The 144,179-nt window shown below is 28.2% G+C and overlaps 8 protein-coding genes, 4 long non-coding RNA genes and 2 other non-coding genes across 22 annotated transcripts; 6 read left to right on the forward strand and 8 right to left on the reverse strand.

Moving 5' to 3' along the window:
* Positions 1-19,448: 19,448 nt before the first annotated feature.
* Positions 19,449-24,419, reverse strand: LOC136998189 (uncharacterized). 4 transcript variants are annotated; one of them, XM_067350629.1, is made up of 7 exons: positions 24,192-24,419; positions 23,892-24,104; positions 23,037-23,768; positions 22,112-22,798; positions 21,185-21,859; positions 20,603-20,976; positions 19,449-20,543 (listed from the first exon to the last, which is right to left on the reverse strand). In XM_067350629.1, exons 3-7 carry the CDS (start codon positions 23,495-23,497, stop codon positions 20,446-20,448), a joined length of 2,295 nt encoding a protein of 764 aa, XP_067206730.1. In that variant the 5' UTR covers positions 23,498-23,768; positions 23,892-24,104; positions 24,192-24,419; the 3' UTR covers positions 19,449-20,445. The 4 variants fall into 4 exon arrangements, with proteins under 4 accessions (XP_067206730.1, XP_067206731.1, XP_067206732.1 ...); XM_067350630.1 differs by having other exon boundaries at positions 23,037-23,771; XM_067350631.1 differs by lacking the exons at positions 23,892-24,104; positions 24,192-24,419 and adding an exon at positions 23,848-23,868.
* A 791-nt stretch (positions 24,420-25,210) lies between these two features.
* Positions 25,211-28,185, reverse strand: LOC136998190 (A disintegrin and metalloproteinase with thrombospondin motifs 19-like). The gene is made up of 5 exons (XM_067350633.1): positions 28,046-28,185; positions 27,739-27,950; positions 26,886-27,613; positions 26,305-26,678; positions 25,211-26,246 (listed from the first exon to the last, which is right to left on the reverse strand). Exons 2-5 carry the CDS (start codon positions 27,862-27,864, stop codon positions 25,636-25,638), a joined length of 1,839 nt encoding a protein of 612 aa, XP_067206734.1. The 5' UTR covers positions 27,865-27,950; positions 28,046-28,185; the 3' UTR covers positions 25,211-25,635.
* Positions 28,186-31,038: 2,853 nt separating this feature from the next.
* Positions 31,039-33,607, forward strand: LOC136998194 (uncharacterized). Its single transcript, XR_010888831.1, has 2 exons — positions 31,039-31,490; positions 31,825-33,607. It is a non-coding gene; the product is annotated as an uncharacterized lncRNA (long non-coding RNA).
* A 16,373-nt stretch (positions 33,608-49,980) lies between these two features.
* LOC136998192 (uncharacterized) lies at positions 49,981-52,468 on the reverse strand. Its single transcript, XR_010888829.1, has 2 exons — positions 52,018-52,468; positions 49,981-51,938 (listed from the first exon to the last, which is right to left on the reverse strand). It is a non-coding gene; the product is annotated as an uncharacterized lncRNA (long non-coding RNA).
* A 42-nt stretch (positions 52,469-52,510) lies between these two features.
* Positions 52,511-53,104, forward strand: LOC136998193 (uncharacterized). Its single transcript, XR_010888830.1, has 2 exons — positions 52,511-52,822; positions 52,902-53,104. It is a non-coding gene; the product is annotated as an uncharacterized lncRNA (long non-coding RNA).
* A 6,991-nt stretch (positions 53,105-60,095) lies between these two features.
* On the reverse strand, positions 60,096-72,493 carry LOC136998191 (uncharacterized). Of its 3 annotated transcripts, XM_067350634.1 has the most exons (9): positions 72,061-72,493; positions 71,467-71,564; positions 66,217-66,547; positions 65,573-66,121; positions 65,243-65,448; positions 65,008-65,173; positions 64,810-64,903; positions 62,120-64,095; positions 60,096-62,040 (listed from the first exon to the last, which is right to left on the reverse strand). In XM_067350634.1, exons 3-8 carry the CDS (start codon positions 66,542-66,544, stop codon positions 63,954-63,956), a joined length of 1,485 nt encoding a protein of 494 aa, XP_067206735.1. In that variant the 5' UTR covers positions 66,545-66,547; positions 71,467-71,564; positions 72,061-72,493; the 3' UTR covers positions 60,096-62,040; positions 62,120-63,953. The 3 variants fall into 3 exon arrangements, with proteins under 3 accessions (XP_067206735.1, XP_067206736.1, XP_067206737.1); XM_067350635.1 differs by lacking the exons at positions 71,467-71,564; positions 72,061-72,493 and having other exon boundaries at positions 66,217-66,988; XM_067350636.1 differs by lacking the exons at positions 60,096-62,040; positions 62,120-64,095; positions 64,810-64,903 and having other exon boundaries at positions 64,918-65,173.
* An 894-nt stretch (positions 72,494-73,387) lies between these two features.
* LOC136997975 (uncharacterized) lies at positions 73,388-76,082 on the reverse strand. Of its 4 annotated transcripts, none has more exons than XR_010888527.1 (6): positions 75,963-76,082; positions 75,741-75,896; positions 74,873-75,102; positions 74,293-74,502; positions 73,684-74,208; positions 73,388-73,507 (listed from the first exon to the last, which is right to left on the reverse strand). XR_010888527.1 is itself a non-coding variant. In XM_067349565.1 (4 exons), the coding sequence occupies exons 1-4, from the start codon at positions 75,889-75,891 to the stop codon at positions 73,984-73,986; spliced, it is 816 nt and encodes a 271-aa protein (XP_067205666.1). In that variant the 5' UTR covers positions 75,892-76,040; the 3' UTR covers positions 73,541-73,983. The 4 variants fall into 4 exon arrangements, 1 of the variants encoding a protein (XP_067205666.1); XR_010888528.1 differs by having other exon boundaries at positions 75,986-76,060; XR_010888526.1 differs by having other exon boundaries at positions 75,741-76,040.
* A 421-nt stretch (positions 76,083-76,503) lies between these two features.
* Positions 76,504-79,719, forward strand: LOC136997974 (zinc finger MYM-type protein 1-like). The gene is made up of 2 exons (XM_067349564.1): positions 76,504-76,944; positions 77,181-79,719. Exons 1-2 carry the CDS (start codon positions 76,710-76,712, stop codon positions 78,245-78,247), a joined length of 1,302 nt encoding a protein of 433 aa, XP_067205665.1. The 5' UTR covers positions 76,504-76,709; the 3' UTR covers positions 78,248-79,719.
* A 511-nt stretch (positions 79,720-80,230) lies between these two features.
* Positions 80,231-83,648, forward strand: LOC105678622 (uncharacterized). The gene is made up of 2 exons (XM_067349219.1): positions 80,231-80,352; positions 80,993-83,648. Exons 1-2 carry the CDS (start codon positions 80,263-80,265, stop codon positions 83,543-83,545), a joined length of 2,643 nt encoding a protein of 880 aa, XP_067205320.1. The 5' UTR covers positions 80,231-80,262; the 3' UTR covers positions 83,546-83,648.
* A 5,443-nt stretch (positions 83,649-89,091) lies between these two features.
* Positions 89,092-89,164, reverse strand: TRNAA-GGC (transfer RNA alanine (anticodon GGC)). The gene has a single exon. It is a non-coding gene; the product is annotated as a tRNA-Ala (tRNA).
* A 197-nt stretch (positions 89,165-89,361) lies between these two features.
* TRNAA-GGC (transfer RNA alanine (anticodon GGC)) lies at positions 89,362-89,434 on the forward strand. Its single transcript has one exon. It is a non-coding gene; the product is annotated as a tRNA-Ala (tRNA).
* Positions 89,435-108,581: 19,147 nt separating this feature from the next.
* On the forward strand, positions 108,582-110,742 carry LOC136997886 (DNA-directed RNA polymerase II subunit RPB2-like). The gene is made up of 4 exons (XM_067349285.1): positions 108,582-108,698; positions 109,008-109,185; positions 109,321-110,607; positions 110,729-110,742. The coding sequence occupies exons 1-4, from the start codon at positions 108,582-108,584 to the stop codon at positions 110,740-110,742; spliced, it is 1,596 nt and encodes a 531-aa protein (XP_067205386.1).
* A 12,348-nt stretch (positions 110,743-123,090) lies between these two features.
* On the reverse strand, positions 123,091-127,908 carry LOC136998181 (uncharacterized). The gene is made up of 8 exons (XM_067350622.1): positions 127,658-127,908; positions 127,358-127,570; positions 126,501-127,234; positions 125,576-126,262; positions 124,946-125,333; positions 124,660-124,865; positions 124,078-124,451; positions 123,091-124,018 (listed from the first exon to the last, which is right to left on the reverse strand). The coding sequence occupies exons 1-8, from the start codon at positions 127,772-127,774 to the stop codon at positions 123,417-123,419; spliced, it is 3,321 nt and encodes a 1,106-aa protein (XP_067206723.1). The 5' UTR covers positions 127,775-127,908; the 3' UTR covers positions 123,091-123,416.
* Positions 127,909-128,437: 529 nt separating this feature from the next.
* Positions 128,438-129,884, reverse strand: LOC136998183 (uncharacterized). The gene is made up of 2 exons (XR_010888823.1): positions 129,771-129,884; positions 128,438-129,712 (listed from the first exon to the last, which is right to left on the reverse strand). It is a non-coding gene; the product is annotated as an uncharacterized lncRNA (long non-coding RNA).
* Between the last annotated feature and the right edge of the window lie 14,295 nt (positions 129,885-144,179).

A 144,179-nucleotide genomic window follows, 5' to 3' on the forward strand; every position in this document is an offset into this window, starting at 1 on the left:
AAAAAGGAAAAGACGTTTAGAAAAAGTATGTATATAAATAAATAAATAAATGTTTTAGCTTCAAAGTCGCGTAACTCGGTTTAAAAAAATCGTAGAGAAATTTTAAAAAAGTATTTTGTAGGCAAATGTTGTAGTTTATGAAGCTTTATTTGAATATTTCGAGAAAAAATTTTTTATTGAGCTACAAAGTGTCAAAGATAAAGACCTATGATTTTTTTGGACCGAATTATGCGACTTTGAAGTTAAACCTGCATTTTTTAAAATTTTTTAAGATGATGTCAATACTCTATGAAAAATCATGGTAGACAAAAATTTAAAAAAGCATTTTAAAACTTAAAATTTGAACTTTAATATGCTATCGATAGTTTAAAAAAATTTTCTTATTTCCTTAGTTTTATGTCTTAGAAAGAATTCGTTTTTCAATGGTGTATCCAAACTGACTGCCTACTTATATAATTTCCAATAAAACCAATAAGCAAAATGCGTGTAATATATTAGCAGATTGGCAACAGATTACTGCAAATGTTGCTAGCAGATTGGCTTCCGTTATATTCGCATTAGGTTTATGATTTGCTACGAGAGTCTGCTCATAGAATTTGACTTTTAAAGACCACCCTAATATACAGGGTGGTCCACGCAACTTGCACACCTTAAATAACACCCATAATTTTTTAGATAGGAAGAAATGCTTCATATAGAAGTTGTTTGCTTTGAAGGGAAGAAAAAAATAGGAATATTAGTTTGACCTTGAGTAGAGGCGCCTCGGAGATTTGAAGGTCATCACCATTTTTTAAAACGGAATTACCCTAATTGTTTTATGCAAATGGATTCCTTGAAACATTCTGCATAAAAAGTTATGAGTCACATGGCCAAAAATTGCATCATTTACGAGATATTTAATATCTAAAAGTGACATATTTTTATATAAAATATAAAGTCTCGTAAAATATTTATTTTTCGATAATATTACCCTAATACTTTTATGTACAGAATAATGAGGCGAATCAATTGGTGCAAAAAATCCATGGTTGTTTATAACGAAAAGTACATTGCAAATTGCACATTTTTGTTAAAAATAATCATTTGTTTTCTTTGTACCAGTTGATTCGCCTTATTATTTTGTGCGTAAAAGTATTAGGGTAAGATTATTGAGAAATAAATATTTTACGAGATACTTTATATTTTATATAAAAATATGTCACTTTTAGATATTAAATATCTTGTAAACGATGCAATTTTTGGCCATGTGACCCTTATAACTTTTTATGCAAAATGTTACAAGGAATCCATTTGTGTAAAACAATGAGAGTAGTTCCATTAAAAAAAATTGCGATGACCTTCAAATCTCCGAAGCATGTCTATTCAAGATCAAACTAATATATACCTATCTTTTTCGTCACTTCAAACCAATTTTTATATGAAGCATTTCTTCCTATCTCCAAAGCTGTGGGCTATTTAGGTGGCCGGTCTTAGGTGGATCACCCGTATAATTAGAAATTAAACCGATAAAAAGTTGCTACGTTTTTTGGTTTATATTATATAGTAACTGTGCTTATATATATATATATATATATATATATAATTGATTTTATATTCATTTTTAACAGGAAATTGACTATAGGAAATACGTCATATAGCGATGAGCAAAAGAACTATCGAAATAAATAGTATTCTATTTAAATGAATAAAAATGTAGATTCTGTTTTTGATTTCTGCTTCCAATCTGTTACCATATTACGCGCGCATACAGATTCTGCTACCAATCTGATATTATGTCATATTAGTAGATTCTGCTGTCAATCTACTGTCAGCTTTGTGAGCAGATTCTGCTCAGTTTTTTAACACTAATCTGTCGATTAAATCGGTAATCACTGCTTCTGTATCAGAACAATGTTAAAAATAGACCGTTTTTTGCCCATTAATGCAGACGTAAAAATCATAGTAAATTTAATAGATTTTAAACTGCTGAATATGATGGTGCTATTAGTTTTCATTGAAAATGTCAGAAACGTCATTTTTTAGGTTAAAGTTCTATTTTTCATCATCTTCGTATTATACGATTTTTCTCTAACAAGAAAACCTCGTCAGCCCGAATATTTTGATTATGATGAAACTTTACACACATGTATGAGGAATAAATAGATAAAATTAGAAATTATTAGTATCGATCCAAATATGTTTCTAAAAGATGAAATCACCCATCATATATAGAACTGCTTTACTCGACATATCTAAAAAAATGTTTTATACAAATTTTATAGTAAAATTATCTGTTTAATTTGTTTAATAACATTAATAAAATATTTTAAAAATAATATTTTTTAACTTTTGGAAAAAAACAAAAAATTTTTTTTAATTATTATTTTTTAAAAATTTTATTAATCTGATTAAAAATAGATAATTTTACTATAAAACTTGTCTAAAACATTTTTTTGATATCTCAAATAATTTTTAAGATACCTCAAGAAAAGCAAAAACCAATTCTGCATATGCATATTATTTTTTGCTCTTCTCGATATATTTCAAAATTATTCAAAATATCAAAAAATGTTTCATACAAAAGTTTTATAATAAAATTATCTCTATTTAATCGCAATAATAAAATTTAAAAAAAATGTTTTTTAAAAAAATTTTAAGACATTTTTTTAAATTTTTCCAAAAAATTAAAAACAATTATTTTGTAAAAATTTTATTAATGTTATAAATAGAAATAATTTTGCTATAAAACGTTTTTGAGATATTTCGAGAAAAGCAGTTCTATATATGAGGGGTGATCACATCCCCTAAAAACATATTTGGGTCAATATAGTAATTTCTAATTTCATATATTTACTCCCCGTACATATGTCTAAAGTTTTATCACAATCAAATATTCAGGTTCACGAGGTTCTTAGAAAAGAATTGTGCAATATGGATGAAATGGTGAAGAATAAAACTTCAACCAAATAATGACGATGTTCCTCACATTTTTAATAAAAAGTAATAGCATTATCGTATTCAGCAGGTCATAATCTATAAAATTCACTATGATTTTTACGTGCATTAATAGGTAAAAAATAGCCTAATTTTAATATTGTTCTTTGTAGTTTTTTTGCTGACAATAGTTGATAGCAAACACTTGGCATAATCTGTTTTCGACAAACTTGGTTATCTTGAAATTTAAGGTACCATTGGTTCGATCTTGGATTGCGATGGGGTCATATGAAGGTTATTGTGTTTTTAAACCAAAGTGCATTATACATTGTTATATATAACCAAAAGTTTTCCAACCAAAATAATTCTATTTAAAAAAATAGCAATAATCTTCATATGATTTTAACAAAACAACCCATGGTCAATTCAATGATACCATCTTATGTTCCCTTTTGAACCCTATAACTTTTGTTTGAAACATTTTTCAAAACTTTTCATATATGTCACGATATTTTAATATGAAATTTAAATGAGATACTTTGTATATAGTAAAGCTAAAATCAAAACAAATTATATAATATTAACATATATTATTATTGTTTGTTTCAGGAAAATGTTCAAGACAATCGAATACATTATCGAGAAAACAAGATTCAAGATATTTAGAAAAATAAAAATTAATTAAAAATTAATTAAAATTACTTTTTATTTAATATTATTGTATTGTTATTATTATTAATATTATATTATTACTGTATTATTACTATTCAATAAAATTATCAAAATATTAAGAATAATAAAAGTGATGATTATAAGAACGATAACTGCAATAATGATGATGATAATGATGATGACAATAATGATGATGATGACAATGATAATGATGATAATGATAATAATGATGATAATATTGGTTATTATTGATTGATTATTTGTTACTGATTGATTATTGGTTATAAATTAATTACTGGTCATTGATTGATTATATGTTATTAATTGGATATTAATTTGGTTATTATTGATTAATAATTGATTGATAATAGATTCTTGATTGATTATTGATTGATTTTTATCAAAATAATAATAATAATAAAAGTGATGATTATGAGAACGATAACTGCAATAATGATGATGATAATGATGATGATGACAATGATAATGATGATAATGATAATAATGATGATAATATTAGTTATTATTGATTAATTATTTGTTACTGATTGATTATTGGTTATTAATTAATTACTGGTCATTGATTGATTATTGGTTATTAATTGGATATTAATTTGATTATTATTGGTTAATAATTGATTGATAATAGACTATTGATTGATTATTGATTGATTGTTAATTAGTGATTGATTACTGATTTATTATTGATTGGGTATTTATTACTGTTATTATTAATTATTGGTTATTAATTATTAATTATTTTTGATAAATTATCCTAATTAGTGATTATTGATTACTAATTGATTATTTATTAATTATTTTAATACCTAAACGTAAAAAATTAATATAATAAATATTAATTAAGAAATAAAAATAAGATTTGTATAATAAAATAAATAAATACATATATATATTATTTTATAAGTAAAACATTTTTATATTAAATTAACAAAATGCCAAGACGTAAAATAAATCGCACTTTAGAAGAAGAAGAACAATTTCAACAACAACGTCTTGAAAGAAAAAGAGAAAATCAACGTCGTCGTCATGAAATTGCACAAACAGCAACTAATCAAACTACTGTTTGCATGACTGGCACAATATATAATAATAGTACAATAGAATTAAATAATGACATTGTTGGAGAAAATTCTGCAAATAATATATTACTTAATCAACGGTGTATAGAATATCAACTCCATTTTAGATCTCGAAGAATACGACACTCTTGTTTAAATGTTAGCAGTACAACGCCAATTAATGAAATAGTTGAATACTATATTGGTTCTATGGATATAGTTTGTATCCATTGTAATGCAAAGCATTTTGTAGCAGAAAAAGTATCTAATAAAGGAACCTCATTTCATGATTGTTGTAATCATGGTGCGGTATCTTTGGAATCATTACCTCAACCTCCACAATTTCTTTGTAATTTATTTGACGGTAGTCATATAAAATCTAATAATTTTTTACAACATATTCGTAGTTATAATAGTTCATTTTCATTCGCGTCATTTAACGCCAATTTAATTAATTTTCAAAATAGACGACCAGGTCCATATTGTTTCAAGATACAAGGACAAATTTATTACCAAATAAATACAGCATTATATGCTACTCAAAATGAAAATCCATCTTATGGTCAGCTTTTTATTATAGATCCTAATGAAGCAATAAATTATCGTTTAAATGAAAATTCAAATTTAGATTTAGAAATTGTACACAATCTTGAACATATAATGCGAGAATCTAATATATTTGCTCAATCTTATCAAATGATGGGTGAAGAATTAGAAAATCAACAACGTTTAGAAATGGAATCTGGAGAAATATTACCAGAATTACAATTATTATTCACTTTAAAACCAGGAATGGACCGACGTCGATATAATGCTCAAAGAACTAATGAAGTTGCTGCTGTTTTTCGTACAACAGCTGATGGAGAAATTCCAGAATCACACGTAATAATACGTAACAGAAGTACTAAAACATTGCAAAAGGTTAGTTCTATGGATCAAAATGTTGAACCATGGATATATCCATTATTCTATCCATATGGAACTCAAGGATGGCATTGTAATTTAACAAAATTAAATAGTAATAAACGAATAACAAGAGGTCAATATATTAAATATCGTATGGCTATTCGTGAGGAATGTAACTGTTTTTTATTGGGTCGTCGTCTATTTCAACAGTGGCTTGTAGACAATTATGTAAAAATTGAAAAAGACAGAATAAATTATTGCAAAAATCATCAAAAAGAATTACGCACTGAAACATATCAAGGTTTAAGAGATTATTTACAAACTATGGCAAATAATTTAAATGGGCGTATTGGAAAGATGGTTATACTTCCATCTACTTTTATCGGATCACCGCGTAATATGTTACAAAATTATCAAGATTCAATGGCAATTGTTGGCAAATTCGGGAAACCAGATCTTTTTATAACAATGACTTGCAATCCAAAATGGCGTGAAATTGAGGAAAATCTTTTACCTGGTCAACAAGCTTCTGATAGACCTGATATCTGTGCTCGTGTTTTTAATATTAAAAAGGATTATTTAATTGATTTGATTGTAAAACAAAAATTTTTTGGAGAAGTAGTAGCTTTTGTATATGTCATTGAATTTCAAAAACGCGGTTTACCACATGTCCACTTATTAGTTACGTTAAAATATAATTGCAAAATAACAACTCCACAAATTGTTGATAAATATATTTCTGCTGAAATTCCTGATCCATGTGAAAATCGTACTTTACATGACATAATTATGAGACATATGATTCATGGACCTTGTGGTGATTGGTGTTTGGTAAATAAAAAATGCTCAAAAAATTATCCTAAACCATATATTGAGGAGACTAGAATGGATAACGATGCTTATCCTTATTATCGTCGATGAGATAATGGCAGGAGTTTTGAACGACCTGGAGGATATATAGTTGATAATCGTTATGTAGTTCCATATTGTCCTATTTTATCAATTATTTTTAATAGTTACATAAATGTAGAAGTAGTTTCAAGTATTAAATCGGTTAAATATTTATATAAATATATTTATAAGGGACATGATGTTGCTGCTATAACAATTGAGCCAATAACAGAAAATATAATTATTGATCATGATGAGATACACAATTTTATAGAAACTCGATATGTTGGACCTGTAGAAGCCAGTTGGCGTATTCTTGAAAAAAAATTACAAGATAAAAGTCATACAATAGTACGTTTACCAGTCCATCTTCCTAATGAACAAAATATTATAATTGAAAATGAAGATATTGAAGGAGCAATGACTAATGTTTTAAATCAAGTTACAATGTTAATTGATTATTTTTCTTTAAATTCTCACGACGAAAAAGCAAGACAATATTTATATATAGAAATTCCACGTTACTATACCTTTAAAAAAGAAAAAATTAATGGAAGAAATATATCGCGTTGGGTCAAACGCAAAAGTCATTATAATTGTATAGGACGAATGTATTCTGTTAGTCCAACACAAACAGAATTATTTCATTTACGTCTATTATTACTTACCGTAAAAGGAGCTACGAGTTTTGATGATATAAGAACTGTAAATGGAGAAGTATGTCAATCATTTTCAACAGCATGTTTAGCTTTAGGTTTGATTGAAGATGATGATGAATGGAAACGAGCTATGACTGAAGCTGTTGAATGGATGATGCCCCGACAACTTCGAAAATTATTTGTACGTATATTATTACATTGTCAACCATTGCATCCTGAAGAACTTTGGGAAAATTTTAAAGTAGCAATGTCTGAAGATTATGTTCAACATTTTGGTATAATAGAAGGACAAAAAAAAGCTTATACACAAATTGGCGTTATGCTTTCTGGTGAAGGTAAAAGTTTTGCTGATTTTCCACAAATGGAACAATTAATAGAAAATTATGAACTAGAAAATTATGTAACACTGGAAGAAGCTATGGAAGTTGGTACCAAACAATATCAACAATTAAATAACAAGCAGAAAGAAATAGTAGATCTTGTATTAAATAGATTAGATAATAATAACGATAATAATTGTTTTTATATCGATGGTCCAGGTGGTTCAGGTAAAACTTTCACATATACAACTATTTATTATTTAGCTAAAATTCATAATAAACGAGTATGTACAATGGCATTTACAGGCATTGCAGCAACATTATTGCCGTTAGGAAAAACGGTTCATAAAACATTTGGATTGCCAATACCATTATTCGCTGATTCATCATCTAGCATTAAAATCCAATCAAAGGAAGCTCAATATTTAAAAAAAACAGATGTTTTTATTTGGGATGAAGCGCCAATGGCACCACGATATGCTTTAGAGATTATGGATCGAACATTACGTGACATCATGAATAATAATTTACCTTTTGGTGGAAAAATTATTGTGTTAGGTGGTGATTTTAGACAACTTCTCCCTATTAAAATACATGGTACTCGAAGTGAAATCGTGAATCTTTCGATCAAGTTTAGTTCTACTTGGAAACATTTTACAAGTTTCTCTTTAATAGAAAATATGCGAGTTCTTCCAGAAGAAACTGAATTTGCACAATTTTTATTAAATATGGGGGATGGTATATTAAATGATTCTAATGATAATATACAACTTCCAGATTGTTGTGTTACAAACATTAATGCCGATATTGTAGAAGATATATATGGTGATTTAATACGCAATAAAGAATTTAATAAAATGACGAAATGTGCAATACTTTCTGCAAGAAATGTCGATGTTAATGAAATTAATAAAAGAGTTGTTGAATTATTAGATACGTTTGAAGAACGAATTTATACAAGTATAGATAGTACTGAAAATTGTGATAATGGCGATTTTAGTGAAATTTTATTACCAGAATATTTAAATACTTTATCTCCGTCATGTCTTCCTCCTTATGAATTGCGTTTAAAACCGAATTGTATCATTATGTTGATTAGAAATCTTAGTATTAATGAAGGTCTTTGCAATGGCACTAGATTAATGATTATAGAACTTGCTGATCATTTATTGAAATGTAAAATTTTAACAGGCGATAAAGTAGGAGATATTGTTTTTTTGAATCGTATAACGCTATATTGCGAAAATATATATCCTTTTACTTTTAAAAGAAGACAGTTTCCAATAAAATTAGCTTTTGCTATGACAATTAACAAATCACAGGGACAGACATTTGACAAAGTAGGAATAGATCTTCGCAAAGATGTTTTTAATCATGGGCAACTTTATGTTGCCTTTTCACGAGTACGTTCTTGGCAAGCATTGAAAGTTAATCTTGGTAATCAACGCGAAAATAAACAAGTTAAAAATTATGTATATAAAGAAATATATGTTTGATCTCTCTTTTCCTGTAAATTTTTAAAAAAAGATTATACAGAATATCCCATTTTAATTGTCGCAGGCAAAATATCTCGAAAAATATGCAAGATACGAAAAAATGTTTTAAACAACAGTTATAGGGTTTGAAGGGAGACAGATAATGCTGATATTCATTTGATCTTTCAGTGATCTTGAAAACTTCTATTAAGTTAACTCTAAAATTTTAAATGAAACACTCTATTTTTGATTCCAGAATCTAATAACTGGTGTCAAGAGCTTTCCGAAACACTATAATAAAACATTTTTTCATGGAGTATTTTTCAAGTTATCATTATCCCTTATTTAACATATTTTGATATAAAATATAAAATATCTCGTAAAATATTTATTTTTCGATAATCTTACCCTAATACTTTTATGCACAGAATAATAAAACGAATTAATTGATGTAAAGCAAATGCTTAGTTGTCTTTAACACAAAATGTGTAATTTATAATGTACTTTTTGTTAGAAAAGTAACCATGTATTATCTTCATGATAACTTGAAAAATACTCAATGAAAAAATATTTTATTATAGTAATTTGGAAAGTTCTTGACACCAGCTATTAGATTAAAGATTGAGTATTTGACCAATCAGAAAGAAGCAAACAAATATTGCTTCTTATTGATTGACTAAATTCTCAATCTTTAATCTCAATCTTCAATGCGTCGTCTGTAGCGGATTTTAGTTGACTGCGATGATGTGTCTTGTTTTTGTTACCCGAGCAACATAACAACAATTGCATCATCCTTAAGAGAGTCCTCGAACCACGTCATTGTTCTTTGCATATTATTCGTGTTATTAATACATATTAATTAATTGATTAATATATTACAATTAATTTAAATTATTGGTCAATTTCTTATAACTTGCAACTTAATTACGATTCTATTGTAGACCAGGTATTATAATGAAAAGCTCAATGGCGCGCGCGAAGCGCGCGCTTATGATGTTCTAGTCCTTTAAAATATACATATTTAAATCTAAGATAATATTATCATACTTAATAAGTATAATTTAAATCTTTAAGATAATATTATTATACTTAATAAGTATAATTTAAAGGTTTTATTTGTTTATAAGCTTCTTCTAAATATTGCTTCATTTCTTTATCTAATTCGTCTATAGTACTATTACAATAAACATTTATTGCAACAAATAAAATAGCTAACATTTTAATGCACAATTTATACATTTATAAATGAGAAAATTTTTTATTTTCAATTTTCTATACTTACTGAGTTTAACATGTGGACTTCCACAATATTCAATAGTCACAAACAGTATTTATTGCACATCAGTAGGTAGAAATCTGATACTTCTTGGAGGGAATATCATAGATGCATCTATAGGAGTAATGTTGTGCGAGGGACTAGTTTCCCCACAAGATTCTGGAATAGGCGGTGGATTTACAGGTATTGTAAAAATGAATAGAGGAGTTTTTATGGTAGACGCAAAAGAAGTATCTCCAAAAAAATTAACTAAACTTTCTGATATAAAAAATAACTTTTATGAAATTGGTGTACCAGGTGCATTAAGAGGATATCAAGCTATACATAGAAGATGGGGAAAGATGAACTTACGTAAAATAATAGAATATTTAGAAGTACTGTGTGTGTTGTAAAAACGGAGTTCCTGCAGATAGAAATTTATTGAGAATAATAAATCACTACCAAAATTTTAAACATTTAATAGGAACAAATGGTAAAATGAGAAATATAGAATTATGTAATACATTATCTAAAATTAAGAACAAAGGAATAAATCATTTTTATAATACAATATCAGAAGATATTATTAAAGATTTACATAACTATAACAATAAAATAGAAAAAAATAACTTTGTAAGATACAGAGCTAAAATAACAAAACCTTCATACAAAAGATTGAACAGTTCTATAGACTTTTACAGTACTAGTTATCCAGGAGTCGGAAAGGTTCTATTAGAAGATGTAAAAAAAATATTTAATAGTAAATATGATATAATCGAAATCCAGAGAGAATTTTATAAATCTGTTCCAAAGTACAGATACTACGAATATAGTAAAAATATACCAAAATGGAAAGTTTCAGAAAAAGAAAAAAAACATGGAACTACAAATATTTGTATTCAAGACGATAAATATAACTGCTTGTGTTTCACGAGTACAATAAATAGATATTTTGGATCTAATTTTATATCTAATTCAACTGATGTTATTTTAAATAATCAACTAAAAGATTTTCCAGATTATTATAATAAATCAATATCTAGAATTTCGCCCCCATCATATTCATCAGTAATAATAATGTTAAAGAACAAGAAACCTATATTAATGATGGGAGGAACTGGTGGATATAGAATTCCAAGTGGAGTATTAAACGTTATGTATAATATCTTTAGAAATAATATGACATTTAAAGACGCAATTGATAATCCTAGATTGTTTTCGAATAAATATAAAAAAATACAAGCCGAAAAATGCTATCTTACTAATAGATTATGTGATAAATATTATGAAAGAGTCAATGGAATGAAAAATAATAACGTGGTAATTTATGATTATAGCTCATACAATACTGTTACTGGAATTTATAAGAGAGAACCAGTATTTGATTTGAGAAGAGGAGGTTATGGGTTAAGATTTAGTAGGTTCGAGTATATATAATTAACAAATTTTGTTTTCATCTTCCAGCAATATTTTCTAGTCATTATATTTTCAATATTTTTTAAATTTTCATTTTAAATAAATGAAACTGTTATACTTTTTATATTTAGTAGAATTATTAGTTTGTAGCTGTAAAAAATATGATAGTTCTATATATGATAAGATTGGGAACAATGCAATAGTTAGTAACTTTAGAGTATGCGCAGAGAACGCAAAAGAAATAATTGAAAAGGGAGGTAACGTGATTGATGCAGCTATTTCGACTATGTTATGTGAAGGTGTTGGAAAACCTCAAGATATGGGACTCGGAGGAGGATTCTTTGGAATAATAAAATTTTTAAAAACAGATAAAACTTTTATAATAAATTCCAGAGAAGTCGCGCCTATAAAATTAAATACATCTTCTTTTGATTTTAAAACTTCTAATAAAATATTTGGTAAAGTAGTTGGAGTTCCTTCCGCCTTAAAGGGATATTACCATTTGCATAATAATTATGGAAAGCTAAGTGGGAAAATATAGTGAATCCAATAGCAAAACTTGCAGATAACGGATTTGAATGTGTAATAGAAGATATACTAGAGAAATATCAATACACATGTATATATATATATATATATTGAAGACAAATATAGAGATGTTTTTATAAATAATAAAACTGGAATGTGTGTGTGTGTGGTATACCAAAATAACGATATATGGATAAGAAAAGATTTATCAAAAACTCTAAAAGATATTTCAAAGTATGGAGGAGAACTATTTTACAGAAATAAAACATACACAACGATGCTATTAAATGAAGTTAATTCGCAAAACGGAATATTAACAAACAACGACTTTCTTAAAGTCAAACCATTAATTACAAAACCCTTGGTTCAGTATTATACTTTCAACGGAAAAAGATACAAGTTAGAAACAACAAATCTTCCAGGGGGAGGTATATCTGTTATTTTTGTTTTATCCTAGAATCATATATGGAAAAGAATAATAACTCCGATAAACAAAGATTGAACTATGTAATAATAGAAGCATTGAAGTATTCATTTTCAATTAGGACAAATTTCGGAGATCCGAGATTCAATAATATGAATGGATTAATCGGATTGATAAAAAATAAAAAATTTCAAGAAATAACGTTAAATAAAATATTATTGAATAATAAAACATCTAACGACGATAAACATTACTATCAGAGATTTTCATTATTACCAGACTCTGGAACAGCAAATATTGTAATTAAAACAAATGATGCTATTATTTCCCTAACGAGTACAATAAATTTAAGATTTGGATCGTGGATCATTTCAAAATCTGGTATAATATTTAACAACCAAATGAGCGATTTTTCACTTCCAAATAGGATAGACGCCGGTCATCTCCCTCCTGCTAAATATAATTTTCCAGAGCCAGGAAAATATCCTATCTCGTCTATTGCAACTAGTATTTTAAGTGAGTTAGACAAAAAGACTAATAAATATAATGCCAAATACGTATTAGGAGCAGCTGGAGGTCCTAAAATAATATCATCAATAGTTCAAGTGTTAAATAATATTATAAACAAAGATATGAATATAGTTGATGCTATCAAAGCTCCGAGATTTCATCATTAACTCGAGCCAAATTTATTATTCTCCGAAAGAGAATTTAATAAAAATAATCGTAAATTATACAGAAGATATAACTACCACGAATCAATACCATATATGAGGGGAGATTATAGTGCAGTTACAGGAATAAGTATTGATAATGGTAAAATTTCTGCAACATTTGATCACAGAAGACCAGGAGGAGCATGTGTGTTCTAAAATAATTAATATTGTACATTTTTCTAGTCGTTAATCTTTAAATATTTGTATAAACATTAATAATATTAATTTATTCCAATCTTAAAACTATTTATAATTATAATATAATAAATGAAATTATTAATTTTATTAGTTATAATTTTTTCTTGTAAATCAGAACTTACTGTATTCAAAGAATCAGAACATACTGATTTAAGTCATATATATAATTACTTCAACGAAATAGATAAAATCATAACTCTTAATAATAGCTTCGATAAAAACACATTCAGATCGTATGACGATATATACAACATAACAGGATATATACTACCAGGAGGAAAGTCAAACTTTTCTGATTACAAATCCAAGTATTGGGAATATACAAATTTAGTAATGGAAACAAATAAACCAAAAATATGTATATGCCTCGGAATGGAACATGTCGTAAAATATTTTACAAACGTTACTTTTTCAAGATGTTATATATACAGAACGATGTTAGATAACGAATATCACAATCATAAATGGTGTATAAGAAAGTCATTATTACATAAAAATTTATATAAATTTAATGATAAAAACATATATATAAAATATAAAAGATACAATAACATGACATTCTTAAACGAAATTAAAAGCTATAAACATAATATGTACGGATTCGCATACCATCCAGAAAAAAAAATTCTATCGTTAAAATCAAAACATTTAAGTTCTAAAGATAAAAATACTAAAATTAAGATTAAAAATTTTATAAAAGGAATGTAACTTACTATTTTATTCCACTAGATCCAAATCCTTTTGATCCTCTTTTTGTATTATTGATATCTAATTCATTTTTTGTAATCTCTAATAATTCAACATTTTCTATCTTCTCACATATAATTTAAGCAATTTTATCTCCTTTATTTATTACAAACGGAGCATCTCCATAGTTATACATTATTACAAATATCTCTCCCCTATAATCACTGTCTACAACGCCTCCTCCTACATCTAACAATTTTAAAGCCAGTCCAGATCTGGAAGCAATTCTTCCATAACATCCGTTTGGTATTATAACTTTCAAATTAGTCGGTATAGGATCATTTTTATTTGGAATTGGATAGATAATATGATCTGAGGACGCTCTTAAGTCATATCCAGCAGAACACATCGATGCCTTAACTGGAGCATAGGCATTATCTGAAGTCTTGTAAAACAGAAGATGTCTACAATTTGCCTTATCCATTTTACATACAGCAATAAAATTTCAAATTATAATCAAATATTAAATATATAATAAACAAAATAAAAAATTATATTTAAGATGAACAAGATTCACATAATTCCTTAGGTTTGATATATTTTGTCTCTATTCTTAAGTAATATAATCCTGTCTTTAACTTACATTTCCATGCTTTGAATATCAACCTATTTATTTTGTTATATATATCTTCCTCATTACTATTTATATAAATATTCATAGATTGGCTTTGATCTATAAACGGAGCCCTGTCTATATAATAATCAATTAATACATCACTGTCCAATTCATATATTGTCTTATATATTCTTCTTATATTTTCAGGTATTGATAAAATATTTCTTATAGATCCGTTATTATTTAATATTTTATTCTTCATGTTATCATCCCACAATCCAATTTTTTTAATATCATCATACATTCTTCTATTAACAATTTTAAAATTCCCATTTAGCACTTTTTTATAGTATATATTACATATCCAAGGTTCAACACAATCGTAATTCCCTAATATCTGAGATGTTGTTGCTGTTGGCATTTGAGCAATTAACAAACTATTATATAGTCCAAATTTTCTAATCTTTAATCTAAGAGAATCGAAATCATTAATAAACTTATAATCGTTTAGATCATAGAAATCGAAATGAAGTAATCCTTTTGAAACAAGAGATGTACTATAATTTTTATATGTTTTATTATATTTTCTAGCCAAATTACAACTTTTATTTAATGCATAATAATATATAGATTCGAATATATTCTTGTTTAACAATTAGTTTAACAATTAATAGCCTCTTCGTCTTCGTATGAATATTTCATTTCATGAAATAAGTCAGCTAAACCTTGAACTCCTATACCTATAGGTCTATTTTCTAGATTTGATAATGATGCACTATCGGACGGATAATGATTTACATCTATAATTTTATTAAGATTTTCTCTCTCTCTACTATCAACTCAACAGTTTCTTTAAGTAAGTTAAAATCAAATTTATTATTTCTTAACATCTTTACCAAATTTATAGATGCTAAATTACAAACTGATATACTTTTGGATGATGAATATTGTATTATTTCAGCACAAAGATTACTACATCTAATTGTACCAAGATTATTTTGATTAGATTGTATGTTACACGTATCTTTAAATAAAATATAAGGACCTCCAGTTTCTATCTGAGTATCTATAATTTTATCCCACAAATCTCTAGGATCTATCTGATCTGTATACATACCTTTGTTTTCATAATATTCATACAGTTCCTCGAACTCTTTTCCGTGTGTATTGTGTAAGTTCTTACATACGCTAGGATCAAACAGCGACCACTTACCTCCTGATTTAACTCTTCTCATAAATATATCAGGAATCCATAATCCATAAAATAAATCTTTTGCTGAAAATTCCTCGTTTTGTAAAAATCTTTTAGCGCCTACAAATTTTAATATATCAGGATGCCATGGTTCTAAATATACAGCAGCAGATCCTGGTCTTTTACCAGATTGGTTTACATAATTGACCGTTGAATTAATATTTTTTAAAACTCCTACTATACCATTAGATATATCAACCTTTCTTATCTTAGAACCTTCGTTTCTTATACCGGTTATACCAAGTCCTACACCACCGGCTCCTTGAGATATCTTTGCAATGTCCTTCAAAGAATCATAAATACTATCTATACTATCATCCATCTGTAATAAATAACAACTAGATAACTGTTGGTTTTTAAGTCCAGAATTAAATAATGTAGGAGATCCGTGTATATAAAATCCATTCAATAGTGACTTATACGTCTTCTTTATACTTTCAATATCTGAGTCATACTTACTATTTATAGAAATAGATACTCTCATCCATATATAACAAGGATTTTCTATCTTATTGTTGTACTTCAACTAATAAGATGTCAATGTTTTAAGTCCTATATAATTAGAAACATATTTATTATGCAAAACTATTTCGTTAATATCGTCCTTATATCTATTATATGTATCAATAAAATCATTATTAAATATATCAACAAAAAAGTTAACATATTCATCAAATGTTTTAAAACCAGATTTATTAATATTAAACAAAACAACTCTAGATGCTAAAACTGCATAATCGTAATTATTAAGTACTTTTTCGTATAAATAACCAGATACATTATCAACTAATTCTTCTGTTGTTATATTATTAGTTATATTTAACTTATCTATAAAAGAAGTTAGGTTATCATTAGTTATATCTAAATCATTAGATATTTTTCTTAAAGAATTAAATAATTTTATCTTACAATATTCTTCAACAGACTTATTTCTCTTAATTAAGTTCATTTTTATACATAAATCTATAAAATTTCAAAAACTTTACTATTTTACATATACAGACTCCCTTATTATAGTGTAATAATCATCCAAATAGGAAATAACATCATTTATAGTCTTAAATTTTATGTAACTCCCGTCTTGTTTTGTAAATATATAATACTTTAAGCCTTTCTTGCTTCTTCTATATAACATTATTAATAAACTTGTATCATTTAAATTAAAACAATCAATTATGTCGCTATTAAATATGTAAACATTTCCAAACGATACATCCTTTATCTCGTTTTTAGAAACTTCAAACAAGTACTTATTTTTAAAATCAGTTACATACATAATACCTGAATATTTTTCACTCTTGAATTTAAGTAATTTTTTAATGACGATATTATCTTCTTTAAATATATCATCTTTAACTACATAATCTATATCGTCTAAATGTTTCAACTCTTTAATATTTGTAGAATTGTACAATAGTAATATAGTATTTTCCATATCTAGTAGATATGGAATATCACTAAGTTTTTCATCAAGTATTTGTACAATTCCATTATTCAATTTTAATATAATCTTAATTATATTCTTACCATTGTTTAAACTTAAAAGTAAGTTATTTTGTATCATTATATAATTACATATATCCAACTTAAACTTTATTTCATAAAATATTTCATCAAAACAATTATATATATATAATCTTTTAGGATATATAACACTTTCAAAAATTAAATTCTTAAATATATCTACATTCTCGTCTATAGATGTTATTTTCAAATAATTATCTGATAAAGTATTTGTAACTTGGTTTAAAAATATATGATTATAATTTATAAAACTTCCTGACAAATAATAATAAACGTTATCCATTTAAATGACTATTATATTATTTGTTTTAATTTTAATATGTTTTACTTTGGGATTGTTAGTATTTTATTTCAAATTTAGATCTCTAAACACAAACGACGAGTTTATTAAACAAATAGATAAAATCATAAATTCAGACAACATACATACATCGAGTGATATCGAGTTATAATTTTCCATTGTATATTGAGAATTCTTTTAAATATATGTTAATGATATTAAAATAAAACAACATAATCTTTAATATTAAATTATTAAATTTAATAATCAACTTTTTTGATAGTAAACTTGACATATTATTGTAATGTGCGAAAAACTAAAAATGCAAGAAATAGTTGAATTTTACAATATACCTTACTTAAGAAAATATATAGAAAAATACATTATATCTACAATAATAGACTGGAAATATATATCTAAATATATAAAACTACAAGAACAATTTATCAAAGGATTTCAAGATCAGTTAGATTGGGATCTTATATCTATATATGAAAATCTTACAGAAAATATGATTAGAAAATTTTATAATAAAGTAAATTGGACATATATAGTAAAACATCAGACATTATCAGAAAATTTTATCAGAGAATTCGAAAATATATTTAATCATAAAGTATATTGGACGTTTATATCTAAACGCCAAAAATTATCGGAAGATTTTATCAGAGAATTTAACGACAGAGTCGATTGGGAACTAACATCTAAATACCAAAATTTATCAGAAAATTTTATCAGAGAATTTAATGATACTGTAGATTGGAAATGTATATCAGAATACCAAGAGTTATCGGAGGATTTCATCAGAGAGTTCGAGAACAGAGTCGATTGGAACCTCGTATCTATGCATCAAAAACTATCGAAGAATTTCATTAGAGAATTTAACGACAGAGTCGATTGGGAACGTACATCTAGACATCAAAAACTATCGGAGAATTTTATTAGAGAATTTTGTGACAAAGTTGACTGGAAATCAATATCTAGATATCAAAAACTATCAGAAGATTTTGTTGTAAATTTTAAGAACAAGATTAATCTTGATTATATATCTGTATACCAAAAACTATCTGAGGATTTCATCAGAGAATTCGAGGACGAAGTTGATTGGGAATTAATATCAGAATACCAAAAACTATCTGAGGATTTCATCCGAGAGTTCGAGGACAGAGTGGATTGGGATTATACAGGGTGTCTGGCAATAATCGCCCCATCGGTCATATACAGGTAGAGGAGGTCAAATCGAGTAGAAAGTAATTAACGAAAAAAGATCGGCGAATCCGCGCGAGTAAAGCGCGCGCGGTGAGAAGGACATCCCACTGCTATGTGATCACTAGGCGCGCGATGAAGCGTTGGGAGGAGCGCTCTACAAATGACAATGGCAACATACGAGCGGCGCGTAACGCTAGATCCTTGTGTCCTAGTGATCGCGTAGCAGTGGGACGTCCTTCTCACCGCGCGCGCTTTACTCGCGCGGATTCGCCGATCTTTTTTCGTTAATTACTCAGTACTTATTATGAAAATTAAAAAATGGTAAAGGACTTTTCTACTCGATTTGACCTCCTCTACCTGTATATGACCGGTGGGGCGATTATTGCCAGACACCCTGTATATATTTTAATAGTTCGTTATAAAATTCATAAGGTTTGAACATTAAGTAATCGATGTTTTTATGAAAGAACAACCAACTTATAATTCGATAACGCTACTTCTAATGCGCTTGGTTGCATTAGCCGTAGCTGTAACGGCGCACTTGATGAGGAATAAAACACAGGTACTAATGACGAATATAGATACAGATGCTAAATTAATTCGGAACACTTATTTAAAATTATATTTTTTTTTCATAAATATGTCAATTTATAACTATTAATTTGTTTTCCTTCTGCAATCATAACAATGTAATTGATAGAATTTATTTTTTATGTTGATAATGTTACGTATTTTTTATAAATTTGATTTTTGTAACAAAAAATAGATTTCTTACGTAAAATAAAAAGTAACATCGCTTGTTCAACGGGCTCTAGAATTGATGCTTAACAAATTGTAAATGATTTCAAATTGATTTATGCGTATTTGCAATTTTATTTTTTCTTAAATCCTACTCTACACATATCAAGAAGCTCTCGACAATTATTCTTGGATTGAGTAGTTTTCCGGTAGACAGTAATGCTGGAGGCAGTAATAATTCTGGCCATCTTCGTAGTGACACCGTGTCCCATCTGGAAAGTATGGGTCGATATCTAAGTCGAGCATTTCCAGGCGTGCCACATATTCATATTGCTTTTTTGCAGCAGATACAATTCGTCGGCAATATACGATACAGGCTATCCACGGTTTCGTCTTATCATGAATGACCTTCCATCCCGGCCCATTTTCTGGATCATAGTTGAAATATTTTCCGCCTCCCTTTTTCACCTTTAAATTGTATTCGGTGCATTTTATGGTAGCATATTCGGTAATTCTTTTGCGTTTTTCAGTGCAAAGTCTTGAGTCATTGCAAAGAACCACGTCGTAATATGGCCCATTACAACTAGCCGTTTTGTAAGTACCATGTGTGCAAAAACGTCGTTTGATTACCACGCCTTTGGATTGCGTCAAGCAACTGCTTTTACAGGAGTCTTCTTTCCATTCACTCTAATTATTGTCTTCACAATACGGAAAAATGTATGGTGGTTCGATAACGGCCCCGCATTCTCCGCCGCGACATTCTTTCTCAAGTGCACAACGTGTTCCTAAAAAAAATTTAGTTCAAAACTTTAGATTGAACTCCTTAATTACAAAAAAGACATACCATCCAACGCAGGTCCGGCAAAGAAATACTCATTTTTGCGAGGCGTTTCGCATTGTAAGACTTGACATATATCATGCAACGTGACTACGTTTGCATCTTTGTCGCGTAAAAATAATTCACATTGCTCTTTGGCGGTCCATTCTCTTCCTGGCAAATCGTGATAACGCGAATGGCCCAGTGCATATGGATTTTCGGTCTCTTCTCGTCTTGTATGATCGAGAAGACACGGTTTTCTTTTCCTGAGATTTTTTGTAATGTTACGACTACACTCGGACCATGTTACTTGTCCCCGCAAATATTGAAAATCTGTCATTATGTATCTGCTTTTCGCACACGTCGAATTGATGAAGTCATTATCGTGTTTCATTCCTAATCTTTTGAACAATTAAATTATTACTTTCGAAAATATGCCTTATCTGCAATATTTTTAAATACTTTGTAGTTACTAAGAAGTTTTACACCTTAAAAAACTATATCTCTTTAAAACTCTGAGTAGTTTTATCTTATAATTGAACAAATATGAAAATTTTTCTAATAAATATTATATACTTAATTTGTATAAAAAAGTATACATAAACTTACAGATGGCCGATTTCATGAGCAGCAACACGAGACGTCGCAAAACCCGAGACTGCGTTAGGACCGGTAGAACTGATTTCTACTAAAGCGCACGATAAAATCTCGGTACACGAGTAATTGACGAAAGAACTTCCTACAACACTATAATGCTTTCGTTCCTTTTCTGACTCATATAGATTTATTCCGGTCAGGTAAAGGCCAATGTCCCACTGAAGCGAATCAATCCCGTCTTTAGGATACAAAAAATTCAAGTAATCGCAGAATGAATTGATCATCTTTGTATGGTTACCGTCGAAAGTAGACAAATTTGATAGCTGTTTATCCATTATTACCAACTTTACCAATGAAATATCAACAAGAACACCAAAACTTGAATGATGCAACAAAGCTTGAATTTGGTTCACGTATGCTAGTATCATATCGCGTAACTTATCCTCATCATTGTCCAGAATAGGCATGTACATATGATATGCTGCTTCGTCGAAAAAAACGGCAAGTTCTATGATCAATTTCTTTTGCGTATTATCAATGTTTTCCTTTTTAAAGTTCATCCTTTTTGCTTGATCCCTAAGACATGTTTTTCTTTCCCATAGTGTTTCCATTTCATTACGATTATACTCGGGCCATGTTATATTCCTTTCCAAATTGCTAGAACTTTGCTCTGGTATTAATCCTAAACTGTAAAACAGATAAATTATTAATTTTAAGTATATGCCTTACTTTGCATTGTTTAATTAAAATATTCTTAAATATCTTTTAGTTTATTAATAGTTTATATAACAAACAATTAAAGAATGAAATTTTTTTAAAATGATTGTTTACTTGTTGATTTTATTGTACAATTCTACAATTAATTAAATTAAAATAAATTCCATTATATAATGTTATTTATTTTCAATTTATACGTAAAACTAGTTCTTAAAAACTTACAGCTCTCCGATCATCTTAATAGCAGTAAGAGGGTATTCGACTTCAGATTTGTCACGGAATTCTGCTATCGCGCATGAGAGAAGCGGCTTACATACGCTATCGAAGTAAGTATATCCCGTAATCTGAAAATTCTTCTCATCTCTGTCATACGTTTTAAATTTTACCATAACATTTTCATAAAGTTTTATTCCGGTTAAGTAAAGGGCAATATCCCAGTGATGCGGATTATTATCGTTCGGAAAATTTAGAGAATCCGCGTATGTGCAGAACGAAAAGAGCAATTCGCCAGCATTGCCGTCAGAAATTGGCAAATTTGACGGCTGTTCTCTCAGCATAATTAAACGTATTAACGTAATATTCATAAAAACATCCAAACTCGGACGATTAAAGGCAGCCTGGATGCGATTCACGTACGCTAATATAATATTGTGTAACTTATCCTCATCATTGTCCAAAATAGACATGGACTTATTATATGCTGCTTCGTCGATAAAAACGGCAAGTTCTATGGTTAAGTTCTGTCCCGCATTGTCATTATTGATGTTTTCCGGTTTGGAAATCATTGTTTTTGCTTGATCTCTAAGACACGTTTTTGTTTCCCAGAGTTTTTCAATTTTGTTACTATTCTTAGACCATGTTACGTACTTTTGCGAATCGCTAGAACTTTGCTCTTGTGTTAATCCTAAACTGTTGATCAGATAAATTATTAATTTTAAATATATGTTTCACTTTACATTATTTGATTGAAATATTCGTATTTATCTTATGATTTAGTAATAGTTAACATGGTAAACAATTAAAGAATAAATTTTTTTAATAATGACTGTTTACTTGTTGATTTTATTGTGCAATTGTACAATTAAATAAATTTTATTATAAAATGTAATTTATTCTCTATACGTAAAACTAATATACAAAAACTTACAGATTTCCGATCTTATAAATAGCTTCAAGAGATGATGTGATTTCAGATGAATCACGGAATTCTACTATTGCGCAAGATAAAAGCGGATTGCATGCGCCATCTTGGTAGGTTCTTCCCTTAATATCATAATTCTTTTCGGTTCTGTAATACGGTTGCAATACGTGAATATATTCATAAAGATTTATTCCGGTTAAGTAAAGGCCAATGTCCCAGTGACGCGGATCATTATCGTCCGAAGGATTAAGAAAATTCACGTATGTGCAAAAAGAATTGAGCAATTCTTTAGCGTCGCCATCAGAAATTGGCAAATTTAACTGCTGTTCTTTCAGATATTTTAAACTTATTAACGTAATATTGAAAAAGGCATCCAAACTCGGACGACTGAAAGCATTTTGGATACGATTTACATAGTCTAATATTATATTGTGTAACTTATCCTTATCATTGTTCAAAATTGACATGGACGTATTATATGCTGCTTCGTCATAGAAAACGGCAAGTTCCAGTTAAATTTTGTTGCGCATTGCGCACGTGACGTCGCTTTAGTTTAAACATGTCCCAGTGGTAAAGACTTGAATCAGCAAAATATTCCATTGATTTTTTAATAACATAAGGTTTGCCAAGTAAAAGATTAGATTGTCCTCTAAAATCGTAGATTAAACACATAGGCATGAAATCGTTCCGCAAAGGCTGTATCAATAACGTGTTGTTCTCCACAAAAACAAATTCTTCCTGCTTTTAAAAAGATATATTTATTCTTTATGTGTCATTGTATATAAAACGAAAAATAATAAAAGTCACAAGTAATTACATAAAAATTTAAAAACTGTTTGTTTTTCATGTGATATTACTGACCAATCCATGTTCATGACAAAAGTTAATAACCGCAGAGCTGATATGATCTTCATGATAATAAAAGCAATGACTTGATACGTTTAATTTAAACAATTTCTCTGTCACGCCTTTCGCATTATATTTCCATTCTTTGAACGCAGGCGATACAATTCGATCACTTCTACGCAGATTCAGTTGAATCAATCGTCCGAAAACTTTCAGTGTTATTGGTATCTGTAATTTGAATGACAATTAAAAAAGAAATTTGATAATTCTCGAATAACGAGCAACAAATAGAATTATACTGTAAAACGCACGTACCTTTATTGCGCCTGTGGGATTCGATGCCGGCAGTAATATTGTTTCAATATCATGCGTAATTTGCGCGTACGTTTCATTTAGTAAAATTATTATCATATATTTCAGTAAAAAAAACATTTTATTTTCTTAAGTTCTCGTTCAATTTCAAACTATTAAACTATTAATCAAATAATTTATATACTCGCACTAGCACTGTCGCGTTCGTTATACCTGATATGATCACGAATGAAACCCGAACTGGCGTATGAGGAATATCTTTCGTGTAGTGTGACACCTATTGTATATTCTCTCTTTGCTACATGTATATGTATAAATATTTATGTTTTTAAATCCAAACGTTTAAATGTAGTATTTACGATGACGGTATAAAATGTAGGTTTATAAAATGTAATTTATCACTAATATGTATAATATGTAACATTGATCGGAAACGTAAAAGTTTAATTTTTAATAATTTGATTTCAAAATGTTGATAATTATTGTTGGTATATAAAATTGTCGTTTATGCGTATTCGTAATATCTTGTAAGTTACGTTAAAATTCAGGATCAATAGAAATCAAAGAAAAGAAACAATTAAATAAATATATACATATTGCAACAGACATTGTTAAGAATTAATATTTTTATACAATTATTCTGTCGAATAAAATTTGTTGGTAAAAAATATTAAAAGTTAAAAATATATATTGAGTAGTAATATTCAGTTAATAAATATATCGAAATCAATTATTTGTAACATCATTCTAACATAATGTAAATTTAACAATGTGACACGCTCATAAGTGCAATAAGGGATTCTTTATTGGCAATGAATAATTTGAGAAATATCCAATCATGTGATACGTTGTACAATACAATTATAAATATATATACAAGTATAACTATAGAGAAAGCAACACTTTGTTTAAGTAATATACATATATATTTAAGTAGTATATTCTAAATTTCACGAGATTTAAAGTTTACGTAGTCGATCTTCTTATGGAAGAAGAATCTACTAATTAATTCGATAGCAACATGTAATGCATTGGCTGTAGCTGTAACGGCGCGTCCGACGAAGAAGGAAAGCAGGTACCAATGACGAAAATCGATTCAGATGCTTAATTAATTCTGAGCATTGATTTATCATTATATTTTTTTCAAATCCCTGTCAACTAACAAATATTTATTTTTTTCTTTATGCAATTACTAACTATTAAGTTATTTGGATTTTGGATGGAATTTTTCATGTCGATAATTCGACGTATTTCTTCTCGTATAAATTTACTATATGCTAACAAAAAATGGATTTATTGCTTAAAATAGAAAGTAACGACAATAATTTAATGGATCCTAGATTTTATACTGAACAAATACTAAACATTTCTAAATTGAATTACTTTTGTTTTGCAATTTTATTTTTTCTTAGATCCTTGCCCACACATGTCGAGAAGCTTTCGGTAATTATTCTTCGATTGAATTGTTTTCCGGCAGACAATAATGCTGGCGGCAATAATAATTTTGCCCATCTTTCTCGTGACACCACGTTCTATCTGGAAAGTATGGTTCGATTTTTAAGTCGAGCATTTCCTGGCGTGGTGCATAGGAAAAAAACAGACTGTAATTAGCAGATATTTCTTCTTCACGTAGGCAGTGTATGGTACAGGCTCTCCACGGTTCCTCGACGACATGGGAGGCCTGCTTTCCTGGCTCATTTAACGGTTCGTACTTGAAATATTCTTTGCCCTGTCTTTTTATTTTTAGGCTAAGTTCAGTACATTTTAGAGCAGTATATTCGGCAATCGTAAAGCGTTCTTCAGTGCAAAAGCTGGAGTCATTACACAGAACCACGTTGTAATATGGCCCATCACAACTAGCCGTTTTGTAAATACCATGTTTGCAAAAACGTCGTTTGATTACCACGCCTTTGGATTTCGTCAAGCAATTGCTTTTACAAGAGTCTTCTTTCCATTCACTCCAATTATCGTCTTCACAATACGAAAAAATGTATGGTGGTGTGATAACGGCCATGCATTCTCCGCCGCGACATTCCTTTCCGAGTGCACAATTAGTTCCTGAAAAAAATTTAGTTCAAAATTTTAATTAAAGTTTCTAATTACAAAAAAGACATACCATCCAACGCAGGTCCCGCGAAGAAATTCCTATTTCTGTCAGGCGTTTCGCATTGTAAGACTTGACATACATCATGCAACGTGACTACGTTTGCATCTTTGTCGCGTAAAAATAATTCACATTGTGCTTTGGCAGTCCATTCCCTTCCAGGTAAATCGTGATAACGTGAACGGTCCAGTACATATGGATCATCGGTCTCTTCTCGTCTCGTGTGATTAAAAAGACACGGTTTTTCTTTCCACAGATTTTTCGTAATGTTACGACTACATGCGGACCATGTTACTTGTCCCCGTAGATATTGCCAATCTGACATTATGTATTTGCCATTCGGACACGTCGAATCGATAGAGCCATTATCGTGTTCCATTCCTAATCTTTTGAACAATTAAATTATTACGTTTGAAAATATGCCTTATCTGCAATATTTTTAATACTTTGTTGTTACTCAAAAGTTTTACACTTTAAAAAACTAAATCTCTTAAAAACTTTGAGCAGTTTTATCTTTCAATTGCACAAATATAAAAATTCTTCTAATAAATATCATATACCTAATTGTATAAAAAAAGTATACATACACTTACAGATGACCGATCTCATGAGCAGCAATACGAGACGTCGCAAAACCCGAGACTGCGTAAGGACCGGTAGAACCGATTTCTACTAAGGCGCACGATGAATTCTGTGTACACGAGGAATTAAAGAAAGAACTTCCTACAACACCATAATGCTTTTGTTCCTTTTCTGACTCATATAGATTTATTCCGGTCAGGTAAAGGCCAATGTCCCACTGAAGCGAATCAATCCCGTATTCAGAATACAAAAAATTCACGTAATCGCAAAATGAATTGATCATCTTTTTATGGTCACCGTCGAAAGCAGACAAATTTGACAGCTGTTTATCCATTATTACCAACTTTACCAATGAAATATCAACAGGAGCACCGAAACTTGAATGATGCAACAAGGCTTGAATTTGGTTCACGTATGCTAATATCATATTGCGTAACTTATCCTCATCATTGTCCAGAATAGGCATGTACATATGATATGCTGCTTCGTCGAAAAAAACGGCCAGTTCTATAGTTAAATTTTGTCGAGCATCGCGTACGTGACGTCGCTTCAGTTTAAACATGTCCCGGTGGTAAAGTTTTGAATCAGCAAAATATTGCAGTGATCTTTTGATAACATAAGGTTTGCCAAATGAAAGATTTGATTGTCCTCTAAAATCGTCGATTAAGCACATAGGCGTAAACTCGTTCCGCAAGGGCCGAATCTCTATTGTGTTGTTTTCCATAAAAACAAGTCCTTCCTAATTTTAAGAAGATATATTTTTTTTACATGTTATATTTGTATTTAAAACAAGAAGTAATGCAGTATACAAGTAAAAACATAAAAATTTTAAAACAGTTTGTTTTTTTTTGTAATATTACTGACCAATCCATGTTCATGACAAAAGTCGATGGCCGCAGAGCTGATATGATCTTCATGATAATAATAGCAATGACTTGATACGTTTAATTCCAACAATTTTTCTGTAACGTTTTTAACATTATATTCCATCCTTCGAACGCAGGCGGTACAACTCTATCACTTCCATGCAGATTCAGTTGAATCAATCGTCCAAAAACTTTTAGTGTTATAGATATCTGTAAAATAGATAACAATTAAGAAAAAAATTTTAAAATTCTTAAATAACGACGATCGAGTAATAAATGGAATAATAACTGCAAAACGTACGTACCTCCTTTACTCCTGTCGGACTTAATGTTGGCAGTAATATTGTTTCCATATCTCGCGTGAGATGTGCGTAAGTTTTATTTAATAAGATTATTATCACAAATTTCGATATAAAGAACATGTTATTTTATAAGTTTTTCAGTTTCAAGCAATTAATTAAATAATTTACACACACGCATTTGCACTGTCGAGTTCGTTATATCTGATATGATCGCGTATGAAACACGAACTGGCGTATGAGGAATATCCTTTGTGTCATGTGACATTTATAACACATTCTCTCTTTGCTACATGTATATGTATAAATATTTATGTTTTAAAATCCATATTTATGTTTTAAAAGTTTAGATGTAGTATTTACGATAACGGTACAAGATCTAGGTTTATAAAATGTAATTTATCACTAATATGTATAATATGTAACATTGATCGGAAACGTAAAAGTTTAATTTTCAATAATTTAATTTCAAAATGTGGATAATTATTGTTGGTATATAAAATTGCCGTTTATGCATATTCGTAATGTCTTGTAAGTTACGTTAAAATTTGGGATTAATGGAAATTAAACGAAGAAAAGAAACAATTAAATAAAATTATATATATTGCGATAGAGATTATTAAAAATGAATATTTTTATACATTTATTCTGTCTAATAAAATTTGTTGGTAAAAAATATTAAGAGTTAAAAAATATTTATTGAGTAGTAATATTGAGTTTCCAAATATATCGAAATCAATCACTTGTAACATCATTCTAACGTAATGCAAATCAGGCGATGTGACACACTCATAAGTGCAATAAAAGCAATAATTTTTATTTGCAATAAATGATTTGAGAAATATCCAATCATGTGATACGTAATTCAATACAATATCTATAAATATAGAGAAACCATTTTATTTTGTATAAGTAATATATATATATATATTTTAATAGTTTGTTATAAAATTCATGAGGTTTGAACATTAAGTAATCGATATTCTTATGACAGAGGAACTTACTTATTACTTCGATAGCACAATTTCTAATGCGCTTGGTTGCATTAACCGTAGCTGTAACGGCGCACTTGATGAGGAATAAAACACAGGTACTAATGACAAATATAGATACAGATGCTGAATTAATTCGGAACACTTATTTAAAATTATATTCTTTTTTATAAATATGTCAATTTATAACTATTAATTTGTTTTCCTTCTGCCATCATAATAATGTAATTGATAGAATTTATTTTTTATGTCGATAATGATACGTATTTTTTTATAAATTTGTGTTTTATAATAAAAAATAAATTTATTACGTAAAATAAAACGTAACATCGCTTGTTCAACGGCCTCTAGGATTGACGCTTAACAAATTGTAAATGATTTTAAATTGATTTATGCGTGTTTGCAATTTCATTTTTTCTTAAATCTTATGCCACACATATCAAGAAGCTCTCGACAATTATTCTTAGATTGAGTAGCTTTCCGGCGGGCAATAATGCTGACGACAGTAATAATTCTGGTCATCCTTGTATCTTTCTCATTACAGTTAACCTCCGAAATTACTCCCTCTATCTTGATGAGATACAATTATTTCTTACAACTACCCTTTGTTGTTTTCTACAGAATGCCGAGTGTATTCGTGTGATACCAAAAACTATATAGTCTTTGTTCTTATGTAAGTCGGGACGCATCGGGAATGTACATCGATTACATCGTGTATTTTGAAAGGTTTATTTCGATCGAAATTCATTGCGCGAGCAGCAGTGTTCACGTAAAACGATATTTTGTATTTTGTAACATTTATTTATTTTACGTGAGTATTTATCTTTAATTTTTACTCGTATATTTATTTATTTGTACTACAATATGGAATTGAAAAGCGCTCAAAAAGCTTTAAAACACAGAATTTTTATCAAGTAAAATTAATTTTTATATTAGATCACGCTGACAAATCTACAAACAAAATTTAAAAAATACGACACGAAATACGATAGAAGGCGAAAAATAAAATAGTAAATTATTTAACGAAATTAAAATTCTGAATGCAAAAAGAATATCTTGTAATGCGCAAAATATTATATATCATATTAGGAATTTCTTTCACTCACGGCAAGGGAAGGTTTGGTGGGGGTTGTTTACATACGCTCTGTAGCCTACGGCTCTATGTCCTCTCTCCCTCACTTCCACGCTTTCTCTCTCTCGCACGCGTATCGGCACGCACATTCCTTTCCCCTACTCCTAAATCACACTTGAATCCTTCGACACGACCAGTGATGCCAATTCGAGCTCGCTGGTACCATGGGTACCGTAGAAGAGGGGATACCCACACAAGCGAAATCGCTGACGTCACATGTCCGTGTTGCTCGGCGAGCACACGGTGCGTATCCCTTCCACTACGGTACCCATGGTACCAGCGAGCTCGAATTGGCATCACTGGACACGACCTTATACGAATGAATCCTTGCCTATGAATTGTTACTATTCGCACGGCGGGACTTGAGCGAGGCCGTTCGCGTATCGGCGCGTTATTCCCCCCCCCCCCTCAACTACCCCCAATTCTTATTACTTTTCACAGTCTTTCACCTTCTTCCCCCTTTCTACCATTACCTGTTGCGTACATGGCAGCGTGTCGAACGCGTATTCCGTGCAATGAGCGATATTCGAGTTTAAATTTCATTCTAATATGACAAAATACGCGTCGGGAGTGTCGGCTAAAATATCGTATGATTATTGTAACATTGTTCCGTTGTAATTTCGCAGTAATATAAAACGCGGAGTGCCGTTTAAAGTGACGTGCGCTTTTCATATTCGCGTCGCGATCGCGTGTAAATACTTTATAGACCACTGAGAGGAGGAGGAGTTATAGACTTTTACCGAGAGTTATAGCGAATCTATAGATGAACGCATTTTTACTGTATGACAAATATTGGGACACGATTTTTTTTGACTTTAGGCTTGGCTCGGGGGAGGGAAAGGTCGGTTTCAATCATAAAATCTCCACTACGGCAGGGCAATCTTCGGTTCTACGTGCAGCGCGCTAGTTGTACAGATAGCCGGACTGTCGAAGGTAGTCGAGGACGGCTACCGGAGTTAGTCAAACGCTACCGATTGCTTTTCAGATGTCTTGTATCTAGTCGGTTGATTGGATGACTAATCACCTCATCTTCTTCGAGCTTATCTTTGCCTTCTGTTTTGAGAGAATCGTGCCCCAATTGGTAAATGTGGTCGTCTGAAACGCGGACGGAATTCGCGCGTAACGTCACAGCTTGGACAATTCGATTCGATTCGCCTGTGATGTCGGGAGTGCCGTTTTAAGTATCGCGTGATTTTCGTATTCAGGTACGCATGCGAGCAATGCATGCGCCGCGAACGCGTGAGATTCAATGTGAGTGCTTCGAAGGACCACTGAGAGGAGGAGGAGGCTCAAGAGAAGCATCGGGCGCCGGCGGAGCAACTTTACGGTGAGCAATAATTCATTTATTTGTTATTCGCAAAATATTACATATAAAATATTATATAATGTAGCGGATATAAAATATTTAAAATACTTAAAATATTTAGTAAAATATTTATAATAGTAAATTAATATTTACCATTTTTAGAAATTTTTTACATATTATTATTTTAACTAATTAAACTTTTCTCTTTATTCAAAAAATATATTTTTGAAAATTTTAATTCTTTGTTTAGACGTGTGCATAAATAAACGAATATAAAGTTTAATGTGCGCAGTAATTATTCTATAAATATTTATTATTTCAAACACTAATCTGCATTTATTTTTTTATTTTACAGATCAACTTTGTGCGCGTAATCGGTGCTACAAAATATATTCGTTCCGTCGTATAGTATAACAAAATGCGCGTCGGGAGTGCCGTTAATGCCGAGAGTTATAGCGAATCTATAGATGAACGCATTTTTGCTGTATGACAAATATTGGGACACGATTTTTTTTGACTTTAGGCTTGGCTCGGGGGAGGGAAAGGTCGGTTTCAATCATAAAATCTCCACTACGGCAGGGCAATCTTCGGTTCTACGTGCAGCGCGCTAGTTGTACAGATAGCCGGACTGTCGAAGGTAGTCGAGGACGGCTACCGGAGTTAGTCAAACGCTATCGATTGCTTTTCAGATGTCTTGTATCTAGTCGGTTGATTGGATGACTAATCACCTCATCTTCTTCGAGCTTATCTTTGCCTTCTGTTTTGAGAGAATCGTGCCCCAATTGGTAAATGTGGTCGTCTGAAACGCGGACGGAATTCGCGCGTAACGTCACAGCTTGGACAATTCGGTTCGATTCGCCTGTGATGTCGGGAGTGCCGTTTTCAGTATCGCGCGATTTTCGTATTCAGGTACGCATGCGAGCAATGCATGCGCCGCGAACGCGTGAGATTCAATGTGAGTGCTTCGATGGACCACTGAGAGGAGGAGGAGGCTCAGGAGGAGCATCGGGCGCCGGCGGAGCAACTTTACGGTAAGCAATAATTCATTTATTTGTTGAAAATATTGTACATTAAAATATTTGAAAGACAAAATATTTACATTAGTTAATTTTTATCATTATTAGAATTTATTCGCATATTTTTTTACTTTTTATTTAAATAATTAAACTTTTTTAATAATTCTTTTATTACATATTTGCTTAGAAAACGAATTAAAAGTTCAATGTACTCAATATTTTTTATGATTTTACAAATATTTTATATTGTGAACGCTGCTATAATTTTGATTTATTTTGTGTTTTACAGATCAACTATGCAGATCAACAGAACGACAACTCTGCTGCTGCGCATCGATCGGTGAGTTAATTTAATTTGTCTTCTATTATTAAGATAATGGATCGAATAATAGTGTGAAGATATATAGACGCGAGACACTTTGCAGGTCGTATAATTTTTATTGTCTTATAGTAATTATATCAAAATTTTATTCTCTCGTATTTTTTAAAAGTATTTGGAGTTGTGCGTGCATTTGTTTTTAAAAGAACGAAGTACTTATTTTTTTAGTTAATTTATATTAAATTTAATTATGTGTTACCAATATTATTATATATATCTAGAAAAGATACATGTTATATTAGATTATAATTATAAAAATTATTAAAAAATATGTAACCTGCAAAATGCGTTGTACATTAAAAAGAAACAAAGTGTTTCTAATTTTGATTTTGATTAAGCCCGAAGTTGAAACAACTTTCATCAGCCTAATAACCCTTTGAATCCATATATATTAAATATTAATCATATAATATTAAAAATATAATCATACACCAGAATACTTTGAATAAAATTATGAAAAGTACACTATTTCTTCGATTCATTATCTTAAAATGGATAAGCTAGGACTTAGATGCGTTAATGAATATTTAATCCTGGAATATTTCCTAAATGTATTTCATGATTGACAGATCAGAACATAATATATTGAATTATTCAGAGAGTTTGTAGAATTTTTTTATGACAGAATTGAAAACAATTTTTATATGTTTATATATCTTTATTTAATAATGTATGCACAAGTTGTTTAAGATGGCCGAAAGTTGTCGAATATAATGGTGCATATATTACAGACAAAGATGACTCTAAACATATAAAAATTGTTTTCAATTTTTTTATAAAAATTATATCAAATTTTCTAAATAACCCAATATATTTTTATTCTGAATAATGTACTTATGTTTGTGTATATATTTATTTATATTTTTTTTATATGAGAAAAAATAGAAAAAAAAATATTTAAAAAAAAGATTATACATAAATTAAAGAAAATTATACATAATTTAAAGAAAAAAACTTGTTAAACATGGAAAAAAAGTATTTGATGCCGCAGTAAATTTTATATAAGCTATCGTAGCAAAATTTCTTACAGTTAATTATTATTTGAACAGCAAAGAGATTTGTTATAGATAATAATTTTATTTACCGAAATTAGTTTTGTTAAATCTGCAAATTATATTGCTAATATATGTATAATAAAAAATTTATTTTTATCTTATTGTCAAAATTTGTATTAGTGACGACAATTTCATTGCAACAGTAAAATAAATTTATTAAAAATAACTTATTTTGTTGTAACAGCAAATTTTAACTTGTTTCTTATTTTAAAATTTGTCGATTTTTTCGAACGAAACAGATTTGTTGCATATCGAATAATCTGTAAAAGTAGTTACAATAGCGAAATTTTATTGCTAACATATTTAACATGCAATAGCAACGATTATTTTATTGCAATAGCAAAATTCTTTTTTTCTGTGTAAATGTGTACTTTTTTTCTTCCTTCCTTACGGTAAGTGGTTTATCTTTTTATATATTTCCAGGGTTAAATATATAAATTGGCGTTGAAAAGCAAAAATGAGAAAATTTTTAAATACATACATATGTACGTATCACAAATATAAATTAAAAATGAAAAAAAGAATTCTTTTACACAAACGTAAATATACTGATAAATTATGGTATATTTGAAACAATTTATCAATTAAAAAAAAGGAGCACATTTTTTATTAAGAATTTTGAAATATATTTATTCTTGTATTCTTGCTATACGCCAATTTCTTCGTAATCTTTCCTAGCCTACCCATGCATCCGTGGTCCTATGGCTTAACAAAACTAGAACTATCAAAGCGGTTAAAATAACCGGTTTATTTTTTTAGAACAATTACTTAAATTTATAATGCTGTATTTCCTGAAATTTTTTCTGTGACTTGTTGCATTGTGTTAAATGATCAAATTGATTAATTTACTTTTTCTCTTTATCACTTTTTATTAAAAAAAGAAAAAAGAAATAGAAATTGGTATATGTTAATCGTCGGTAGTTCTAGTGTTGTTGATCCCATAGTTGAGCATGGACTTTCGAAATTCGTGGTCCCATCGATGATGGTCGAGCACAGATCTCGAAACAACGTTGATACGATCGATCATTGAACAATGGTCGACTATCAACATAAATTTCGAACGCAACTAGCGGAAACTGAGCTGAGCTCTGCGCTAGCGTCCTGCGAAAAACTTCCTCTCGAATTTTAGATGCAAATAGCGGTAACTGAGCTGAGCTCTGCGCTAAGCATCTTGCGAAAAATTCCTAAATGATTCTGCGATAAACTCCCAAACGATTCCGCGAAGAATTCAATCTTATTAAACTTTGTCGGTTTATAGTTTCTTACGAACTCCTAGATATAGAATTTTTTTATAGATAAGTTTTTGTGTTAGGTAGAATTTCTATTAGGTAGGATTTTCCATTAGAATTTTCAGATAGTTTGGATTTAAAAAATTTTTATCACTTCTTTTTTTTAATTTTTTGCTGTCGATATAGTTTGGAACTTCTGCTTTGGCAGTTAGTTTGCAGTTTATTGATAACAAAGATAATGACATAACTTTGGGTGGGCAAACAGCAAGATTTTTTCCGCGAGAGCGGATGTTCCTTGCATATAAGAATTTAAAAACTTTTTATTATTTCTATATTTTTTTTTTATTTTTTGCTGTCGATAAACTTTGGAACTTCTGCTTTGGCAGTTAGATTGCAGTTTATTGACAAAGATAATAACTGTGGGTAGGTAAAGATTCTCAGCAAGATTCTCTTTTGTGAGAGTGGAAGAAGTTTCTTGCATATAAGGAACATCATCTTAAAAGATTTTTTTCAAATTTTATTTGTTAAATTGTTGTTAAAAGAAAATGTAATAAGATAAATGTCTCAATGGCTAGACTTATTTCAATCTCCAACTATAAAAAAAATAATTTTTTAAATAGTTATAAATATAATGGCCAGAACTGGTACATATAAATATCTTATATTTCTTTGCTAATATTTAATTTTAATAATTGTCGTTCATTAATTACAATTTTAGTTTTATTTGTTAGATAAACTTCAATCTTTATTAACAATTTGCCATCTGTTTTTACATAAATTTGCATAACAAAGAAAGGATTGAGGAACATTAAACTGGAAAATCTAAAACACGTTGGTAAAAATTTTTCAAAATTTTTTTACTAAAGAAACATATTTTAGTAATGAACACACACGGACAAATCAGTGGTCGAACTAAACCATACAAGATTAGGTACTTTTCTATTTCTTTTTTGCCTCTAGAAGGTTACAATGCTTTGGTTTTGAATATATTATAGGATATTTATGTGAAGATATAATTAGTGTTTCTTTTTTTCGGCTTGTTAAGCACTGAATTATTTTATGTCAAGCGGCTCGAAGTTTCCGTTGTTCGCTTATGGTTATTGTCGGCCGCACAATCGCGCAATCAATCGAAAGCGTGCGCCTGTTTGCATTTCATTTTTAATTGTTATATAATAATTCGCTATTAGTGTCCAATCCATCTGCCAGGATGCGTCTCGATTGCGATTGCGCGATTCTCGAACGGCCTATATTTGTTGCTTCGTCGCAGACGGTAACATATGTATTGCTATGCTTATGCGCGTTTCCATATTCCACACGTTCTCCATTTTTATAAATATATATTAAAGAATTTTTATTAACCAGTAAATTTTTAAATTAGCCCCATTTGTTTTTTAAGGGCTTTATTGCGTAATAACTTTCGCTGTTCTTTTAAAATATATACAGGGTGTCTGGCAATAATCGCCCCACCGGTCATATACAGGTAGAGGAGATCAAATCGAGTAGAAAAGTCCTTTACCATTTTTTTATTTTTGTAATAAGTACTAAGTAATTAACGAAAAAAGATTGGTGAATCCGTGCAAGTAAAGCGCGCGCAGCGAGAAGGACATCCCACTGCTATGCGATCACTAGGCGCGCGATGAAGCGTTGGGAGGAGCGCTCTACAAATGACAATGGCAACATACGAGCGGCGCGTAACGCTAGATCCTTGTGTCCTAGTGATCGCGTAGCAGTGGGACGTCCTTCTCACCGCGCGCGCTTTACTGGTATCGCGCGGATTCGCCGATCTTTTTTCGTTAATTACTCAGTACTTATTATGAAAATTAAAAAATGGTAAAGGACTTTTCTACTCGATTTGACCTCCTCTACCTGTATATGACCGGTGGGGCGATTATTGCCAGACACCCTGTATATCTGAATACCAAGAATTATCAGAGGATTTTATCAGAGAATTTAAGGATAAAATTAATTGGATATGTATATTTAAATCCAGGAGAATGAATACGTCTACAGATTTTTCCGCAAATCTAAAAACATTTATATCTTATATTAACAATAAATTTTCTAAAGAATTCCTTAATGAATTTAATGATAAAATATTTCAATTTCCTTAATAATATGGTTATCTTTTTAGAAAAAATACATTACAATAATAAATAAATGTTAAATTTGAATATTTATGCGCAAATGTAACAATATCATAACAACAAACAATATTAAAATGGAACAGGTAATGAGCAATCATATCATATATTCTAACATATATGATAAGTTAAAATACACAGATTTATTAAGTCTTTATAGTATAGATTATTTCAGATTAAGCGTTACAGACTATATAAGATTAAAACGAAACAGTTTCAATTGGAACCGTATTACGCAAACGGGAATGTTACAGGATGAATTTATTATAGAATTCATCGATGAACTTAATATACAACTAGTTATTATTTATAACAAAATGAATGATAAAACTCTAAAATTAATTTTAGACGAAAATAATATATGTTTAGCAGTAAAATATCAAGACGTTAGCAATATCATAAACGAAATTTCTCATTATTTTACAGATCACATATGGACTGTTGTGTCTCAATTCCAATGGTTAAATGACGATACTATAAGAAAATACGAAAATAAATTAGATTGGTATAGTCTATGCAAATGTCAGAGTTTATCTGAAAACATAATAAGAGAATTTGTACATAAGATTGAATGGAAGTATATATCGGAATCTCAGACATTGTCAGAAGATTTCATGGAAGAATTTAAAAACGAAATATGTTGGAAAGATATATCTAAATTCCAAAAACTATCAGAAAATTTTATAAAAAAATTTAAAAGTAATATAGATTGGAAGAATATTTCTAAATATCAAAAATTATCAGAAGATTTCATACGCGAATTTAAAGGATGTGTATTGTGGAAATGTATATCTAAATATCAGATAATGTCAGAGAACTTTATGAGGGAATTTAAAAAATATATCAGTTGGGATTTAGTATCTAGATACCAAACGTTGTCAAACGACTTCATTTTTGAATTTAGAAATGAACTAAATTGGGATAATCTATGTCAATATCAGACAAAAAACATATCAGAAGATTTTATATGTAAAGTTCATGATAAAATATCATGGAAACAACTAATTAGAAATATAAACTTATCCGATAGAATAATTTTAGAATTTTACGATAAAATGGATTGGGAATACATGTGTAGATATGTGAAATTATCTCCAAATATAATTGAAAGCTTTTCTGATAAATTCTCGTGGAATATAATATCTAGATACCGCATATTATCCGAAAATTTCATAAGAAGATTTAAAGATTACGTTGAGTGGAAATATATATCTAAGTATCAAAGGTTATCAGAGACTTTCATGAAAGAATTTAAAGATAAAATTGATTGGTATATTGTATCTAAAAATCAAATACTATCAGAAAAGTTTATTAACGAATATAGGTTTAAAATAAATTGGACATTAATATCTGAACACCAAAATCTTTCGGAAAATTTCATTATACCTAATCGTACCTATATAAAGGTCATACCTAATGTACCAATATATAAAGTAGATAATAGGACAGTTTTATATTTATAAAAAATAATCTATAATATGATATTAAATTTTCGTCTGTTTTTAATTTTCTCACGAGTATATGTATAAAGTCATTTATAATAGTTTCTATATTAATCTCTTTATATTCAAATTCTACGTTATCTATAATTATTGTAAAATTACTAAAACTAATATTATCATATATAAATATATTAAACTTTAATTCTTTATCAAATGGTACAATATAATTTAACTTTAAAAACTTGCTTGATAGTGATGTTCCAACTATTCTACTTATGTTACCAAAGTTCACTAACGTATTTGTATTAATAAAATATTCCTTATTCTTGTTAAACAATCTATTAATTTCTGAGTACGATACATATTTTATGACAAACGGATCATCTGACTTAAATAATTTGCTTAATTCTATATCCTTTTCTCTTTCGATATTCCATAAAAAAACCATCTTTTTCGGCTTTACAATTATCCTATCATATTTCAATATTAAGTTGAAAAAGTTCAATTCGGAAAAATCTACATAATTGCTTTCATCCGTGCTTGATAAAATTTCTTTTTCAACTTTAATTCTAGAATTATTAAAATAATCTATTATTAATTCTCTGTTGATATTCTTTGAAACTAAACTATACAAGAATCTGACATCTTCCTCGTTTACAAAGAAATCTTCACTGAAATTAATGCTGAATATTCCTCTATTTTTACTTATAAAATCATCAAAATTATGTTTATCATCTTCTAATGTAGTTTTCATGTATTCTTCTATACTAGCTATAAGTCCAACAATGTTATTTTCCATAGTAGTATTTATCTAATTTATTTTTTGAAAAATTATAAGAAATTAATAAAAGTATTTATAAAAATTATATTCAAATAAAACTCAAAAATGAGCAAAGCTAGAAAGAATCAGAAATCTGATAATTCTTCTTTGTCATCTGATGATGATGAAATTATCGAATCGTTAGAGACTAAAACTAAAATTAAAACTAAAACTAAAAAAAATAGTGATGTTTCAACTGAAAGATACGATAAATCATCAAGCCTTGAATCTAGTGATGAAGAAATTAAAAGTGACGAAGAAACTAAAAGTGTGGAAGAGAATCAAAGCGACGAAGACATTAAAATATCTGATAAAGAAGCAAAAAAGAAGACTAAAATAAATAAACAAGATATAAATAATAAAGAAAAAGTTAATAAAAAAGAAGTTAATTTATATAATAAAATAGAGTATGACGCTAACGTATTTGATGAAATAAGCGATAAATTCATTACAAAACGAGTGGCAATTAAATTTAGAACTTTTCTAGAAAAAGATACATATAAAGAAACAGAGTTGAAAAAAATGTACAATATTATATGGAATCATAGCATAGGTCTTATTTATTTTGGATTTATCCATAATACTAAAGATCTTTCATCTATATTAGATAAGATAGATAATATGATAACTCTCAATAAAAGATTATTTGATAATAATATTAAACTTAAATCATCTGACAAAAGTGGAAATTCTAAATCATATACAAAAAATAAAGACCTTAATATTTACACATTACAATTGTTCAAAGAAGAAAAAAGAGTTCAAAAGGAAATTATACACGCGTGGAATTTACTCTTTATAGCACTTAGTATATTAGAAATGATTGATATTAACGTTTATAATGGAATAGTAAAAACATTCAAAGTATCTGAAATATTTACATATACATACAACAACTTCCTCGAATGGTATTACGACACAGAAGGAGGATGCAATTTTACATCTATATTACGAATACTTAAAAAACAAAGAGTTCAGAAACAAGATATTGGACAGAAACTAATTAGAGAAAAAAAGAGAAGTAATAAATGAATTTAATTTTTATTTTATTATTAATCTATTAAATTATTTTTATTTTGTATTGAAATAAAATACAAAATTTTTTATTTATACAAAGATGGAAAATTATACGATAATGATAAACTTGTTGGAGAGAAAAACGATTGCTATAAAATAATAAAAAAATATAAAATACCCAAACATATTACTGACGTAAAAGTAGTAAAACAAAAATTCAAATGTGCAGACTACAACTTATTATTTATCGGTAAAGACAAAACTGGAAAAACACAATATTTTTATGGAGATATATATGTAAACTTCAGAAGAAATAATAAACTTAAATCATTTTTAAGAATAGATAGTAAAAAAGATATAATAAATAAGTACATTAATGATAATAAAGTGTCAGATTTTAATAAATTAACTAAAGAATCTTTAATGTCGTTATTAATAATATTAGAATTTAAATTTTATATAAGAACTGGTAGAAAAAAATACAGTGATGAAAATAATACTGTTGGCATTCTAACGTTAAAGAAAAAGAATATAACAGTAGACAAGAATAATATATTTATAATCTTTATAGGAAAAAAAAAATAATCCATAAATTTGTAATTAGTAAAATTCTTGATGAATATGTATATAAATTTATAACTGTTCTGTACGATAACTGTAAAGACGATAATGATTATTTATTTTCAATCAACGGAGTTTTTATAGGAGAATCGAAATTTTACAATGTATTAAAAAGTTTAGGCATTACATTAAAAGATATAAGAACATATGGATCAAATCTTATATTATTACGAGAGATGTAAAAATTCATAAATTCTATTGGTGACAATAATATAAATAAGGTAGATATTAAAAAAATGTTACAAGTTGTACTTTGTAACACAGCCGATACGATAGGACATTCAAAATCTATTTCAAAAAGATCATATGTAATTGATATATTAATTGATAAAGAAAACATTAGTGACATTGTAAAAAACTTCGATCCAGACTTTACGAAATTTTATAATTACGTTATAAATAAATTATAGAATGGATAAATTAAATAATGTTAATACATCCATAATTACTGGATTAAATTTAATTTTAAACGACATAAAAGATGTTATTGTAGTAAGAATAATAAACAATATACTGCATCTTAACATAGGATATAATATGTTCATAGATGATAATAATAATATTGTTGTGGGTCCAAAGAACCACAACCAATTATTAATAATAAAATATATATATATTAATAAAATATAAGAAAATATCTATTGCATATCAGATTAAGATATCTAATATTCAGTTTCCGGCTCATGCGAGACACCGGATAAATCGCGCAGCGAAAATTAAAACCTAATTCACTTTTTACGCGACAATGCTGACGAACGATCGAATTTCGTCAGCAAGTTAGATCGTTAAAACTGCAATCAAGTGCAGTTTCACATATATAAAATCGCCGTCGCGAGATCACGACGGCGGGTTTAAAACTATCAGTCACAAGAAACGGACGTATGTCCGTTGGGACCACAAATCTAGAAGAACGCGAATTATAACAATTCGTTAAAAGTGAATAAGAGTAACTTGGGGCTCCGTGATACTACACTAAGGCAAGGATTCCTGACGGAACCTAGATTACATAGAAGTAAGGGAATTTGTAATGAATCAAGAGATCAATAAATATGTGGAAGACTGTTTTTTATTAAAAAAACGTCAAAGGATTATTCCCGGATTCCCGGCCTAACTCCTTGGCAGATCCCGAACCCGTGCCCTATCACCAAGGGCACAACAATATTATTAAATTATATTATTATAAAGATTTAAATAACGAAGAGAAATATCCATATTTGATAAAATTAAGCAAAAATTTTAAGAAATTACCTAAACAAGATTTCAAAATTAACGAAATATACAATATAAATTATGACATTTTTTACACAAATATACTGGATAAATACTATTTAAATAATAAATATATAGACAAATCGTATGTAAAATTCAAAGAATTATTAAAAAAGAAAAATAAAGTAGAAACAATCGACTATGATTATATTCCTCAGTGTAACTTGAAATATTTTAAATAATATATTAATCCTTGACTTTATTAAGTCCCCTAGCTAAAGCTAGTAGATTTATATATGTAGAGTTTTTTTTTGCTAACTCTATTTCTATCTTATCCTTCGATTTAACTATGAACATACCTTTATATAAATACAACACATACGCTATTATAAGAGGTATTCCTATTCCAAGACATATCCAAATTATGGTATTGACATTGAACGATTTCTGAGACAAAGCGATTTCCGTAGACGCAGTTGCTACTATGTCCATTACAGTTTTTATTCCACAAGATGCTTTAGCCTGTCCAGAGTTCAAAAATTCGAACACCAAAACTTGTCCATCGGGGGCAACACATTCGTCGACAATAAAATCCTGAACTGTTATACCGTTCTCTACTCTGGTACTTGCACTACAAGTATTTTCTATATATGTTTTAAAATCGTTTCTTATTTTATTTACCGTAGTTTGTATGTTAGAGTCTTAATTGTAAATAATTTAGCTCCTTCTTCTTTTTGTTCGTTCGTTAAATTGTTGTAAATTTTAAACGATGCATCTACAACTGAATCAATAGACGCTTTTGCTTCAGCACTACAGAAATTTTGTAATCTTAACGTACATCCCTTTGATTTTGAAAATTTTACATGTCCAAACTGAATAGAACATTTTGCGCTTGCATCTGCCTTAGCTGTATTCTTTAATTCAATTTTCATCTCATTTACTATATCATTGACGATAGTCTGAATAGAAGCACTAGCACCCATTTCTATTTATTGCAAGTTATTTTCAATATCAATTAAACTAATAAAGATTTTTTCTTATAAATGGATTTAGGTATATTAAATGGTTTCTACGGTGGAGTTAAGGAACAAAATCATGATGAATCTATCAAATATAGAAAAGATATTAAACAATATAGAAAAGAGATTAAAAGCGACGATGATCATCAAACTCAATTTAACATGTTGACATTTATAATTATAATTGCAATTGTTATAATTTTAATAGGAATAATCATATATTTTTCAATGAAAAGAGGAAAATTATCAAATAAACAACAAGATATAAGAGATAGTTATGAAGACGATTAGACTATAATATTTTAAACAAGCTTCTCTGACTAGGTTCTATATAATTTATTTTTAAATGCTTGAAGATATCTTTCTCATTTTTTAATTTAATTTTTTTATTGTCGAAACATGGTTCATACTCACTAAGTTTAAATCCATTTAATTTTGCTATTTTTCTAATCCACACGTTAAATTCTTTTGGTCCTGTAAAATATAATATACTCTCAAACTTTGAGGTGAAAGGCTTTATAATTATATCAATTTGCAAATACTTATTTTTGAAAACTTTTATAAATACAGTACTTTTTACAGCTCCGTCAATAACATATATTAAGTCGTATAATCTACTAAGACTCTTCAAAAATAAGGTTTTATCATCATTATTGTCAGAGATTATTAATATATCAATATCCGATATAAATTCATCATTTCTAGCATATGATCCTAAGAAATAATATTCGATATCTTTAATATTGTTATCTATTCTTTCTATAATATTTTTTACTTCTTTTCTACCAATATTTTTAACTATTTTATCGCTTATTTCTATTACTTTTTTCTGAGAATTATTTAAGACCTTATTATTTCCTTTAATATACACTTTTAGATCATCAAAATTTTTAATTCCTAGACTTAGCAACTTTTTAGCAGTTACTGATCCTATCATGGGTATTGATTTTAAACTCAAAATACTTTTATATCCAGCAGATGATTCTAGTTTACTTATAGAACCAAGAGTTTTGTTTTTAATTATTTCTATAATCTTCTTAATTGTCTTATCACCAAATCCTTTAATTTTTATCAAATCGTCATATATAACATTCGAAGCTTTTACTATTAATTTTCCGTCACAATATTTTACATGACACCAATTATAATCTTTAAAACTATATAATAAATTTATTATATTTTGACAATTGTTTTCTCTCTTGTCTCCTAAAGTATCATATATATCTTTAAGACGTTTAAACTCACTCAATATAATCTTGTAATATATATAATTGATTATTTTATCGAAATTGTAATACTTATAATTTAAACTATTATATACGTACAATTGTGAAAACACATAATTTTCCTTTTCTGAATTTTTAACAACAACACCATCTTCTATTATTATAGGAATATTCATATAGTTTGAAATCGCTTTTATAATATTAAGATTTGTTTTTTTCTGTAATTTTAACTTCGATAATATCTCGTTTTCTGTAAGACTTTTATCATACAAGAACTGAAAATCTTTAAAAATATTATACCCTATACCGACGTGAGAAATATTCTTTGAAAAAATTTCATATTTAGAATCATTAACATGGAAGAGAACTATTTTATCCAATCCTATGAGTTTTTCGAACTTATAAAAATAAATAATAATTTCTTCTACACTGCTGATTGAATATCCTGTAATAAACATGTTTCGTCATCTTTTATATACTTATAATAATCTAATCCATCTGACACTGTTATTTCTAGATATTTACATAAAACTGGAAGTATTTTGATTCCTAAACCATGAATACCTATAGTTTTTGAGTTTATTTTAAATTTAGTAGACGAAAAGGTTTTCTCTATAATATATTTTGGTCTACAACAATTTTCTATTATTTTCCCTTTACACTTTACATCTCCAAATACTTTTAATACAGAAAAATTTGCAACAGTTATTAAATCGTCACTTATATTTACATATATTTTTTTAGAATCTATATTTGATGATAATACGTGATCTAGTGAATTATCAACAATTTCAGAGTATATCTTTACTAACGCTCCGTTGAAATTAAAACTTTTAAAATTTTCTCCTTCAAAGTCGTAATATATTTCTGTTTTATTACTTACATCTCCTGCATACACATAGATATATTTCTCTCTATATGTTCTTTAGATGACAATACTTCAATAGATGCGTTCATGTTGATTTTTAATGTAATATTTGTATTTTTTCAATATATATTTTCTTATAATTTACTACTTTTCGTTGTTTTTTTCATATCTTTTGGAAGATCTGATAATTTAATAAATTTACTCTTACATTTTCCGCATTCTACGCACATTGCTTTAATTGAATACTTAGAAGCTCCTGTATCTGTAAAACTTTGATAATACTTGACAGGTTGTTTGTTCATTGTTTCTTTCTTACATGATAAACACATAATTTTTTCACTATAATTCTTTGAACCTATTTTCTTTGTTTTTGCCTTTGTAGTTTTCAATTTTTTACCTGCCTTTTCATTTTCTTTTGCCAATTGTTTATCAAATTCAACACAAAATTGTATCAAACTTTTCATACATTTACCTGGAGTCTCAATATAAATTTTCTTAGGATCTATTGATTGTATAGATTCCATTTATTATTGTATAAAATTCAATATAAACATTTTCATATTTTATTAATATACTATACTTCTAAATTTGATAAATTTTTTTCGTTTATCTTATCAGAATGATGATCATTATATATGTCTATATAAAATTTTCTTAAACTATTAGCTCCTGAAAATGATTTGAATCCAATATCATTTTTCTTTTTCGATAAGTTTTCCCTACATACTCTACAAGGAATATAGAAATGTTCCAAATAATACATTAACTGATCAAAATCTTTATAATAATGATAAATTGTCGTGAATATAATAGCCCAAGCTCCTCTTCCCCAATATACTGGTTCCCCAATATCCATTTATATTATTAAATTATTGATAAAAAATAATTTATTAAATAATGGATACAGATTTCTTTAGCTTATTTAACGTAGATAAAAATGAATATTCTATGTACAGAGAAATTATAGAAAACTTGAAATGTATACAATTTTTTTTATTTCCAAATTTAGAAACTATTCATCAAGTAGGTTATATTGATGAAGATTTTATATTTAGAAATAAAGAGTATTTCAAATTATGTATAGTACCTGTATATAAACATTTTTGGAAATATTCTTACTTAAAAAAAGTGATAGTGTCTCAAAGAAATTATATTTATCTAAATTATGAAATAACAGAAGGAACGTTCTTTAGTATTCCTCAGAATGATATCAATATAATATACCATAACATTCCAGATAATCAACTTTCGATTAGAATAGGAGATGATAGATATATATTTTCATACGAAGCATATTCTTACTTATCAATAAAAAGAAAAGTAGTATTCGATGATCTTACTTTTTATCAAGTTTTTGGAACAGTTAAAGCTGCAATAAGATTTGGTTTTCTATCAACTGGAATAGAGAAAAAAGGTGATATAACATTTAGACAAAAGTTAGTAAATCCTCTTGATTCCGATATTAAGTATTTCCAAAAAATAAGTCTTAAATCTTTGGAACCTATAAACCAGATTAGATTTGTTGATATATGGGTTAATAGAAAAGATTGTGTAATTACCGGAAGTACAGGAGTTGGAAAAACGTCTCAAGTTCCAAAAGTATTTTTTTGGTACAATTTTTTATTCGGAGGTTACGATTTTAATCTATCAAGTGTCGATCTTGATAATTTTAACAAAAAAGACAAAACTATGATAATATTTCCCAGAAAGGCTTTAATTGTGTCAAATAGAGAACATTTCTTAAGAAGTTTAGGTTATAGAACCGAGAGTAACATAATAATAGAAAATAGTCCTGTCACTATGAACTTTAAGAATGTTTCAAACACTATATATTATAATAAAAACCCTCAAAGCGTCGAATTAAATTTCTGTATCAATAAAATAGCTGCGTCAATTAAATTGAATGACGATAGATTGGCATCAGTGTTCGTTGACGAGATACACGAACACGAAACTTTTTCTGATATATGTATAACAATCCTCAGAAATAAAAAAAAAAGATATAATAATATAATACTTATGAGTGCTACTATAGACGAAGATAAAGACAGAATATATAAATATTTTAATAAAAGTATTGAATTTATTCATATAGAGGGAGATAAATTACATCCTGTAAAAGAGATAATAATAGGAGATAGATATGTGATCGAGGATGTAATAACTAAACATAGACCCGATAAAGGAAAAGCTGGAATATTTTTCTTTTCTAGGATATCTGATATTTCAAGTGCGTTTAAACATTTATCATCTGTATTTGAAAATGATAAAAATTTGGTATTTATACCTATTCATAGTAAAGTGTACCCATCTGCATCTAATATAATTAAGAAAATAGAATCAAGTCATAATAAAAGCGTTATAGCATTATCAACTAATATATTGGAATCGTCGCTTACTTTGTGCAATGCTCAATATGTTTACGATACAGGAACATTTTTTTCTAAAAGATTTTTTGGAGGAGAAGTTGATAATATCACTTATGGAATGGCTGAACAGAGAAAAGGTAGAGTTGGTAGAAAACTTCCGGGTAATTACATAGTATTATATGATAAAAATAAATTAAAAAAAGATTTTAAGAAAATTAACAATGAATTTTTATATCCGTATGTGATATTTCTTAAAATGTATAAAATAAAATTTGGTGATATATTTATAATTCCAGACGATGCTACAAGATTCGAAAGGACTATTGAGTATTTAAGGCAAAATAATATATTTGTAGACAACAGAAAATTTATGAAGCATATATATAGAATATATAACACATATCCTTGTGATATGATAGAGTATATATCTATTTATCTAAAAAATAGTATTAACAAAATGCTAGAAAATTTTGAAAATATAGATAGTAATGAAAAAAAAATAGAATATGTTATGAGTAATAATGTATTATATAAAAATCTTACAAGTATTAATTTTGTATGTAAATTAAAAAAAATTAAACAACCAAATAAAAATGATAAATTGATTAGCATATCAGTTGAAGTTTTAAATCAATTAGTAGATGGATGTGATATTATTTATGGGCAAAAAAACCATGACTTCTAAAACGTATATAAAAATTATTATATGATATCTCCGAATATTTTTCTTCCACTAATATCTCTCAAATAAAAAAAATACTACTAAAATCTAAATTTTTAGATTTGTAAGAAACTATATAAAGCACGTCTATATCTTCGTACGACGATATATATCTGTCTAATTCATATACGCATCTATCTGGATCAGTAGTTAAATTAAAGAACATTGCATAATCATCTGATTCGTATATGTTCATTGAATATATCAATCCTTTATCTTTTAAGTAGTTCAACATATATCCATATAATATTTTGTTTTCTGTCCATGTCAATGTTATAAGAAAATTATATTCTGTTTTTATACTATATATCTTACTGTTCAAGATAAGCTCACGTTTACTCTCTTCGTTTTGAATTTTCTTTATAATATATTTTAATTCATTTTCTCTTTTGAATAACTTTACTATTCTCAATTACTATTATCAATAGTAATTGATATCTGGACATTCCCTGTCGAACAAATAAAATTGAAACAGAGCTTCGTAAAAATAAGGACAAAAATCTCTATACAAGTATTCGTTATTAATATTTTCTCTTTTGATTCTTTTTAGTATATATTTTATTTCGTACTTATCTCCTATTATCTTTACATTATTACTTATTTTTATATTATAAACCGAATTGTGAACATAAAACAATATTAAGTAGCAATAGTTGTTTAAAGTCTTGTTGAAATCCAATTCGTAATTTTCAACATTTTTAATTATTTGTGGAAATTCTACGTAATTTTTTGTTTTTCTTTCTTCCTTATTATTAAATTTTTTTCTTTTTATATTAATCTTTTCTTCTTTTTTGTAATCTATATCTAATAAAACTTCTGTGACGAAAACCTTGTCGTTATTCAAGTCAATCATATTTACTAATATATTGTCAGGAGGAGTATTAATTATTAAATTCCCGTATGTTAAAACATTCTCTTTAATATTTTCAATGACCGAATAAATATATATTCAGAATATTTATCTACATAATCGTCACTGTACAAGTAGTCTTCTAGTAGAGAAGTTATATCAAAATATTTGTAAAAATGAAAAACGTCCTCTATATATATTCTTCTATCGTTGTTACTTAATATATTATTAACAATTGACTCTATATTTTCATTTAGAATATAATTAACTATATTCAATGGATTTCTATCAAAACTAATTGATATATAAAAATAATCATTTATGCAATTTACTTTTATACCAAATGTAGTTAACAGGAATAGTCCTTTGAACAATTTTTTATCGTTGTCCACCCTAATGTTTATATTAAAATCATTTTCACACTTAGTTAGTATACACGAATATCCCTTTAACGTTTTTTGAATTTCGTTTGTAGAATTTTTGTACGTAGATTTTTTTTTTTTTTTTTTTTTTTTGAACCAAATGTATGATTAATAATATCTATTATTTCATCATTATTATACTTTAATATTATTAAGATATCAGACGGATCTATATTTTCCCATAATTTTATTAATTTTTTTTTTATAACTTCTTCGTTTGACAGATCTATAGACGTGCCTCCTAAATATTTCTTTCCATAGTTTATAAAAAATAGAGAAATTCCGTCAATATCGTAACTTTTTCTAAAATAATATTCATTTTCTAATTCATCTACTATTTTACTTAATTTATCATCAAAATCAAAATTGTATATAAAAGGGATATTACTAAATTTGTCATAGAATTTATAAATTAGATTCTTACATACATCATTATATGTAATACTATTGTTTCTTCTCTTACTAAAGAATGTCATAAAGTTGAAACATGTTGAACCGTTATATATTATATTATCGTTCTCTCCTCTGTGTCTGAAAATGGAATGTTCGAATAAATGTGATAGTCCTGTTTTGTATTGTTTTTATAATCATAATCGAATCCTTTATCTGTTATTCCTATAAAAATATCATATGGACTAAAATTATCTACAATAATTTTTGTATCGTTATTCAAACAAATTTTTTTAAAATTCATTTATTAAAAATATTAATAGTACAATATAAAAATACTACAACTACAACAACTTGATATACTATAGTAAAATATAAAAAATACTACATCTATAATAACTGATATACCTTTCTACTTTTTGTCATTTCTAATAGTTTATTAATAGTTTCTATATTTGATTTATTTGGTCGCGGATATCCATTTAGAACATATCTTCTGAGTACAACACAAAGATGTTTAACGTCTTGGGATTTCAGTTCGAAATCTCCTCCTATATATTTTAACATGTATAAAAGTGTATTCATTTGTTCATATAACACGTCTTGATCTACATTTTCTCCAAAGCTTCCGTTGTTATTAATAAAATGATAAATCTCGTCGTGTAAAAGTTTTATATTGTGTTGTATATTATAATCATGCAGTAGATATATAGTTTTGTGTAAATATGTAGTATTTTCTAAAGTAATATATTTGTTAAAATTTTCAGTATAATTTTGTTGTAATTCTATAGTATTATTATTTTCTTCAGATTCGTTCATATTCGCAATACACACATCATTATGTTTATATTTATCTATAATTAACACGCAAATAAACGAAATATCAATAATGTATAGTATAATTATATTAAATAATGAACTTGATAAAATATCAAAGATTTTCATTTTTACGATTTATAATGTAAGTAAATATTGTTACATTAGAATACTTAGACTGTATTAAATTTCAGTTTTATTATATATTATATATATACTTACAATTTTCCTTGTTAATCAATGAAATATTTAAATAATCGTGACATTCGTTATTCCAGTCATTCAACTCTCCATTATGTGTTTTACAAGTCCTTAGATGACATTCTTTATGATTACAAGTTTTTAATATCACAATGCTGGCAATATCAGGATACTGTATGTTAAAATAATCGTCAGTATAATATGGTGTATAATTACAGTAAGGTATAAATTGATTACTGTTTAACACTGTATTTATTAATTTGTTACTATTTTTTAAAAATAATTTGTTTTGATAAATTATTAACAACAAGCTACAGAGCCCAAGCTGGATTTTCGTGCTTAATTTATTAATATATTATAACAAATGTTTAGGTCAATCTAGACGTTTCGACCATCTGGTTGTGGTCATCTTCAGTAGTTAGTTATTATAAAATCCGGAACATATTAATAAACAATCGTTACTTATAAAACTAATTCGGATATTACAATCTTCTTATATTCGTTACATTTAAAAATTGTTTAGAAGGACAACACATCTTGAAAGTCATGCCTCTTCTAATAACACCAATCTTAAGATCATCAGGAAGGAAATCATGTTTTACATTAAACATACACGATGTCCTTTTTAAGATTTGAATTGTGGTTGATTGCAATTATTCTAAAACCAGCATGAACCAATGTCTACTTTTATCTTTATATTACTTGTTATTTATTAAAATTACTAAAAATATTCTTACCTCAATGCATAGCAGTACCGTCATGTTGTGTTTTCGTGTAAACTTTCTTATTTTAAAAAAACTAAGAACCAAAACTATTCGGTGTAACGAGTCAGTTTGCTAAAAATGATATTGGAGGTCCGTGTCGTTTGAGTGGACATGGCAAACTAGTTGAATATAATAGAGGATATATTAGAGAACTCGTATGTGAAGGAGATTCGTGGTGGGAGAGTGAGTGATCTTTAAGCAGTAAACAAATTGAGAACTGGCAAATACAAGTTTGGCAGTAACTCAGTATCGTTCTGCTTATTAAGACTCGTTTTTTGCCGTTTTATGTGCAACATCTCGGAAATAAGCCTTTTGCTATAAGACATTTCCTTGTCTAATATTTCTACATTCTCCCAATCCATTTCATGGTTTTTTTCTAATCTATGACAATGGATTGGGAGAATGTAGAAATATTAGACAAGGAAATGTCTTATAGCAAAAGGCTTATTTCCGAGATGTTGCACATAAAACGGCAAAAAACGAGTCTTAATAAGCAGAACGATACTGAGTTACTGCCAAACTTGTATTTGCCAGTTCTCAATTTGTTTACTGCTTAAAGATCACTCACTCTCCCACCACGAATCTCCTTCACATACGAGTTCTCTAATATATCCTCTATTATATTCAACTAGTTTGCCATGTCCACTCAAACGACACGGACCTCCAATATCATTTTTAGCAAACTGACTCGTTACACCGAATAGTTTTGGTTCTTAGTTTTTTTAAAATAAGAAAGTTTACACGAAAACACAACATGACGGTACTGCTATGCATTGAGGTAAGAATATTTTTAGTAATTTTAATAAATAACAAGTAATATAAAGATAAAAGTAGACATTGGTTCATGCTGGTTTTAGAATAATTGCAATCAACCACAATTCAAATCTTAAAAAGGACATCGTGTATGTTTAATGTAAAACATGATTTCCTTCCTGATGATCTTAAGATTGGTGTTATTAGAAGAGACATGACTTTCAAGATGTGTTGTCCTTCTAAACAATTTTTAAATGTAACGAATATAAGAAGATTGTAATATCCGAATTAGTTTTATAAGTAACGATTGTTTATTAATATGTTCCGGATTTTATAATAACTAACTACTGAAGATGACCACAACCAGATGGTCGAAACGTCTAGATTGACCTAAACATTTGTTATAATATATTAATAAATTAAGCACGAAAATCCAGCTTGGGCTCTGTAGCTTGTTGTTAATAATTTATTTGAATAATTTGAGCCAATATTATATTTTTAATTTAATTTGTTTTGATTATTTTTAGAAACGTAATCTCTAATTAGATAAAATTTAGATCTATATCTTTCATTATACATTATCATTTTATTAAAATCTATGTAATATACAGACCCGAAAGTTTTCTCATCGTAATTTCTATACAAAAGAGAGCATGTTTCGTGATTCACACAAAAATCTAAAAAATTAGATGCTTCTTTATTCAATAATACAATAGTTCCAAAATTGTCATATGACCATTGCATTTAAAATAAAAATATTAATGAAGTTAAATCTTTTCGAATATAAGTGATACATACATTGAACACAAAACTTCCAAATCAGAACACTTTTTTATATTTGAATTGGATAAATTCTTAAAGAAGTAATGTCTAGAATCTTCTCTTTCGTTTCTTACTACTGTTAGCGTATCAAATATATCCTGATAAGAAGTTATTAAATCAAAATGATAGCAGTCTAGAAGAACAAACTTGTTCGATTCGAATACATCTATCATTTCATTTATATCTATTGCGTATTCGTCTTGTGATTCCGATGTCATTGTTGGTATGTATACTTTAAATATACTATTTCCTTCATAATCCTGAGATAGTACAATTTTTATATTTACATCGTCTATCATAAAATTTAATTCTTCCGTTGATCTTTTCTTCATCTCGTCTTTAACTTTTTTTCCGTCTATTGTTGTGGTTACAATTTTCCCGTTGTCGTGCAATAATTCTCTAATTTTTTTTACTATTTCACTTTTTTTGTTTTTTTTCCAACTGTAATGTATTGCCATGTTCCAATCTATACCTATATATTTTTCAATCCCCGAAGAGTTAACTGTAAATATATAATCTTTGTCATTGAAGTATGTTTTAAACAAATATAATCTAAATAATGATGATTTTGACTTTTTGACATGTTTATTGTATCTCGATCTACATTCGTCAAGCGATAATTTACTTGGATCTGTTTCAGTCACAGAGTTAGCGTTTATGTAAAAATACCTTTGCATATCTCCTCCTCTTCCTATATCTATGGATAAATAATTATTATTTTTCCTATCATACTTGACACTTTTAACTTGAGGGGAAAACGAATTTAAAATAGCTTGTGTTTTAATAAAATTTGTTATAAAATTTAATGATATTCTTTTGCTATTATTTTCTATAAAAAATATTTAGTTTTATCTATATTTAAATATTTATTTGAGGTAACAGTCAAGTTATAAATTTTATTTAAATCGAAATTCTTTCCGTGTTCTTTAAATGTTTCTATTGGAGGTACTTTATTTAAAGTATGGATGTCTTCAGATTTAGTTATAACTTCATAACTATTTCCATAATAACTGTGATAAAAGAAGTTATTGGTTTTTATGCATCTAGGTATTACAAGTTTGTTGTACGCAAGTGAATATTCATAAATTAAACAGTAAGGAGTTACATAAAATTTAGGATTTAACGATTTTGTATTTTGTATTACAACGAATGATAATATTTCATCAAAATAGAAACTTTCGTTGTTTTTTATATTTATCCTCTTAAATACTTCATCTCCTGTAGACGAAAACTTTATCAAGTCTATTTCTATATATATACCATCTGACATAAGTATTAAGTTTGGTTTTATGCATGCTAATACATCTATTGTATTGTCGAGTTTGAATTTCTCATCTACAGGTTCGTTGTTGTTGTCCTTGTCCATAATTATAATTCCGTCTGTAACAAATTATACTAGAATTCCTAATAATACTTCATGGTACATAGAATTAGAGTATATTGGAAATGTAAAACATTTTGATAAAGACTTATTTAGGAAAAATCTAATAGATTGTTTTTCTCTAATTTATGGGGTTTCTAATATTTTTAACATTTCAATTTTAAAAAATAGAATGCCTAATATTTTGAAGACTAATTTCATTACGTTTAAAGATCTGCTTCAGAAAAATAAAACTAATATTTTGATAACAACAAAAGTAGACGGAGAGAAAGTAGAATTTAAAGTTAAAAACGGTATATGTTACATGATACTAAATAATATAATATATACATTGAAGACTAACATTAACAAAGACATAAAATTAGTTGGTGTCGGAGAATATGTAAAAGTAGAAAACAAAAAGGTGATATACCCGTTTTACATACACTTTATTAATAATAAAATTATGAGGAATAGACAGAAATCGTTACTATTATTTAAAGAGTTGATAAAAGATAATAGCTATAAAATTTCAAGTACAAAAGATAATAACGAATTAAAAGTAAGCAGAGATTCTTACGAATATAAACAATCTGATTTGCTTGATATCGATATAATACACAAGGACGTGTATGTACCAATTATACAATGTACCTAAGGACAAAGTTAATTGGGAATCAATATCTATGTTTAAATTATCAGAAGATTTTATCAGAGAGTTCGAGGACAGAGTGGATTGGAACCTTATATCTAAACGTCATACCTAATGTACCAATGATGATACGTAAAGTATATATGTACCTAATCGTATTTTCATTTATCACTACACTCTTACTTTCTAAATTACATACAAAGTTATAATAATTCTCATTTTCATCAGTATTTGACTTAACATTAATGTGAAATGTCTTGTGTAATGTGTTTCCTCCAATATTATTTGCAGATACTCCAGTATAAGATGTCTTTATAATTTTAAGATTGTTAGAGAATAATTCTTCTATTCTTTCTATTAAAAAAGACTTGCCAGTACCAGCCATTCCGTGTATAAATAAAAGCAAAGTTTTATCTTTATCTAGTTTATATTTAATATAATCAACAACTTTTTGTTGATCTTTGTTATACTCCATTATAGATTTTTATTTTCATTATATATTTTCATTTATTCAATCACTTCGATACAATCTTTAGTATATCTTAGTTTTTTCACTTTCTTAATAAAAACATTAAGAGATTTTTTAACCAATTTCAATGGATGATTTTCGTCGAAATCTTTCCATTTTACCTCAACAGAACAATTGAGTATATTTTTTTCCTTATTAAAGTCTAACGACGAAGGTTGATTCAGAAGAATATTTGCTATATTAAAGTTAGCGTTTCCAATACACGGATACTTATATTTTTCTAAAAAGTAATAGTTTCTGAAATGATTATAACCAAAATAAGGTAAATAGAAATTATATTTATTGTTTTCTATTATTCTTTCTGAAGGTCCAGCCTTTACTGTTGTATCTTTTTCAAAACCTATGTTCTTCGATACAAAATCTAATCCAAATATATATGGCTCGTATATTAAAACATCGTATTTTTTTGATTTGTAACTTCTTAGATCTTTACCTGCTGTATTATACGTGTGATCCCATAAATCTACTGGAATACTAACATCTTCTATATTTAATTCATCGATTATCTCTAGAGGAATTATTCTATTTTCTTCCTTAATATAATCACCTAATATATATTTAAATTTCTTTGAAATGTTATAATTGTCCGATCTTCCTCCTCTATTAAATTCAAGTACATTAGTATGAAACCATATTTTATTATTTTTTGGGACATTTCTTATAATTATTTTACAGTAATTTAGGTTATCAAATTTATAACTAGTGTTGTTTTCAATATTAACAAAAACGGAACCTCCCGGATATTCATCTTTGAAATTTTCAAAACTCTCAGATATTCTAATTAAATCCGGAAAAATTCTATTCCTAAAAGAAATTATATAATCCTTTTCTGTAGCATTATAGCCTGGATGAGATATAAAATACATATTATTGAATTGTGATGTCTTACAAAACCATCCTATTTCAGTAATTTTTTTGAATGTATTTGTAAAGAATTCTTCTTTAGGATTCACAGAATAATATTCGTCTCTTATATGGGAAAAGTTGTTTTCCTCTATATACTTATCTTCAATTTGATATAAAGATTGAATATTGTAGACTCTGACTAACAGTTTAACTTCTGGAATAATTTTTTCAATCAGAGAAAGTGACTCGCTAGCAAATTCTCTATCATAACTTATTATATCTGTCAATTGACCAATTTCAACTACAAACTCTACTCTGTTGTTCTTTGGAATTCTTAGTATCGAATGAGGAGGAGATTTATCGAATTGCGTGAATATAGGTATAAATAAGTCTAATTGGTTAAATATTGTATAATCTAAATGTTTACCTTTTTTGTAATTGCAGTAATCCTCTCTGTGTCCTACTATAGTATCGTCCTTATATACATTTGGAGAAAAATAAGAACTAAATATATCGAATCCAGTCAATTTTAATATAGATTTTCCATTGATATTGATTTCAAAAGACTTTATAAGTTTTAACCCAGGATAATCCGTATATCTTATTGATCCCTTGCCTTTTATCTCTGGTATCTTTATACCTACACAAGGAAAGTCTATACCATCCAATCTCGAATCTATTATATTAAAATGGTATCTACATCCTCTTATATAAGATTGTGAAAGATTTACTATTTGAGGACAATTAATTGGTAAATCTTTTATAGGAATTCTGTATATATCATTATTCTTATCATCAACTACAATGTTTTTAATAAGTATATCTTTCATTTTATCTTTTTTATTAAGAGATAAAATTTTGAAATAATATAATTAACTATCAAATAAGAATAATGGAGCTTAGTCGTATATGTTTGAGTGCAATTATAAATTCATACATAAAATATTATGATTGCAATGATAATAATAAAGTGTTCTTACAAAAACTATTTTCACATTCCAAAAATATAAAAAATGCTCATGTGTCGCTCTATGTATACGCATATAAATATGAGTATTTAAGAGACTTAGTAGATGTTAATAATATACACACTACGACTCTAACGAGAATTATGATTAAAACAAACTATAAATATTTATGTAATTTCATAGAGTTTTATATCGATTATATTGATTTTAACTTATTGTCAATTTTTGATATAAGCGAATGTATTTTAAGAAAGTATTCAAGTAAATTTGATATGACTTTACTATCTAGAATAAAAAAACTACCTGAAAGTATTATAATTGACGAAATAGATAGAGTAAGTATTAAAGATGTGTGTAAATTTCAAAATCTGTCAGAAAATTTTATACGACGGTTTTACGATATAGTTGAATGGAATTATATATCTAAATATCAAGTTTTATCAGAAGATTTTATAGAAAGTTTTAAAGATAAAGTTAATTGGAAATATATATCAAAATATCAAAATTTATCAGAAAACTTTATAAGAAAATTTAAAAAAAAAAGTTAATTGGAATTATATATCTTCGTCTGATAATAGTTTAAGTCACGATTTTATATACGAATTTAGACATAAAATAAACTGGAAAAACCTGTCAAAATGTTATAAAAATATTGATAAATCGTTCCTATTAAGATTTAATAAATATATATATTTTGACTACTTATATTTTAATTTGGATTGTCATATATATAATAATTTTACTAGTCAATTAGATTATACAGTGCCATATGAGAATATTATAAAAAGTATTGACTATCTAGATATAGATATGCTTATCAAAAGAAATAACATAACTAAAGAAATTTTAAACGACAATTCTGTGCGTAAGTATCATCACACTATATTTAAGTTATTGTTCCTAAATAAGAAATTAGAATTATGTGATATAGAAAACAGTGATTATGCTATAGATTATATGTTCCTCAGTAGAGAATACTCTTTAAGCGAAGACTTTATAGAAAATAATATTGATAAGTTGTATATTTACGAAATTATACGTAATCAAAAACTTTCTGTTAATTTTTTAAGGAAACATTCCAATGTATTTATACTTAATGATATTTTACAATATCATATAATGCCTGAAGACTTTATTGTAGATAATATAGATTATGTAGACTGGAGAATAGTATTAAAATACCAAAACATATCAAACTCGTTCATATATAATTTTAAGGACATAATTCCTTGGAAGTATGTTTTGTTATACTATAGAATAGATAAAGATTTTATATATAGGTATAGATACTATATAAATATGTATGAGGTTAATTTTAACGAATATTTTAGAAACAAATCAAAATATTTGGAATATATTACAGATATAACTTCTCAATAAGTTCATTAAATTGTCCTGAAAGTTCTATGTAATAATTTTTGCTATTATATTCTTTATTTATGTATTTTAAAAATATATATCTATCTTTTTTATTCTTTTCGTCCTTTAATTGATAAAATTTATTATTTATTAATTTCCTTTTTTTTGAAAGTTCAATACACTTATTCTTTAATGAAATAAAGTCACTTATATTGCTTGTTTTAGTATCTAGTAGTATTTTATAAATTTTATTATGTAATTCTATCATTTCCTTTTTTATATTGTACATACTATTTTTATATAAATAATATTCATTTTTGTACAAAAAGTAATTTTTTAAAAGTTTGAAATCCTTTCTATAAGGAAAGTAGAAGTTAATATCTTTAATTTTTTCTATATAATCAGAATATTCAGGAATATCTAAAGTTGTCATATTTACAAAATCTATCTCATTTTCGTTTGATGGAAGTTCTTCGTTAAAAACATAAATGGAGTATGATCCTCCTATTATATTAGAAATATTATTTGTTATTGTTTTCTCTTTACTCTTTAGGAATATAAAATTAAAATACTTATTCTTGTCAGTGATTACACAGTCATTGTCTACTTTAATAAATTTTAGGCAATAGTTGTATACATTGAAAAAACTCTTGTCCTTAAGATTACTTAAAGATATTATTTTACTGGATAAGTTAATGATTTCTTTATACATCTTATATAATGTACGATTTTTTTTTTTTCTATCATTTGAACAAACTATTATTTCATCGATATCATCAGATTTATATAAAATAAGTAATTTACACTTCAATTGTTTAATATATTCAATATGTTCATTCAATCTTATCAAAAATTCATTATATATTTTGACCAGCAAAGTTTCTCTGATGAAAATTCTCTTCCTAGTTATTGTATCAATATATTTGTAAGATAATTCTATATCTAAAGGTTTTATATTTTCTGAGTGTACTATATTCACGATATCAAACTCTTCATCATCGAATGGTAATTCTAAACAATATTTATAAAAACTATAATTTCCATATTTTATAGTATTTATTTTTATTCCGTAAATTGACATTTTCTTTATACCATCATTATCTACTATTTCATCATAATGGTCGAGAATTTCACAATCTGATATTTTGTCAAAAAATCTTTTCTTCTTTTCCTCTTCTATTTCGTTATTTATATTTTTAATATATGAATACTTCTTTACGTTCAGATAATTTTCAAAGTTACAGTTATTAAAATACTTGGTGTTAAATAAATTCTTTCTATTGTTGTATTCATTGATAAAATAATATTTATCTATTACATCAGTTATTAGTTTATCTTTATCATAAAACTTTTCATACTTCTTCTTATAATCAATATGTTTCGTTCCTCCTTTACAATCACTTTCATCACTGCACTCTCCAAATCTGACTCTGATAAAATTTTCTATTAGTTTCAGTCTTTCATCTATTCTTTTATGATGATCTGAAGTCTCTTCTATAAATTTTTCTAGAGATTTGTTAGTTTTACAACATTCTTCAATATTTTTTTCCAATATTTTTATTTTTTTACTATTATCTTTGTCTTTATCAATTATCCGTTGTATTTCCTTCGCACCTGTATTTATATCCTTTAATAAATTAAATTTTTTCTCACTAACGTTTGAAATGTTATTTTTCATAATAGATAACTCGTTTTCAGATTTATTTACTCTGTCTTTTAACTCTTCTATAATTTTGTATATTTTATCAAAATAAGAATTATTTCTTGTATTTATTTCACTTACAATATCAATGATGTATTGTTCCAATCTTGGTTTCTCACTATCATATTTACTTTCTAATTCATTTAACTTTTTCTCTATGTTTGTAAATTGAATATCAACTTTATCTGATAATTTTTTTTCATCTTCATTAATCTTTTTAATACCCAATCAGCAAACAATGTTTTTAAAAATGTTTTTAAAAACATTTTTAAAACATTTTTAAAAACATTTTGAAAAACGTTAAAAATAATGGGTTAAGTCCCCTTTTTCTCATTAAAAAAATATTTATTTTAACATTTGATAAAATGTTTTTATAACGTTAAAAAATGTTTATTTTAATATTTGAACAAATGTTTTTATAACGTTACAAAATGTTTATTTTAACATTTAAAGAAATGTTTTTATAATGTTAAAAAATGTTTATTTTAAAATTGGAAAAAATGTTTTTTTAACGTTATAAATACGATTGTTTAACATTTGAAGAAAATGTATTTTCCAGATTTGAGAAACGTTTTTTTGAAGATTTAAAAAATGATTATTTAATAAATTAAAAATATAATATTGGCTCAAATTATTCAAATAAATTATTAACAACAAGCTACAGAGCCCAAGCTGGATTTTCGTGCTTAATTTATTAATATATTATAACAAATGTTTAGGTCAATCTAGACGTTTCGACCATCTGGTTGTGGTCATCTTCAGTAGTTAGTTATTATAAAATTCGGAACATATTAATAAACAATCGTTACTTATAAAACTAATTCGGATATTACAATCTTCTTATATTCGTTACATTTAAAAATTGTTTAGAAGGACAACACATCTTGAAAGTCATGCCTCTTCTAATAACACCAATCTTAAGATCATCAGGAAGGAAATCATGTTTTACATTAAACATACACGATGTCCTTTTTAAGATTTGAATTGTGGTTGATTGCAATTATTCTAAAACCAGCATGAACCAATGTCTACTTTTATCTTTATATTACTTGTTATTTATTAAAATTGCTAAAAATATTCTTACCTCAATGCATAGCAGTACCGTCATGTTGTGTTTTCGTGTAAACTTTCTTATTTTAAAAAAACTAAGAACCAAAACTATTCGGTGTAACGAGTCAGTTTGCTAAAAATGATATTGGAGGTCCGCGTCGTTTGAGTGGACATGGCAAACTAGTTGAATATAATAGAGGATATATTAGAGAACTCGTATGTGAAGGAGATTCGTGGTGGGAGAGTGAGTGATCTTTAAGCAGTAAACAAATTGAGAACTGGCAAATACAAGTTTGGCAGTAACTCAGTATCGTTCTGCTTATTGAGACTCGTTTTTTGCCGTTTTATGTGCAACATCTCGGAAATAAGCCTTTTGCTATAAGACATTTCCTTGTCTAATATTTCTACATTCTCCCAATCCATTTCATGGTTTTTTTCTAATCTATGACAAGAAATGACAGAAGGGGATCCCGTTCTTTTATTTATATCCGACTTGTGTTCTTTAATTCTAGTTTTCAATTTTCTCTTTGTTTGTCCCACATAACTAGCCTCGCAATCATGACACGTTACCTTATATACTACATCACATTGGTTCATGGATTCAATAATGTCTTTCCCTGTTTTTATAAACCTATTAAGTTTATTGTTACACGAAAAGGCTAAATGATGATTGTATTTTTTCATGTTCCGTGTGAATTTATCAAAAGTTTCTTTTATATATGGTATCGTAAAATAACCCGTTTTATCATTGCTATTTTTGTTTTTATTACAACAATTATTGCTAAATTTTTTAAGTCTTTCGTTAATACTATTAAAAATTAATTCCAATGGATAGCCGTTAATTAAAAGTAGGGAAATCATTTCCTCGATGTTCTTGTGCCAATATTGTGGGTGTGTTAACTTTACAACTCTGTCAAATAAGCCAAAGATAACACCTTTTTTGTGTGCCATGGGATGATGCGAATAAAAACTTAAATATCTGCCCGAAAAAGTAGGTTTGTGGAACAAATCAAATTTAATAAAATTGTTTTCCGATATTAGTTTAACGTTTAGGAAATTGATATGATTATTTATTCCTTTTTCCAATGTGAATTGTAATCTGCTATGCATTGAGTTGAATGTCTCCAAAACTTCGTCTAAATGATTTTCTGGAGCCGTAAATAGTATGTCGTCAACATACCTAAAATAAAACGGTAATTTGTAAGGTAGACGTTCGATTGCTGAATTTTCCAAATCTTGTAACACAAATTCTGCTATTATTGGAGAGAGAGGAGAACCCATTGGAGTGCCAAAAATTTGTTTGTAAATTACTTTATTAAAACTAAAATACGTTGAATTTAAAACTAAATTGATACCAATTAAAAATTCTTCTATTGGTATGGAATTGTACCTTCTAATCCATTCCCATCTGTTTTTTATGCTTTCTATTGCCTTTTCAACAGGAATGTTCGTAAAAAGAGAAACAACATCTAAAGAAGCAAGGCAATGATCCGATTCTAAAAAAACACCGTTCAACTTTTCAACTAGATCAAAACTATTTTTTATGTTTCTTTTCGAATTAGGTACATTGTTTGCAAGGATTCCATGTAAAAAGTTAGCTATCTTATATAACGGGCTATTAATCGAAGATACTATTACTCTGAGAGGATTTGAAAAAATAGAAGATTTGAAAAAATATTTTTTTATTATTTGAAAATGGGTTAAAATTGAATAAATGAAAATGAACAAACAACATTTTTTGGTTACCAAAGAAAGTATTTTTATGTATACTTATACATAATGTAACATCAATATATTATATAAGTAATAATATGTACTTTATAATTAAAATATATAATAAAACAAAAATAAGGGTACTTATGGATGTTTTATGAGATACTTTTATCTATTTCATCACAGTCTTTTTCACTCAGGTCATCGCCTAATTCGTCATCGTTTTCAGAAGAACCGCTTTCGCTATCATCGGTAACATCTTCTGGGTCGTCTTTCTTATTGTTATTGACGTTTTTGCTAATACAAAATAGAAAATAGATATTACTAAACGTTCAAAAATATAAATGTACCACAGAGTGGCTTCGATGGCTTCATATCAGGCATATCAACACTATAATTACAAATGTAAATAAATTACATACTAATTATTAATTATATTACTAATTATTTTGTTAATTTATAATTGAATACACTTTAATTACTAAATTACATGTTTAATTGAAACTAATAATACAAGGTTTTAAACATTTTATATTTTACTAATAATATTACAATACAACATATATGTAACTTTCAACTTACATAATTTTAAATCAACATATAATGTAATATTTAAATTGGATTCAATTACAAATTTAGAAAGAAATTAGAAGTTAAATTATTTTCAATTACACATTTGTAAAGTAATTAAAAGTTAGTTTTAATTAAAACAAATTTTACTTTTAATTATTTTTTAAAATTTGTAATTGAAACAAATTTAACTTCTAATTATGTCATTGAATCCGATTTAATAGCTAAATTATACGTTTAATTAAATGTAATGTAAAATGAAAGTTTTATATGTTATACAAATCGCAAACTTGTTTAAAAAAGTTTAAAAATCGACGGGAAAATATTTTAAAAATCGTAATATTACTAATTTTTTAAGCAATTTAATTTAGTATTACATACGTGCGCAGTCAAGATCTGCTAAAAAAGTGTTATAAAAAAACTAAAATATGTAATATTTACTTTTTTAAACGAAAGGTGGCTTGAGCTAACCAAGGTCCTGCATTCCGCCCAAATGTGGTATTATTGATCATTGGAAAATCCATAGCTACTGCTTCTATAAGAAAAAAATACAATATAAGAGCACACAGTATATCTCTATCAGGCTCAATTACATTTATTTATTGGAACAGGTCTATTTGTGAGACAATAAAATCTTACCAATCATTATTTTGGCAATTCGACGATTTGATAACTTTATCTTCGTTCCTCGTTGTCCTTTCCAATTGAAAACACTTGCTACTTCATCGTCCAGAACTAACCGGAGTATGGAATTAATCTGTTTTTTTAATGGTTCTCCCATGACTCCTGAGTGTAGCGCTTCGACCTAAAAATTATATATAATTATAGATAATGTAACTAAAAAATAATGTAGCAAGAAAATAAAATATCTCACCACTTGCAAATAAAAAGTTTCTTTTTTTAGTTTACGTTCGACGATGCGTAATTCTTCTATGTTTTTTACAAGAAACTCGTCCAAAACATGGACAGTAGGAGTCATCATTACGGTTGAAGGCTTCTTCACCATTGCCGCTGTTTCCAAGAAACTTTCCATATTTTTGTCAGTTTTGCGCAAAGACATTTTGCACGAAAACACTTCAACTGAAAGTAATCGAAAACATAAGTTTTATTTAGGGTTGTTAGTATAAGTGAGAGAGCAACAATCTACTTCACTATCTGTTATATCTTCATTACTCTGTATATATAAACGACATTTTCAACATACCGTTGAGATAACAAATTGCATCGGCCAGAGATTCCAGTGTGGCCACTCCTCCTTCGATATAAGCACACTTGTGATTTATTTTCGAAGGTATTTTACATCCTATAATTTTTGAAAAATGTTCAGCACTATACACTCCTGGCTTATTTGTTGCACGGTTCGAAGTCGGCATCTTCGTGACGAGAGAATCCTCTTTTGCGGGCTTTAGCCCCTTAGTTCCCTTGTCATCTATCGATATTTCATCACATGAGCTACAATTCGGCTGCTGTGCATTGTCCAATAATGAATACTGATTATCCGTTACATCCTTTATATTGCTCAATGACCGGCTTGCCTGTTCAGGCTTGCTTATATTCCCCAATTTCGGAATAGGTGGTAACATCGTCTGTGTAATTTGCTTTTTCTGGACGTTTTTATTGTGCGAACCGACAAAACGCTGCGTTGTTTTTTTAAGTCGTTTTCCTTTGCCTTTTTCTTCAAGATCTGAATGTAGTGCTGCATTCGGATTTTTATCAATTTTTACTAGCATTTTCATGCCCCGATCATAGTTTTCTGCAAAAGATTATGAATTTTATATATTAGGGCAAGAAAGTGTAAACCATTGTAAGATAAATTATATAAGAAAAATTATCTCATCTGAAATTTACCAATGCCTTGTTCAATCTTTCGGATAGAAAAACAATTCCACTCCGGATTAGCTTTTGCACACTGCTTGACTAATTTATGAATGGTCCCTTTGTGTTCATTTATCGGGTACCAGCTTAATGTGCCCATCGTCGTAATCCACGACGATGGAATCAGATCATTGAAACCTTCAACATTGTCTTCCTCGTCACTTTCAAAGTGAACAATTGACCAAACTGTCGCGTCGTTAACGGTAAATGTTTTTTCAGCAGGTAATTTTTCACATGATTCAGTCATCGTTGACAAACCGTCATTAATTGGTGAATTTGTTTTATCAGTCATCTCTGTCATGTTCTGAGGAAATCGAAGCAATACATTTATAAAACATTTATATAATTTTATAATTACATAAAATTAATGAATAAACAATATTATCAGCACATAATGGATAAACAACATTATCAACACATAATGGGCAGACGATGATAATCTGTAATTGTATGATATGTGAAGAATTTAAAAATACACGCCGAAGAATAGTGTACAGGATTCTGAAAATGTTTTTTACACACATTAAAAAGTAAAATTGATAATGTTGTTTAATTAAAGTGCTCGAAAATTGCATTTGTTTCTCATGTGAAGCATGCTCTTTACGATGCAAGAGCTTCCACAAATAAGTTTGAAAATTGTTATCATACTAGGCATGCTGTCGTTATATCTAAAAACTTAAAGTACTAATCCCCCTCTCTGTCATTGATACATATTGTTGATCTCAATAAAAAAATAAGATTAATTTACATAAACAATCATAAAAAAATTATATAATAAACTCAAGTATTTTATTATTACCTTTTTAATGTTTCTTGTCGTATTTGAATCGAATGGGGATATGCGCGTGTATAAAATGAAAGATAAGTGAAGAGAAAAAATGCAATGAAAGAGAAAAATAAGATAAGTGAAGAGAGAAAATGCAATGAAATAGAAAGAAGATATAGTGATGATTAATATACTCAATTAAAGCGCGTCACAATGTAAAATTGACGATACAATGTAGCCAGTTTTGTACGGTAACTGAACATATTTTATGGTAATTTCTGACAATGGCCACATTTTAAGATTAGACAATTTGTTAACTTTAAATACTCCCACTCGGGAACTCGCACAAGGTGTAGTGTAAAAGTCGCATTTGTTAACAAATTCTCTATCAATCACGATTGGAGCCTGCAAAAGGTCAGAAAAAGCTATGTTCTCGACTATTATAATATTTCCGGCAGCAGTGCCACAACAATTGTTAGGACTTTTATTTATTAACTTGAATTGTAGAAGCGCAACACCACGATACTGGTGTCTACAAGCTGGTAGCAACGGACCAGTATTATGAGGATAAAAAAACTTCGGATAATGATTATTTTGCAGTTCTGTTGAATTATCAGACTCAAATGACATTATTTCTCCAATTCGTCGTCCAATTTGTTCAAGCGGTTTACTGCGACCTCTGACTTTTCTCTTTATGTTCTGCATATAATTTTCAAAAGGAAATGCTGATACCGTATCCAAAGAGAAATTATCTAATTTATCTGCAAAATAATGGGCATCGTCAGCTATATGTATATTATTATGGAAATTGTGGGCAATAAAATTTTGATTGTATAATATTGCAGTCAATTCAACAAAATGTTTCAGAAGATCTTTGGCAAATTGACGAAATTCCTGCTCTTTACACAGATTCGGGTTTAATAAAATCCTCATTGCAAAATGGAATTCCAAGAAATGAAGATATTTTTCTTCACTAAGAATATTTTTCAAAACAACTGGCCCTATATACAAAATAAATAGTCTAAATTCCGTTGCTTTCCACCGTAAAATAATATATATCTCTCTAGGCTTTCTTGCAAACTCTGAGGGAATACAGCATTGAGATTGAACGAGACGATTTGACAGTAATTCAATTTGAGCAGCCGAAAGTCTGTAAGGAATTTCTCCCTTGTACCACATATTCACGATCATCGTACGCATTACACCAAGGCATTGTAAGTGTAAATAATCTAAAATAAAATGGTGTACAAAATCTAAACCTAAAATTTGTGTAAGAGGAGTATCTCGACGTCGAAAATTACGATCTCTCCATTCCAGAAAATCTTCACACGTGCGAGTAGGACTCTCTAAATCAACGAAGATTCGTCGTTTATCTGAAGTGACACCTCGGACAGTGCATCTAGTGCAGGAATGAAATCCTGTATGCGCTACTATTCCCATTATATAACTTTTTGCTGGGGCATCGCAAACAAAATAAACACCATCTAACTGCACAGTCTGATTTTCGAAATTAATGCCATTTTCATTGATACTATTAATTTCGACAATGAAATCTTGCAAGTAATCCTCTAGATTTGTAGGTTTCTCTTTACCATAATATACTCCTATAGGAAACACTTGTTTACGCAATTCTGGAACAGATACTATACTGCATAATATGGGATACACTTGATCAGGCGAACTTCTGAACAGAGGTAATCCGTCAATGTTAATTAATAATTTAAAAGACCTTACGTTTTTCAAGTACTTGGGGGCAATTTTTAATAACTGTTTTTTTAATCCAATATGAATGTAATGGCCAGGCTCGACAACTTTTTTCATTAATTTTACATTTGTTTTCAGCAGTGTGCGTGCATTGACCGGGAATCTAGGCTCTGTTTCACTATCCACAAAACACTCGTGATTTTCTTTTAGTCCTATCAATAAATCTGAAATGGCTTCATGCGTTATGTTGTGCTTTAAAGCCCAACCGCGAAGAAATTTCAACACTTTCGAATTATCAGAAGCTGAATATTCGCTAGATTCAGAACTCGAATTGGATGGGGAGTGTGTGCGATCGGGAGAATCATCACGATCGAGATTGTCATATAAAATATCATCACCTATTCCGTAATCATCACTATCCCAAGTTTCATAAGCAAAATGTTCAGAATAGTCAGAATGATGCGAAATTTCAGAATGATGCGAAATTTCAGAATGATGAGATAGTTCCGAACGAGGAGAAAGTTCAGACTGATGAGAAAGTGCATAATGAGCAGAAAGTTCAGAATTCTCTTGGTCGAGTTCAATTGAGGAATCTGTTGAATTAGGTTCCTCTACATTTTCAGCGATAAGTCTTCGTCTTTTGGCTTTTTTGCTTAGTTCATGGAACGGTATGTCTTTTGGCATGTTTTTTCTTTGATGAACTGTAAATAAATTTAATTCTGCTAATTTCTAAGAAAGTTATCATTTTTGAAATATAATATTGGCTTAATATATTAAATATGATTCAAAATTGTTAATATACAATATTATTGACAAGAAATACAATATTGTATTTATGTTGGTTAACAAAAGGCTTTATGTGTATGCAGGTCTTGATCAAGGACCACGACTTAAGAATGAAAAAGAGTTTAGGTATCAAAAAGTCTGAAAAATTACACAACAAACTAAAGATCCCCGACATGTTTTCCCAATACACATATATTGAGCCTATGTATGTTTCCGAGTGATAGCTGCATTCTTCGCCACATTTGAATTGCTGACACCCGGGCAACCACCCGAAAGCCACATTTAATAATTTTTAATAATTTTAATAAAAATTGAAGGCTTTGACGGTTGACGCCATTGGCGTATGTGTAGGCTAGTCAACCGTAAAAGCCTTCAATTTTTAATCATATTTAATATTTTAAACCATGTCCGAGATATTATATTTGAAGGTTGAAAACTTTCCTTAAGATTTTAAGAAATTGACAGAAATAACTTTTTAAGTCGTTAAAAATTGTTATATTTAATCTTTTGAAAACATTAGCAATCAGTTATTATGTTGCGATCGGATTGAGACATAACCATATATATTATGTATTTAATTACCAATACTTTAAATGAAGCACATAATAAAATATTGCAAAAAGTTATAATACTATAATCCCGGATAAAAATTAAACCGTATGGCACATTTTTTAATTTATGGTAGATCTATATATACAGCAAGCAAAATTAAAATAAATATTTGATAAGTAATGCCCAAATCAGGGAATAAAAATAACTTACATTAAAATGAATCAATACTACTCTCTTAATCTGAATTAGTAAAGAAAACTCACTGATCTTCAATATATATAAGTCACAATGTGCTGCAGTTATACATAAGTATACCACTGCGAATCAGTGAATACTCACAGATTGATTCAGTGAAATTAACAACTTATCACTGATTTAGGCAATGAAATGAATGATCTGTAAAATTAAAATTGCCATGAATGAAAATACAAAGATCGTATTACTAAAATATACTGCATTAAAATAATCTATTACAATGGTATGTTTATCATATTAATACTTAGAAAAGAAACGACACCTTTTGTTTTTTTTATATTTTTGTATAAACTAAACATTCTAGACAGCAAAAACTAAGTATAGCCAAAAGAATATAAATAATATATTAGCAAATTCAAAGAGGAACAAAAATGTGAATATGCAATCAGAAAGTGATCTCCGCCGAGTTTAATAATAATTTATTTCTATTTCTTCGTGTAAATTTAGTTTCTGTTATGTAAATTAATTAATTATATGAAGTATGTACGTAGACTCTCCATGCACACAATTTATCATTCTGCTCAGTGTTAAACCATTTTCATATTGACTGCATACGTACAGTTAAAAATGGATTTTTCTAACTGTTTTCACTTTTCCCAAATTTTGTTTTACAAATATTGTTCAAATATATTTAAATCACTAGCATTAACATGCACATATTTTAAGCAAAATGATTTATGCAGGAATTTAGTTCACATTGTAATAAAAGTAAAAGAAAGTAAAAAATCCACTTTTAACTGTATACGCATGCAATCGATATGAATATTGTTTAACGTTGAGCATAATGATAAATAGCATGGACAATCTACATACATACTTCATATAATTTATTGATTTACATAATAGAAACTGAGTTTAAACGAACAAATAGAAATAAATTATTATATAAACTCAGTGGAATTTTTTGATTGCGCATTCACATTTTTGTTCCCCTATTTGATAAAATATTATTTATATTTCTTTGGTTATACTTAACCTTTGTTACTTAGAATGTGTTTAGTTATACTAAATATGAATTGATATGAAGCTCATATGTGTACATATTTCATACTTGTCATATAATACACAAACATTTTTTAACTATATTGGGGGAATTTGCTGCGACAACTTGTCTACAAACTAGCTATGACAAATATGATAAGAAATAAGGTATTACTTACTTGATTGATCAAAAGCTTCTGAAATGTTATAAACTTGCACTGTGAATCCGTATTCAGAGCAATTCAGAGTTCAACCGCACACGCTTTCCTGTAAAATACTATTATAGGTTAGACAAAATCGCATAATATTTGGGCTGCGTTCCGTTTCACGCATATGCGCGCATAATATATAATATACGTAACGTGTACTGTAGATAAATGCGCGCATATGCGTGAAACAGAACGCAGCCTTGGTATCACAAGTTTTTACGTAATTTTCTATGATTTGTTCACAGTCGTACTTTTTCGTAAGTATTTTAGTTACCGTACACTGCAGCGGTATAATGATGATTTGCCGATGGACATATTTTAACCACCGACACAAATCGATGAAATATAGCAATGTAAATTTTTCCACTTGTTTCTTTTATTTCCGATACACACAATGTATATATTATATAGATCGAGGGCTCGTGAAAAAAAGTCCTTTCCTCGATCAGCAATAAATTCCAGTCCAAGCAATAAAATTTGCATCAGACACGTAAGTGCAAAATTTAAGGTTATGCAACGATACGGTAATAATGGTTATATATAATAAATTATTAAAATGAAAACCTTTATTTTCTATGAAGCCAATTTACTCTGCATCAGCAGCGAAGTTTTTTTCGGGATGATTTCTCAAGTCCTTTCGCTTTCGAATCAAGGGCATTCAAGGGTAAAGCCTCTGATCTGCAGGACACAATAATGGCTCCTGCGCCTCCTGCACACCAGCGCGATGCGTGTATATATAAAAAAGCTTCTTCTTCTTCTTCTTCTTCTTCGGATTTGGTTGACACCGAACCGCGTAGTGCAGGCTCATACGACCATAAACTGGTTATTGTGGGACAATCTGTCGTTGAAATCGGAAAACTCTGCGAGCTCGAAAGCTCTAACCGGGGAGAGTGATAGAAAGGGAGAGGAGAAGGGGAAGGAAAGGAAAAAAACTGTGTATATAAACAATAAACCTGGTTTCGCTCACGCCGCGCGCGCGGAATATATGTATAATATAGGCCGGTATTCATACCCGGGAAAAAATGCCCATGCTTGATCATACATAAGAATACATACTCATGTGTGGAGACTCCATACATGTGTCTATGTATGGATTTTGACCTGACATGGTCATGTACAATCATATACGCCCATGCACAATTATTCACGGTTGTATACAAGTATATATGGCTGTATATGATTGTACACTGCCATATACGGCCATGTATCAGGTTAAAAATTAATAAATAATGAAACAGTATTCATGAAAAGGAAAAACTTTATTTATTAAACCTTGATAAAGTTTACAAAAACCATCAAAATTTTTATAGCAGTCAATCAATATTTTTTACCAGTACAAAAAAATAAAAAGTCCTTTTTTTTTAATTTTGTAACATTAAATAAATTATATTTAATAAATTATGTTTTAATTTTACGTAACGTAATAGAGGTTGTCTTTTTTTAATTTTAAGCAACTTAAATAATTTTAAATCTAATAGTAAAAAAAAAAAAAAAAAAAATTTTTTTAATTTTAAAAAACGAAATGAGCACAAACACCCGTTCAAAAAAATTACTTGTTTTGGGCATCAGCGTTTTTCAGCTCTCTTTTTATTTCGCCCAGTTTTTGTGACATCGCGGTATTTAGTTCCTTGATAGATTGTGTTACCCACCCTTTTCTTTTTGCCAATTTCATTGCATAATCTGTAAACAAAAACATAATTTTTATACATAAATATATAACATTTTATCGCTATATAAATACGGAAATAATAATTGTGGCATAATTGAAGAATAAATATACATTACTAACCAATGATACTATTTCTTGCGTGCAAGTTTAAAACAAGTGATGTCGTCTTTGTTTTCATGCACTCCGCGGTGACTTGCGCCCGTGAATGTGCAGTTCTTTAAGCTCAAGCTTAAATACGCCTACAATTAGGCGGCGGACAATATGGCTCGCCTTGTGCGACGAACTCAATGCGACTTCCAAAACGCGTTCATTGCAGAACACCCCATCCTGCAGTAAGACCATCTGTAAAATATTAGTAATATTTACTATCATAAATGTTATTTTTTCAATATCAAATATTATTCTTAAGATTGCAATATATATGATCACAATTTCAAGATATGCTTTTTTTAATGTAAAATTGCGTTTAGAAAACATTTAGGAATCTTATTAAAGGCATAGGAACTGTATTATTTTACCTTATCGCCTGGCGAATTTTGTCCTAATAATTGGTCGTTAGATTGCAGATTACGCTCGTCAACTGTAGTTGATGGGTAATCATCATCACTATATTCATCATCATCCATAATCTTATTAGTAGTTTCTTTTGCCTTTATATTTTTGATTTTTGATTTTGAAAGTGATAACACATTAAAATACAAGTATATTATTACAGTATTACAGTATATTATTTTTTTAAGTAAAGTTATTTATTCAAATATATTCATCAATAAATAATCCTCACTAATAATTTTTTAATATTTTCCAATAGTTAAAATTTATTCTTTTCTAAAATTTCTATAATTAAAAAATGCCATACCTAGATCCTGTCGCAAATCCTTATTTTCGTCATCTACTATTGAATAATAATTTCTTGAAAGCTCTTTGGTCTCATTTTTTTTAAGTGCTGGTAACTCAGATTTTTTCCGCGGCTCCAAAACTGGTGCGTTTGACGCTATTTTCATTAATGCCGCGATATCTGATTGCTTCTGCTGTGCATAATGCTGAAATGATAATCAGAGAGTATTATACTGATTCAGTTTGATGAATAGCAATTAATATGTAAAATATTCATAAAATATAATTACCTTTTTTTTTGCGATTTTTTCGGGAGTTGTTAATTCCCTGTTTGACTCATCTTCTGACCACGAAGCATTTTTCGAATCGGGAGAACTACTTAGGTTACTGTTTTCGATGCTGATCGATTTTTCTTTCTTTTGGATATCGATCACTTTTGAAACTTGAGCCTGCATTGCCGAAGAAAGTTTCTCCTGCCAATTTGCACTTTTATTGCTTTTCTGAAAAAAGAGTCATAATTTCATTACATTTTAAGAGATATAGGGATATGTATATTAAAGAAACAAAGTAAAAATTTTAATATATATGATTTAATCAGGGCTGGGCAAACACATTTGAAATACAAAATACAAAATACTAACAATTTTAGTATTTATTGCAAAATATCTTCAATTTTTTAATTTAAAATACAAAATTTTTGTATTTTAAATCGAAAATTAAAAATTAAAAGTATTTTGTATTTTATAATTTAAATACCAAGATTGTGTTAGCATTGTACATTTTGTATTTCAAATATTTTATTGTATTTGAAATACAATTTGAAATACATTTTGCCCAGCCCTGGATTTAATATATATTGAAAATACTTACGGCTCCATTCCCTTTCAATAAAACATTTCGTGGTTTTTTATTCTCGCCCGACAAGAGTTTAGTCTCTGGCGACCACCTTTTTACAGATGCTTTTTTACGACTAGAGCCCAATTCAGACCGATCTATTACTTTCGATGCTTCCGATTTATTGCATTTACTTTTTGACGCGCGTTTATTTTTTTCTTCAGCTTTCAACATTTTTATTTTCTCGTCAATTTTTGTTTCATCATCTATAACATATATGTAAATAATAATGTTTCACTTTAAATGTGTAATAGTCTATATATAGTCTATATAGTCTATAAAATATAAAAATTTTTAACATTTTTTGGATATCGAACATTAACCCTTTGAAACACCATGTTACTCCTAAGCAACACCTGAGAGAATTGGAAAAAAATAGAATTTATTAATGAATCTTCATGCTGTTTGGCATAAATATAGTCGAAGGATACCTGCATCAAAGTACTGATTACATACATATGAATTTGAATAAGAAGTACATATATATAAATAAACAGTTAAATATATAATCTATGATTGAGTTGAGAAGGGTTGCACATCCAGCCATACATTATTTATGTAAATTCGTGGGCAAAGTAACGAGAAATATTTTGTGCTAGGAGATGGCTGGATGATAGATATCCAAAGGCAGATACAATTGTCGCCTTATTCTGTCGCCTTAATATTCTGTATAAATTTTATTACATATTTAATGTTTGATATCCAGAAAATGTTAAAAATTTTTATAATTTTATAGACTATTACATATTTAAGATGGTTAAAACAACAAAAAACATTAAAATATTTATTTATTATATTTTGAAATTTTATGCATATAGTCTTAATTAACATGTTAATTTTTTACCTGATCTCATGATGACGGATCCGTCGTAATGTTTTTTATTCCAGACGAACATAACTTTGTCCCCAGGTCTTATGTTCTCTTCGTCAAAAATGACCGCATTTTCGTGAACCACACAATATGAACCATCTGATTCGCATTGCAGGATGAACATTATTGCTATTAAATAAAAACGACTTTTCTTAATTCTTATTTTACATAATGCAATATTATGAACACACGCACTTTGCAGACACGGAAGTACGCACACGCGTTTCCACAGAGTTTCCTAGCCTCGTGTATAATTTTTGCAGGTTAGAACACGTAGTTGTGGTATTTGTTCGTTCAGCACTGGCGCTCGTACAGAACAAAGGAAAAAATTGTTGAAACAATAAAAGGCGCTTGGCACCTCGATGTCGGCGCAGCGAATCGGCGATACTGGGTAGCGATACTGATGTACTGGGGTGGAGGATGGAGCTCGGCACGTTGGGCTCTACCAGTGATGCGATGTTTCTTACCGGGCTCCCGGCTTCCGAGCCCCACACAAGCGAGAAGCGTGTACATGTGCTGCGCGGAACACTTTGCGCAGCACATGTACGCGCTCATGGGCGGCGACTTTTGTGGGGTGTGTGTGGAGTACTCCACACATGAGAATTTTTCATGTGTGGAATTCCACACATGAAAAATTCTTCATAAACAACTTTTTGAAAATAACAAGTGTTAAACTAAAAATAATTAAATTTTTTTTGAACTTTTATTTCGATGAAAATTTCAATTACACACACTGAGCAAACCAAGCGCGGCCGATAAAATATTCACGCAGTACGCAGTTCTCTTTTATAGTTCGTATTTTTCTACGCGAAGAGCGCTAGTCTATAGCTTTCGTGCATCTTAGCGACTAGTCTTTATTTGTTTCGGAATATATGAGTGAGAGAGACAGAACCCAATCGCCGTTGTGTGTGTACATGTACATTTGTGAGACCGACACATACAATGGAAAGGTATATAATACGAGTGAGAAATAATACAGATACAGCCTTTGAAAATGTTGAACCACGAAACGATCTATCAATCTCTATCAATACAAAAGAATCTCGAGGTGAAGCGGCGTGTGTCTCTGACTCCGATTGTCCGGAGAAACAAAACATGAAAGAAAATGACACGAGTGCAATAAATTGTTTGCAAGAGACCAAATTTAGTAAAACTTCAGATCAAAACAATAATCAAGGTATGAATATAATAACCAATTTAAATACATAATAACTGTTAATAATTATTTCAATTCCCTATATTTTCTATAATTTATTACATTTTTTAGAATTTTTGCGTGAAAATACAGCTAAATTTTTTAATAAATAAATATATATATTTTCGATACAAGAGTATAGAGTATATATTTAAAACATGATATTTAATACATATTTAATAAATTCTCACGAATATATTTAATTGATTTCGTTACAGATAAAGATATTCCTAAAGCTTTTAAACGATGGACAAAAGAATTTTCGTGGTTAAATTTAAATGTCGACAGAAAAGCAATTTGCATAATATGCACACAAGCGATAGATCTGAAGTTGACACTGCCATTTAACACTCAATCCATGAATGCAAAAGAAGCGTTTGTAACCAAAGGTTACAGTAACTGGAAAAACGCGGCTTCTCGCTTCAAAAATCATGAGAAAAGCGATTTTCACCTTTCAGCTGTAATTGGTTTAAATAATCTGAAGAAACCGACTGTTATTCAACATATGTCATCCGCTAAACAAACTGAAATGGTAGAGGCTCGAGAGGCCCTTCGTAAAATATTTTCTACTATAAATTTTTTAGCTCGACAAGGATTAGCTTTTCGTGGAAAAACCGACGAATCTTCTAATGTATTAAAATTACTGCAATTACGAGCCGAAGACGTCTCCATACTTAAGAAGTGGCTTGGACAAACGAAATTTAAGTGGACTCATAAAGATTCAATAAATGAAATTCTTCATTTGATGGCAAAGGAAATTTTAAACAAACAACTTGCAAAAATTAAAAAAGCCAAATATTTTTCTATAATAATCGATGAAACATCTGATATTACACGATTCGAGCAAGTGTCCTTTTCGATAAGAATCGTACTGGACGATATGACAATAGAAGAAATATTCATGGGATTTTACGAAACGCCAAGTACGACAGCTGAAATATTATTTAACATAGTGAAAGATATTTTGGCTCGATTTGATCTGGATATCCATAACTTAAGAGGACAATGTTATGACGGAGCGGCTAATGTAAGCGGAAGAATTACAGGATTACAGGCACGCATTAAAGAAAGTGAACCGCGAGCTTTATACGTGCACTGTAATGCTCACAATCTAAATTTAGTAGTACAAGACGGGATGCAGTGTATATCCAGCGTAAAAAATTTCATTGGTGTGGTAAAGGAGCTCATCAATTTTATACGAGATTCCCCTAAGCGCCAAGGACATTTTAAAGAATTGCAATCAGATATCAGTCCTGCGCTTACACAGTTTTGCCCAACTAGGTGAGAATTAAGATAACACTGAAATAAAATATTCGATAATATTTTATAAAACATAAAATATTCGCAATTACATTGTACATATACATATATGTATACATGTACTGAATGTATTAAATGTACTTAACATTGTTTTTCCTTCTGAGAAAGTGCTTTCTTTTGATTAATTTTTTTTAACAACGGTTTATGAATGATCACATTTTAATTAAAAATTGAATAATATTGAATCTTAGGAATAAATGATAAATTCTGCTATATATATGTATATAAACTAATTTAGATTTACGAATTATTAACGTTTGTTATATTTTCGATTTATTAGGTGGTGTATGCGTGTAAAATCTTTAAGAACGCTGTATGAACCAAGCAATTATGAAGCAGCTCGACTGTTATTTGAGTCTGATTCAACATTTCATTGTAGCAACTATGCAAAAGCTCTTGGATTTTTACATCATCTCGAAAGTTTTGAATTTTATTTTAATCTAAGTTTTATGATTAGAATTTTTGGAGTTATCGAAACTTTAAACACTAACTTGCAAAAAACGGATTTAAACATTCAAAGATCACACGAGATGGTAAAAAATGTAATTTCGATATTTTCAAAATCCCGAAAGAATAATTTCGAGTCGATATGGGAAGAAACTATTACTAACGCTAAGCAACTAGGACTAGAAGATCCTAAACTACCGCGGCTTCGTAAGATTCCAAAACGATTGGAAAATACTGATAATAGTCATGTTTTTTTAACGCCAAAAGCATATTATAAACATGTATATTTACAAGTACATGACCAAGTCTTCGCATCTTTAAATGAAAGATTTTCAACCCAAACCATGAACTTTTTAAAAGAAATGGAAAATGTTGCAATCGGAAATAATAAATATAACGAAAGTGAAATTGAGAATGCTCTTGCAGAATACAAGAATGATTTTGATATTCAGAAGCTCGCACTCCATCGGAGAATGTTTTTCGACATACTACACAGCCGAAAATTAACGGTGACATCTCTCGGAGACGTTGTTACAATTCTTCGAAAAGATAAGATCGTGAGAAACTTGGTTTCGGAGTATACAAAACTAATTCAAATACTATTAACAATACCGGTGACGTCGTGTACTGCAGAACGTTCTTTTTCTGCTTTGAGAAGATTAAAAACATATTTGCGTTCTACGATGCAGCAAGTTCGGTTGAATTCAGCAGCTATATTGCATATGCATTCCGAGATTGCTGAAACTTTAGATATTGATGCACTTATGGATGAATTTATTATAAAAAATAAAATTCGGAGTACAACGTTTGCTCTACGAAATTAAATTTTTTATTAAATTTTTTTCATTAAGTTTTGTTTCGTGAGTTTAAGTATGTTTCAAGTTAAACTATAAATATGTATAAAATATTTACAATTTTGTTGCTCATCATTGTGTATAATTTCTTATAATAAAAAAATTTTAATATGAAAATTAAATTAATTCTGAAAACTTTTTGTCCCCCCCCCCCCCCCAACCCTTACGATCAAGTTGTCCAACTCCACACATGGCGAACCGACAAATCGCCGCCAATGTACGCGCTTCTCGCTTGTGTGGGGCTCGAGAGCCAGGAGCCCGGTAGGAAATATCGCATCCCTGGGCTCAACACTCTACAGTCGTAACGCGGGAAAGAACGATTTTTTTTGACAGATCAATAACAATGACTTTCAATAAAGACACGCGTGTGTAGCAATGGCAATTATTTTGTTATATTAGATATATCATATCATTGAAAATATTAATTTCAAATACATAATACATAAACCTAATATAATCATAAATTCATAGTTTTCTATAGCTATCAGAAAAGTTCTGGTTCCCGCGTTGTGACTGTACGGACTGCGTAGACCACAGTGCCCGCAGCGGCTATATGTGCAAAGCTGATCAGTTGATCATGGTTGCACTGGCAGTGACATGCAAGTATAGCGTACAGAGCAAAAGTATCAACTGAAAGATTTTTACTCAATTTTTTATCAAATATCCATACGCATAAAAAATGTCAAACGATATTCGTGATTATGATGAACCAGTGGCGAAAAAGAAATTATATCATTCTCACCCTTGGAAGATTGATGGAAACCTTTCGGTACGTATATACACAGTTTCATTTATAATGACATTCTCTTAATGCACTTATTGTAACTTTGGTCCTTTATATTTATTTCATATTAAAATATGTGAGTGCGATTGGCAGGAAATTTTCATATATATTACTTAAAAAAAAAATACTTTTCATACGCTAAAAATTGAACTATTTCAAGCCGCTGTAACTCGGCGAAAAATCATCGTAGACAAAAAATTAACAAAGCATTTTGAAGTTTGAAGTTTTAACTTTAACGTACTATCGATAGTTTTTGTAATTTTTTGTCTGCGATAATTTTTCGCCGAGTAATGATATATAACTTGTAAAAATACAGGTTTAGTTTTAAAATCATGAAAGATAAAAATATTTAAAAAATCTGTCGATAGCACGTGCTATCCTTCCTTGTTTCGTGCTTTAAAAAAGAACGCATCGCTTTGTTCCTTAAAATTATGTATTTTTGTAGCTTTATAGCTGGATATAAAAAAATTTTTTTCGGACTTTTTGGGGACAATATATTAATATATATATATATTTATATAGAACTTATTTTCTGGTGCAAATATTAACATAATATTCATGTTTCATTTATGTATGTATATATATTTATATATATTTAATAAATTATATTTTTTTTTATATATAGATCCCTCTAAGAACATTACAAAGGTGGCGGAATAAAGTAAGGGCTTCTTTGGATGAAAATAATTCCATTATATTTGTAGAAGAAGGCTCATCTACAGGTATCAAGGATCAGACCGTACATGAAAGCAATAGCTCAGCTGACTCGGAAGAAAAAAGCCTACTACTAGTAGATGACGATGGCAGCGAATTGGAAGAAAACGATGATGATGAAGGAGCAGAAGAAGACGCTGAAGGTGAAGAAGAAGAAGAAGAAGAAGTTGAAGGAGAAGAAGAAGATGAAGAAGAAAATGAAGAAAGCAAAAATGAAGAAGAGGATGAAAATAATGTTAGTGACATTGAGAGGAACTGCAGTTCGGAGAGTAGTTATGAGGTTGGTGACAATCAAGACAATCAAAATGACGAGGTAGTTGAAACATATAGTATGTTGTATGAGAATAGCCCAAAAAGTACAGATGAATGTGTCTTAGTTGTTTTCGAATTGTACATTAAACACAGGATGACGAAAGAGAATTTAAAAAATACTTTGTTGACAATTTGTAATATGCTTCCACAGCCGAATAATATGCCTAAATCTTGTTTTCAGTTATTTCAGTATACTCGAAACATCGCTCCTCAGTGCTCTGTCACGGAACACTTCTATTGTAAAACGTGTCTTTTTTATGATAATAATATCTTTGTTAACAACTGTTGCCGAGTATGTTTATCAGGCGGCGGTAGATCGGTATTTTATGAATTGGATATATCGCAGCAAATTAGACATATGTTTGAGCATAGAAATCTTGCTGAGATTTTAAATCAATCGAAGTGTCGTGATCGCGATCCAAATGTAATTAGCGACATTACTGATGGAACAGAATATATTAGAGTAAATTGTAGAAGGGAAAAAGGAGTGTATGATTTAACTTTAATATTAAATACTGATGGTGTTTCATTAATGAAAAGTTCAAAGGCTCAGTTTTGGCCATTAATGTTTATGATAGCTGAAATCCCAGAGTATCTTCGGGAATCTTTCTTAGTCGTCACTGGTTTGTGGTATGATGAACGCAAACCGTTAATGAATACTTATCTTCAACCGTTTTGTTCAAAATTACAAGATTGTTTTAATGCCGGCGTTAATTGGATTGATCCAAAGACTAATGAGAGTGGCAATTCTAAAATTGTAGCTCCATTGATAGTGGCTGATGCCCCATGCAGAGCAGAGATGCAAAATATTTCCTATTATAACGGACGTTTTGGCTGTAATAATTGCGAAATTAAAACCAAAAAGTGTACAGTTGTGGAAACTGGTAAAAAGCGGATTCGTATATATCCTTTCATCAACGAAATTACTCTAAGAACAGGAGAAAAGATGGAAAAACAAGGGAAAAAAGCAGCCAAACAGAATACTATTATTAAAGGTGTAAAAGGAAGATCAATTATTGCAGCTCTACCCCTTATTGATGTAGGTACATGTTTCATGCCTGAATACATGCATTCTGTTCTTTTGGGAGTTGTGAAGCAATTTATGGTTCTTTGGTTCGAAAAAACTGGAGATTGGAATGTGAAACATTTTATGGCTGAAATTGATACCAGATTATTAAACATCTTACCTCCGGATACATTTAGTCGCTTACCACGAAGTATATTCCATTTCAAGTCTTATAAGGCATCCGAATTCTATAATTGGCTCTTATTTTATTCAGTCCCTATTATGATTGATTATTTACCAGAAAAGTATTTCCAACATTGGCTTCTTCTCGTCATAGCTATATTCACGTTATTGCAAAAAAATATTAAGAAAGTACCAGATCTTGATGAAGCAGAATATTTGCTTAAATTATTTGTAAGGGACATTGAAATTTTATATGATGACCGTCAGTTAACATACAATGTTCATCAGCTGTTACACCTTACCCTCTGTGTGAGACGTTGGGGTCCTCTGTGGGCTAATTCAGCATTTCCATTCGAAAATTTTAATGGATTTCTTTCAAATTTTGTACATGGCTCGAAACATATCGGCAAAGAAATTGCAAATAATTTACAAATAGTTAACGGAGTTCAAATTCTAAGAAACAAAGTTAATAAAATTAATAGATCTAATTCGACCCTACAAAAAGATAATGAAGTTAATGGTAATAGCGTGAAAGTAACGTTAAGTGACTCTGAGAGGGAATTGCTAATAGCGCATCAGTTTAGTGTAACTAATATACTAATGTATGCCAGAGCTACAATTTCTAGTAAAACATATACCTCTGAAATTTATAAGAAAATAAAAAGTAATAGTTACACTGTTTACATTAACTTTCAAGATAAATCTAATATTTATGGATCAATCAGATTCTTCTTCAAATCTAAAGGCGTGGTATATTTTATACTTCGTCAATTTTTCGTGAAACATGTAAATATTATTTATAATCAGGATACAATGATGAAGGTCAAGCATGTAATACCTGTGGAAGAAAATAGGCATCAATTTGTTATAATTAATTCAAATGACATAAACTTTATGCATAAAGTTGTGAAAATTGAAAATTTTATATGCAAACAACCAAATTTTCTTTCTAAAGTCTTATGATTATTATGATCAAATCATACTTCTGTTATATACAGCACATAATATATCGAATCATAATAAGTTCCTGTGTATGTACTTTACTTTATATGTAACTGCGTTTTTTTACTGTAACACACATTTATATATAATATATTAAAAATATATAATTAATTTTATAAGATATTATATATATATATATATATATATATATATATATATATATATATATATAATATATACACCGCCGCCTGAGTTTAATATTCTGCAGGATTTATCGTATAATGTTGTGTATATTTTATAATTATAGCTATTTATAATAAAAACAAAATGTTTTATCAAGAATAATTAATATTATATTTTATATTCATAATTTATATATCCGGAAAAATGCCTTATAAAGTCGTATATGATTATGTCTGCACATGTATAAATTTGTGTAAATCAGTATGACACCATACATTCCAAGTATGAATGTATACGAACATATGCGATCATGTATGACCGTACGAATAAGAATTCCGTTACGGTACGGAATCGTATATGATCATGTATGATCATATAGTAGCTTGCATACAATCATATATGGTTTTTTATAAATTCATGTATTAATGAATATGACCATATACGATTATGCATGCTCATATACGACCATGCAAGATCGGACAATGTATTGTATGGAATGGTGTATGATCATGCATAGTCGTAAACAGTCTGCACACACAACACGTATGGTTCCATACAAATACATGTTCGAATGTATATGATCATGCATGGTTATATATACAACCATTCATGAATATATATAATTATACATAATAATATATTATCATTCAAAATTATGTAACATTTCATGTATACTTTTGTATGCTCATATATAATTATATAAAATCAAGCGTGAACGTTTTTTCCCGGGTAGTCAGATTTAAGATCATCTTAAGAGCAGTCTTGGGTCTTAAGATCTCGTTCAACTAATGAAATGGCTGCAAATGACGATCTTAATAAATATAAGATCTGACTATGAATACCGGCCATAGTCCCATGTCGAAAGTCATTTTTCATTCAAATATAATGCACTGCATTTTGTGCATGATTTTCTTCAAATTAATATGCCACACGTATATATGTATATACATAGTATCATATATAGAACACGAATATTAAATATTAAATTAATGTTAAATAATAATTAAATAGTTGTCTTTTAAAATTATTTTAAATAATAATAAATTAAAAATAAATATTAAAATAATGAGAAAAAAGATATTTAATAAATGTTGAATAAAATATAAATGTCTTTTTAAATCATTTTTTCACATAGAGAATTAATGTAAAATAAACATGAAATAAAATAAATGTAAAATAACTGTTTCTTTAAACCATTTTATTTTAAATGAAGAATTAATGTAAAATAAACATATATTAAATTAATGTGAAATAAATGTTAAATAAATATTTGTCGAATCATTATTTCAAGTGAATAATATAAATATAACATAAACGTTAAATAAACGTTAGATAAATGTTTTTTGAAATTATTATTTCAAATAAATAATTAATGTAACATAAACATTAAATAAACTTTAAATAAACGTTAAATAAACATTTAAAAAATGTTATTTGAAATCATTATTTCAGATGAATAATGAATGTAACATAAACATTAAATAAACGTTAAATAAACGTTAGATAAATGTTTTTTGAAATAGTTATTTCAAATAAATAATTAATGTAAAATAAATCTTAAATAAACGTTAAATAAATATTTTTCTCTGAATCATTATTTTAAATAAATAATTAATAAAAAATAAATATAAAATAAACGTTAAATAAATATTATTTTGAAAATGAATCGTACAAATAAATAATTGAAAAAAAATAAATATTAAAAAAACATTTTAAAAACATTGTCTGCTGATTGGGTATGATCAGATATATGTTTTATATCTTCTATCGAACTAATTGATGATAAGAAACTATTGTATTTTGACTTTTCTGATTCGAAATATATTTCGATGTCATTCTTGAGTTTCTTTATTTCTTCTGGATATAAATCATATTTGGTAATCATTTCCTTTAGTTTTTCATTTGTTTCATATAAATCTACAAGCATATTATCTTTATATATCGAAGAGTACTCGTAATTTTTATCCTTCAAGTTCGATATTATACTGTTATCAATTAATTTCTCATATTCTTTTATATCTTTTTCAATATTATCTATATGGTTGGAATTTTCATTCAAACTAAAATAGATTTTTAAAATATAATAATATCGTAAATTAAAGTTATCAAAATTATCTAATATAAAACTGTTATATACTGACTTAAATGAATTGTTTATTGTCATATTATTCTTTCTGCAATAATCACCGAGTACAAAGAAATAACTAATAGTACTTATCGTTTCAAAATAATAGATTTTTTTCTCGTATTTTAACAATTTATTCATAATATTGGTATTGTCTATATTCCTTATACTATTTAATATTACATTACTTGAAATAATAGGCTTTTGCAATTCTTTCGTAAAATCATCCAGTGTTATTTCGTTATTAATATATTTTTTAATATACTTAAAATGTTTTTTAAAATAAACATCTTCTAAAAAATTAGATATGTCTTCTAATTTTTTATCAATACCTTTTTTCCTTATTTCTGTTATGAAATTATAATATTCATTTTCCAGTTTTGATATATCTTGCATTTCTTTTTTTGTAAATATATCTTGTATAATATTATTTATTTTTTTATAAAACTCTAAGTATTGTATATATATTTCTATATATATACTATTATCTTCTTCATCTAAAGCATTTAAAATTAAATGTTTTACATTATTAATAGAAATAATATTTTTAAGGTTATAAGTATCTAATTCACTCTTTTTTTTATAATATTATTTAAATTAGGAAAACTGATATTAAAAATTCCCGGAAAATAAAACAAACTCATTTAAGATGAATAAAAATATATTCAGAACAGACTTTACTACAAACGAAATAAAAGAAGCTGTGTTTAGTTATATTAATATTAAAAAAAAAGTGAATTTGATGAAGTATATAATTCTCAGTTAAATTTTAACTACAATAAAGATATATGCTGGTACTGTAACAGGAAAATAGAGAAATATATTTGGGATAGAAAAAGGTATGGATTTTTCTGCTCTATAATGTGCAGTGAAGTGTTTTTTGGAAATATATGGACTATGTTTAATTATGTAGATAAAGTAGATATAAATTTGGTTCCCATAAATATTATAGAAAATAAAGATGATATCTTCAGACTTATAGATGACACAAAAGATTTTTCTAAATTCAAAGGATATTTCTATGAAAATAATAATAATTATTATTTTCACTTAAAAGCATTTAAAGATTTTAATATTTTATATGATAAATTAATTAAAATAGTATTGATATATAATAATAAAAGGTGTTTATCATGCAATAGTGAAATAGAAAACAATCATAATATTCTAAAATGTGATAATCTATTTATAAGTTTTTGTTCGGTGATTTGTAAAGGCTCGTATTTAAAATTGTTAGAACGATATATATATATAGATGAACAAATTAATATTTACATACCACCAATAATATTTTTTGAAGACAGCAGTGAAATTATCAACATAATAAAAAATGTTTCTGACACGTATATATATGGAGGGTTGGATTGTATAACGTCAGATAATAAAATAAAAATAACAATATTGACAAAAAGGTAAAAATTACTGATAGTCTGTGCTATTTTCAATTTTATATAAAGAGTTGGTTATCATTTTTGGTTTATAATTGGTATATTTTATTTTGTCTACCTCAATTACGTTATTAAAATAATTATTAGTTATAGTATAAATAAACATATTCCACAAATCTTCTTTTTCGTCTTTTACAGTTGGCTTTAAAGTATTATTCAACCCATAAAGCTTAAACATATTACTTAATATTAGGTTATAGCTTATCGAATCAAGCTTATTTTTTGAATATAGGAAATTAATAAAAGACAAAAATAATATCTCTATATTGTTTTTCATATCAGTTGGTATGTATATTTTCTTCTCGTTATTTTCTAACTTATTTAAAATATTATATACCATCTTGTAATCTTTTAACTTGTTGGAATTTTTCTTCAATATACTACATATCAATGATTGATTTATAAATTTTTTTTCTATATTGTTTTCTTCTATAGAATCATATATTATCTCCATAATATCTTCAATATTATATTGTTTTGAAATATCTTTCATAACATTGTTAAAATGGATTTTTTTATTGTTGAAAGTTTTACTTTTGCTAGATTTTTTAGTTGTACTTGAAAACAGAACATTACATTCTTTACAGAGATAACCATTATTGACATTAATACACGAGTATGATAAACATTTATGGCACTTATATGTTTCCATTTATTAATCAATTCTAATTTTAAACAAATATTATAAATAAATGGAGGGTATTTTTTTAAATAATATAAACAAGGAAATATTAGAAATATATAGTGATATTATTAATAACAAAAAAGATATAAAAAATAGCTCGTTAAAAAGTATACTTGAAAGCTTTTCAAAAAAATATCATAAAAAATTAGATGACAACAAGAAATTAAGTAACTTTATAGTTAATGAAATAAATTATAATGGAAAGTTTAATCTTATCGAAATATCTAAAAGAATAAAAATACTATTGTATCATAATATTATTCCACAAGAAATAAAAAATAAAAACATAAGAGATGTATTATTATCTGAGAAAATTTTAAGTTTTAGTGATATATCAGATATTAAATTGGATTGTGTTAAGGTTTTACTATCTAATATTATTCAAAATATATTAAGATTTTTTATAATAAAAACTATAGAAGGAGAAATTGAAATTAATAAATTATTTGTAAAATTTGATTCAAGAAAGATAAATGACTCTTTAGGATGTTACATAGATATGTATTACGGGATAGAATATCTTATAATTACAGAAGTATTAACAAAATTATTAAGTTTGTATTTTATGTCTAAAACACTTGAAAAAGGAGGAAGTAGAATGATAGTTGAGAGAACGACTGTAGATAATTTAAATAAGTTATACGAGCTTATATCAAGAAATGATGTAAGATACAGAAACGATTTCAAAAATATCTTCATACGCATATCAAATAGTATAACTGACAAATTTCAAGGAGGAAGTAAAAGTATTCACGATATTATTAATAAGATAAAGAATAAAACAATTTTAAAAGAAGAATTACTTTAAGACCCAGAATTATGCGGTGCTATCAATGTTTCTTTAGGAGAGATAAAAATTCCTAAATTAGAACCTTATAATGTTGATAAATAATGAAAATGGCGATAAGAGCCGTTGCAGGATGTTAGTGCTAAATTTTTAATTTTTCTTAAAGAAATTAGTAAATTAGTCTACAAGAGACAGTTAAAATTGTACACCGATCTCAATTCGAGATACTTAAAGTGTACGAAATTTTAAAGTACATTGTTCTCATATATCGAGAAACTTTAATGTACGTATAGGAATTATTGTAAAGAAAGGAAGAGAGAAAAAATATCAGGGCGCGAGTGGCTAAGCCGGGAATTGAACCCGGGTCTTTCGCTTGCCGGGCGAATGTTCTGACCATTAAACTACTCAGACCCCACGCTTCTAACATTTATTTCTCCTAGATTAGGAAATCAACAATGCTGTAGGACATAAACGCGTCATAATGCCCGCGTGATTTAAAACTTTAAAACACATATAATGGAAGGCTCCATATGTTTAACAAACCATATGTTTGTGTCCTACAGCATTGTTGATTTCCTAATCTAGGAGAAATAAATGTTAGAAGCGTGGGGTCTGAGTAGTTTAATGGTCAGAACATTCGCCCGGCAAGCGAAAGACCCGGGTTCAATTCCCGGCTTAGCCACTCGCGCCCTGATATTTTTTCTCTCTTCCTTTCTTTACAATAATTCCTATACGTACATTAAAGTTTCTCGATATATGAGAACAATGTACTTTAAAATTTCGTACACTTTAAGTATCTCGAATTGAGATCGGTGTACAATTTTAACTGTCTCTTGTAGACTAATTTACTAATTTCTTTAAGAAAAATTAAAAATTTAGCACTAACATCCTGCAACGGCTCTTATCGCCATTTTCATTATTTATCGTTTGTTAAACATATGGAGCCTTCCATTATATGTGTTTTAAAACTTATAATGTTGATAAAGAAAAATTTGTAACTAAAAGTGGAAACGATATTCTAAACGTGGTATTTGGAAACAAAGCGTCTGAAAATATACAGAAGATATTTAATGATAAATATAATATGTCTGCTAACGATATTGTTAACAATCTTGAAAATTATAAAGATAATATAAATAATTTATCGCCTGTAAAAAACAACTCAAATAATAATCAAAATTTCGAGAATTCATTTAATTTTACTGAGAAAGACATAGATATATTATATACATTGAATTTAATAGATGCTTTAAAAAGTATAGGTACTGGAATCACTCCTTTATCAGAATTGTATGAGTTAGATAAAAATCAATTAGATAAAAATATAACAGTAAACTTTTATACTCCAGTTTCGAAAGCAACAATAGATGGAACTCCTATAGAAAAAGAATAATTATGGTTGTCTTAACTCGTCGTTGGATTCGTCTTTTGTCTTATTATCATCTTTATTTTTTTTTTTATCTTCATTTTTAGAATCTTGATTAGCTTTACATGTTTCGTCTTGAGTGAGAAAGTAGAATGCAGACATATATATACACCATATACACAACGGAAGGAATAAAATCATTATAATCCAATGTATTTTAATCATATATATTGAAAATAATAGGAATAGAATTGTTGATATTATAGAAAGAGATCCTGGTATTGTTAATGAATTAAATTGTAACATTAGAGGTTGGGATATCCATATCAATAAAAATCCTACTGGAAGTAAGCTTAATATTATACTGTCCCAAAATTTACTAATATTGAAAAGAGGATCGTTAATTCTTGTAAAATGTTTTCCTTGAGAAAGTTTTAAGTTATCGTTTTCTAGGTAATAATTGGCTATATATATGATTCCCATTCCAGCGAATAAATATATGAATAATGTAAAAAATAATCCATAACTACTATTGGATAAATCCAAAAGAACAAACTTATTACTTTTGTACCATTTTCTCCCAGACTCTGGGCTGTATATGATAGAAGATATGTATCCTAAAAATGGAAGTATAAAAATAGTGAATAAATATAAAGTATCGTATATACTAGTTTGTCCATTTAGTAGTGTATCAAAATCTGCCATTTATAAGTAATAAAAATAAACCGATATTTTTTAATATAAAACTAATTTATGTAGAAAATTCTGTAATAAATTCCTCTATTGTAAGAATACGTTTATTTTTTTTCAGCTTCTATTATTTTTGTTGATTTCTTATTAATGATATTTGATAATTTTGATTTATTGTTTGTAAATATGTATTTCTGTAATTTTTTTTTCTTTGATGTATCTAGATTATCATAATTTAATTTAATTTTAAGTATTAAATCCTTATCAAAATTTATTCTATCATATATATATCTGTGATAATTCATTGTGTTAATAGTTGCACTTACAATAGTATTTATATTTTGAGAGATGTATACAAAATATATTACATATAACAACTTTCAAATCTGAATTTACCTTTATTTTTTCACATATACTATTACATGAAATACAAAATAAATGGTAATATGATTCTTCCAGTTTTAATGTATAGAACAATCTATTACTTTTAAATTTCATATATAGTATAATACATTTAACATATTCTTTATCATTGTAGTATTTATTATATAAATCTATAATATATAGTTTTAAAACTGTTTATGTTTTTTACTATACTTTCATATTTTATATTAGATATATAGTCTACAACATAAAGATTTTTACAATTTAATAATTCATTTACTTTATATTTCAATTTTTTTTTCAAACATTTTTGTATAATTTCTTTGTCATTTTTACTTAACTTATCATATTTTTCCTTCAAATTATACACGTATGTTTCGTCGAAATAAAGTTCGCAGTATAAGATTTTTAATTTATTATTTGACGAATCCATCTTTCAATTTAAATGTATTATTTCTGTTTTTAAAATAATTTTTGGAAAACAAAAGTTACAAAGAAGATAATGAATGAAATTAAACAAAAATTAAATATGTAACCTAATATACGTCACAAATAATATTCTCAAATCCAGCATTGTTGTATACCAATAATGTTGCGTATCTAGAAATATCGTCTTTAACATGACCACCATTATATAGAAAATCTTTTATTGAAAATTTGTCATTAGAAATATTTTTAATTTTCTCTTTTATAGCATAAGGAGTATCATTATCTATTACGAAATTTTCTATTTCTACATTTTGTTCTCTAAACAATTTTCTCAAAGAATCTTCTATGATCTTATTTTTCATATACGGAACTGACATTGCAAACGGGTCATACTTTATCCACGTATCGTCATCAATTTTGTTATATGAATATCGTCCGATATATTTTTTCGATGAACACATTTCGTATATTCCTGAATTTTCTAGTGTTTTACAACATACAGCTCCTATTAGAGAGAATACTTTGCCTCCGATTGTTGGATCATCAGGTATATCTATAGGATCGTCTAGTACAATGTTTTTTGCACCAGAATTATAAAATCTTGATAAAGATTTCTTGTGAATTCTAGGAATACTAATAAAGAAGACACCATTTGCAAATAGAGCAGAATTATTATTTATATTTCTAAACATATCAAATGACAGTTTATTACCTAAAAATGGACCTAAATTACCAATTTCTCCAAGATACGCACAATTTTTTTCCTCCTTTACAATAGATTTTCTAACTATACACAATCTTTTAGTAAGAGAGTCGTAACTTATATTATTAAATACAGAACTATCTAACTTCAAAGATTCTTTAATACTACCTAATCTATTTCTCATGATATCAAACTCTACAAATTCAACGGATTCAGGTACAGACGATATAGGGTCTGTTGTTTTTGTTACAAGTATAGGCTTAAATGGAACACACGATAGGACTGTTGATAATATTTTTTCTTCTTTGGTTTTGTAAGATCTGAATCCTATTTTGTTTGTTATCTTTGATAATTCTCCTGACAGTTGACTGTACCACTTACCTTGTCTCAAGTTTAAAACAATCATCTTTAACATATTGTGATATATTAATCTATATAATTCGTGTTTTAATCTTACTTCTCCGTTAATTATCTTAGTATCTCCTGTTATAAAATCTGTAGGATCAGACGCTTTCAAAAACATTCTAAATTTATTCTCTTCAGTTATTTTCTTGTTAACTATCATGTCTGTCAGTACAGTAAGAGGATCAACGTTGTTTATTAAATCGTCCAAAAATGTTAATTTATTTGCAAATAAACAAAATATAACAGGCTCTATAAAATCGTTATTATTTCCGAACGAAACTACATCTCTTATAAATCCACTATCTAAACTAGATAGATTTTTATACTGTTTTGAGACTATTCTGCTGTTAAAATTACATGTTTGATACGAATGTGATTTATATATTACTTCCAAGAGTTCCATTTGTTTATCCAAAACAATTTTGTTAAGATTCGAAAGAGAAAAATATGGATGTGTTTTTAATATCTGTTGTTTCAAGACATAAGGAGTGTTGTCCTCTATATATTTTACCAACGCGTCATATTCAAAATTATTTATATCAGTACTGTAATTTCTTAAAATAGTTTCTATGATATCTTTAGATAAGGTGTTTGCGGATAATAAAATATTCTGATTGATTAAATCATATATAGCCTTCTTCCCCAATCGTTCTATCTTGGAAGTGTCTATATTTTGAATGTTAAAATAACTTGGTTTTTCTAAGAAGTCAATTTCTTTTTCAGGCTTTCTTTTTTGTTTTTTTTTACCTCCCTTTTCATAATCTTCATTAGAAACCTCCATATTATTGACGAGCATATAGATCTTTCTGCATACATCACATCTGTTTTGACATTGATCGTACATGTGGTAATGATTAAATGAATTATCTATATATATATATATATATATATATATATTATTTTCTTCATTCTCTTTTATTTTTGATATAAAATTATCCAATGTATTTTCATTTTTACAGTTACAAATGTCATCTCGAGAAATTCTAAATATATATTTTTCATTATTCATTTATTTATAATAAAAGAGCGATTTAAAATCCTCCATTATTTCCATATGTAGCTATAAAGACTGATTTATCTAAATAATTTGATGTTATTTGATTTTTATCTGTGGTAAAGTCGTTAAAAGTATTGTTTTCTATGTTCAATTTTATATGCTTTTGATTGCCATCTGTTCTGTATCTTGATAATTCTTGATAGTCGCTGAAGTTGTCTTCAATTTTAAATTTAAGCAATGATATAAGATAATTGAATATTCTCCATCCGTATTCATTTTTATCTTTTAGAAAAGAGTATAATGCTAGTGTAGCCAACATAGATTGTATGTTTTTTATTGATATTTTATTCTTGTCTATATCTATATAAAATGTATTTGTTAGGTTAGACATTATCAGATATTGTTTGTTGTTATCTATTATATTCGAGAAACTATACTTACCAAAGTTTCTCCTGTTGATTTTTGATTTCTTAATATTTTCTGATTTTTTTCCACCTTTCTTAGTCCTACTTTCGAAAAAGATTTCATTTAGAAACGCGTTATATTTTATTGAATATACTCCATTGACGCTATTTAATTCATCTATTATAACTTCGGGTTCAGATAATATTACAATTAATTTATCGAATCTATCATTTATATCTTCAATATCTATAAAATTGTCAATATTAAGCATGCATATATTATTTCCATATAGTTTATAACTAATATTATTTAAGTCAATAGAATTTCTATATTCTTTAACTTTTTTAAGATCAAACTTCTTATATTTATCTTTGATATAAAGTAAAAAAGAGTATAAAACAGATTCATATATTTCTCACTATTTTCATATATTTTATGACATCTAAATAATTCGTTATTCATTCTTATTTGATTTAACAGTTGAAATAACGGATCTATAAATTTAATTCCGTTTATATCTGTTGTTCTTATTTTCTCGAGTGTGTAATTACTAAGATATATGCAATCTATCAATTTTCTATTATTATAAAACAAAGACAAGTGTCCTTTAATAAATGGATAACCAAGAATATAAAGATTGTAACCAGTTATCATCTTAACAGCAAACATCAGTAAAATCATATAGAAGAATGATTCTGGAAAATATACATCTATATCTTCATACTTTACGTTATGTATTATGTGATTTGTATACGATCCATAACATATTAAATACGAATGTATATATAATGATTTTCTCATAATGTTGATGATAATAGATTCCAACGATTTGAATTCTTCGTCGTCCGTATTACCATTTTTTACATTACCATTAGTATTTCCTTTTATTTTTACATTATTTATGTATTCAGTAGATATTTTCTTTATGTATTCTTTCGATTTACTGGTTTTATAAATACTTGATACATCTACGTGAGTCCTTGATATATCTTGATTATCTTCTTTAGTTAAAACTCCCAGTAGTCTTGTATATTTTATAACAACTATAAATTGATATTTTATAATATTTATAATCCCCCTATAATCATACTTGCAATTCTTTTGTCTATTAAAATATTTATTAACTCTATCATTGATTCTGTTATAAGTAATAATATTTTTGTCTATAGACATTTCATTCTGAAAAAACGTTTCCGAAAATTTATTAAGTAGACTTTTTAATTTTTGCTTATCAAACTTACATATGGTTGAAATCTTATTTGAATATCCCTGGAGTATTGTACACTCGTTATCTGACAATTTTCTGTCTCCAAGATAGTGATTTAAAGTTTGATTGTCACTCATAATTTACTTATTTATATTAATTTTTCAAGTAATTACCAAAATTAATATTTTTATTTAATTACAAAGCCGAGAATTTAATGTTTAATAACTTTTGTAATTTTTCAATAAATTAGTACTTCAAAATTTCAAGGCTATAAATGAATGATAAAGATAAACTTTCAAATTTAATGAAAAAGTATCATGATAATAAGTATTTATCACAAAACGATGAAAGTAAATTACAATATTTTTATTGTTGTAAGATATGCAAAAAATGCGGAAAATTAAAAAAGAAAAATATCATTTATACATATAATGATTATATATATAAATACAATTTATAAGAAATTAATATTATTAAAGTCTTTGTACTTCTTTCAAAAAACAAGTACTTTACAATCCTTGAGATTATTAGATGCCACTGTAATTACGTTATATATATATTGTCGTGTACTTCACATGTCATATTATAATTGTAGAAGTAATAGTATAATTCACTTTCCAACTTTATGAAATATTTCATTAATTTTTCATCTTCTTTAATATTGAACTGTAGAATATCACACACGTTATTAATGTTTAAATGATATATTACTTTATTTATAAACGTGAAATGATCTATGTAAAAAATTGATGCAAAACACCTCCTGATATCCTTAATAGTATTAAAAGATAAATAAATAAAGTTATATTAATTATCAAATAATAATATACAATCTTTAAATTCAAAGTCCAGATCTTCAAAACTTTCAAATTTTAAATATAAATTTTTGTTCTTACATTCTTTTTTATAATTTTTTATAATATTTTCTTTATGAATATCATCTAAACAATTCTTATCATATAAATTTATACTATATTTTTTTGAAGTTATCTTATTTAATAATTTATAATTAAATTTATAATTAAATTTTTTATCTTTTTGTGATAAACAAATTGTTTTACTATTTAATTTAATCTTGTTTATTACGAATATATAATTCGATTTTATAGAAAAAGACTTTAAATTAAATATTTGATTTTCACACGAAAATATTGAATGATAAATTTTTTTTTTCAAATATAATTCGTGATATTTTGCTTATTAATATAGTACAGAGATCCATGTTCCTGTATTCTTTCTTAATACATAAATGATTAATTATATATGATTTACCGATATTAAGATTACACAATTTACCAGTTATAATTCCAATTATATTATTATTATGTTTTAATTTTAGTACTAAGTTATGTTCTGACTTAAGAAAATTCATAAAATATATCTCGTCATACAATATAGGATAGTTGTATTTCATAAATAAATAAATACATACATAATCATTAATAGATGCTAATTCAACTATAAAAATTTTATTATCTGTTTTAATTAAAGGATCATTTGTATCTATAATACCATCAACATTTTCGAACTTATATTTATTTCAACAATGTGATTTCTTCATTATTTATAAGTTATCAACATTATAAATCAATTCTCCATTTCTAACAAACAAATCCAAAATACCATTAGTTTCTTTAGCCTTACAAACTAAATTCATATCTTTGTCATATATATACTTTGATTCAGAATCAAAATATCCGTCTTCAATAATATCTGAAATAACGTACTTTATTTTGATAACTTTTTTGATCTTATATGTTTTAGATTCATTTACATATTCTATTTTATTATTTTTTATAGTATCGAAAATATATTCTTCGTTTATAGGTTCTAATGTATTGCACTTGTTATAAATAAATTCAATTGACGACTCTTTGAGAAGAGAGTACAATTGAGTTATTCTATTTAATTTTCTTTTTATAAGTTGAAACATTTCGTTATCAGAAGATTTTCCATTTTTTGTAAATGCTAATATTATATGAACATTTACATACTTTCTATCTATATTATAATGAGATCCATATCTCAATGATCTTCCTATAATTTGTCTTAATTGAGATTCTGACCACGGTATATCCAAAACAACAAGATCATTAACACATGTAAAAGACACTCCTTCACTACCAGCATTAGTAAAAATACAACATTTTACGTATTTTCCACTGTCGTTATTAATGTGATTAAACTCTGATAAGTTTCTTTCCCTAATATTTGATAATTTGGAATATTCTATAAAACTAATTTTAAATAATTTTAAATATTCCTTAAGTGTGTGTGTGTGTGTGTGTGTGTGTGTGTGGATATTCCTTCGTAACTTACGAATGGTTCATATATTAAACATTTACCTTTTGACTTTAATATAAGTCTACATGCTTCTATGTATTTACATGAATATTGTTTTAGTTTATGAAAATTTTCATCGTTTATATTGTCATCATCATTATTTATAAATTTCTGGATAATTTTATCATCAAAACTCATATTTTCTATACTGCGTCTAAAAGAAGAAAGTTTTGATTTTATAAAGTTATTAAATTCCTCTTCTGTCATTTTCTTTCTGATCTTCAAACCGTCGTATACAAATGTTGAAACCATTCTCCTTATAGGTTTCAATTTATACAAATCTTTGTTCAAGGACTCATATTTTTCTGCCTCGTTGTAAAATGATTCTTGATAATCTGTCATTAGTATTTTGTATATGTGAATGCGTTTAGATGCAAAATTATCATTTTCAATTGTATTTGTTAACGAATTGTTTTCAACTTTTTGGTACAAAACTATTGAAAGTAGTCCGTTCTTCAACCTATTTCTGTTAACTAACTTTTCGTCATCAAAATATCTTTCGTCAAAATTTACAATATTTTTTCTAAGCAAATTTACAAGAATATTAAACTCTTTTATATCGTTTACAACCGGAGTTGCAGACATTAGAAGTAGTTTATTGTATTTTTCATTACAAACATTACTTATAAGTCTGTATAATGTGTTTATTTTTCTCTCTTTGTTGTCGTAATCCTTTTCTTTATTTCGTAGTATGAAATTGTGCGCTTCGTCAATTATAATTAATACTCTGTTTCTTTTGTTCTTATAATTTTCTAATTTTCCTTTAAATTTTAAAAAAACGTTATTATCATCATAATGTAGTATCTCAACTTTCTTATTACAATAATCAGATACTCCTTCCTCCCAAATTTTGTGTAAACTAGCTTTTACAAATATAAATATTCTCCACGAAGGATATATGTATGTGATATTCTTAATTATATATAATCCTAATAAAGTTTTTCCAAATCCAGTGTCCCAAAATACAAGTAAACTAGATAGTGTCTTTAATCCTATGAAAACTCTAGACGTAAAAGATTGATATTCTGTCAGTATTTTATCTTTCATATTAATGTCTAGACTTTTTGTGTTTTCTATTGCATAATTAATGTGTTGAGCAACTATCTTTTCCAATTCACCCATTTAATGATATTAATATTTGATATAAATGCTATTTCTAAATATTTTCAATATTATTTTTACATGTATATCTATAATATTCATTATACTTAGTGTATATCCACTAAGTATTTATGAACTTGTAGTAAGATCTGTTGTTATGAATATGGATAATAAGATAAAAAAAAATATAATCTACCCATTGTCAAAAAATTTACAGTTTTTAGTAGTAATGATAATATACATAGTTCTGATGGTATAATGGATATTGTAGGTGATAATGTTATATTTACAATAAACGGGACTAGAATAGAGTTAGATATTGTTAAAAAATATGATAAAATTGTACCTATGATATACAGTAAATGAATGACATCAATCTAATTTGTTATCATATAAATGGATAAGTACTCTAGTGCTATATCTGATAATGTAAAAAAATCATCAAATTTTTTACGCAAAAACACAAGATGGATTACATTAGGAATTATTATTTTAGCTATATTTATAACACTCATAATGGCAATATGCGATAAATATGTTGAAAATGGAGAAAATTATCTCTTAGGAGCCACATACTTTGATATATTATCAGTAATATTATGTATGTTCTTGTTCGTTAATTTATGCATAGGATACGGATCTGTAAAAATGTAGAAGCTTATTATTTATATAAATAATATGAATAAAAATTTTTTTATTCCAATAACTTCTGTAGTAATCATAGTCATAATTATTATAATATTTCTTTTTAATTATAATGAACATCTTATTATAAAAGAAACTAGAAAGGAAATAGATAAATTTAACGACGAATATTTTAAGGATTTAAGACAAAAAGAGACACAAATATTTGACTTTAAAGTTGAAAATATAGAAGAATTGGAAGATTTGGTTAAAGATTTAAATGAATTATCTCTAGATTTAACATCTCAAATAGCACAAGTGTCAAATAAAATAAATGATGTAGAAAAAAAAGTTAATGATATAGAAATTAAAATAAATGAAAAGAATGACGATATTAATGTGCTTAAAAGAAAAATTTTAGAGGAAAAATAAGCTTTTGTAATTATTCATTTATATAAATGAGCATTTTACTAATTGTATCTATTGTTGTGCTAATAACAGTGATTTTATTCTTGTATATCAAGATTACATCAAGGGATATTATAAATGTTCAAGATAATTTTGTTCACACAAAAGAATTTTTCAAAGAAAATCCCAAACTTTACGAAAAGTACATTAGTGACTGCAGCAAGGAGTCAGATATGGATGATAAACTAGATAATTTAAAGAAAGAGATTAATATAAATATTGTAAAAGAGATAAAAGATATTAATGAAAAAATCAATAGTATGAAAGAAGAAATTCTATCATCTGTAAATAAGATTGTGAAAGAAGAAATTATTTTAAGAGAGACTAGTTAAATATTAACTTATTTAATATATATAAATGGAAGAAAAAATAGACAAACAATCATTGGCCATTAAGAGATTGAACGTTATAGCAGAGATGCCTGCTTTTCGTAAAAAATGAACTTCACAAAAGGAGAAAACAAAGGATTTGGAAAAGAAATAAAATGGGGACATGTTAAAGGTACAGACAAATATTTTTCGTTCTACGAGGACAAAACTAATTCCGGTACTAAATATATAATCACTAGCGATCTAATACAGCATCCAAATTCAGAAAATAACGGAGGATTAAAAGTTTCAAAAAAATCAGATGTACTAGACGAAATAGATGGAGTTGAAGACATCGATAGCTGGGGAGGAAAAAGGAATACAAAAAAAAAGTAAACAATTACTTTATAGTTAGTCTCTGTAGAATTCTGAAACCTATATATATAATTATATCCATCCCAGGTCTATTAGGATTTCCTACCTTATCATCTATATAATTAACTGTCGATTTAAATTTTGTTCTAAATTTATTTGTCTCTTTAAGGAACTCGTCGTTTGTAAATCCATTAAGACTTTCTATCTTAAATACTTTTACAGCTATAAACTCTAACAAGTTTATCGATCCTATTATTAATATGGTTGTAAGATCAGATGATTCGCTTTCTGAGATTTTGTTGTATATATTATAAATATCAGAATTTGATAGATCATCCAAATCACACATTTCCATATTAAGATTATTGTTCTTGCAGAAATATACAATATCTCTTTTCTTTCTTATAAGTTCAGAAATACTTTGATTTTCTAAAAGTTCTGTTAATTTATTCAGTTTATCGCTTTTATACTTACGTTGAATCTTAATATAAGCTTCTGGATCGACATTTTGTTCTATCTTTGGAGTATTTTTGTATTCGATCATTTGAACATTTTTTTCAATTACTTTATCAACTATATCTTCATCGTACAACCTACTTATCTCATCTATGTCTTCCAATACACTAAAATCTAACGTACAATCCTTTCCTTCATTTTTATAATCTAAAATTATATTATCTATTATATCATGATCGGCTATATTATCATCAGTTATACTATTGTTGTGCCCTTGGTGATAGGGCACGGGTTCGGGATCTGCCAAGGAGTTAGGCCGGGAATCCGCGAATAATCCTTTTTAGTTTTTTCGTAATAAAACAATCTTCCACATATTTATTGATCTCTTGATTCATTACAAATTCCCTTACTTCTATGTAATCTAGGTTCCGTCAGGAATCCTTGCCTTAGTGTAGTATCACGGAGCCCCAAGTTACTCTTATTCACTTTTAACGAATTGTTATAATTCGCGTTCTTCTAGATTTGTGGTCCCAACGGACATACGTCCGTTTCTTGTGACTGATAGTTTTAGACCCGCCGTCGTGATCTCGCGACGGCGATTTTATATATGTGAAACTGCACTTGATTGCAGTTTTAACGATCTAACTTGCTGACGAAATTCGATCGTTCGTCAGCATTGTCGCGTAAAAAGTGAATTAGGTTTTAATTTTCGCTGCGCGATTTATCCGGTGTCTCGCATGAGCCGGAAACTGAATATTAGATATCTTAATCTGATATGCAATAGATATTTTCTTATATTTTATTAATATATATATATTTTATTATTAATAATTGGTTGTGGTTCTTTGGACCCACAACACTATCATCGATTATATTATCAAGAACCTTATTGTTTTCAGTACCATGTTCCGTATTTATCTCACATATATCAAATAAGTCTTTGACTCGTAAGATATTCTTTTCTTCAAGTCCGAATAAAAAATAAAAATTGAAAAATAAATTTCTTATCATATCTCTTCCAATTAATCGATCTTCGTTATTGTCTGAAGAATTTTCAATACAATTCTTTACATATTCATAATCAAGAGATCCGTAAACCACATCATATTTATTCAATTTGAATGGATTTTTATCTCTTTTGAAATCATGAGCTTCCAATAAAGTCTTATTATCTATAGAATCAGAATGATATAACTATCTTTGTCCAACATATTGATATATAAATTATTTATTTAGTATTTTTTTCTTTACTAAATGGGTAAACTAGAAAAAATAAAACTAGATTTTATATGTGATAGAATAAATTTATTATCGTATAATTATAAAAGGAACGAACTTGATAAAATAAAAAAGTTATTAAAGTTAAATGAAAACAATTGTCATCCAGAGGATAACAAAGATGACGTAGGATTAGCTAACTTAGTATCTAACACACTATCATTTTATGTTAAAAATATATTTCCGTACAAAATTAAATTAGGAGGAGGAATAAAGTTAAATCCAGACTTATCTATAATAAATTCTTACAAAAAACATGATGATAACTACACACTGTTGGATGAAAATACAAATAATTTTTTAAAGTTTGTAAGAACAACATATCCTGAATCTATATCTAGAATTGCTTGGGGAGAAAATAATTCAGACGGAAAATGTTTAAAAGATCTTTTTCCAGAGATCATTCCGAATTTCAATTTTTTCGATAGTAAGAAAACATCTATTCTTGATATGATATCTGATAACTATTATTTAGCACCTGTAAACATAGAAGTTTTAAAAAATATCACGTCATATATTACTGATCCAAAATTTAATAATATAAAGGAAAATCCTGATTTTTATTTATTTTCTCTTTTCATAAAAAATATATTTAACAAACACGAAAACGAAATTGGAAATACAGAATATGATAATTTTTAAAAAAATGATGTTAATAATTGTGTTAATATTACCACGTCAGACAATGATATATATTTATTGAGAGAAGTGTTGTCAAAACATTTCAATAATTTGAATGTTAATGACGATATTATAAATTTAATTAGGAATAATAGATCAAATATTAAATACGAAAGTTATAAAAATATTGACGATAGGAATATAAGTGAAATGTTTGAGTATATAGATCCGTTAAGATTTTTATACAGTATGGAAATAGAAGGAGACGATATTGGAAAAGCATCACCTTTAAATCAGACTACAATGAAGTATTCTGACTATAAAAAATTAGATATATTTACTAGATATTTTTTAGAAAATGTAAATTATGTATTTGCTATTTTTAATCATAAAGGCTCTACGTACACATATCCTCTTTCTGATATACTTGATAGGATAGGCGATGAAAATGATATTAAACTAATATCTATAATTCCAATTCCATTCGATGATAAAATTACAATGTTTGATTTCTTTAAAAATTTAAAATACAAATATGATGACAAGAACGAAAAGCCTGTTGAGATAAAGTGCGGTACAAAAAACAACTTTGGTCTTGATAAGAAAGGTTCTATAAAATTTATAGAAAATGCAAAACTTTCAAAATCTCCTTACCAAATACTAAATATATATCTATATTTATTCGATGATTATCAAAATGTAAATAACGACGAAATATTCAGCAATAATGTTGAAAAACAAAGATTTATAGAATTTATACTTAGAAAACTTGGATTTAAAGTTAAATCTACTAAAATGATAAGATGTAACAAGGAAGTAGTCAAATTGGATGTCAGTCCACTGCCAAATGTAACTTGCTTTAAAAACATTTTATCTACAAAAAAAAATGTTCCAGATATTAACAATAGTATAAAAAAATTGGGTCCTTTGATAAATTTTATTAATAGTTTTTCTACTATAGAAGAAGAAAAAGGAAGAAATAAAACTTGCGAAGAATTACATTTTAACGAAAGTCATGATCCAATATCATTATATAATGATCTGAATCATAAAGATATCAATAATTTTATAAATGATGATGATTTAAGAAAATATAATTTTTTTGCATCTGAAGATATTGATTTTTATAAAGGTCTAAAATACCTCAATGAATCAGATAATATTAATATAGATACTATATCTGATATAGTTCCACTAAATATATATTACAAGAAGAAATTTACAAATAAACTGAATGAAAAAATAAAAAACAACGGAGGAAAAAAAGTGTACGAGACTTTATCTGATTTCCTGAAATACATTGATGATAATCCAAAAGGAGGGTTGAAAGACGTATATGATAATGTTGGAGAACTATTAACAGAATTGACGGAAACACAAGATATTGATCAACAAAATATGATAAGAAATATTATTAGTAGTATCCTAACTAGCGACTCGTTAAATGTTTGCGATATTAATATTCTTAAGAAAAAGTTATTAATGTTAAATAGCATTACGAACGATAGAGATGAAAAAGAACTTAATAGATTAATGTATGATATATCCAGTCTTTCAAATAAAATTCATTCTTTAAAACAAAAAGACATCACTGTCGAAGGTTTTGACGACGATATTTCAGATGTTATAGAAAAAATATATTTTCATATTTTGTCGTTGTACCAGCATTTAAATCTAATAGACGTAATTAGAAATTTTTTAACAATACTTCCAAATTACGGTATATCCATAGTTGAAAAAAAAGTTACTAGAGAAAATATAAAGGATATTGATATAACATTTTTACAAAAATCTCTGTATAAAAAAAATAAACTATTGAAAAAAAGATTCGAAGACTTGAAAAGGAATTTGGGACTTAAAGGTGAAACTTCAACTAAAACACTTATAGATGATATTTATGAACCATTAATACAACTCGACTAATCTTTACAAAAAGGATATCTTATTATATCTCCTTTTAAATTTCTTGCTTCAGATCTTGTTCCGTCTGCTTTGAATATTGTTGCAACTCCATTTAAACATTCAATTTTAGAAGTAAACAAATCTTCAATTTTTTTGTATATTCTATTTTATATTTTTTTTCCTTATCTGTTTCATCTATTTTATTGAATATTAATTTGTATATATATATTACTTCTATATGAAAAAAGAAATATAATATTAAAATTATAAATCCAAAAAGAATTAGATTTAATAATAATATTAATACAGAATCTGAACCGATAATACTATAAAGTTCATAAAAGATAAATGTAGGATTGAAATTTATTGTTTTTTCGTTATCTATAGATTTGATAGCCATTTAATCTAAAATTTTTTTAAACTATAATTTAATAATTTTCGTCTCCTATGATATAATTTAATATATTTTTAGACATTCTATTATAAATGGTTTTCGGTTTTCTTATTAATTGATCTTTATTAACATTCATTATTATGTGAGCATTCTGAGACAGCTGTATAACTTCACACAGATCATCGAAATGACTTAATATTATAACACTTATAACATTATCCCTTACTTTTAAACACGCATATTCTCCTGGAATAAAAGACATTAGTCTTTGTTCTTCTATTATAGGAGGAATTTTTGATAAAATATAAAAGAAAGAGATATAATTCTTGAATGTGTACAGGAACATTTTAATAAAACTATTATTTTCATGTAGAGTATAATCACTATCTGATACTTTACTTATATAAACATCTTCAGATACATTCGTCTGTATTACAAAATTTGTATTTTCAGATAATATTACAAGTCTTGTTACAGTAAATTCAAAAAAAATATCCTTTACCTTAAAAATAATTTTAGTTCTCGGAATATTATATATATTGAAAAGATAACAGTCTGAATAACAGTTGTTCAAGTACATCTGATATATTATAAAAAGTTTCTGAAACATAATTTGATCTGATATATCTTTATTTAAAATAAAGTCATTACTAGTTATTTTATAAAGATATTTTTTTAAATTTTCATAAAGTAAGATACACTTGTTACCGTCATCCATTAATTTAAAAACAATAGGAAATCCTATAGACCTATTTGTTATAACATTTGATGAAAATTTTAACCAATATTTTACTATTATATTACTCATGTAATTTTTTGTAAATATTCTTGCGTTGAACAAATCTGTGGTGTAACATGAATATATGAGATTTAAATCTTCTCTGACAAGATATTTTTGACATAATTTACCTATTGCTATCCTTTCTTCGTTGTAGTTAGCAAATTTCGAAAATGGAGAAATATTTTTTTCTATTTTACTTAAGATATCAAGTTTATCAGTATATATATTTTTATAATTGTCGTCTTTTTTATAATTATTATTTTTTTTGTAGCTATCTTTATTATTTACATGTTGTTCGTTATTATTTTCCATTTATTTAGAATTTTTAATCCACTTACTAAAAATCATACTACCAAAAATAAAATCCTCCAAATATGATAAATCTTTTTTTTCTAAATTTTTATTATTACATCTTATTTTTTTTACTGTACATCCAAATAAAAAATACTTTTTTAGATTATTAAATAATACACTGTCTATCTTCATTAATTTCTCTTCAGTTATAAACACTATCATAGAATGTACAAAAAAATGTACATCATAAATCCAATGATCATTGTTTGCAAATTTACTATGTTCTATCTTAGTATTATTATATGAGTCAAAATTGGAAAAATCAAAATCATTCGACTTAAAAATATATCTCTCAAAAAATTCTATAGACATTCTTTTATTTTTGTACTTATAATCTATAATCAAAGGATATTCCTTATTAAATACTAATATGTTATTCATTTTCAAATCATTATGCACGAAAAATTTGAAGCATTTATTAACATTTAACACAAACAACAAAACTTGTAACGTCAACATTCTCAAATAATCTACATCTCTTTCGTATTCTTTTGATCCAAAAGATGATATATCTCCACAATTATCTAGTCTCAACCCATCTGAAGTTTCCAAAGCTAATCTTTCTATCAATACATTGGATTTTAAAATGTTGTCTTTCAACGGTTTTTTAAAATTAACTCTATAATTATCCAAAAATTTCATTAAATTATTATAGTTATTTAATAAAACTATATTAATATGATCATTAACATATTTTTTATATAAATTACAAAATACAATATAAAACTTACTGTTGTTCTTATATTTGTTATATATATTTGATATAGAGTTGAAATCAGATATCTGCTTTTCTAATGACACAGATTGTAGCTTTGACAATTCCAAATCTTTCTCGAGTACATTCTTGCACGTTATAATCAAGAAAGAATATATAGATATTACAAGTTTTAAATTTTTACAAACTAGACCTTTTATAAGCAACTCTGGAATAGATATAAACTTACCAAGATTATTTTTTATTAATCTTTCTTTAATAGTTATAGGTATATCATACTCGTGTGTATAACTAACCTCGTTATATTCAAATATCAACTTAATACAATAATTATTATCACATCTTAAAACTATTCCATAACCACCAGAATTTATTAAATAAAGATAATTATTTAAATTGTAATAGTGCTTTATTCTTTCGTACTTATCAAAGTAAAAATCACTAAATTTATCACTGAATAAATTAGATACAGACTTATTTACATATATATCGTCAATAATTTTATTAATTATTGTAGTGATCTTCATTTTTATATCACTAAAGTTATTTTTGTTACATAATACATTGTAAATTTTATTTTCGTAATATTTTTTAATATCCATATTAAAAATTATTTAACTATTTAAATATTTATACTGTAAATAATTACAATGCCTGATTTTAACTTTACAAGAGATGAGTTTGATTTCAACGAAATGATTAAAAAAATAGATGAGATAGGATGTTTTAATTCAGTTATAATAGGAGGATCTGGTTCAGGAAAAACAGTACTGTCCAACAATATGCTGGAAAAATTTAAAGATGTATTTCACTATGTCTTTCTTTTCATAAATAACGAAAATAACGCAAAAAATTATAGTCCTTATGTACCTTTAAACCATATATTTACTAGACAACAATTAGAACAAAAATCAAAATCTAAAAACTTAATTGAGGAAAAAGCAAATGAAATCGGAGAATTTATTAGAGACAAATGTAATAAATCAAAAATTTTAATATTATCGGATGATTTGGGAAAAAGAAATAAAGACTATTACGGAGGACTCTTGCAAAATTGCAGACACTTAGGTATAAGTAATATAATTTTACTTCATGAAACAAATCACTTATTTGATTGTTCATCCGTTCATTATGTTTTTCTAACAGATATCAACGTTATAACTGAATCATTTAAAAGAAAATATGATTCAAAAAATTTAAACTCAATTGTAAGTGATATTCTGTCTAAAGAGAGATATGCTGTCATATCTTATGATAAAAGTATATATTATATAGAAAGAAACGGATTATCAACAATAATAAATACACCATTTTGCTATTACACAGATTCTCATTTAAAAAGAAAATTAAGACATTATGTCAAGAGATATTTAAAAGAATTTGAAGAAATTAATAATAAAGAATAAAATAATTTGTAATAAATGGAGTCGGATAAAGCAACAATTAAAATATGTTATAACAATAAATGTTATAACGTGGTAGAAATCTACTTCGATAGATTGTACTCATTTTTTGGAGACGTAATGAGTAAGTCTTTAGAAATGAGAAATGTTCATCCATCAACAAACGGATGGCTTGATCCTAGCAATACAACAGATCATGGTCCAAATGTTGGCCTCATAAAATCCTTGAATGTCGGAGTAAGTGTAACGCATTATACAAGAAGTTTGCATGAAAAAATTTTTAACGAATTAGAGAAGTTTATTAAAGACGATACAAAAAAACATACTGATATTGAAAATGGAGTTATTGTCTCTATTGTTGATCACTCTGAATTTTATATAAATTCTATATGTAAGACATATGTTAAGACGTTTGTTAAGAAATTAAGAAAATTAAAGAGAGAAAATTGTTTCTCGTTCTACGATTTTGGAATCAGTGTTATACCAATGCACAAAAGAGACAAAGTTACCTCGTTGTTTTATCCTGTAGATGATATGTATTTACAGATAAGAATTACATTAGGAATAGAGAGGTTGGTACGACCTGTTATGGTAGTAGAAAAAGGATCCATAGTGTGCCAAGAATATTACAATGATATTATGAACGACAAAGAAGTGCTTAATGACTTTTACTTATTCATGCAGAAATATCCGCATGTTGTAGAATTTATTGACGTCGAACAAAGTTTGTATTCAAATATATGTCCAAGCGTAGAAAAGTTTTATTCTATGAACAATAACGATAAATTAAAAATAAATTATATAGATTTATCGTCATTATCAAAAGTAAGTCATTTAACATCTTATCTAACCGATATAGGGAGAATGGCAGGAGCAAGAGTTACATTGGGAGACGCTCAACAGAAGCATACGTTATCAGGAATGTCTAGAGACAACTTCAATAAATTTGATAATACATTGAATTTATCTCTTCCGTTTGAAATTCCGTGTATAACCAACGATACTTTGCAGCTTTCAAATTTAATCCACAGAGGATTTGGAGTTCATCTAATGGTAGCTGTTATGTCATGGAAAGCTATGAATTTGGAAGATTCTATCATATTAAGCTCGAGTTGTTACAAATCGGGAAAATTAAGCGTGATTTCAACCACAAAGTATAGATCAGAAGTCCCTGTTCTAGGTTTAAATTCCCCTCTTCCTTCAAGATTGATTCATTCTCACAAGAAACTTGAAGCAACCGGGCTCCCTAGGATTGGAACTAGGATTGGAACTATACTTGAGAAAGATGATGCTATGCACAAACATATAGATTGTAGATTTAAAAGTGCTGAAAATTTCAACATCAAGTCAAATATATCGTTTGATGTGTCAGATGGATTATCTACAAATTATCCTGTTAGAGTAGAACGAATAAGGAAAGAAGGAAACAGTAATATAGTTATAAAATATCTCTTGAGTAGTTTCAGATATAAAGAGATAGGAGATAAAATGACTAACCAGGCAGCCCAAAAAGGTACTATAGGATGTATTATTGATAACGATATGTTGCCTCATACTATTAATGGGGTAACTCCGGATATAATTATAAACAGCGTTTCTATTATATCTAGGAAAACATTTAATTTCTACAATCAGATAAAACTTACCAGTAGTTATTCTTCGAATCCTTTCGGAGACAACGAGGGAAGTATTAAACTTATAAATTATCAACCTTTGACAAATACAGGATTAGATTCTTATCATTCTCAAATAATAAATAGATACAAGAGATATAATGATAATCTTACAGACGAGGAGTATGATGAAAAGGCATCTTGTTTGGTTGGTCTATACAATCCTTATACACACGAATTGATAAAATGTGATGGTGGAAATAAACATTTTATGGGTATGGAGTATTACCTATTACTCACTCAGATGGCTATTGAGAAAATAACAGTGAGAAACAGAGGAAAGAAGACAAAATTACTTCAAGCACCTAGTGGAAAAAAAAGACAAGGAGGAATAAGATTCGGAGAAATGGAGGGAGACGGAATTGCGTGCCATGGAGCTTCAGATGTATTACTCTCTTTACTATCAGATTCAGTGGAAGACAGAATTGAATCGTTTATATGTACTAGATGCGGAGATTTCGCAACTCATGAGAGTAATCCTGACTATTCTAGATGGAAATGTACCAGATGTGAAAATTTGGGTTACTCTCCAGAATTGAATAAGTTTAATTTTACATATGCATGTAAAGTATTATTACAATCTTTAAATTGCAGGGGAAAAATTATAATACCAAAAATTGTGAAAGAGAAAATATTGTATCCCGATTTTTTATAGTTTAAATAAAATATGAAATATAAATTATTAAATTGAACTGTTTTTAGTATGGAAGTTAATAAACATTTGCTAAATAATTTAATTGATATTTTATTAATAAAAACTAAAATTATAAAGGGATATAATGTGAGAGATAAACTGAGTACTATTATGTACAATAAAGATACTATTACGGATATGACTTATGAAAAAGAGAAATTGAACACGTGTTATAAAATAATTACACGTTGTAAAGATTTTGAATATATATATTATGTATTTATAGATAAAGTTACAGGCTTAAATAATTTAGAATTTGGAAAAAACGTATATCCAGAACCTATTATATTAACATCTAAGGCAAATTTGTCAAAGAAAGATACAAAAACACACGAGTTAAATATATTTTATGAGAGAGAACTTTCGTTTAATTACATATCAAATATAGGAAATAATACGTTTATATTAATGGATAAGCAAAAAATGGAAGGAATAATAAATTCACTAAAAAAATCAGTAAAAACGGTATTTAAAAAAGATATTGACGATGATAAAGAGATTAAAATATTTTATACTAAAGAGAGATATAATGATATATTTGGTGTTATATACAAATCAAGTAACGGATCTATAGGAACTAATTTTACTAGAAGATTTTATAAAAATATTCGCATTTAAATAGAATTATGAAGGAATATACTTCAGAATCAGACGATAGTATTTTAATTGAAGATATTAAGATAAGCAACATATTAAAGAAAAAAAATGATAGAAAAAAAAGAATATTTTATATCAATTCTTTTTCTGTAGATTCTGTTGACGACACATCAGATTCGGAATGTCTACAGGGAGGTTATAAATTTGATATAGTAAAGACTTTTATTAATAAAATAAAGAAAAATCCTAAGTTTAAGAAAAATTTTAAAAACTATAAGTTTGAAAATATTAAACCTAGTGGCAAGGATATTGTAATGGCAGCTATTATCGACAGTAATTTAGTCAAAGCTAAATTGTCTTAGGAACAGTTAACTGAAAAGCATATCTCTGAATATATATTTAACGGGGATTATATCCCATTGATTTTTGGAAATACAGACAATAAAAATATAATATATCTCAAACAAATCAATACAAAAGGAAAAAAAAGAATTGTGAGAAGTAAAAAGACTGTATTCAGTGAAAAAAATAGACCCATTGTTATATTCTTTAAAGTTAATTCTAACTTGAAATTTTTTAAGCCTGTAAAAAAAGAGAAAGATGACGATAAGATCGAATCTATTGATAGTACTACAGCAGTAATGGAATATATTATAGGAAGAAATTTCATGTTGATACCAAATCCGAAGGAAAATCTAAAAATAAAATCAATCAATAATATAGTATATAAAAATGATAATTTTGAATTAAAACAGTTTAAAGACGAAAGTTATCAATTTGAAAAGATGACAATAGAAGAATTTGAAAATATCTTAGGAATGATTGTAAAACAATGTACTAAATTTCAATAGATTTTAATATATTTTTATTTTAAATATTTTAATATTTCTTTAGCTTTTTTGTTTATATTTCTTGATATTGTTAGGTCTTCATTTGAGTCTGGAAAAAAATAGATAAACATGTTATCTTCGTATTTACTTGATAATAAACATCCTACTATATTTTTATAGTTATCATCTACAAAATATAAAAGAACATTATTAGTTATTTTATTAAAATCTTCATTAATGATTTCTTGAATTACGTTTATTTTAGGACATCCATAGTCTACAGAAATTATAGGACCTATTCTATTATATGTATCTGTTCTTCTACATTTATAATCTGATTTTAAATATTCCATTATTTTTAATTCTGTAGCTTCTCCTTGAACATCGTATGGATTCTGTCTGTATGTCAATATATATAATGCAAGGCACGAATCATTTATATAAAAAGCTTTAAATGTTTCAATTATATCAAATTTTTCTCTTTGATTTCGAAATTCAAACTTATAATTATTTAGTGAACTTGTACTTATAACAGTATCGTCCCAATCTAGAAAAATTACATGTTTATAATTTTTATTAATATGCTCATTTAATATTTCTCCTATATTCTTATGACTATCAATTATCCTTAATGTCATATTTATTTAAGTATATTATTTTCTGATATTTCACTTATCTTTGGAACTATCTTGTCAATTTTAATATATTATTGTAATTTTTTTAATGAATTGTAATTGTTTCTAATATAATCTACATTATTTGAATTTGGTATATTTTTAAGTAACAAGTCTATTAATTCATTCAGTTCTTTCATTTAATAAAAATAAAATATACCTATATTCTAAGACAGCGCTCGGAATTAGTTGCACATTTCGGGCCGATTTCCGAGACGACGCCTCCTGTTCCCCCACTACCGCCCGGCCGCTGGCGCCCGAGCCGCCGATAGCTCTGGCTCAGGAGCGTTTTATATTAGAAATAGACTGGATTGTTTAGGCATCTTTTAGGAAATCGTAACATTTTCTTCATTACATAAATAATGTTTATTTTTATTATTACATAATATATATATATTTAATTATTAATAAAAATAAACATTATTTATGTAACAAAGAAAATATTACTATTTTCTGAGAGGTACCTCAACAACCCAGTTTATATCTTATATAAAACGCTCCTGCGCCAGAGCTATCGGCGGCTCGGCCGCCAGCGGCCGGGCGGTAGTGGGGGAACAGGAGGCGTCGTCTCGGAAATCGGCTCGAAATGTGCAACTAATTCCGAGCGCTGTTCTAAGAGATCATTTTTTTGCAGTTATCACATTTACATTATCACAATATTATATATATATATATATATATATATATATATATTAAAATAATATATTAAAATTATATTATATTTTTTTATAATATAACCATATTATAATTTTTTTATTTCAAAAATGTTATTGAATAATTCTCGTATGATTATATATCTTCTGTTTAGTAATATGTCTTCTTTTTTAACTATATTTTTTAAAATTATATAATTATCATTATAATACATGATATTTCCGTAAAGTGTATCGGATTTGAAATCGTTAAGTTGCGATAAAACATATTCTATATAATGTTTTATTGTTTCTTTATTTGCATTATAATCATTAAATGCCATTTGTCTTAAATATGTATATTTGTCAAAATTTCTTGTCAAAAGTATTGATTTAAAACGGTTTTCGTCATTTAATATTTCTCTAATAAATTTTAAATTATTAATTTTTGAATTCATTTTGGTATCAATTTTATAATTATAAAATTTCATTTATAAATTAAATAGTAATTCTGACATCATACTATAACATATATGATTTTTATTATTATAAAGACCATTATTTCCGCATGATATATACCTATCAGATTTTGATGGATTGTGTTTTTCACAATCTAAAATATCATTGTCTCTTTTAATAAATTCTATATCTAAATGTCTTAAGTTTTTACTAACGATAAACCATGCTCCATATTTACAATTGATTGTAGTTAATCCAGCCTCTTCAGCTTTTTTAAATATTAAGTTATTAACTTTCTGTCTACTTAATATGTGTGACAATAGTAAATTAAAAATTATTATGAAAAAAAATACTGTTAAGTATAAAGAAAGCATTTATATGTTCAAATATTAATAAATATGGAATCCGCGTGTTTACCGATATTTAATGAGATTAAAGAACAAAAATCTAATGGCTTAATGTCGTTTGTTGATGTACTTAAAATCCAATGTGACAAACTTGTTAATAGAATGTTTGTAACAACTTACAACAATAATATATCTATACCATCATTAAATCAAAATTTTATCTTTCATGATCATAATTTACATATATCTCCTTTTGATATAATTAAAGAACTTTCTAATATTTCGATATTGTATTTATTTTCTGATTATATGATTGATATTTTAGAGAGAAAAATAGGATATGGTATATATTATAGTATAAAACTACAAAATAGAGCTTATTTTGAAAATATTAGAGTTACAATACATAAAAGCAAAAAAATAAATAATATATACAATATTAAATAAAACTCTGCTTCCAATTATTCTGGAATAATACCCCAATAAATAATTTTTAAAAATGTCAGAATTAGTTTTACCTCAAAAAAAAAAAATAATATACAATTAATTTTCATGAACAAAAAAATCCAATGAAAACTTTCATTAAAATTATAAATGAAAAAATTTTTGATAATTTTTTTTTATTTAAATACATAAATATTAACCCTAAAATTCATATTCCAAAAATATTTATGTGTTTGAATAAAAAGAAATTATCAAAGATATTTTTATTTATAATTTTAATGAAAGTTTTTATTGGATTTTTTTGTTCATTAAAATTAATTGTATTTTATTTTTTTTTTTTTGAGGTAAAACTGATTCTGACATTTTTAAAAATTATTTATTGGGGTATTATTCCAGAATAATTGGAAGCAGAGTTTTATTTAATATTATATATATTATTTATTTTTTTGCTTTTATTGATTTATTTTTTTTGATTATTTTATAGATTTAAATCTTTTATATAAATTCAATTATATATTATATAAATAATTATTTAATAAGAATTTTTAAATATTTAATTATTCATATAATATATTATAATATATTATAATATATTATAATATATTATTGTATATTATTAAATTTATATTAAAATATTTAAATCTATAAAAAAATAAAAAAAAAATTTTTTTAAAAATTAAAAAAGCAAAAAAATAAATAATATATATAATATTAAATAAAACTCTGCTTCCAATTATTCTAAAATAATACCCCAATAAATAATTTTTAAAAATGTCAGAATCAGTTTTACCTCAAAAAAAAAAATAAAATACAATTAATTTTAATGAACAAAAAAATCCAATAAAAACTTTTATTAAAATTATAAATTAAAATATCTTTGATAATTCCTTTTTATTCAAACACATAAATATTTTTGGAATATGAATTTTAGGGTTAATATTTATGTATTTAAATAAAAAAAAATTATCAAAAATTTTTTCATTTATAATTTTAATTAAAGTTTTTATTGGATTTTTTTGTTCATGAAAATTAATTGTATTTTATTTTTTTTTTTTTTTTAGGTAAAACTGATTCCAACATTTTTAAAAATTATTTATTGGGGTATTATTCCATAATAATTGGAAGCAGAGTTTTATTTAATATTATACAGGGTGTCTGGCAATAATCGCCCCACCGGTCATATACAGGTAGAGGAGGTCAAATCGAGTAGAAAAGTCCTTTACCATTTTTTAATTTTCATAATAAGTACTGAGTAATTAACGAAAAAAGATCGGCGAATCCGCGCGAGTAAAGCGCGCGCGGTGAGAAGGACATCCTACTGCTATGCGATCACTAGGCGCGCGATGAAGCGTTGGGAGGAGCGCTCTACAAATGACAATGGCAACATACGAGCGGCGCGTACACTGCAAATCCAAGTGTGTAAAAAATACACACTTAAAGTGTGTAAAATCATGTAGTCACTTATTACGCATTTGTACGCGTGTTATTTTTTTACACGTTTTATCTGTGTAATTTTACACAGTTAAATGCGTATTTTTCACACGCTTACACATTAAATTATATATTTAAAATGTGTAATTTTTTGATATTAGAAATAGATCACTTATTGTCGTTATAATTTATAAAAACATAATAATTTTTTATAAATTATAACAACAATAAGTGTATTCCTAATATCAAAAAATTACACATTTTAAATATATAACTTAATGTGTTAATTGATTAATTATTTATTATTAATTTTGTAAATTAATAACAGTTATTAATTTTTATAAATTATTTATTTAATATCTTTGGATTATATATATATATATATAATGTCTTTTATATGTTATATGTATGTGAAATTACAATATATAAAGAACATCTGAAAACAAATTCTTTCACATAATATAGAAATAAAGAAAACAAAAAAAAAACAATACTGTTTGTTATGATCTTATCGTACACACAAGAATGACTTAGATTTTTTATTGTAGTCTTTGGTAAAAAAATTAATGGTAAATGAAGAATAAGTAATAATATATATAATATGGTAACTCATAAGTTAAGAGGTATTTTGTGAGTTATCTATAGTGCCTAAATCTTTTAAAATATTATCGCGAGAACGAATAAACTTTTGAATAGTAGTAGTAGTAGTTGGCAGCGGAGACTTCAAAAGCTCATAACTTATAAAATTTAAAACATTTACATAAGCTGCCGGAAATTTCCTGTTCCACACATAGTAAGAAGCAAACAATCCAGCGATGATTTTTTCTATTGTAGGTTGAGGAATTTGTATTTTTATTTCAGCATCTGCTATCAAGTAGGCAATTATAATATCTTGACCATCTGTGTACATAACTACACGAGGTGCATTGCCTTCATTTGTAGTTAAATTATTTATATCTCCCAATACCTGAGAACAAATTTGTTTAAAGTTAAATATTTTATTAAATAATTATTTTTCATAAAAAAAGCATAACAGTAATCAATACTATATATAATCAATACTAACGTCTTTTACAGTAAATAAAGCAGGAAAGTTTTTGTTTCTCTTTGTGAAATCAGCACATAAATTTTGCATGATAAAGACTTTATTATTATTAGTTTGGTTTGGTTTTTTTATTAAGTAATATTTCGTCAATTTCTCAATCATTTTTTCAATTTCGTCAAACAGCGCTTTTTCTGTAATATTTTTTAACTCTAAAAATTCCAAAAGTATCTGTACACAATAATAGAAAAAAGTATATAAATAAATAATATTCAATTAAGAATTTGATAAATAAATATATGTTATACAAAACATACCAGCTCATAATTGTTTAATTGAGGATACTTATGCACAATGTCAACTATTCGTTTCGCTTCATCAATCCATGGCCTTCGATGAGATATTGTTATCTTGAGGAGATGCTTCATGTGAGAAATGTTTTTGTTTTCAACACATTTTTTCTCTAGTTCTTTTAAAGCATTTTGTATATCTGTGTTGGTAACATAATCGGTCGCTCTATAAAAAAAATTTTTTTAATTATATTATGTATGATTTTTTGTCTCAAATTTATTAATGTAAAAGATGTAATTATTTTCTAACCGATCAACATTTTTAGCAATACTAGCTTGAACAATTACAAATGGAATTTCTCCCTCCTCATCTTTCTTTCTCTTTTGAGATTGTCGTTTTTTTTTCGCCTTATGATTCCTAATCCAAACACTTAATTGACTTTTGACTAGGGTCTATATAAAAGAAAAGATGGATATATTTAAAATACAGAAACAAAATATTTTAAAAATATAACAAAAAGAAGATTGCAAAAGTCATAATGGAAAAAATAAGTATATATATTACACAGCCACCACCGATATCTGCAAGTGCAGGATAAGCTGCAACAATACTTTGAGCAAAATTTTGATAATCCGACTTTGTCGGCCACTGATTTGTCACATAAGACAAATGTGCAGCCCAGAATGCTATAAAGTTCTTCTGAGCCTTTAATAATCCAATATCGTCCAATTTTTTTTGCAAATCTGATGTAATAGATGGTAAAATTATTGGATAACGAATGGAACCAGGTCCTGTCACTTGTGGCTTTACTGAATGTATCATGTTGTCTTCAGTTTTAGATCGTTTTGAACTGCTTGGACAATCGATTAGAAGCTTATCTACTTTTTCCTTTTCATTTTCTTCTTTTATATCCTAATTAAATTTTATACCAAATTTGAATTTATAAGCAAAAAGTAAATATATATAATCTGATTTTTATGATAAGATTTTATTACAACTTACCGAGTAGCAGGCTGATTGTTGAATATCTACTAGATTAGACGAACTATTACCATCATCAATAGGCTCTGTATATAATATTTTTACGATAGACTCATTATCTTTATGAACGGAAGAAAAAGAGTCTATTAATTCTGTTGTAGTATTTGCACGCACTGGTATCAGTAGCACTGTAATCTCACTTTTGTCAGCAACTTCGTCGTTGTCTTCCAAATCACACAACTTGTTATCTCGATCTGGATCAGGTTTTTGTAAAATTATCATTTTTTGTTGCAGCATCATATTAAGGACATTGTCAGTTTTACTGGCTTCCTTCAGTTTGCGTCGGATAATCTCAATTTCTGATGTGTTTTCTTCAGGCATAAACTTAATGCATTTGCAACGGCCTTCAATTAAACAATATACTTTTTTTTCCATTGTCAATCTAATCGATTTTTTCTTAAAATTTGCGAATAATGAATTTCCTCTGTGATATTTCTGTGATATTGAAATTTGTGATATTTTGTACAACGTACGATCCACACACGATTTACGCCCAGTCGAAACAATTGATGAAACAATCGAAGTCCGATGCCACAATCAACTGTTGCTAAACGGAATGGTTTTTTCGCGCACGCGCTTGGAACTCGTACATAATTATTAAAATTTAGCGAAAATTCTCGTATACAATACCAATTCTATATAAAGATGGAAAATTATGAGAATGGAAATACATTTCAGTGTGACATGTGTTTGTTCAAATGTATTTCGTATTATCGATTAATGCAACATTACATTCGCAATCATAAACAAGACCCATACTTCAGGATTACATGTGTTCAACCTGGTTGCGGTGCTACATTTAAGAAATGGAAATCTTTTCGCCAGCATTTATTTAGAAAACATCCTACTGCATCTCCCACTTTAAATGAGGTAACCCAGCAAATTGAAGATGAAAATCAGTTAAGTCATGCCAGTATAATACATGATGAATCATTTGAAGGTAAGAAATGTAACTTTGAAATCTCCATAATTTGATTAATTATTATTTATCATTATTTTTATATTAACATAATATCAAGAATAGCTTCTTCACATTAAATTAATAAATTATATACAAGATATTGAAAATGCTTACTCTTATTTCAATGATTGTTATTGTGATTACTATTATTATATCTTTAGCTTTGAGAATTATTAGAGATTTAAATATTTTAGTATCATTCTATATGTTTTTAATTTTTGTCACTTAGATGAAAGTCAAGAACCAACATTAGAAACAGCTACAGAACGTTTACAATGGCACGTCGCACATTTTCTTGTAAACATTCGAGAAAAATGTAAAATGTCTCATACGGCTATTGAGCACATCATGGATACAATAACTCATTTATTGGACATGTATTCAGCGATTATAGTAGTTGGTTATAATTATTATCTTGAATGATCTATTTCTTTTATATATTTCTAGATAAAACTCAATATTTATATCATTTTTTCAGCAAGAAATTCAAAACACAATGGATTCTGATACAAATTTAGTGAATTTTCAAGATATTAAGAAGATATATACTGAGAAACATCCACCATCCTCACTATTTTCATCTGTCCAATCGAAAAAAGCTCTAGATAAAATATTAATACAAAAATTTAATATGGTATCAGCAGAAAAATATATACTTGATACAAAGCTTGTTTGGAAAAAGAAGAAACGTTCCATTGGAAAAGTAACAGAGATTTGTGAAACTACTTGTGATGCTTACATCGTGCCTTTTTTCAAAAATTTGAAAAATTTGTTGAAAAACGATGAAATCAGATCAAATATCGAGAATCCAAAGCCACATAAATCGGGAATCTATCGGACAGTATTGGATGGAAGTTACTATCGAGAGAATGACTTTTTTCGCAATCATAATAATGCGTTAGCTATAATTTTTTATTATGATGATCTCGGTATTGCCAATCCTTTGGGTGCAGCCTCAAAGAGTCAAAAATTGTCAGTATTTTACTGGACATTAGGGAACATATATCCTGAATTTAGATCGTCAAAGAATGCCATTCAATTATATGCGATTTTAAAAACAGAATATTTGAAAAAACCAGGAGCTTTGAAGAAGGTTTTAGAGCCATTTATAAAAGACATTGTAAAATTAGAAAATGAGGGTATTACTATAAACGTTGGAACAGAAACAAAGAATTTTAAAGGCTCATTATTATTTTGCGCAGGAGATACTCCTGCTGCTGCATTACTAGGTGGCTTTAAAGAATCGGTTTCAGCTTATCGGTTTTGTCGTTCCTGTTTGACGACATCTGAAGAGTATAAAAATCATTTTCGTAATGATAGTTTTATGATTCGTAATAAAACAATTCACAACAATCATATCGAAATTGTAACTGACTGTACATTAACAAAGGCAGCGAAAAAATTTTGGCAAAAAACATATGGAGTGATGAATAAGAGTCCTCTGTTGCAAAGTCCTAATGTAGATGTGACACTATGTCTGCCTCAAGATTGTATGCATATTCTCATCGAAGGCCCTGTAGAAATTGCCATTCGTCGTTTATTAAAGTATTGCATTTTTGAACTGCAGTTGTTTACACTTGAACAATTCAATAAACGTATTATTCATTTTGATTATGGTCATTTTAAGAAAGATAAACCTGCTCTAATTCTTCGTGATCATCTTGTTGATGGTAGCTTACGACAAAGTGCAGCACAAATATTCACTCTAGCACACATGTTGCCTTTGTTAATTGCAAATTGGATACAATGTGAAAATCCACATCTCATTGAGCACATAAATTGTTATATTATGCTATTGCAAATCATGAATGTTTGTCTTGCTTATGAGATACACGAAGAATCAATTGAATTATTGAGTCGAATGATTGAAGTATACATTACACGATTTATTAATTTATATCCAGATTCCATTGTACCAAAGTTTCACTTTTTAATTCATGTTTCAAGATACATCAAATTGTTTGGACCACCAAGCAACAGTGGTGCTTTAGATTTGAAGCATGTCATGCATATTTTAAATCACTTGTGCCGATTGTGCGTAATTTCAAAAATATGGCTCTTACAATGTCATACAGACATCAGTCACGCCTATGTTCCATGTTAGCTTCATATCCTGGTACCGATTCAAAAAAATTTCTCTATGAAGGGGATTATATAGCACTTGGAGTATCTGTCCTTCTGTGTAATTTGCCTTATGCAAAAATATTTTATAGAATTATTAATGAATCTGAATGGCTGACTTGCCAAATAATGCGATCACCAAAAGTAATAGTGCATGGCAGCACATATCATTGTAAAAGTATAATTTTGCTTGAATGTGATGAAGATGATTTACCAGTATTTGGAGAAGTGGATGAAATATTTATTTTTAACAAAGAAATCTTATTAGTTATTTCAACATTGCAAACTGAATATTTTGACTTTACAATAAATTCATATAAAGTTACGCAAATTTGCAATGTACAAAATTTCGTGAAAAATGTCAAAGATTTAATGTTTCCTTATCCACTTTCATCTTTTCAAACAAAAAATAGAAAATATGTACCGTTGATAAATCATGAACGTATTGAATTTTATGGATAAAATATCTTTTTCTAAATGTAATTATCCAAATAATGTAATAATAAATGTATGCAATAATAAACTTATTGTATTATAAATTCATGTTATTTGTGTAATTAATATTTAGAAGATTCAGTGTTCTTTAATTATAGAGAACATTATAAACGAGATATTATAGATTTAAGTAGAAAATCCGTAGTGTTTTTGCTCAACTATTTAAAAAACGCTAAGAATATTCTTCCTAACCTAATAAACATTTTCTCATAATTGCACATGAAACTCGTGTGTAAGAAGATCTAAATGTGTACAGTTATTTTATGTGTGTGCTTTTTACACATTTGAATTATTTAGAAGTACACGTTTCCACATTTAATATTATATATCATATTATACAAAGCAAAACGTGTTAAACTATACGTTTAAATGTATAAATTTATTTTTTTACACAGTATAGTGTGTTATTTTTACACGCCAAACTAAATTACACACATAAATGTGTTATTTTACACATATATGTGTGTACTTATTACTTGGATTTGCAGTGTAACGCTAGATCCTTGTGTCCTAGTGATCGCGTAGCAGTGGGACGTCCTTCTCACCGCGCGCGCTTTACTCGCGCGGATTCGCCGATCTTTTTTCGTTAATTACTCAGTACTTATTATGAAAATTAAAAAATGGTAAAGGACTTTTCTACTCGATTTGACCTCCTCTACCTGTATATGACCGGTGGGGCGATTATTGCCAGACACCCTGTATATATTTTAATAGTTCGTTATAAAATTTATGAGGTTTGAACATTAAGTAATCGATGTTTTTATGAAAGAACAACCAACTTATAATTCGATAACGCTACTTCTAATGCGCTTGGTTGCATTAGCCGTAGCTGTAACGGCGCACTTGATGAGGAATAAAACACAGGTACTAATGACGAATATAGATACAGATGCTAAATTAATTCGGAACACTTATTTAAAATTATATTCTTTTTTCATAAATATGTCAATTTATAACTATTAATTTGTTTTCCTTCTGCAATCATAACAATGTAATTGATAGAATTTATTTTTTATGTTGATAATGTTACGTATTTTTTATAAATTTGATTTTTGTAACAAAAAATAGATTTCTTACGTAAAATAAAAAGTAACATCGCTTGTTCAACGGGCTCTAGAATTGATGCTTAACAAATTGTAAATGATTTCAAATTTATTTATGCGTATTTGCAATTTTATTTTTTCTTAAATCCTACTCTACACATATCAAGAAGCTCTCGACAATTATTCTTGGATTGAGTAGTTTTCCGGTAGACAGTAATGCTGGAGGCAGTAATAATTCTGGCCATCTTCGTAGTGACACCGTGTCCCATCTGGAAAGTATGGGTCGATATCTAAGTCGAGCATTTCCAGGCGTGCCACATATTCATATTGCTTTTTTGCAGCAGATACAATTCGTCGGCAATATACGGTACAGGCTATCCACGGTTTCGTCTTATCATGAATGACCTTCCATCCCGGCCCATTTTCTGGATCATAGTTGAAATATTTTCCGCCTCCCTTTTTCACCTTTAAATTGTATTCGGTGCATTTTATGGTAGCATATTCGGTAATTCTTTTGCGTTTTCCAGTGCAAAGTCTTGAGTCATTGCAAAGAACCACGTCGTAATATAGCCCATTACAACTAGCCGTTTTGTAAGTACCATGTGTGCAAAAACGTCGTTTGATTACCACGCCTTTGGATTGCGTCAAGCAACTGCTTTTACAGGAGTCTTCTTTCCATTCACTCCAATTATTGTCTTCACAATACGGAAAAATGTATGGTGGTTCGATAACGGCCCCGCATTCTCCGCCGCGACATTCTTTCTCGAGTGCACAACGTGTTCCTAAAAAAAATTTAGTTCAAAACTTTAGATTGAACTCCTTAATTACAAAAAAGACATACCATCCAACGCAGGTCCGGCAAAGAAATACTCATTTTTGCGAGGCGTTTCGCATTGTAAGACTTGACATATATCACGCAACGTGACTACGTTTGCATCTTTGTCGCGTAAAAATAATTCACATTGCTCTTTGGCGGTCCATTCTCTTCTTGGCAAATCGTGATAACGCGAATGGCCCAGTGCATATGGATTTTCGGTCTCTTCTCGTTTTGTATGATCGAGAAGACACGGTTTTCTTTTCCTGAGATTTTTTGTAATGTTACGACTACACTCGGACCATGTTACTTGTCCCCGCAAATATCGAAAATCTGTCATTATGTATCTGCTTTTCGCACACGTCGAATTGATGAAGTCATTATCGTGTTTCATTCCTAATCTTTTGAACAATTAAATTATTACTTTCGAAAATATGCCTTATCTGCAATATTTTTAAATACTTTGTAGTTACTAAGAAGTTTTACACCTTAAAAAACTATATCTCTTTAAAACTCTGAGTAGTTTTATCTTACAATTGAACAAATATAAAAATTCTTCTAATAAATATTATATACTTAATTTGTATAAAAAAGTATACATAAACTTACAGATGGCCGATTTCATGAGCAGCAGCACGAGACGTCGCAAAACCCGAGACTGCGTTAGGACCGGTAGAACTGATTTCTACTAAGGCGCACGATAAAATCTCGGTACACGAGTAATTGACGAAAGAACTTCCTACAACACTATAATGCTTTCGTTCCTTTTCTGACTCATATAGATTTATTCCGGTCAGGTAAAGGCCAATGTCCCACTGAAGCGAATCAATCCCGTCTTTAGGATACAAAAAATTCAAGTAATCGCAGAATGAATTGATCATCTTTGTATGGTTACCGTCGAAGTAGACAAATTTGATAGCTGTTTATCCATTATTACCAACTTTACCAATGAAATATCAACAAGAACACCAAAACTTGAATGATGCAACAAAGCTTGAATTTGGTTCACGTATGCTAGTATCATATCGCGTAACTTATCCTCATCATTGTCCAGAATAGGCATGTACATATGATATGATGCTTCGTCGAAAAAAACGGCAAGTTCTATGATCAATTTCTTTTGCGTATTATCAATGTTTTCCTTTTTAAAGTTCATCCTTTTTGCTTGATCCCTAAGACATGTTTTTCTTTCCCATAGTGTTTCCATTTTATTACGATTATACTCGGGCCATGTTATATTCCTTTCCAAATTGCTAGAACTTTGCTCTGGTATTAATCCTAAACTGTAAAACAGATAAATTATTAATTTTAAGTATATGCCTTACTTTGCATTGTTTAATTAAAATATTCTTAAATATCTTTTAGTTTATTAATAGTTTATATAACAAACAATTAAAGAATGAAATTTTTTTAAAATGATTGTTTACTTGTTGATTTTATTGTACAATTCTACAATTAAATAAATTCCATTATATAATGTTATTTATTTTCAATTTATACGTAAAACTAGTTCTTAAAAACTTACAGCTCTCCGATCATCTTAATAGCAGTAAGAGGGTATTCGACTTCAGATTTGTCACGGAATTCTGCTATCGCGCATGAGAGAAGCGGCTTACATACGCTATCGAAGTAAGTATATCCCGTAATCTGAAAATTCTTTTCATCTCTGTCATGCGTTTTAAATTTTACCATAACATTTTCATAAAGTTTTATTCCGGTTAAGTAAAGGGCAATATCCCAGTGATGCGGATTATTATCGTTCGGAAAATTTAGAGAATCCGCGTATGTGCAGAACGAAAAGAGCAATTCGCCAGCATTGCCGTCAGAAATTGGCAAATTTGACGGCTGTTCTCTCAGCATAATTAAACGTATTAACGTAATATTCATAAAAACATCCAAACTCGGACGATTAAAGGCAGCCTGGATGCGATTCACGTACGCTAATATAATATTGTGTAACTTATCCTCATCATTATCCAAAATAGACATGGACTTATTATATGCTGCTTCGTCGATAAAAACGGCAAGTTCTATGGTTAAGTTCTGTCCCGCATTGTCATTATTGATGTTTTCCGGTTTGGAAATCATTGTTTTTGCTTGATCTCTAAGACACGTTTTTGTTTCCCAGAGTTTTTCAATTTTGTTACTATTCTTAGACCATGTTACGTACTTTTGCGAATCGCTAGAACTTTGCTCTTGTGTTAATCCTAAACTGTTGATCAGATAAATTATTAATTTTAAATATATGTTTCACTTTGCATTATTTGATTGAAATATTCGTATTTATCTTATGATTTAGTAATAGTTAACATGGTAAACAATTAAAGAATAAATTTTTTTAATAATGACTGTTTACTTGTTGATTTTATTGTGCAATTGTACAATTAAATAAATTTTATTATAAAATGTAATTTATTCTCTATACGTAAAACTAATATACAAAAACTTACAGATTTCCGATCTTATAAATAGCTTCAAGAGATGATGTGATTTCAGATGAATCACGGAATTCTACTATTGCGCAAGATAAAAGCGGATTGCATGCGCCATCTTGGTAGGTTCTTCCCTTAATATCATAATTCTTTTCGGTTCTGTAATACGGTTGCAATACGTGAATATATTCATAAAGATTTATTCCGGTTAAGTAAAGGCCAATGTCCCAGTGACGCGGATCATTATCGTCCGAAGGATTAAGAAAATTCACGTATGTGCAAAAAGAATTGAGCAATTCTTTAGCGTCGCCATCAGAAATTGGCAAATTTAACTGCTGTTCTTTCAGATATTTTAAACTTATTAACGTAATATTGAAAAAGGCATCCAAACTCGGACGACTGAAAGCATTTTGGATACGATTTACATAGTCTAATATTATATTGTGTAACTTATCCTTATCATTGTTCAAAATTGACATGGACGTATTATATGCTGCTTCGTCATAGAAAACGGCAAGTTCCACAGTTAAATTTTGTTGCGCATTGCGCACGTGACGTCGCTTTAGTTTAAACATGTCCCAGTGGTAAAGACTTGAATCAGCAAAATATTCCATTGATTTTTTAATAACATAAGGTTTGCCAAGTGAAAGATTAGATTGTCCTCTAAAATCGTAGATTAAACACATAGGCATGAAATCGTTCCGCAAAGGCTGTATCTCTAACGTGTTGTTCTCCACAAAAACAAATCCTTCCTGCTTTTAAAAAGATATATTTATTCTTTATGTGTCATTGTATATAAAACGAAAAATAATAAAGGTCACAAGTAATTACATAAAAATTTAAAAACTGTTTGTTTTTCATGTGATATTACTGACCAATCCATGTTCATGACAAAAGTTAATAACCGCAGAGCTGATATGATCTTCATGATAATAAAAGCAATGACTTGATACGTTTAATTTAAACAATTTCTCTGTCACGCCTTTCGCATTATATTTCCATTCTTTGAACGCAGGCGATACAATTCGATCACTTCTACGCAGATTCAGTTGAATCAATCGTCCGAAAACTTTAAGTGTTATTGGTATCTGTAATTTGAATGACAATTAAAAAAAAAATTTGATAATTCTCGAATAACGAGCAACAAATAGAATTATACTGTAAAACGCACGTACCTTTATTGCGCCTGTCGGATTCGATGCCGGCAGTAATATTGTTTCAATATCATGCGTAATTTGCGCGTACGTTTCATTTAGTAAAATTATTATCATATATTTCAGTAAAAAAAACATTTTATTTTCTTAAGTTCTCGTTCAATTTCAAACTATTAAACTATTAATCAAATAATTTATATACTCGCACTAGCACTGTCGCGTTCGTTATACCTGATATGATCACGAATGAAACCCGAACTGGCGTATGAGGAATATCTTTCGTGTAGTGTGACACTTATTGTATATTCTCTCTTTGCTACATGTATATGTATAAATATTTATGTTTTTAAATCCAAACGTTTAAATGTAGTATTTACGATGACGGTATAAAATGTAGGTTTATAAAATGTAATTTATCACTAATATGTATAATATGTAACATTGATCGGAAACGTAAAAGTTTAATTTTTAATAATTTGATTTCAAAATGTTGATAATTATTGTTGGTATATAAAATTGTCGTTTATGCGTATTCGTAATATCTTGTAAGTTACGTTAAAATTCAGGATCAATAAAAATCAAAGAAAAGAAACAATTAAATAAATATATACATATTGCAACAGACATTGTTAAGAATTAATATTTTTATACAATTATTCTGTCGAATAAAATTTGTTGGTAAAAAATATTAAAAGTTAAAAATATATATTGAGTAGTAATATTCAGTTAATAAATATATCGAAATCAATTATTTGTAACATCATTCTAACGTAATGTAAATTTAACAATGTGACACGCTCATAAGTGCAATAAGGGATTCTTTATTGGCAATGAATAATTTGAGAAATATCCAATCATGTGATACGTTGTACAATACAATTATAAATATATATACAAGTATAACTATAGAGAAAGCAACACTTTGTTTAAGTAATATACATATATATTTAAGTAGTATATTCTAAATTTCACGAGATTTAAAGTTTACGTAGTCGATCTTCTTATGGAAGAAGAATCTACTAATTAATTCGATAGCAACATGTAATGCATTGGCTGTAGCTGTAACGGCGCGTCCGACGAAGAAGGAAAGCAGGTACCAATGACGAAAATCGATTCAGATGCTTAATTAATTCTGAGCATTGATTTATCATTATATTTTTTTCAAATCCCTGTCAACTAACAAATATTTATTTTTTTCTTTATGCAATTACTAACTATTAAGTTATTTGGATTTTGGATGGAATTTTTCATGTCGATAATTCGACGTATTTCTTCTCGTATAAATTTACTATATGCTAACAAAAAATGGATTTATTGCTTAAAATAGAAAGTAACGACGATAATTTAATGGATCCTAGATTTTATACTGAACAAATACTAAACATTTCTAAATTGAATTACTTTTGTTTTGCAATTTTATTTTTTCTTAGATCCTTGCCCACACATGTCGAGAAGCTTTCGGTAATTATTCTTCGATTGAATTGTTTTCCGGCAGACAATAATGCTGGCGGCAATAATAATTTTGCCCATCTTTCTCGTGTCACCACGTTCCATCTGGAAAGTATGGTTCAATTTTTAAGTCGAGCATTTCCTGGCGTGGTGCATAGGAAAAAAACAGACTGTAATTAGCAGATATTTCTTCTTCACGTAGGCAGTGTATGGTACAGGCTCTCCACGGTTCCTCGACGACATGGGAAGCCTGCTTTCCTGGCTCATTTAACGGTTCGTACTTGAAATATTCTTTGCCCTGTCTTTTTATTTTTAGGCTAAGTTCAGTACATTTTAGAGCAGTATATTCGGCAATCGTAAAGCGTTCTTCAGTGCAAAAGCTGGAGTCATTACACAGAACCACGTCGTAATATGGCCCATCACAACTAGCCGTTTTGTAAATACCATGTTTGCAAAAACGTCGTTTGATTACCACGCCTTTAGATTTCGTCAAGCAATTGCTTTTACAAGAGTCTTCTTTCCATTCACTCCAATTATCGTCTTCACAATACGAAAAAATGTATGGTGGTGTGATAACGGCCATGCATTCTCCGCCGCGACATTCCTTTCCGAGTGCACAATTAGTTCCTGAAAAAAATTTAGTTCAAAATTTTAATTAAAGTTTCTAATTACAAAAAAGACATACCATCCAACGCAGGTCCCGCGAAGAAATTCCTATTTCTGTCAGGCGTTTCGCATTGTAAGACTTGATATACATCATGCAACGCGACTACGTTTGCATCTTTGTCGCGTAAAAATAATTCACATTGTGCTTTGGCAGTCCATTCCCTTCCAGGTAAATCGTGATAACGTGAACGGTCCAGTACATATGGATCATCGGTCTCTTCTCGTCTCGTGTGATTAAAAAGACACGGTTTTTCTTTCCACAGATTTTTTGTAATGTTACGACTACATGCGGACCATGTTACTTGTCCCCGTAGATATTGCCAATCTGACATTATGTATTTGCCATTCGGACACGTCGAATCGATAGAGCCATTATCGTGTTCCATTCCTAATCTTTTGAACAATTAAATTATTACGTTTGAAAATATGCCTTATCTGCAATATTTTTAATACTTTGTTGTTACTCAAAAGTTTTACACTTTAAAAAACTAAATCTCTTAAAAACTTTGAGCAGTTTTATCTTTCAATTGCACAAATATAAAAATTCTTCTAATAAATATCATATACCTAATTGTATAAAAAAAGTATACATACACTTACAGATGACCGATCTCATGAGCAGCAATACGAGACGTCGCAAAACCCGAGACTGCGTAAGGACCGGTAGAACCGATTTCTACTAAGGCGCACGATGAATTCTGTGTACACGAGGAATTAAAGAAAGAACTTCCTACAACACCATAATGTTTTTGTTCCTTTTCTGACTCATATAGATTTATTCCGGTCAGGTAAAGGCCAATGTCCCACTGAAGCGAATCAATCCCGTATTCAGAATACAAAAAATTCACGTAATCGCAAAATGAATTGATCATCTTTTTATGGTCACCGTCGAAAGCAGACAAATTTGACAGCTGTTTATCCATTATTACCAACTTTACCAATGAAATATCAACAGGAGCACCGAAACTTGAATGATGCAACAAAGCTTGAATTTGGTTCACGTATGCTAATATCATATTGCGTAACTTATCCTCATCATTGTCCAGAATAGGCATGTACATATGATATGCTGCTTCGACGAAAAAAACGGCCAGTTCTATAGTTAAATTTTGTCGAGCATTGCGTACGTGACGTCGCTTCAGTTTAAACATGTCCCGGTGGTAAAGTTTTGAATCAGCAAAATATTGCAGTGATCTTTTGATAACATAAGGTTTGCCAAATGAAAGATTTGATTGTCCTCTAAAATCGTCGATTAAGCACATAGGCGTAAACTCGTTCCGCAAGGGCCGAATCTCTATTGTGTTGTTTTCCATAAAAACAAGTATTTCCTAATTTTAAGAAGATATATTTTTTTTACATGTTATATTTGTATTTAAAACGAAAAGTAATGCAGTATACAAGTAAAAACATAAAAATTTTAAAACAGTTTGTTTTTTTTGTAATATTACTGACCAATCCATGTTCATGACAAAAGTTGATGGCCGCAGAGCTGATATGATCTTCATGATAATAATATAGCAATGACTTGATACGTTTAATTCCAACAATTTTTCTGTAACGTTTTTAACATTATATTTCCATCCTTCGAACGCAGGCGGTACAACTCTATCACTTCCATGCAGATTCAGTTGAATCAATCGTCCAAAAACTTTTAGTGTTATAGATATCTGTAAAATAGATAACAATTAAGAAAAAAATTTTAAAATTCTTAAATAACGACGATCGAGTAATAAATGGAATAATAACTGCAAAACGTACGTACCTCCTTTACTCCTGTCGGACTTAATGTTGGCAGTAATATTGTTTCCATATCTCGCGTGAGATGTGCGTAAGTTTTATTTAATAAGATTATTATCACAAATTTCGATATAAAGAACATGTTATTTTATAAGTTTTTCAGTTTCAAGCAATTAATTAAATAATTTACACACACGCATTTGCACTGTCGAGTTCGTTATATCTGATATGATGGCGTATGAAACACAAACTGGCGTATGAGGAATATCCTTTGTGTCATGTGACATTTATAACACATTCTCTCTTTGCTACATGTATATGTATAAATATTTATGTTTTAAAATCCATATTTATGTTTTAAAAGTTTAGATGTAGTATTTACGATAACGGTATAAGATCTAAGTTTATAAAATGTAATTTATCACTAATATGTATAATATGTAACATTGATCGGAAACGTAAAAGTTTAATTTTCAATAATTTAATTTCAAAATGTGGATAATTATTGTTGGTATATAAAATTGCCGTTTATGCATATTCGTAATGTCTTGTAAGTTACGTTAAAATTTGGGATTAATGGAAATTAAACGAAGAAAAGAAACAATTAAATAAAATTATATATATTGCGATAGAGATTATTAAAAATGAATATTTTTATACATTTATTCTGTCTAATAAAATTTGTTGGTAAAAAATATTAAGAGTTAAAAAATATTTATTGAGTAGTAATATTGAGTTTCCAAATATATCGAAATCAATCACTTGTAACATCATTCTAACGTAATGCAAATCAGGCGATGTGACACACTCATAAGTGCAATAAAAGCAATAATTTTTATTTGCAATAAATTATTTGAGAAATATCCAATCATGTGATACGTAATTCAATACAATATCTATAAATATAGAGAAACCAATATTTTGTATAAGTAATATATATATATATATTTTAATAGTTTGTTATAAAATTCATGAGGTTTGAACATTAAGTAATCGATATTCTTATGACAGAGGAACTTACTTATTACTTCGGCAGCACAATTTCTAATGCGCTTGGTTGCATTAACCGTAGCTGTAACGGCGCACTTGATGAGGAATAAAACACAGGTACTAATGACGAATATAGATACAGATGCTGAATTAATTCGGAACACTTATTTAAAATTATATTCTTTTTTATAAATATATCAATTTATAACTATTAATTTGTTTTCCTTCTGCCATCATAATAATGTAATTGATATAATTTATTTTTTATGTCGATAATGATACGTATTTTTTTATAAATTTGTGTTTTATAATAAAAAATAAATTTATTACGTAAAATAAAACGTAACATCGCTTGTTCAACGGGCTCTAGGATTGACGCTTAACAAATTGTAAATGATTTCAAATTGATTTATGCGTGTTTGCAATTTCATTTTTTCTTAAATCTTATGCCACACATATCAAGAAGCTCTCGACAATTATTCTTAGATTGAGTAGTTTTCCGGCTGGCAATAATGCTGACGACAGTAATAATTCTGGTCATCCTTGTATCTTTCTCATTACAGTTAACCTCCGAAATTACTCCCTCTATCTTGATGAGATACAATTATTTCTTACAACTACCCTTTGTTGTTTTCTACAGAATGCCGAGTGTATTCGTGTGATACCAAAAACTATATAGTCTTTGTTCTTATGTAAGTCGGGACGCATCGGGAATGTACATCGATTACATCGCGTATTTTGAAAGGTTTATTTCGATCGAAATTCATTGCGCGACCAGCAGTGTTCACGTAAAACGATATTTTGTATTTTGTAACATTTATTTATTTTACGTGAGTATTTATCTTTAATTTTTACTCGTATATTTATTTATTTGTACTACAATATGGAATTGAAAAGCGCTCAAAAAGCTTTAAAACACAGAATTTTTATCAAGTAAAATTAATTTTTATATTAGATCACGCTGACAAATCTACAAACAAAATTTAAAAAATACGACACGAAATACGATAGAAGGCGAAAAATAAAATAGTAAATTATTTAACGAAATTAAAATTCTGAATGCAAAAAGAATATCTTGTAATGTGCAAAATATTATATATCATATTAGGAATTTCTTTTACTCACGGCAAGGGAAGGTTTGGTGGGGTTGTTTACATACGCTCTGTAGCCTATGTGCTCTATGTCCTCTCTCCCTCACTTCCACGCTTTCTCTCTCTCGCACGCGTATCGGCACGCACATTCCTTTTCCCTACTCCTAAATCACACTTGAATCCTTCGACACGACCAGTGATGCCAATTCGAGCTCGCTGGTACCATGGGTACCGTAGAAGAGGGGATACCCACACAAGCGAAATCGCTGACGTCACATGTCCGTGTTGCTCGGCGAGCACACGGTGCGTATCCCCTCCACTACGGTACCCATGGTACCAGCGAGCTCGAATTGGCATCACTGGACACGACCTTATACGAATGAATCTTTGCCTATGAATTGTTACTATTCGCACGGCCGGACTTGAGCGAGGCAGACCGTTCGCGTATCGGCGCGTTATTCCCCCCCCCCTTAACTACCACCAATTCTTATTACTTTTCACAGTCTTTCACCTTCCTCCCCCTTTCTACCATTACCTGTTGCGTACATGGCAGCGTGTCGAACGCGTATTCCGTGCAATGAGCGATATTCGAGTTTAAATTTCATTCTAATATGACAAAATACGCGTCGGGAGTGTCGGCTAAAATATCGTATGATTATTGTAACATTGTTCCGCTGTAATTTCGCAGTAATATAAAACGCGGAGTGCCGTTTAAAGTGACGTGCGCTTTTCATATTCGCGTCGCGATCGCGTGTAAATACTTTATAGACCACTGAGAGGAGGAGGAGTTATAGACTTTTACCGAGAGTTATAGCGAATCTATAGATGAACGCATTTTTACTGTATGACAAATATTGGGACACGATTTTTTTTGACTTTAGGCTTGGCTCGGGGGAGGGAAAGGTCGGTTTCAATCATAAAATCTCCACTACGGCAGGGCAATCTTCGGTTCTACGTGCAGCGCGCTAGTTGTACAGATAGCCGGACTGTCGAAGGTAGTCCAGGACGGCTACCGGAGTTAGTCAAACGCTACCGATTGCTTTTCAGATGTCTTGTATCTAGTCGGTTGATTGGATGACTAATCACCTCATCTTCTTCGAGCTTATCTTTGCCTTCTGTTTTGAGAGAATCGTGCCCCAATTGGTAAATGTGGTCGTCTAAAACGCGGACGGAATTCGCGCGTAACGTCACAGCTTGGACAATTCGGTTCGATTCGTTTGTGATGTCGGGAGTGCCGTTTTAAGTATCGCGCGATTTTCGTATTCAGGTACGCATGCGAGCAATGCATGCGCCGCGAACGCGTGAGATTCAATGTGAGTGCTTCGATGGACCACTGAGAGGAGGAGGAGGCTCAGGAGAAGCATCGGGCGCCGGCGGAGCAACTTTACGGTAAGCAATAATTCATTTATTCGTTGAAAATATTGTACATTAAAATATTTGAAAGACAAAATATTTACATTAGTTAATTTTTATCATTATTAGAATTTATTCGCATATTTTTTTACTTTTTATTTAAATAATTAAACTTTTTTAATAATTCTTTTATTACATATTTGCTTAGAAAACGAATTAAAAGTTCAATGTACTCAATATTTTTTATGATTTTACAAATATTTTATATTGTGAACGCTGCTATAATTTTGATTTATTTCGTGTTTTACAGATCAACTATGCAGATCAACAGAACGACAACTCCGCTGCTGCGCATCGATCGGTGAGTTAATTTAATTTGTCTTCTATTATTAAGATAATGGATCGAATAATAGTGTGAAGATATATAGACGCGAGACACTTTGCAGGTCGTATAATTTTTATTGTCTTATAGTAATTATATCAAAATTTTATTCTCTCGTATTTTTTAAAAGTATTTGGAGTTGTGCGTGCATTTGTTTTTAAAAGAACGAAGTACTTATTTTTTTAGTTAATTTATATTAAATTTAATTATGTGTTACCAATATTATTATATATATCTAGAAAAGATACATGTTATATTAGATTATAATTATAAAAATTATTAAAAAATATGTAACCTGCAAAATGCGTTGTACATTAAAAAGAAACAAAGTGTTTCTAATTTTGATTTTGATTAAGCCCGAAGTTGAAACAACTTTCATCAGCCTAATAACCCTTTGAATCCATATATATTAAATATTAATCATATAATATTAAAAATATAATCATACACCAGAATACTTTGAATAAAATTATGAAAAGTACACTATTTCTTCGATTCATTATCTTAAAATGGATAAGCTAGGACTTAGATGCGTTAATGAATATTTAATCCTGGAATATTTCCTAAATGTATTTCATGATTGACAGATCAGAACATAATATATTGAATTATTCAGAGAGTTTGTAGAATTTTTTTATGACAGAATTGAAAACAATTTTTATATGTTTATATATCTTTATTTAATAATGTATGCACGAGTTCTTTAAGATGGCCAAAAGTTGTCGAATATAATGGTGCATATATTACAGACAAAGATGACCCTAAACATATAAAAATTGTTTTCAATTTTTTTATAAAAATTATATCAAATTTTCTAAATAACCCAATATATTTTTATTCTGAATAATGTACTTATGTTTGTTTATATATTTATTTATATTTTTTTATATGAGAAAAAATAGAAAAAAAAAAATATTTAAAAAAAAGATTATACATAAAATTAAAGAAAAAAACTTGTTAAACATGGAAAAAAAGTATTTGATGCCGCAGTAAATTTTATATAAGCTATCGTAGCAAAATTTCTTACAGTTAATTATTATTTGAACAGCAAAGAGATTTGTTATAGATAATAATTTTATTTACCGAAATTAGTTTTGTTAAATCTGCAAATTATATTGCTAATATATGTATAATAAAAAATTTATTTTTATCTTATTGTCAAAATTTGTATTAGTAACGACAATTTCATTGCAACAGTAAAATAAATTTATTAAAAATAACTTATTTTGTTGTAACAGCAAATTTTAACTTGTTTCTCATTTTAAAATTTGTCGATTTTTTCGAACGAAACAGATTTGTTGCATATCGAATAATCTGTAAAAGTAGTTACAATAGCGAAATTTTATTGCTAACATATTTAACATGCAATAGCAACGATTATTTTATTGCAATAGCAAAATTCTTTTTTTCTGTGTAAATGTGTACTTTTTTTCTTCCTTCCTTACGGTAAGTGGTTTATCTTTTTATATATTTCCAGGGTTAAATATATAAATTGGCGTTGAAAAGCAAAAATGAGAAAATTTTTAAATACATACATATGTACGTATCACAAATATAAATTAAAAATGAAAAAAAGAATTCTTTTACACAAACGTAAATATACTGATAAATTATGGTATATTTGAAACAATTTATCAATTAAAAAAAAGGAGCACATTTTTTATTAAGAATTTTGAAATATATTTATTCTTGTATTCTTGCTATACGCCAATTTCTTCGTAATCTTTTCTAGCCTACCCATGCATCCGTGGTCCTATGGCTTAACAGAACTAGAACTATCAAAGCGGTTAAAATAACCGATTTATTTTTTTAGAACAATTACTTAAATTTATAATGCTGTATTTCCTGAGATTTTTTCTGTGACTTGTTGCATTGTGTTAAATGATCAAATTGATTAATTTACTTTTTCTCTTTATCACTTTTTATTAAAAAAAGAAAAAAGAAATAGAAATTGGTATATGTTAATCGTCGGTAGTTCTAGTGTTGTTGATCCCATAGTTGAGCATGGACTTTCGAAATTCGTGGTCCCATCGATGATGGTCGAGCACAGATCTCGAAACAACGTTGATACGATCGATCATTGAACAATGGTCGACTATCAACATAAATTTTGAACGCAACTAGCGGAAACTGAGCTGAGCTCTGCGCTAGCGTCCTGCGAAAAACTCCCTCTCGAATTTTAGATGCAAATAGCGGTAACTGAGCTGAGCTCTGCGCTAAGCATCTTGCGAAAAATTCCTAAATGATTCTGCGATAAACTCCCAAACGATTCCGCGAAGAATTCAATCTTATTAAACTTTGTCGGTTTATAGTTTCTTACGAACTCCTAGGTATAGAATTTTTTTATAGATAAGTTTTTGTGTTAGGTAGAATTTCTATTAGGTAGGATTTTCCATTAGAATTTTCAGATAGTTTGGATTTAAAAAATTTTTATCACTTCTTTTTTTTAATTTTTTGCTGTCGATATAGTTTGGAACTTCTGCTTTGGCAGTTAGTTTGCAGTTTATTGATAACAAAGATAATGACATAACTTTGGGTGGGCAAACAGCAAGATTTTTTCCGCGAGAGCGGATGTTCCTTGCATATAAGAATTTAAAAACTTTTTATTATTTCTATATTTTTTTTTATTTTTTGCTGTCGATAAACTTTGGAACTTCTGCTTTGGCAGTTAGATTGCAGTTTATTGACAAAGATAATGACTGTGGGTAGGTAAAGATTCTCAGCAAGATTCTCTTTTGTGAGAGTGGAAGAAGTTTCTTGCATATAAAAAACATTATCTTAAAAGATTTTTTTCAAATTTTATTTGTTAAATTGTTGTTAAAAGAAAATGTAATAAGATAAATGTCTCAATGGCTAGACATATTTCAATCTCCAACTATAAAAAAAATAATTTTTTAAATAGTTATAAATATAATGGCCAGAACTGGTACATATAAATATCTTATATTTCTTTGCTAATATTTAATTTTAATAATTGTCGTTCATTAATTACAATTTTAGTTTTATTTGTTAGATAAACTTCAATCTTTATTAACAATTTGCCATCTGTTTTTACATAAATTTGCATAACAAAGAAAGGATTGAGGAACATTAAACTGGAAAATATAAAACACGTTGGTAAAAATTTTTCAAAATTTTTTTACTAAAGAAACATATTTTAGTAACGAACACACACGGACAAATCAGTGGTCGAACTAAACCATACAAGATTAGGTACTTTTCTATTTTTTCTTTGCCTCTAGAAGGTTACAATGCTTTGGTTTTGAATATATTATAGGATATTTATGTGAAGATATAATTAGTGTTTCTTTTTTTCGGCTTGTTAAGCACTGAATTATTTTATGTCAAGCGGCTCGAAGTTTCCGTTGTTCGCTTATGGTTATTGTCGGTCGCACAATCGCGCAATCAATCGAAAGCGTGCGCCTGTTTGCATTTCATTTTTAATTGTTATATAATAATTCGCTATTAGTGTCCATCCATCTGCCAGGATGCGTCTCGATTGCGATTGCGCGATTCTCGAACGGCCTATATTTGTTGCTTCGTCGCAGACGGTAACATATGTATTGCTATGCTTATGCGCGTTTCCATATTCCACACGTTCTCCATTTTTATAAATATATATTAAAGAATTTTTATTAACCAGTAAATTTTTAAATTAGCCCCATTTGTTTTTTAAAGGCTTTATTGCGTAATAACTTTCGCTGTTCTTTTAAAATATATACATGGCGTCTGGCAATAATCGCCCCACCGGTCATATACAGGTAGAGGAGGTCAAATTGAGTAGAAAAGTCCTTTACCATTTTTTGATTTTTGTAATAAGTACTAAGTAATTAACGAAAAAAGATTGGTGAATCCGTGCAAGTAAAGCGCGCGCAGCGAGAAGGACATCCCACTGCTATGCGATCACTAGGCGCGCGATGAAGCGTTGGGAAGAGCGCTCTACAAATGACAATGGCAACATACGAGCGGCGCGTAACGCTAGATCCTTGTGTCCTAGTGATATATAAACGGATAGAGAAACGACACTGTTGTCGCAGATTGATACGGCGCGGATTAAAAACGTTATATTTAGTTGAAATAATTTGTTGCTCGTATGTTTTTGGTACCAAATTAATCTACAGACTCTGTACTATCGAAATATATAAGAAATTGAATTTGTTGCTCGTTTTAAAGTATCGAGAAGCGACACTGTCGTCGCGGATTGATACGGCGCGGATTAAAAACGTTATAATTAGGTGAAATAATTTGTTGCTCGTATGTGTTTGGTACCAAATTAATTTACAGACTCTGTACTATCGAAATATATAAGAAATTGAATTTGTTGCTCGTTTTAAAGTATCGAGAAGTGACATTTTGTCGTCGCGGATTGATACGGCGCGGATTAAGAACGTTATAATTAGTTGAAATAATTTGTTCTTCGTATGTTTCTGGTCTCAAATTAATTTACAGACTTTGTACTATCGAAATATATAAGAAATTGAATTTGTTGCTCGTTTTAAAGTATCGAGAAACGACACTGTCGTCGCGGATTGATACGGCGCGGATTAAAAACGTTATAATTAGTTGAAATAATTTGTTCTTCGTATGTTTCTGATCTCAAATTAATTTATGAACAATATACAATTCAAAAAAATAAGAAACTGAATTTGTTGCTTGTTTTAAAGTATCGAGAAGCGACACTTTGTCGTCGCGGATTGATACGGCGCGGATTAAAAACGTTATAATTAGTTGAAATAATTTGTTCTTCGTATGTTTCTGGTCTCAAATTAATTTACAGACTTTGTACTATCGAAATATATAAGAAATTGAATTTGTGGCTCATTTTAAAGTATCGAGATGCGACACTGTCGTCGCGGATTGATATGGCGCGGATTAAAAACGTTATAATTAGTTAAAATAATTTGTTGCTCGTATGTTTTTGGTACCAAATTAATCTACAGACTTTGTACTATCGAAATATATAAGAAATTGAATTTGTGGCTCGTTTTAAAGTATCGAGATGCGACACTGTCGTCGCGGATTGATATGGCGCGGATTAAAAACGTTATAATTAGTTGAAATAATTTGTTGCTCGTATGTGTTTGGTACCAAATTAATCTACAGACTTTGTACTATCGAAATATATAAGAAATTGAATTTGTTGCTCGTTTTAAAGTATCGAGAAACGACACTGTCGTCGCGGATTGATACGGCGCGGATTAAAAACGTTATAATTAGTTGAAATAATTTGTTGCTCGTATGTTTTTGGTACCAAATTAATCTACAGACTCTGTACTATCGAAATATATAAGAAATTGAATTTGTTGCTCGTTTTAAAGTATCGAGAAGCGAGACTGTCGTCGCGTATTGATACGGCGCGGATTAAAATCGTTATAATTAGTTGAAATAATTTGTTCTTTGTATGTTTCTGGTCTCAAATTAATTTACAGACTTTGTACTATCGAAATATATAAGAAATTGAATTTGTTGCTCGTTTTAAAATTTCGAGAAGCGACATTTTGTCGTCGCGGACTGGTACGGCGCGGATTAATAACGTTATAATTAATTAAAAAAATTTTTTGCTCGTATGTTTTTGGTACCAAATTAATCTACAGACGCTGTACTATCGAAGTATATAAGAAATTGAATTTGTTGCTCGTCTTAAAGTATCGAGAAGCGACACTGTCGTCGCGAATTGATACGGCGCGGATTAAAAACGTTATAATTAGTTGAAATAATTTGTTGCTCGTATGTGTTTGGTACCAAATTAATTTACAGACTCTGTACTATCGAATTATATTAGAAATTTAATTTGTTGCTCGTTTTAAAGTATCGAGAAGCGACACTGTCGTCGCGGATTGATATGGCGCGGATTAAAAACGCTATAATTAGTTGAAATAATTTGTTGCTCGTATGTTTTTGGTACCAAATTAATCTACAGACTCTGTACTATCGAAATATATAAGAAACTGAATTTGTTGCTCGTCTTAAAGTATCGAGAAGCGACACTTTGTCGTCGCGGATTGATACGGCGCGGATTAAAAACGTTATAATTAGTTGAAATAATTTGTTGCTCGTATGTTTTTGGTCTCAAGTTAATCTACGAACAATATACTAATCAAAAAAATAAGAAACTGAATTTGTTGCTCTTTTTAAAGTATCGAGAAGCGACACTTTGTCGTCGCGAATTGATACGGCGCGGACTAAAAACGTTATAATTAGTTCAAAAATTTGTTGCTCGTATGTGTTTGGTACCAAATTAATTTACAGACTCTGTACTATCGAAATATATAAGAAATTGAATTTGTTGCTCCTTTTAAAGTATCGAGAAGCGACACTGTCGTCGCGGATTGATATGGCGCGGATTAAAAACGTTATAATTAGTTGAAATAATTTGTTGCTCGTATGTTTTTGGTACCAAATTAATCTACAGACTCTGTACTATCGAAATATATAAGAAACTGAATTTGATGTTCGTTTTAAAGTATCGAGAAGCGACACTGTCGTCGCGGATTGATACGGCGCGGATTAAAAACGTAATAATTTGTTGAAATAATTTGTTCTTCGTATGTTTCTGGTCTCAAATTAATTTATGAACAATATACTATTCAAAAAAATAAGAAACTGAATTTGTTGCTCGTTTTAAAGTATTGAGAAGCGACATTTTGTCGTCGCGGACTGGTACGGCGCGAATTAATAACGTTATAATTAGTTAAAAAAATTTGTTGCTCGTATGTTTTTGGTACCAAATTTATCTACAGACTTTGTACTATCGAAATATATAAAAAATTGAATTTGTTGCTCGTTTTAAAGTATCGAGAAGCGAGACTGTCGTCGCGTATTGATACGGCGCGGATTAAAATCGTTATAATTAGTTGAAATAATTTGTTCTTTGTATGTTTCTGGTCTCAAATTAATTTACAGACTTTGTACTATCGAAATATATAAGAAATTGAATTTGTTGCTCGTTTTAAAGTATCGAGATGCGACACTGTCGTCGCGGATTGATATGGCGCGGATTAAAAACGTTATAATTAGTTGAAATAATTTGTTGCTCGTATGTTTTTGGTACCAAATTAATCTACAGACTCTGTACTATCGAAATATATAAGAAATTGAATTTGTTGCTTGTTTTAAAGTATCGAGAAGCGACACTGTCGTCACGGATTGATACGGCGCGGATTAAAAACGTTATAATTAGTTGAAATAATTTGTTGCTTGTATGTGTTTGGTACCAAATTAATTTACAGACTCTGTACTATCGAAATATATAAGAAATTGAATTTGTTGCTCGTTTTAAAGTATCGAGAAGCGACACTGTCGTCGCGGATTGATACGGCGCGGATTAAAAACGTTATAATTAGTTGAAATAATTTGTTGCTCATATGTTTTTGGTACCAAATTAATTTTCAGACTCTGTACTATCGAAATATATAAGAAATTGAATTTGTTGCTCCTTTTAAAGTATCGAGAAGCGACACTGTCGTCGCGGATTGATATGGCGCGGATTAAAAACGTTATAATTAGTTGAAATAATTTGTTGCTCGTATGTTTTTGGTACCAAATTAATCTACAGACTCTGTACTATTGAAATATATAAGAAATTGAATTTGTTGCTCGTTTTAAAGTATCGAGAAGCGATACTTTGTCGTTGCGGACCGGTACGGCGCGGATTAAAAACGCTATAATTAGTTGAAATAATTTGTTGCTCGTATGTGTTTGGTACTAAATTAATTTACAGACTTTGTACTATCGAAATATATAAGAAATTGAATTTGTTGCTCGTTTTAAAGTATCGAGGAGCAACACTGTCGTCGCGGATTGATATGGCGCGGATTAAAAACGTTATAATTAGTTGAAATAATTTGTTGCTCGTATGTTTTTGGTACCAAATTAATCTACAGACTCTGTACTATTGAAATATATAAGAAATTGAATTTGTTGCTCGTTTTAAAGTATCGAGAAGCGATACTTTGTCGTTGCGGACCGGTACGGCGCGGATTAAAAACGCTATAATTAGTTGAAATAATTTGTTCTTCGTATGTTTCTGGTCTCAAGTTAATCTACGAACAATATACTATTCAAAAAAATAAGAAACTGAATTTGTTGCTCGTCTTAAAGTATCGAGAAGCGACACTTTGTCGTCGCGGATTGATACGGCGCGGATTAAAAACGTTATAATTAGTTGAAATAATTTGTTGCTCGTATGTTTCTGGTGTCAAATTATTCTACAGACTCTGTACTATTGAAATATATAAGAATCTGAATTTGTTGCTCGTTTTGAAGTATCGAGAAGCGACACTTTGTCGTTGCGGACCGGTACGGCGCTGATTAAAAACGCTATAATTAGTTGAAATAATTTGTTGCTCGTATGTTTCTGGTATCAAATTAATTTATGAACAATATACTATTCAAAAAAATAAGAAACTGAATTTGTTGCTCGTTTTAAAGTATTGAGAAGCGACACTTTGTCGTCGCGGATTGATACGGCGCGGATTAAAAACGCTATAATTAGTTGAAATAATTTGTTGCTTGTATGTTTCTGGTCTCAAGTTAATCTCTAATTGGTTTTATTACATTGATAATAATAAAAATAAAGATATTATTATGAAAATAATAAATAGAACTGGTTATTTTTCAATTACAACAAATATATTTAATACTTACATAGACGAAAATATATTAAATTCCAAAATACTTCCTCTTAATACTTGCAATGACAAAGTTAACGAGTCTGTAACTTATTTTTAGTAGTATAAATGTCTTCTGATATTAAAAGAGTATTATTCGATTATATTTCTTCAGATAACGAGTATATTACAAAAAAAGATTTAATGAAATTCTATAAGATATTTGAAAATGTACAATTAAAAGATAAACAATTAAAAGATATAAT

This window comes from Linepithema humile, chromosome 2 (genome assembly GCF_040581485.1).
Source record: "Linepithema humile isolate Giens D197 chromosome 2, Lhum_UNIL_v1.0, whole genome shotgun sequence".
NCBI lineage: Eukaryota > Metazoa > Arthropoda > Insecta > Hymenoptera > Formicidae > Linepithema > Linepithema humile.

Bases quoted from the DNA above. Each gene is read 5' to 3' on its own strand.
- LOC136998189 (XM_067350629.1), bottom strand. From the start codon at position 23,497: ATGTCAATTTTGAACAATGATAAGGATAAGTTACACAATATAATATTA. The intron at 22,799-23,036 runs GTAAGTTTTTGT...TCTGATCAACAG, and splicing joins ATTTATAAGATCGGAAATCT to TTTAGGATTAACACAAGAGC. The intron at 20,977-21,184 runs GTAAGTTTATGT...ATTGTTCAAAAG, and splicing joins GCTCATGAAATCGGCCATCT to ATTAGGAATGAAACACGATA.
- LOC136998190 (XM_067350633.1), bottom strand. From the start codon at position 27,864: ATGGAATATAATGTTAAAAACGTTACAGAAAAATTGTTGGAATTAAAC. The intron at 27,614-27,738 runs GTCAGTAATATT...TCTTAAAATTAG, and splicing joins TTTGTCATGAACATGGATTG to GAAGGACTTGTTTTTATGGA. The intron at 26,247-26,304 runs GTATGTCTTTTT...AATTTTTTTCAG, and splicing joins CGCGGGACCTGCGTTGGATG to GAACTAATTGTGCACTCGGA.
- LOC136998191 (XM_067350634.1), bottom strand. From the start codon at position 66,544: ATGACAGAGATGACTGATAAAACAAATTCACCAATTAATGACGGTTTG. The intron at 66,122-66,216 runs GTAAATTTCAGA...AATCTTTTGCAG, and splicing joins AAAGATTGAACAAGGCATTG to AAAACTATGATCGGGGCATG. The intron at 65,449-65,572 runs GTATGTTGAAAA...GATTACTTTCAG, and splicing joins TGCAATTTGTTATCTCAACG to TTGAAGTGTTTTCGTGCAAA.
- LOC136997975 (XM_067349565.1), bottom strand. From the start codon at position 75,891: ATGTTCATCCTGCAATGCGAATCAGATGGTTCATATTGTGTGGTTCAC. The intron at 74,503-74,872 runs GTAAGTATTTTC...CTCTTTTTTCAG, and splicing joins TATTGAAAGGGAATGGAGCC to AAAAGCAATAAAAGTGCAAA. The intron at 74,209-74,292 runs GTAATTATATTT...TTATCATTTCAG, and splicing joins AAAAAATCGCAAAAAAAAAG to CATTATGCACAGCAGAAGCA.
- LOC136997974 (XM_067349564.1), top strand. From the start codon at position 76,710: ATGGAAAGGTATATAATACGAGTGAGAAATAATACAGATACAGCCTTT. The intron at 76,945-77,180 runs GTATGAATATAA...ATTTCGTTACAG, and splicing joins AGATCAAAACAATAATCAAG to ATAAAGATATTCCTAAAGCT.
- LOC105678622 (XM_067349219.1), top strand. From the start codon at position 80,263: ATGTCAAACGATATTCGTGATTATGATGAACCAGTGGCGAAAAAGAAA. The intron at 80,353-80,992 runs GTACGTATATAC...TTTTATATATAG, and splicing joins AGATTGATGGAAACCTTTCG to ATCCCTCTAAGAACATTACA.
- LOC136997886 (XM_067349285.1), top strand. From the start codon at position 108,582: ATGAGTAAGTCTTTAGAAATGAGAAATGTTCATCCATCAACAAACGGA. The intron at 108,699-109,007 runs GTAAGTGTAACG...ATGTATTTACAG, and splicing joins TAAAATCCTTGAATGTCGGA to ATAAGAATTACATTAGGAAT. The intron at 109,186-109,320 runs GTTTGTATTCAA...TAACCGATATAG, and splicing joins ATTTATTGACGTCGAACAAA to GGAGAATGGCAGGAGCAAGA.
- LOC136998181 (XM_067350622.1), bottom strand. From the start codon at position 127,774: ATGTTTTTTTTACTGAAATATATGATAATAATTTTACTAAATGAAACG. The intron at 127,571-127,657 runs GTACGTGCGTTT...TTCAAATTACAG, and splicing joins ATCCGACAGGCGCAATAAAG to ATACCAATAACACTTAAAGT. The intron at 124,452-124,659 runs GTAAGTTTATGT...ATTGTTCAAAAG, and splicing joins GCTCATGAAATCGGCCATCT to ATTAGGAATGAAACACGATA.